This window comes from Streptopelia decaocto (genome assembly GCF_964273445.1).
Source record: "Streptopelia decaocto genome assembly, chromosome: 1".
NCBI lineage: Eukaryota > Metazoa > Chordata > Aves > Columbiformes > Columbidae > Streptopelia > Streptopelia decaocto.
The window spans coordinates 17938040-18082218 of record NC_138663.1 but is presented as its reverse complement, the minus strand read 5'-3'; positions in this window follow the sequence as shown (position 1 = coordinate 18082218).

Genomic DNA, 144179 nt, shown 5'->3' with positions numbered 1-144179 from the left:
AAAATTAGCTTCAGTGGTTTCTCACTGAATCTCTCTTTGTCCTTACAGAGAGATGAACTAATCATGTGCTGATTTTGGCAAACTGTACAAATTCAAATATACTGAGTAGAGGTCATCTAACTGAAAACATGTCTTCAAAGGATACATCTACATCCATGCTAATCCTCTAGGGTCCTTTTTTAGTCAATAGTGATAAAAGGAAGTACTTCTTAAGGCACTATTGATTTCTCCTAAGACTGATATTTAAAATAGGTCAGTTAAATTGTACCCTGAAATTGCTTATTTCTCTCCCTTGACTCAAAAGGGAATGACTAGCTCAGGTTTGTCCATCGAAGATGTCTGTATTACAGACATCTAGAGTTTGATTAAATGACTCTCATAACTTGTTATCACTAAACACCCTAAAAAAACAAAAGCTACTTTGTTAGCCCTTCTTATCACAGTCTTTTCCTTCAGGTGTTTTTTAGCTATGTTTGGGTATACTCTTCAAGCAGAACAAAAAAAATTTAAAAGTGTAAGGCAAGTATTTATTAGCTAGCTCAAACAAAAGATAGCTTTGAGGGAAGGAGTGACTAGTATAAGCAATATTATGCTCTCTGTCCCAAAAAACTACCCAAAGAATGTTTGCTGGCCAGGTGAATTTCAGTCTGGAAGAAAATAGTCATCTTCCACTGAACTCTGAAACAGATGCTCAAGTTGCTGAGTTGTCATTTTCTGTCTAATTCTCCGGGTTTTTTTTTTCTTTACAATTTTGTACCTTTCCACTCTGGCATTTTCCCTCTTCAGTCCTTGAAAAACTAATGAAGCCTGCTTCAACACTTGTATTTCTTTAAATTTATCTTTCTTACTTTGCACAATACCACTGTGTGAACCTCCTCATTAGTCTTTCTCACAACCTAACAATTTCTTCAGGGGTGTAAACTTCAGGGGTGAATACTCAGATGGGTCATGTCAAAGCTTAGATCCTGGAAACACAGACCATAGAAAGTACAGAGTGTGATGGGACACACGGGAGGCAGGGTGCAGAGTGGATAACATTCACCTCTTATTTGCCTATGTGACTCGCTCACTATCTGACATTTGAAGGCAACACAATATCCACACAGGCACAAAGATTCAAATGATGGTTAATAGCTGTCATTATAACTGTTGTAATTATACCTGTATAAATAAGTTATAAGACCCACAGAGTAATTCTGCAGAAGGGTAGGAGTTTGGGGTAGTATCTGTGGGACTCCTAAGAGCTAAAGCTACTACTCTGTTAAGGGTAGTGACAAGTAAAGTGCCTGTGTAAAGCATACTTGCATCTTACATTGGATTATTTGCCAACTTTTTAGTAAAAATATAAAAATTGCTATCTTAATTCATATTTTACTGGCACATGCAATGATTCAAATTATGTAATTGTGAAGTTGTAGTTGTTCATTAAGCAATTCAAACATGAACATGCCTAGTGCTGGTTACTCATAACTTGTTTTAAAATGGGAATGACATTAACAGAATGATTTAAGGGAATTTGGTTGCTTTCACAATTAGATCTTCAAAGTTTATTAATAAACCCTTTGGAATGATGAGCAGTTGCTTAAAATAACTGAAAAAATTATATTCAAGGACCATTTTAAAGTTAAAGCACAACTAAAGAAATATACAGAGATTATAAGATTTTTTAAGAAATCTTCATCAGAGAATAAAAAGAAATTAGACTAATCCAGACTGGTTTCCTAGTTTGGGTTTGTGGCTGATCTCACAGCTTTGTATGTCTGGAGGAGTTTAAAAATATGGTAATAAGGTAATATGAGGATCTTCTGGGTATTTTGTTATATCAAACGAATTTTTGGCATACATTCTCATTTTGCTTTCTTTATAATTAAGTACAGTGTTGAACTATGAATTTTAACAAGACAGTATTAATTCAGAATTACTGAGGCATTAAAATTCTGTGTTCACTGGTATCGTGTATGTATAGCTTAAGCCCAGATTTCATCTATAGTTAATATGGAGAGGGAAAAAGCAAAATATCAGAGAAAAGAAGGACAGGAATATTTTCGCCATCCGTTCAAAATATCAGAGAAGCTTGCTGAGCTGGTGTTCTTTGGCCTTTCTCTGTACCATATAGCATAGTGTGTGTGTATATATATATACATACAACATGTATCATGCATACCATCTGTTTTGTACACATTATATATATACTCAGAAACATTTCGTGTTTTGTAGAATATCACTGTGCTTGGAAAGGATACTTCTGTGGATCTTTCTTGGCCAGTGGCAGGTTTTATCTCACTTGATTTTGACTACCTAAGAATCAGCTAGATTATGCTAGTTGTATGTGTAGGTAACTAATACAAATAAGCCTATTTATAAAGAAATTCTCTCTCCCCCCCCACTCCCAACCAGATAGCTATCTTAGATTTTGGATAGGATTTATTCTACCAAACTTCAGACATTTACTGTTTTGATGTCAGCATGTGAGTTAGGTGCTCAGGTTTCCAGTACAGTCAGGTTTGTCCTATTTGGTAGTCAAGGGAGTTAATGATAAACTTTAGATAAACCTTCTCTCATAGCAGTGCTATCAGCATCAGTGCAAAATATCAGTATTTTACCTAAAAATATTTTGTTCAAACATCCAGATTTGACAGATTGTCTCCAATTCGGAATTATACTTAGATTTCTATTGAGTTTTATCCAGAGACTAAAAGGTGATAATAACTGTTCCCTACTGATCAGTCTACTTGGCTTTTTGGCTGCTTCTACTTAACACTATGTGGTGTTATATTTGTGTTTTTCCTGACCATGCAGATAAGTGATTTAAGAATTGGTTAGTTTCCCTTCTCTTAGCTAGATCAATCCCAGTCTCCAGAAGGCTTCACCTTTTGGAGATACAATTGCTAAAACACTGAGAACACTGATTTTTTCAAGAGGGTTCAAACTATACTCTTCAATGGCAATAAGTAGTTTTCCTGCATTCCCTCATGTGGTGGCTTGACCTTGGCTACCAACTAAGCACCCACCACCTGTTTGCTCTCTTCCCCCTCCTGCAGGGTGGGAAAACAAAAGTGAGAAAAATTCATAGGTCAAGGTAAAGACAACTTATTAAGTAAAGGGTGTCTAAAACACCCCAAACCCAAACAATGTAAAGGATCACCTCCCACCATCAAACCAATGCCCAGCCAGTCTCTGAGCAATGGCTGCTTCAGAAAGACTCCTTCTTCCCAGTTCTTATTGCTGAGCATGATGTCATATGGTATGGATTATCCCTTTGGTCAGTTTGGGCCAACTGTCCCGACTGTGTCCCCTCCCAACTTCTTGCTTATCGCCAGACTACTCACTGAGGGGGCAGAGTGAGAAACAGAGAAAACCTTTATGCTGTGGAAACACTGCTCAGCAGTAGCTGCAACATTGGTACGTTACCAACATTGTTTTAATCACAAATCTAAAGCACAGCAGCATACAGGTTGCTATGAAGAAAATTAACTCCAGCCTAGGCTGACACAGTACACCTTAAATGAAATTATGAATAAAAGCACTGGAAGTGATTGAGGTATGCAAACACATGTGTTTAGTGTCATGGCTGGCAGAACTTAGCCAAAAGCTATGGGAGACAAATAGCCTTTGCAGTGACAGATACTCTAGCTTAGAGGTGTCAAACTCATTTTCACCCGGGGCTACATCAACCTCGCAGTTGCCTTCAAAGGGTGGAATGTAATTTTAGGCCTGTGTAACTGTAATTTTAGGACTATATAAGCTGATGTGGCCCCTCGGTGAAAATGAGTTTGACACCCCTGCTCTAGGTCATCTGCAATGGCATAGGACACCTATGTTTAGTCAGAATTGAATTCTACCCATTACTGTTATGACACTAAAATGAGCTAATATGGAAGATTTTGTCATTAATTACAGGAAGTTTTTCCTTAAACACTAGGAATGCATTAAGCTGTATGAGACAATTTTCCATTAAACTATCAGTGTTCCACTAGCTAAAACTTACAATACTCTAATTTATGTGTATTCAGAATCTTAAATAAATTAATAAGTTGCAGCTACAGTGAATTATCATGTCATTTAGAACACATATGTATTTTAGGACATGTAACAAAAGCAAGGAAGTTCATTAGGTTTCATCTTTGTGCTTCCTGAGATTTAACAACATTAGACCCATTATAGTAGAAAAAATGAAGTGACAATTGATTAAATCTGACTAAACTGTTAAAAAACTGAAAGCCAAGATCAGTTCATTCTGTATAACATCCAGTTATGGTCAAACCATTAAAAGAAGGAAATCTCAATGTACCATAGGGGTCAGTAAAAGTACAACATTTATGAAGCATTTTCTTAAAAAAATATTTTAAGTACATACAAATAGAAAAGAAAAATAATTATATTATTTCAAATAGACTCTGTATTGCTAGTTTCAGAGATTACATCAAAAACAGTTGAGGGAAAGCTGGTGGGTAGCTTTGCAATAGAAAATCAGAAACCGTTTCATTTTTCAGAGCTGAAGTGATAGTCTTTCCTTAGTCTCATTTTTATCTAGCAGGACAATTTTGGTGCTCCTTTGATTTAGCAATGGAAAATGCAACTAGGTCACAGGATATAAAATTTCATTTGGCTCTGTCTTAAACAAGTAACTTACATTTGATGGAAGTACATTTTCCAGGGAGAAATCCACTTTTGTCCTGAACACAACAAGAGATGAAAATTGTGCTGTTTCTCTTTGTGCTGTATTCTAATGAGCAACTACTCTGAGAGGTCCTTGGATTTATCTGACTTCACTCTTTGCTGGTTCTTGTTATGCTCTTTTCTGCTAGATAAAAGAACACTTTCAGTACATGGCTACTTTTTTGTTATGAAAGTGCTTACACCCTTAATTAAGTCACCGTTTTTGTTGCTTTTTATAAGATAAATAGATTAAGGTCTTGACATCTGTCACTAGAAGGCCTTTTTATATAGCTAGGAAAGCAATTAAGTTCTATCTCTACTCTTCTAATAATTACATTTTTTTTTTTTTTTTAAGAATGTCAACAGCACAGCTATAAGGATGATTCCACTAGCAGTGTCACACATGCTAAATACAAACATTACCTTACTCACCCCATTAATTCCTCTGTGAATGGCACTAGCCCTTTTGGCAAAGACATCATGCTGCTAAATCATATTATTCTGTTTTCAGCTTCTTTCCCACAAAGTGATTTCTAGAATCATTGTTATGAAAGATGCAGATTTTCCATTCTGTGGGCGTGGCATTCATTCCTGTTCCAAACTTCTAACTCCCCTTGTGGACATACCAAAATGAGGTTTTTTGCATGGACCCAGCATGTTGTTGTGTCTAACTATCCTCTGTTAAAAAATCTATTATAATATATAATAGAATATATTTTAATATATTTCTAACATATTTCTTTGTCCCCTCCCAAGCTATGAGTACAACCAGTCACTCTCAAAATACCTACAAAATCAGGCCAATAATGAAACATTACCTTTTAATGTGGAAATTAGTCAGTATGATACTTGTAGTCTCCCCTATATATTTGCTTGATTATAGAAAAGACATCCTCCCTGCAGCTGCCTTCTTTTTCAGAAGTGAATGTGCTTTATAGCTTTATTACAAGAGAGAGAAAGCTTGAAAGCTGGAAATCATAGTTCTGTCCTGAGTATGATCCACTGTGACATAAAGATTTTATGCAGCATTATATTATGGCTCAGCAAGAATAAGAGAGTGAGATGCACTACACTTACACTGGTTGTCTTTGACTTAAAAAAATATTACTGAAATCCCAGGCAGTGGAACTTCTTCTACCATGTAATCTTTTTTTTAGCTTTATGGGTAACACAAAGAACAGTTTTTAATATTCTGAGGTTTTTATATATGTATATATATATATATACAGGAGATTAAATTGCTTGGATCTGCCCCAATCTCTACTGCCACACTGAAAGAGCAGCTACTTGTGGGCCATGATTGTCAAACTGTATTATCACATGGTGAACATGGACTGAGGAGTAAGCACATAATTTCATTTGGTGAGCATTTGGGGGCTTTCAGCATAAAAGAAGTAAGAACTTTGCTGGCTAGAGGAGAAACACGAAATCCTCTAAACACAAACAAGTGGCAGAGGAATATATTTTCATATTTACAGCATTGGTTTATTTCTTATTATTCATATTTTTATTCATTGGGTTCTTAATCATCTTTACAGTTATGTGTCTTCCAGGTCACACAGAAAGCCAGAGACAGGCACTTTGAGTGGTGTTTCATTTAAATTTAAAAGCTTTCTAATTACATCATTAGAAAGTAGAGGAGCGTTTAATCTTAACCTATCCATTTTAGTAGTCTGTATGTAAGGCCTCATCATGACAGCATCTGAATATCTCATTATCTTTATTGTAATCATTCTCACAACATTTTAAGTATGTAGAACTGAGGCAAAAAGAGCTAAAGGCCAAAGTCATAAAGTATTATGTGTTTTATTCTTATAGGTAGCTTACTTCTCTCTCTGTATAAATTAAATATGGATCTATTAACTCTCAAATTGTACATAAATTGTCTATAGCTTATTCATTAAAATTCTGTGGAAGTATGGTCCTTTCTTATATGAAAGAAGAAAGACATGTGGATCTCCTGAATTCATAGTTAGACCTAGGAGATACTGTCTTTATTGAGATTAGATTAATACAGGCTTCTGATATATGTTCTGAGGACTGTACCCATGCTATATAGTAGAATGCAATTTCTTCCTTTCTGCTCACTGTGCTAACACTTTTGAGGAGTAAAATATTTGTAATTTATATTAATGGAAGGCAAAATAGTACTACAGCTGATGTGCTAGGGTGATTTCAGAAATGATGTAGGCAAATACATCTTTTTCAAGATACTGAGAAAATACCTGGTTTCTAATAAAGGATGCTTTCTGTACCTTAAAAAATGGGGTAACTGAAAACCAGGGGACTTTTAAAGCTTTTGAAATAAATTATGGTCTATATTGTTTAAAGATGACAATTAGAAGCCTAACACATAGGGCTAACACATTCAGAGGGAAATTAAGTAACAACGAAAATCAACTACTACTTTCTTAAACGTTAAAAATGTAATTGATTCAATAGTCATAGATGTTTTCAAAGTCTTCCTGAGAATTCCACTTTTTTTTTTTTTTTTTAAATTTCCCATGTATTATTTAGAAGTCATTACAAGTTTTTTGGGAAAAGGTCTCTTAATGAACATTATATGCATGAAACATTTAAAAGCAAAATGTTTTCCTTATTTTTGTGTCACGTATGCTGGAATATATCTAGAAATTGTTCACAGAGAAATTTACGCTCCACCATTCCCTTGCTTTCATACACTGAAGAACTTTATGGAAAAGTAAATCTGAAGTCTCTAGTTCCATGAGTAGATTTATTAAAATTAGCAATAATTAGGAATAAATGATAGCTAAAGCAACATTTAGTATGAATATCTAACACTGAAACCACCTGGAAATGTTCTAAGTACAAGTCATGAGAACTGAGTTATACCATGCACAGAATCATAGAATAGTTTGGGCTGGAAGGAACCCTCAAAGCTCATCTAGTCCAACCCCCTGCAATGAGCAGGGACATCTTCAACTAGATCAGGTTGCTCAGAGCCCCGTCCAGCCTGGCCTGGGATGTTTTCAGGGATGGGGCATCTACCACCTCTCTGGGCAACCTGTGCTAGTATTTTACCACCCTCATCATAAAAAGTTTCTTAAATATATCCAGTCTGAATCTCCCCTCTTTTAGTTTAAGACTGTTATTCCTTGTCCTATCACAACAGGAGGCTGCCAAAAAGTATGTTCTCATCTTTTTACAAGCTCCCTTTAAGTACTGAAAGGCCACAATAAGGTCTCCCTGGACCATTCTCTAGGCTCCTGTACAGTAACTCCTGTAGAGTAACCCCAACTCTCTCAGCCTGTCCTCACAGGACAGATGTTCCATCTCTCTGATCATTTTTGTGGCCTCCTCTGGACCCTCTCCTGTATTAAGGGCTCCAGATCTGGACACAGTATTAACAAACGGGGTCTCATGAAGGCAGAGTAGAAAGGGAGAATCACCCGCTTCAACTTGCTGGTCCCTCTACAGTCGACTTTCTAGGCTGTGAGTGCACATTGATGGCTCATGTACAGGTTTTCATCCACCAGTACCCCACATCTTTCTACACAGAGCTGCTCCAAATCTCTTCATCCCCCCAGCCTGTATTGATACCAGGGATTGCCCTTAAACAGGTACAGGACCTTGTACTTAGCCTTGTTGGACCTCATAAAGTTCACATAGGCCTACGTCTCAAGCTTGTCCAGGTCTCTCTGGATGGCATCCCATTCATCAGCTGTGTCAATTGCACCACTCAGCTTGGTGTCATGTGCAAACTTACTGAGGGTGCACCTGATCTGTCTGTGTCATTAATGAAGATATTAGTACTGGTCCAAATACGGACCTCTGCGGCACACCACCTGTTACTGATGTCCATCCAGGCATTATGCCATTTACCTCTAATCTCTGGGTGTGACCATCCAGCCAGTTCCTCATCCACAGAACAGTCCACTCATCAAACCCATACCCCTCTAATTTACAGCGAATGATGTTGTGGAGGGCCATGTCAAAGGCCTTATAGAATTCCAGATAGACAACATCCATAGCTCTTCCCTTGTCCACTGTTGTAGTTACTCCATCATGGAAGGCCACTAGGTTTGTCAGGCAAGACTTGCCATTGTTGAAGCCATGCTGGCTTTCTTGAATCACCTCCCTGTCCTCCATGTGTCTTAGAATTGTTTATTGGAGGATTCTTCCACGACCTTCCCAGGCACAGAAGTGAGGCTGACAAGTCAGTAGCTCCTGGGGTCTTCCTTTCTACTCTTTTTAAAAATGGTGCAATGTTTCCCTTTTTCCAGTCACCTAGACATCACCTGAGTGTCATGATTTTTCATGGAGTATGTCTTGGCAACTACAGGAGCAAATTCTCTCAGGACTCTGGGATGCATCTTAACAGGCCCCATAAGCTTATTTATGTTCAGGTTCCTCAAGTGGTCATGAACATGATGTTCTCTTACACTGGGAGGGACTATATCCTCTGCATCTGTCCAACTGGGATATTTTCTGGTGTACTTATTATGTAAGAAAAGGATTCTCCAACTGTTTTGAAGTTATTGACACAAGATGCCTTCTCAGAGATATTTTACTGGGACCTCTGAACCGAAAAGTGAAAGAATAATGAGTGAAGGAATGACAATACAGTGACAAAATTAATAAAGTTTGTAATGAATTTTTGACGGTGAGTGCAATCCTGTACTGTTAATAAAAATTGTGTCAAATCAACACAAGCTCATAAGAACTATATTCATCACTGAAATTTCAAGTGGTAAAGCCTGGAGAAAGAATACACAGAAGAAACCATATGCATAGAAGTACAAGAGGTTTATGTATTTTTTCTACCCTATAAAAATGTGTCAAGAGGGTTAATTCTTAAACTTCTACTTTTGCTCGAAACCTTTTCTGGAGACTTGGCTACATGGTACTTCATGCAGTGATTAAGCAAGCACCTAGCTGGCAATTATTTCTTCATTCTGAAAGAGTTGCTTTGGACTAAAAAAGATTTAAACTGGTAATTACTAGGAATGATCTCATTATGTCCTCCATGTTAATTTGAAAAATAGATAGTGTAAATATTTAAGAAATGGACTGTATAATAAATAAAAGGTAGCTATTAAGAAATAGTTGCTTAAGTGTATGTAGATTCTTTTTTTCAACTGTACCACCTCTTTCAAAACTTGCAGAGCAATGCTGTCTTTGAGTAGGAACACAATCAGTGCTTTGGATAGAAAGAAATCTGTATGGCTTAGATTCCTTTCTCCAAATTATCAAGTGCTTAGGACTTGATTAACAGCCTATGGGGTCAGGTTAAGTACTTCTCAAGATAGAAATTCCATATGCTTATGAGTACATGGAACAATGGGAAATATGAGGATCTCTGTTCACTTGCAGTTCAGTCTGCCTAGACTTCTGAGAATGATCTTATGAAGGGAAATACTGCTGTTATTACAAATTGTGTCACCTGCCTTCTGCTTTCCAGTTACACAGTGGAGGCACTCATTCAAGAAAAGTATGTAACTAGCAGATTATGAGACATCTTGACTGAAAGCCACTTCATAGCCCAAAATGCAAGAACCACAGAGACAAAGGAGACATCAGGGAAGAATTTGTTTGTGTCCTAGTAGCAAGGGCACTTAACTGGACATATCTTGCATTTTGCAAATGTTTTCCCTGTAACAGATCTGTGTTTCATATCAGAAAAGTATTAATAAAGAAATAAAACTCTTCTAAGCATGTAGACTAGATGTAAACATTTTCCCACTTTCTCACCTTCCTTGCCTCCTGACTGCCTTCACTGAGGCTAAGCTAAAGATCCCTTGCTTGAACCTTTCTTCTAGAGGTGGCTGCCGATGTCGAACACAATGAAGTTAGGACTCTCTCCTGAGATGAAAGACCACATTCTGCAGAGTCTTCCACTGGCCACAGGTACATTGAAACTGCATTCACAAAAGAGGAGAGCTACAAAATTATACCTAGACGTGTGGGATTGATGTATCCAACTAGTTGCCTGCTTGATTATCCTTCTCAGTCCCCTGAGACCATGGATATGTTTTATGACAGTATATCACACCAATAATTTCATATATACCCAGTGAAATTTTCATTGTGAAAAGAACAGATCGAATCCTCAGTTGATATAAACAAGGCCTGAATGAATCTGAGTTCATTTTCTTTGACAAAACAACAACAACAAACCAAAACAACCAAACACAAACAAACAAACAAACAACCACCAAGCCAAACAAACAAAAAACCAACAATGGCAAACAATGATAGGACAAGGGGTAATGGAATCAAGCTGGAACACAAGAGTGTCCACTTAAATTTGAGAAGAAACTTCTTCTCAGTGAGGGTGACAGAACACTGGAACAGGCTGCCCAGGGAGGTTGTGGAGTCTCCTCCTCTGGAGACATTCCAAACCCGCCTGGACCTGTTCCTGTGCGACCTCACCTAGGCGTTCCTGCTCCAGCAGGGGGATTGGACTAGATGATCTTTTGAGGTCCCTTCCAATCCCAAACATACTGTGATACTGTGATACTGTGAAAAACAAGCAAACAAACAAAACCACACCACCAACCAATCAAAACCCACCAGACACCTATATGTCTATTTTCATATGTAGAGGACATCTCAGAAGGCATGATATTGCTACACAATGTGTTCTCTTTTCCAGTATTGTTCATGTATTGAGGTGATACTAGTAGCATATTGACAAGCGGACTTAGTGTGTGGGCTGTTACAAGAAGTTCAGAATTCCTACTCTAAAACATTCAGATTTTTTTGTAATTGTAGGAAATCCTTAAGGAAACCTACCAGGAGATTTTCAAGAGCAACTAAGAATTTTTAAGGCTGATTAAGTTGAAAGGTAAACCTTTCATTGTTTCTAATGAGAGCACAGATAAGCCAACACAGACTCTGTAAAATCCCAACCTGAATTAATAGCACAGGCTTCTTTCTAGACAATCTTAAACTGAAAGAGATAATAAATTCACTGTGAAGAAACAGAATTGGAGAGTATATTTTTCTTAACTTCTTTTCCCACTTGTGAAGCCAATGGTTTCCTCCTGTCACTTTGTAACTTCACAATCTTAATTCCTTGCCCTCTTTACCATCCTCAACTATCTCATAAATTTCAACAAGTGTAAGCATACTTGACAATTTTCTCTCCATCTGAGTCTGACAAAATATTATTTTCCTTGTTATAAAAGTGGGGGTGCAGTTTAGGAAATAATTTTATGAAGGTCTATTTAGTTTCACCTATAGCAGAGTGTTTTTTTTTTTATTTCTATGTAGAACCCAGATCACTATTTTGGTCCTTTATGGATCTATGCAATTGTCTAACAGAATACATTAAATATATTCTAAATTCTTGTTTTCTAAATTATACCAACTAAATGAAATACCTTGTCAAACCTCTTGGCTATGATGTTACATAAGCTCTTTCTGTTGCAGTTTTGCTTTGTTTTGGTTTTATTTGGCTCAGTCTTTCTGTGTCCCTGCATCTATACATTCCATCCATACCATTTCAAACATCAGGCTACTCATTTGGCCTCTTTTCACTCTAGTTTTAATTCCTATTAAATGTTTTGGTATTAAACAAATGTATTCATTTGGTGGACACTTGTAATTGATTTATTAATAGGAAATTATTGAATTACTCAGTTAATATTTTATGCAAAAATACATGCATTATATAACCACAAAACTAAGCAGTACTCAGGCCATTCTGACTCTGAAAAGCAAGATTATTACACTCATTTTGTCACTCAAATTTTGTTACCATTATTTTGCTGCTTTGAAAAGTATTACCTTCCAGTACTCAATTAGCCTTGTTGTTTGCTATTCACAATATACCTGCTAGCCAATTTTGGCATCTGTGCAGTGGATTGCTGACAGCAAGTCTTCTTGACACAGAGGTGTGGTATTTTTCTTGTGGGAGAATGAAGAGGAGAAAATATAAAATACTATGCCTGAATAAAGTGTGCTGAGAAGGCTGCTGTCACCAGCCTACTGAAATCATAGAAGTTTTACTGATGGAGGTGGTTCAGTCAAAGCTCAAAATCTGTGTTTGCTGGGCAAACATCCCTAAGTGGCAGGGAAGGACATGTGGAAACCATGCCTCTGCAAAATCACTCATCTCTATAAAATGGACTATACCATAGACAGGGAGAAGGTGGAACATTTTTAGTTGTCTTTTTTCCCTGCATCATAGAATGTTTCACACCACTTTATCCATATTTACATAGAACTATGGATCTATATACACTGCAGAAGCAATGTGTTCTGCCTATCAGCTTCAGTTCTACCCTGGATCTGTGTGAACTATTGCTAACTATTGCTAACTACCTGTCTGTTTCTCTTTCTACAGCTGTACAGTATGAAGTTGTTATACTGGAAGAGAATTGCTCTGGTCAAAACAGAACCATTTTGTTCCACCTTACATTGTCCTGACCCTTTTATTCTGTAACAGATTCTGGAGAGAGTGAGGATCTCCTTCTGATTGTATTACTTTTAAGCAAGGATTTTATTTACACTAGATATATTGTCTTACTAACAACTCTAATTGTCACCTTAAGTCTAAACATCACCTTGTGTTTGCTTGTGTGGCCAAAGATGAGGCAGAGAAACTTTGTTTCAGAACAAGTCAATCTCTTCATTTTTGGGAGTTTAAAATGAGGCTTCTTTGAAAATGACTGTAGAGAACTAAGACTCCTCTTACTCTATTCAATAACATTATATTTACTATGCAAAAAAATATTAAGAACATTGTCCAGAAATATAATAATCTGCAATGCATAGTTTAGCAACAGGGTTGGCTGGATAGTGATAGATCACTAGCATTGCTTAACCTCCAAAAATATAGCCTTCAGTCTTTCATTTACATGACTAAATTGATTTCAAAGATCCAAATATCTAGATCTGCTATAAAAAGAAAAAAAAGGAAGAATATTTGGAGACAATATGAGGGGCAATGAGAATAGAAATGTCTTTTTCTGAATATTGTTGTTACTACATTTTTATGGCTTCAGAGGGTATAGATTTTTTTCACATGATATAGTTAGATGTCTCAGAAGAGCAGACACTGGATTTTTGTACAACTTATCCCTGACCTCTTAAAGTTTGACTGAGTTAGTTGGAATACAATCAAGAAAAAGAAAACTGAAAGCAATCCGATGCCTTTTCCATTGCTCAAGATATGTTGTTTATCACTGGCTCCCTGGGTGAAAAAAAGCATAGATCAGAAATATGTACTGGTGGAACGTAAGATACTCATTGTTACTGCAGATTTTCTGTTAAGCCTCAGTCATTCACTGGTACCAGAATGCTGTGCTTGAGAAATATCCACAATGGCGAGTAACTCTGCACAAGCACACGTCCTGGTTTTAGCTGGGAGTTAATTTTCTTCCTAGTAGCTGGTATAGTGTTGTGTTTTGGATTTAGTATGAGAATAATGTTGATAACACAATAATGCTTTAGTTGTTGCTAAGCAGTCAAGGACTTTTCAGCTTCTCAAACTGGCTTACCAACAAGAAGGCTGGGAGTGCACAAAAGGCTGGGAGGAGACACAGCCAGGACAGCTGACCCCAAATGACCAAAGCAATATTTCACACCATATGATCTTATGTTCAGCATATAAAGCTGGGAGGAGAAGAAGGATGAGAGGAATGTTCGGAGTGATGGTGTTTGTCTTCCCAAGTAACTGTTACACATGATGGAGCCCTGATGTCCTGGAGATGGCTGAACGCCTGCCTGCCTATGGAAAGTGGTAAATGAATTCCTAGTTTTGCTTTGCTTGTGCACATGGCTTTTGCTTTACCTGTTAAAATGTTTTTATCTCAACCCTTGAGTTTTCTCACTTTTACCCTTCTGATTCTCTCTCTCATCCTACCAGGGGTAAGCAAGCAAGTGGCTGCGTGGTGCTCAGTTGCTGGCTGGGGTTAAACCGTCACAGCACATCAACAGACATGTGATTGGCAAAATTGCCATAGTGTAGCTTTTACCCATCAAAGCTTAAATGCTAGTTTGCCTGCAGTTTGACACTGCACCAGCTAGTACTTGTCTTTAGTGCAAACATGATACTTACAGGAAAGATACTAACGCAAAAGCCAGATGAGATGTTTTAGCTAATGAACTAACATATGAATAACCCACAACTTTTCTGCAGTGTTCATATATGTAGTCACAGCATTGTTCCTAGTGCTGAAAAATGAGAAATCTAAGTCAGAAATTAGAACTAACATGAATTATTAATTTAAAAAGAAGCAAACAATAGAAAACATAGCTTTTAACTGAGGAATGGGACGAATGTGTTTCTTTCAGTCTTCATACAGAAGCTTACTCTGGTGCTCAAATTTTTAACCATATTTTTACCATTATCTTCTAAATGTCCAGCTGTCCTTACTTCTCACCCTCAAAAGGAAAACAGGTAATATGCAGAAGTTTTAATATAAAGTCTATAGCATCCTAACAGTTCTTTTGTCTTGGTGCTCTGAAGCATCTCAGGAGGTTTTAGTTAAAGTATTGCTTTTCCAAAGGTCTTCTTCAATGTTGTTTTACTTGCTTGTTTTATCCATAATCTGTTTCTATTCTCCTTGAATCTGTCTTCTGCTTTCTTCTTTTCTGAGAACAGTTGAAGATGTATTTGTTCCATCTATGTTTCCTTTTTTATACCAGTGACATCATGTGAACAAGATCCAGCCTATAGAATATTGCTGTCTTTTGCTGTTAAAAACAATTTGCATACCTTGTGGATATGAATACATTCAATTATGTGACTTTTCACTTTTGACTTTTGATATATATGAGTTTACAAAACTTTTTTTTTTTTTTTTTTAATTATAGATCCTTAATTAGATAATCTGATTATAAGACTCTACTAGACTATATTTTGGCAAGTAAAACTCCTGTCAGGTATGATATGCCATAATTTACCAGCATTAAAGATGGACTTGAATTTGACTTTTCAGCTTTTCAAATATCAGCCTGATATCATCACTATCAATAGGAATAGTCTGGACTTAATGTATTTAAAGTCACAATATCTACAGTATTTCTAATTTCCTAGTACAAAAATTATGTCTGTAATCTGTCAAAAGTCAAGTCAGTGTGTCATATCTAACAAATATAATTTCTTTGTTTACAATTCTGTAATTCTGTCTTTCAAAGTTATGTTTTCTGTTACTTGAATTTACAAATAGTGAGAGTACAAGTGCGATATATACTTTTTTTTTTTTTTTCTGGAAGTTTTATTTAATTAAAAAAACCCACAACATTTCCTGTCAATCCTTGCATATAGGTCTACAGTTTCTACATGCATTGCCATAAGATCATCTGCTAGAAAATTTCTGCATTTTGTTTGACTTTCATTCTTTTCCTTCCCTTCTATATTCACTTGGGGAGGGAAAGTTGTAGTTTTAGTGCTGATATTTGTCACATACACTTGGGTCAACTTCACCTTCTTCACAGTTTCATGTCTAATATGGTAGAAAAAAGATATCAACTATAACAAAAAGTTCACTGACAAAATAGCTATGAAGGCTGTTTCTGAAGTGTACAAACTAACAAATACCCATGTTGCTTTTGCAATTTTTTTTCTTGTGCCTTCTATATTCACAGAATACTTCTGTCAGAGACTCCACAAGCTTTCTAATCCTATTTGCATGCCCATTCTTTCACCTCACACTATTGAAAACTCCAGGCAAGTTATCTGCTACCACTAAAATTTTCCAGATTTATATTCAAGTCTGTAAATCATACATCTACAACTGAAAGAGCAGTCTCCTCAGTCTCTCTGTTAACTCCTTTACTGTCATTGTCACTAGCAGCTGAGGATATCCTTTCATGGTAATCTATGACAATCTCATCACATAAAACAAAAAACATTTGGCAAGTATGCAAGAGTTAAAGACACATCTTTGAACATATTGATGGTAAGTTTAGATCAAGGTTTATCAAGTGTATAACAGAGGTTCTCAGTATATACAGAGTGACCTCAATAACTTATTTACAAACCTCAGTTGGAAATACCCATTATCTGATGCCTCAAGGCTGGATCCTGGTCTTATCTACTGTGAGATTTCTAGATATGCTGTTTCTTATCTCTTTCTGTGATAATATACTACATCCTCAGGTGGAAGATAATGAGAAATGTAAGAGTTTACAATTAAATTTACTGAGCCCTCATAATTGAGTCCTTAGCATTACAAAAAATAAAGTAATAGATACTAGAAGCCAGAAAGAAAACAAATATCTGAATCTATACCGGAGCTTAAAAACTTGCCTTGTATTCACCATCACTTTTAGGTTTGGAATAGGGGTCTTTGAAAAATTCTGTTGATTCATATGTGGTTTTCATTCTGATGGAAACCAGAATACATGTGGGGGAAGTAAACTGAGTATTAGCAATGGCACACCCCCAGACATGGGAGATGGAAAACACTCCTGGGTGTATTATCATAAATAGCTAATGTTTTATCCTAATATTTTAGCTAACACAGAATTTTAGCTGAGTTTGAATGTTTATTTTAGTCAGCTAACACCAACACATGCAAACAAGCAATTCTGAAGTAAAATTAAAATGTTCCAGAGAGCATGACACTTCCACATGACCACCTATAAGGTCCAGTTACCTGAGTCAGTAAGAAAACGATGTAAATGCTGTTCAATATGGAGCATACTGGATCTTATTCATACTGATCTAGGCTTGCAGAAAGCAAGGTGTTTGCAGCAGTACTACTTACAGATTTAATACTGTGGTATATTTGCCTTACTGCATAAATATGAAACACCAAATTATGCATTGCTTTTGTGTCGGGAATCTTAAATATCTGTGAGATCCAGTAAGAAAAAAAATGTCCTTCTGTTGTAACAGATTTGAGGAAAGTACAGACAGGTATTGACAGGAATTACCTTTTATAGCAATTAGATAATGCTCAAAGGAAAAAAGACAATGATTTCAAAATAGCAGTTTTCTTAAGTTTAACATTTGCTTTCCTATTGTTGCACATACCCTAAGAAAACGTAAGCCAAACTCAGCAAATGGTACCTGCTTCTCACAGATAATTTAGGTCATTACTTCACAACCCAGGTTCTCAAACAAACATCTCTTAAAGTGATACATTTGCTATTTACGTCTTAGGACAGGGAATTGCTGGTTGGCTATCCAGAACGAAATACAAATCTGAGGGGTTTAAACATCTGGTAAAAGACTATGAAGTGTTGCTAAAGGTGCCTTGGCACCTCAGGCACAATAAAGACTTGGCATTTCAAGTTTCAGTCTGCTACAGGAACATAAAGCTGGGCTACAGAAATAGCCCCAGAGAGGACCTGTTTATACTGATGTGATTCCTAGAGATTTTTGAATCTGAGTCCCCTAACAGACTTGATTTTGCTAGTTCTTTCAAGATGCTTCAGACAGCTTTTAGTTCAGCTGAAAAGGCAGTCTGGAAGGCTTGATGCATATGGGTTAATACACTGGAGAACACCTTAGTTGGGGCATACAGAGTTCCAACCCCCTCAGTAGGATACAGGTGCAAAAACTTCACTTCTACTCAAACCAAACTCTGCTTCTTGCCTGTACTAAATGACACTCCATTTCCATGTCATTGATTTCCTGGTTTAATTTATTTTCAAAAATAATTCAATTCAGTATATGTATCGTCTACTCTACTTTCTGTTTTGGAACCACAGTTTTTGATGTCTGCAGAACAAGGAGTTTTTAGTCATCTATGAAGGACCATTTAGAAATCTTTAGCACAGATTCCACAAGAATGTGAGAGCTCCTGACTCAAGTGTGAAGGTCAGGAAGAACAACCTGGGGAATTAAAGGCCAGCCAGACTCCCCTTGATCCTTGATACAAGGATGGCACAAACCATCCTAGAATACGTTTCCAAACATACAAAAGACAAGAAGATGATGAGTCATTAGCATGGATTTATGAAGGAAAAATCTTATGTAAACAATCTGATAATCTTGCATGAAATTACTGTCCCAGTGGATGAAGGGAGAGCAACAGATATTCTTCATGTCAACTAGCAAGGTTTTCATCAACATCTGCCATAACATCCTCATTGACAAATGGAAAAAACACAGACTAGACAAGAGGTGGAAAGACAGACACAAAACTCACAAACTGAGACTAAGTGTGAACATTCATGAAAATAAAATTAAAAACTCGAACCAAACCGAACTGAACTGGACAACGCAAACTAACCTCTTATTAAGAAACATTAATAGCCTGATTTATCTCCAGGGAAGATATGGACTCTTCAGAAAGGACATTAGAAATTATTGCAAGAGCTTGATAATGTAATTGTTTCCTTTTTTTTTTTTTTTCCCCTGAGCTGCCAAAGAGTGCTGCAAAAATGCCTTTTTTGTCCTCTTTCCTTAGGTATCTATTCTAGATGGTTTTGTGCAGGTAATAAAATCAAAACTCAGCACTCCACTTGCATCTGACGAAGACTGACATGAAGCATCTTGTGCTTTTAATTCAGATGGTCTCTGCAGTGGCAACTGAGTCTCATTAGTCACTTTTCCTTAAGAGTGACACAGCTACACACAATGAAGTATTTTCTTTCTTTTACATTTAAATAGATGTTGATGCTACCTCAGAGTGGAAAACTTCTCATACACCAGGAAAACATGATCAAACCACCAAATGCAATCCAAATATGAGGGCATCTCCTTGTTAATTTTCATGATAAAGAACTGTTGAGGCATGGTGAGCTTTGCTTATTATTTCAAGGTGAGAAATAAATTTTAACAGTGCAAAAAGGTTTAGAAGCTCTGGGGATCTGAGTTATTCCCACTCTGGCCTGGGGCAAATGCAATCTAAGAGAAATGTTCCAGATAATCAGTTGAGTGTGAGTATGAGAAAGCAGAAGAGACTGCAGTGGAAAGATAAATTAAATGCTCCTTTGAATCTACTAAAGAGACTTTGTGGCATTTTCTCTTTTAACCTTCCTGATCTCTTGTACTATGATCTGTGTGGAGCTGCTGAAAGAAACATTTCTTAAATTTGCTTTAATAAACATTGCTTTAGAGCTCATCACAACAATTTTGCAAATACAGAGCCGTCATAGCTATATTCAAATTTAAAGATAAGAAGTTATTGCATTAATCCAGTCCAAGAATTTGTAGAAAAATAAATCCAGTGAACTCATTCAAGACACTATGCTCCATATCATGTGTATTAAATACATAAATTAAATATGTGACACCAATGCATTATATAACTAAGACAAGTATGTAAGCAGAAGCAGCCATGGTTGTTGAAAAAACAAAAACAAAAAACCACCACACAACTAACTGAAAACTTTATACTTTTTTCACCTTGTTTGTATATAATTATTAAAAATGCAGTCAGATATTTTTCATCTTTCCTGTAGTAAAAGCAGCTCTCTGGATCTCTGGATTTTTTTCACAAAAGGGAAGAGAATATGATACTTATCTAAAATGTCAAAGTGATTTATATAGTATGTTTCATGAAAACTTTCAGGATTTATTCATTACAAGTGGCATTTCTAAATATTCAGGTTTCATATAATGCTTGCATTTCCTAAAAGATAAGTGAATCACTTGAGGAAAGCTGCTTGCACATTTTGAAGAAATCTTTCATAACACATACTATCTCAAAAGCAGAATATATTTAATAGGTTGGTGATCATGAATCAGAGATGCAGCTTAGCTTATAGTAAGTGTTAAATCTTCATGTTTACCTAGAAATAATTTTCAAAATATGCCTATAATTTAGAAAGTTTGAATTCTATTTTCAAGGTAGACAGAGAGATGCAGAGCTTTTCTGGTTGTTGTCATCCAAAAATGTATAGGCAGTCTGTATATACACATTAAGCCTTAGAAGAGTCTCATGAAATTGAAAACTACAGCTATATATATTTAACAGATGTTTAAGCCACCTGAATGAAGGACTGTAACGCTAGCATTTTTCTCTATACATACAGGGAGAATTCTGCCTTCAGTCAGTTAAATAAACTAAAATTTCAGAAGTACCCAGATGTTTAGAGGTATAATCTTCCAGTCATTTAATAAATTCTATCTTATTAACTATATACTAAGTATGTATGAAAATAGAGACTCTAATAGAAGAAGAAGATTTATTTTTGTAATTTTGAAATTGCAACACAATTAAGGCAGAAATGAATAACAAATAACACTGGCAGTTAGGTCATAGATAAAGAAAGGTTATTCTATTCGCTACATAGGTTAGAATAGATTAATATTTTCTTACTCATAAGACAGTACATTATTTTAATTAGTATTACTTTATTAGCATATTCACCACTGCATGATATATGTTTGAAGAAAAATTCAGTTTTAGTATTACAGATTGTTTCTTTTGCAGCTGTATCCATAATCTCTGAAGTGCACCTGCTCGCTTTGTTCCAGTGTTGTTGATTTACAGAGCCTTAAGCCCAGCAGATTTCTCATTGGAACCTAGTGGATCTCCATGCTATCTTGTTCCAATTCAGAAGAATCTAAATAATCTCCTGCTTGCAAACAATTTGTGTCTCTCTCCTCATCTGAGAATGAAGAACGAAGAAAGGCCTCAGATTTGGGGAGCTGTTTTCTCTTTCTTTCTTTTTCTATTTCTGTCCTTCTGGATGTATCAATTTGAAACCATTTTTATTGTGGAGGATTCCATACTACCAGAATACACTTCCACAGGAGAGGAGTCCTAAAATATCAAAACAGTCTTTCTTGGCATGTCCTTAAATCTTTCACATGAACTATCATGGATTTCATTCAGTTCAAGAATTTCATAAGGGAAATTCGGGTATCCTGTCAGATATCCTGACAACTTCCTGAAAAAATAGTTTCTACCATCAACTACATTTTACATGAGAAGAATACAGTGTTTCCCATTTTCCTATGCCATTCCTTCTTATTATTGAGCAATTACAAATCAAAATCCATAACAGGCAAAACTTAGTCCAATTGAACTAGATGTGAAAGTTCTCTTCATTTTCTACAAAGCCCTCATGATTCTTTCCCTGACATCAACATTTCTAGCCCAAACTAGACCTGCCTTTCCTAATGAACACAACTGCAACAACATGAGAAAAAAATCAAGACTTCAAATTTCTTTTAGAGTCCTTCTCAAAGATTTCTTATTCCATTCCAATTCTAAATCTATTTATGACTTATATTCCATTGACTGTGAAAGGAAGAATAGATCGTTGGCAAGCTTTTCATTGCAGTCACTGTGAAGACACTCTTAACCCAGCATTAAGCCGAATAACTTCATTCGTGGATGATGGGAACTCAGCATGGATTAGCCTACATCTCACTGCACCACACTTCAGTGACAGTATCACAGGCATCCTATAAGAAAAAAAATCTGAACTGAGACTTTTCTCTGTACAAGTATCATATTGCACATGTACTATTAGAAAAAATGACAGTCCAGAAAGTGAACATAAAAACACCTTCTTTACCCCTTATCCTTCTGAATTTTCTCACGTCTTGTCATGTGCAGCTGTCATTGACATCTTGCATTTCAAGAGGAATCTGACACCTATATAATAGTGGTGTATTAGGCATATGACCTAGTTCCTCATCAAAATATACTAAGCACTGACTTTAGCAAAGGTATATGAGGTAAGACGAAGTATTTCTGTGTAAGATCTATGAGAAACTGAAATTAGCAGCATATTTTGTAGTTCAGATCCAGTCCTTTGTCATCGCCATTATTTTTAGAAATAACCATCAATTACCATTTTTTTTTTTTCTCCTTAGCCTTAATTTCACATTGTAAAAATCTCAGTTACATCCTCTAAAAGACAAAGTAATTATGATTTTGGAGGTTTACAGGGTTCAAATTCACCATGTCATACTGCAGCTTCTGAGCATAACTTCCTCTAAACAACTGCTTAAGTAAATTGAACTTATGGTTGTAAGTCTGCAGTTAAGACCATTTGGAAAGAGCATATTCTTCCAGACAAAAAACATGATTAAACTTACACCTTCATAACTTTTTTTTTTTTCCTATCAGCAAAATATTTTGAACCACTCCTCAGAACTCAAGGTATGGTTGGAAACACTGTTTTCTTGTCAAAATATCACATATTCTGCTGACTTTCGGAGGCTAGTCCTGCATTTTCTTGGTTAATTCAGTTTCTTCACATTTCTTCCTTCAAGTGAACTCCTTTTCAGATTCTCTATGTGGAGTCTACAGAAGTCTTTCTGAGAAACAAACAAACAAACAAACAAAACACACAAAAAACCAACACCAACAACAAAAACCACACAACAAAACAAAACAAAACAAAAACCTAACCAAACAAAACAAAACCAAAACCACCCTCTTACTTAACCTTAGCAACTGTCTTGAGAGGGTAACCCTGTCCTCCCCATCTTAATTCTTGTTTGCTTCTCTCTTGAGCTCCACTAACATGGGGGATTAGCTAAATACACCACCTCAGTTAATCTGTGTAGACGGCGTAAGTATTTTCCACAGGTTTCAGAAGCTGAGTCAAATCAGAGTTCATGTTCATGAGTCTGGATACAGAGAACATTCACATGTGAAGAACCAGAGTTCTAAAGCTAAATTACATTTTCCCCATACTTGTCCTTGTATATCAAAGCTTACAAGAAAGAATAAGACATTCTGGGAAGTTCTTGACATGAAACACTTGCTTCTGAATCTTTTATGTATTCTTCATACACTGAAAGTAATATTTGGAATATCTAGATACTGAATGGTAAGACTTTGTGAGAAAAAAGAACGATCCTAATTCTTCCCCAAAGCCATTTCAGTTCTCTGTGTGCACAGCAGAGTGTAAAGAAAATCCTCTGGAAACCAGAGTATCTAATTGCTCTGCAAACAGGCAAAATGACCAAAAAAAAAGTATCATCTGTTTTGGAGAAAGAAATCTGGTGAGGGGAAGTATTTTTCTCTTGCAAATTCCAAGCTACAAGAACAAACTATGGATGTGGGAAACAAATAAGGCGTTAGAGAAACTTCATCTTCTCTGAATTCCAGGACATTGTGGAAGACAAACTCTTCTACTGAGAGTAATGTAAATTGCTCATCCATAAATTGATAATCCATAGATTTTATCCAAATTTCTACTAGTAGTTCAGAACTGCTTTATGATGTCAAAGTCATCTTAGTGCAGGGCAACTAGGTAACTCTCTGCTCTACTGTTATCTGAAAATTGTTCCTCTAAGCAAGTGGCACCACCTTCTGTTTATTTCTCTTCATCTGTTTTGTTTCCCTTGTTTTTTAACGAGAAATTTATTCCTGAAAATAAGATGGCTCAGAGTGATTTAAGGCTCATAATATTTTAACATATTTCATTAAAAGTTAGTATTTTAGTGTTGCTTCAGAAGGAAAGTAAAATGAGTCTTTGATTGAATCTACTCTTTGGTATCACTGCAATCAAGAATTTATGGAGCTGGAAGATGTCAGAGGTATGCAGTTGGTTCTGAATTGACGTGCAGGTTTGAGATAATTACTCCATGAAAGGTTTGTGCAAGAGCTATTGCTAGATGCAGCAGAAGAGATTAAAAATGGACAAGTAAGTCATTCAAAGAGAAGGTCAGAGAAGACTGTCACATATCTTGTCTAGATGAATTTATAAAACTCCTCCATTTTTGCTACTCTAATTACAAGTCATGTTGCTGTGACTTGACATCACAGGGAAGCATGTAAAGGAGTGTCAATTATATTTCCTTACTCTAAAAGAAAATGAAATAAAACTAAACAATGCATTAAGATGCCTCGATGCCCATACATAGTTTCACTTTTGACCAGTGTACTCCTGCAGCTGTATGTTTCTTGAGAAGCATAAAACATGATCTCTGTCATGTCATATGCTTCACATAAACCATAAATATTATAAGAAAACAAAAGTCTTATTTGCACAAAGTCGTTCCAAGGAGAAGAGTCCAATACACCATATGAGATAAAGTCTGCAGCCCCAATATGCACAAATCTGTATGCAGTAATACCTTCTCCTTTCTGTTGTAATTCCTTTCCCTGCGTTTCTGCTCCATGAGAGAAAAATTATTACCTTGTTAGGTAGTAGATAGGAATACAATAACAATAGTTATTTATGTATTTGGAGCTTTACAATGTGAAAGACCACTCAACAAGTTTATTATCATGTTTCAGATGAAGCTGCAATACTTAGGTCCTAATTTTTGAAACTGGTAATATTATTTAGTTAATAAACATATAATTTTGTTAATGTCTGCAACAGGTACAAAATGCTTACCTCTACATCAATGTATTTTCCCCAGTTCTACTGGCAATCCACGGTGAGTTTGCTAGACTAGCCTGCATGGCTCCATCAATGCTCTTATATCTAAAATGTAGATAGTAATGGAGCAAAGCAGTGCTCTTGAATAAAGTATCAATAGTCACTGGAGAAAAGAAGATGCCTTTGAAAATCTATAGAAAAAGGCTTTACCTACTTATGTTTGAACACTTAGGCAGAAAGGCTGTCCCTGTAGTGGTCTTCAAAGGCACCTGTCTCTCCTGATTATTCAGGGAATTAAAGATGGTTTTTTTCAGTAGTATCCTAAAGTTCAGCCATAAGTTACATGCTTAAGTTAAAACTCCTAAAGATAAAAGTCTGTACACTGACACTGTGCTCAATTAACCTATACACGTTACTACAAACTGAAATCATTAGACAAAAAAACAGGGGTGTGCATTTTCCTCTTAGTACTATTATTTTTGTCGTAACAAGCCTCCTCCTATTTCCTTTATAGCTTATTTGTATACTGAGGATATTTCTCCTTGGGGAGCTTTATCAGGATTAAGTGTAGCTCTTCAAGTAAATTTACTTGTGGCATAGAGTACAGAGCTTGTACCTGCTATTTCCATTTGTGTTACAGCTGAAGTAGAAGGATGCTTCATCTTAGCACAATCTGCCACGTAAGTTCCACTGTTCATTCCTCCAGCTACAGAGAAAAAGATACTTTTTGTAAGTAGTCCTCAGTTTGATACAGCTGCTGGACTTAGCATGACTTTTCCCAATTATCTCCTATAAAGAATTTTTGGCTAAAGACAATTTGTCAAGTGAAATCCAGGATTTTGTAGAGATAGCAAGTCCTTTCTTATCAGTCCTAAAGTTTTAACTGACAGAAAATTATATATATATATATATATATATCTAAAAACCAAACAACATTGCCAAGACACTCAGCAACAATACCCTACATAATTATGCTCATTTAATCTCTTTGGTTTTTAAGTCATGCACAACCTCTCAAAAAGTTTCAAAGGATTTCATACAGCTTAAAACTTCAAATAGTTAAGTCAATTCTATTAAATATCACAATGCTATGTCTTTCTTAGACCAATGTAGAACACATTTGTGATTTACTTCTATTTGGGAAGTAGGAATAATCAAGCTTAAAGCAAGGCCTTTTAGTACCCTGTAACACAACATTTTCTTAAGTAGTTTTCTCTTGCAGAGACAGACAAAGCTCCAGAGGGCAAGCATCTCCCCAGGAATTAAGAAAAAAATTACTGAATTGCCTGAAAAACACATCAAATCAAATGCTGAACTCCACACAACTTGTGAAGACATAGCTTCCTACCCTGGAGCAGGAATAAATATGACTTAAAGACAAATCTAACTCTTCTAATTTAATTTTAAAAACCTCAAGTAAAGTTTCAGAGCGGAGTGAAACAAGCAGACTTAGAGACATGGAATAAGGTCTCCTCCCCTGTGTCAGGTGTAGAAGGTCCTTGTTAGGCTGCTGCCACAGGAGGCAAGTGCAATTATCCTGCTAGCTGACTCTCCTGTGGCTGACCCAGTGGCTAGTAGTAGATGTTAAAGATTCAGGCACAAGAATTGATTGAAACCACCCTGCCCTCAGTGGCACATTTTTCCAGTTCAGCCAAAGATAAATGTATTCTCTGAAATATAAATTACTGTATCCTTTTATGGTAAAAACCTAAAAAGTAATTTTTATTTACTTTTTATACATGACATGCTTTTTCCCTTCATTGGCTGTTTCTCCTCTTATTTGTTATAGTTCTAAATTAGGCATACCTTGTTCTCAGTTTCCCTTTTCTCTGGGGACCTGAGTCTTATATCCAGTCACATTATCAGTCCATCTCTGAATCCCTTCTGTAGTGAGCTGCTACCTTTTGGCCCCAATTTAGTTTCCAAATGGGCTACATGTGTAGTCCATGTAATGTACACTGCTACAATCTCTGAGATTAGAAAAGCATGAATCCTACTTGTAATGCTCACAGCCAGAAGAAACCCTCATGCTTTAAAGGGAAGACTGAGTCCTTCTGATTGACCTCTTCTTAGTGCCATGAGTTTCCCACTCCTATGTTTGCTCTTTCTTCTTGGGAAGAAATAGGAGAGAAAAGCAGCTGTAGAGCTTAATTTAATGATAGGATAAGTCCTACCCTTAGATAACACAGCATCCAGGAGGCTTTTTCATCATTATACTCCACTCTGATCAAGTGAGTGACCCCTAAGAACAAATTCAAGAAAGAAGGAAAAAAAAAAAAAAAGAAAAGAAAGAAGCCAGCTCAGGCTGCCCGTTCTGGTGTCAATGGCAAGATTCATTTCAGAAATCAAGTTCTAAATAAATACTGGTAAAATGATCATTTGAAATACAGCATAACATTTCTCATTTCACTAATCTGCATGTTGTGTAATCCACACTAAAAACTGGCAATTGCTTTCCCCTTCTCAGCACACTAAATATGAGAGTGTTTTAGTGACAGCTCAAATTATTAAGGTATCATTTTTTTTAAAAATGCATTACAGTGTGTATAATGTTATCAAACATTAAAAACCCAGTAGAAATTTAATTGTCAAAATAAATGAGCAATCTTATTTTCATGAGTTATCCTTGGTATTTAAAATGTTTTTGTTTGTTTGCTAATTCAATGAACTTCAATATTTTACAATCTTCCAGACACTAGTTGTCATGACTTAAAGAAATTATAATTATTGCTATAATCAGTGTACTATTTAACAGACTACAAAATCTAGCATATGTTACTGCTTATGCTGTCATTTTAGTAAGATTCCAGGTATGTAGTAAAATTAGACATTTAAAATCTGATCTAGAAATCTGTGCTCTCTCAAGCAGTTCTTACTCTTTTGATGATCCTATTTACAATTGCCAAATTTGTCAACAGTCCCCAAAGATCACCTGAGGAACAAGCAGGAGATCAATCAAAAGGAAAATACTTTTACAGTATTCTGTATAATACTGAATATGAAAAGTGCATAACAATTCTGTTATTCAGTACTGAAAATGCATTGTTAATTAGAAAACTGCACAGAAAACTGCATCTCTTTCACAACCTCACAGTGATATAGCTTCTTCCAGATCACTCATTTGAAATGAGGAAGACCTTCAAGTCCTTAGATACATATATGCACTGACTTTGTGATTTGCCTGTATGCAGACACCTTCACCCTTGGAAACAGATATTTGCTGCACTTCTCTCAAAACAGAAGGCACTAACTTTCAGAACAGCTACAATATTGAGTTTTCTCTTTCAATTCATAAGGACAAACCTATATCAAGTCAGACTAAAGTCTGTACAGCAATTTATCCTATTTTCAGCTGCTGCTGCAGAAAGAGTACAGAATGGTTAAAGCACAAGGCACTCCAGGAATCACTTCCTTCAGGATTTTTTAACACAGAGGTGTTAGAGTCTTCATGAATATTATTTGATGGAATTGTTTTTGTTGTGTTTTTATCTTGTAGTTTTTCTACTGCTTTACATAGGAGATTGTTTTCAGTATTTATGTTTGCCATTGATGTTAGTTTTATTCATTTTCTGGTACCTTTGTTCCCTAGGAAGACCTGTTCTCCAGTTTCAGCAGCTTACTGTGCTTTCTTCTATAAATTTGGAGTTGAAAATACTTGCACTTATGATTAGAATCATAGAATCACAGAATCATTTTGGTTGGAGGAGACCCTCAAGATCATTGAGTCCAACCATTAGCCTAACTCTAGCACTAAACCGTGTGCCTAAGAACCTCTATATCTTTTAAAAAACTCCAGGGATGGTGAAAATACTGTGGCAGGTCATTTAATGGGGTATTTATTATTTAGTTGAAATACATTATTGGAATGTTATAGTCTTCAGTTTTGGCCCACAGTAGAAGAAAGACCTTGATAAACTGGAGTGTATTCAGCACAGAGCAACCACAATTGTCGGAGGCTGGAACCCGTGTCCTGGAGAGTATGAGGGAGCCAGTCCTGATCAGTCTGAAGAGGAGTTGCCTTTGGGCAAACGTAACAGTAGCCCTGGTAACTCTGAAGAGGTGGTAAAGAAGATGGAGCCACACTCTAAACAGTGGTGTGAGACGAGATGTGATGAGATGAGATGAGATGAGATGAGATGATGAGATGAGATGAGATGAGATGAGGAGATGAGATGAGATGAGATGAGATGAGATGAGATGAGATGAGATGAGATGAGATGAGATGAGATGAGATGATGAGATGAGACAAAGAGAAGGGAGGAGAGGGGAAGAGAGGGGAGATGGGGCATCGAGAGGAGAGGAGAGGAGAGGAGAGGAGAGGAGAGGAGAGGAGAGGAGAGGAGAGGAGAGGAGAGGAGAGGAGAGGAGAGGAGAGGAGAGGAGAGGAGAGGAGAGGAGAGGAGAGGAAAAAATAGAGTTAAACAAGAGAGCTTCCAGCTGAGTACAGGAGAAACATTCTCATTACAAAGAGAGCAAATCATTGGAAAAGTTTTCCACATCGGCCGTGCAGTCTGTCCTTGGAGGTTTTCAAGATTTGGCTGCATAAATCCCTGAGCAACTGTAGCTGACCCTGCTTTGGAGAGAAGGTTTGACTGGAGGACTCCAGAGATACCTTCCAACCTGAATTATTTGATAGTTTTATGAGTGATAAGAGATAAGAACAGGACCTTCCTACTTTGGAGAAAGGCAGAGTTTGTCTTGTTTTAAGTGTATGCACACAAATAAAGAGGTCCTAAGAGAAGAGCATAGGGGGAACCTCTTGCTGTTTTCAGCATGACTGGGTGCTTCTCTGAAGTGCCTGTACACTGATACACACAGCATGGGAAACACACAGGAGAAACTGGACCTCTGCATGCAGGTGCAGGGCAGATACTGCTGGGATGACAGAGATATGGTGGGATAGGTCTTGCACAACAGAAGTCCTACAATAGAGTGATATAGGCATGGAGCTGGATATGGATATAGGGGACGTGCTTTGTTGGATATGATACTTACAAAAAAAGGAAGAACTTGTGGGGACTGTAAAGGTCTGGGGGCAGCTTTGGCTGTGGTGACCGTGAGATGGTGGAGTTCAAGATCTTGAGAGAAGGGAACAAGGCAAACAGAACCACAATTCTGTACATCAGAAGAGCAGGATTTCACCTGTTCAGACATCTTCTTGCAGGAATCCATGGAGGCAGTCCTGGAGACAAGAGGGTTCACCTCCTCCCATCAAATATCACCTCCTTCAAGCTCAAGAATGGTCCATACCAATGACCAGGAAATGAAGCCAACATGACATGAGGCCTGGATAGATAAACAAGGATCTCCTGACAAAACTCAAGCTTGAAAAGGACAAGAAAGTGATTGGAAGTTGATCAATAGCATGGACTTTCCAAAGGCAAAATCCTATCTAGCCAGCCTGAAAGCCTTTTACGATGAAATGACTGGCTTAGTGAATAAGGGGATATTTATCTTGACTTTAGCAAGGTTTTCGTCACTGTCAGCTATAATATCCCTTTTGACAAACTGATGAAATACAGGCTACGTAAGTGGGTAGTGAGGTAAATTGAAAACTGGCTGCGCTGATGGGCTTAAAGGATTGTGATTAGCAGTTCAGCTGGAAGCCAGTCACTGTTGGTGAACCCCAGGGACCAGTACTGTTTAATGTCTATATTAATGATGAGGATAATGGGACACATTGCACTCTCAGCAAATTTACAAACAAAACTGGGAGGAGTGGCTGTGTCCTGGTTTTGGTTAAAGCAGGACTAATTCTCTTTTAGTGTATTTTCCTTCCAGTTAAGATCCTTCTGTAATAAGTAACTGCACTTTTCTGAAGTTAGCTGCATGTTTTTCAGATAGTGTCCAATCTAGAACTGGTAACACCTGCTGTTTACAGTTTTACTGAGCTAACAGTAGAAGTGGCATGCAAAAAAAGACCTGTGTTTATATTTATTACTATAGCAGGTCACTGAAAGACCTCTTACGTTCCACAGGGAAGGGGTCATAAAAGGGTCATACTTTCAGAGAGGGGTAGACAGAATAGGTGACCCAAAATGACCAATGACGTATTCCATGCCACATATGTCATACTCAGTTTCAAGCTAAGGGATCACGAGGGTCTTGGTCTCTTCACTCACAGCTGACATCTGAAGATCTTGCCTATTCTCCCTGCAATCCTGATTCCAGTCCGTGCATTCCTGAATCCAGTTCCCATCTACTGCTTAGTTCAGTCCAAGACTTCCTGGTGTCTGCCCTAAAGCCACGAGTGTGACACCAGCACCTGCTGCACAGACTTCCATCATCATCTGGGAGACTCCAAGTTCGTTTTGTATATTTTGCATTCTTTATCTTATTATTAGTCTTATTAGTAAAGCTGTCTTAATTTTCCAACTCCTAAGTCTGTCTTCCTTTTCCTCCTTTTCCCTGTCCCTGGTGGGGAGGGCAGGGGTTAGTCGAGAGCATCTGTCACTCTGTTTATAGTTACCCACTCTAAACAGTGACAGGCTGATAGACCAGATGGATATGCTGCCATCCAAGAGGTACCTCAATGGACTGGAGAAATGGATAAAAGGGAACCTTACAAAGTTCAGGAAAAAAGAAATTCTGAGTCCTGTACCTGGGAAGGAAAAATCCCATCCACCAATTCAAATTGGGGAGAAAATGGCTGGAAAACAGCTCTGTGGAAGGGAGCTGGGGGTTCCAATGGACAACAAGTTGAGCACAAGCCAGTAATGCATCCTTGTGGCAAAGAAGACCTCTGGAAATCACTGATTGGAGTGAAGACAACTAACAATGTTAGTTGCAAACAATGAATCCACCTAATACTTCTTCCTAGCTATTAAAAGTCTCTGTTAAACCGATTAATCAGACTAAGTTGATAATTATTCAATTAATCAGAATAAGTCCATAATGATAATTAAGGCACTTGTTTAAGAAGAAAAAGGCTGTCATTATCCAACAAACAGAGCAGTCTTAATCTCTAGAGCATGTTAATTTTGTGTCTTGTACAATTTGATACCACAATGCCCTTCTAAAGTTTGTCAAGTATTATCTGCTGTATGCATGTACTTAACTCTTTTTCTACAGTATTATACAGCAGCTGAAAATGTTGTCTAATTTCTATGGACAGCTGGCTAACCCACACAGCAAGCTTACATAAGTCTGTGCACTTTTCTGTGCTATTTTGGAATACTAATTCTATACTTGCTAGATATCTGTTCTTTTGTTCATGTGTGATGACAGAAGTCCTTAAAATATTAGAAACTGCTAATTATCAATAGGCATACACAACTTCCTAGTGCATTCTGTAACATGTTCATGTATTGTGCTACAAACCAGCACCTGTTAATGTCTCCCTACTCCCTTTTTTGTATGAGAGAATAAGTTATAAAGTAGACACGTACTATAGGCACTGAAGTTTTCCATAATTCCATGTGTTCTAAAGGGTTGTAATAATGGGTACATTTCCTAACATCTTTGTATCTCTGGGTGTGGTTACAGTGTAGTCCAATAAATCATGAAAAGTAAGTTGACTCTCAGATGTACATAAATCTCAGCTGGAGGAGAAACAATCCAGGCTCTTTGTGAGAATACAAAACATACAAGTTGGGAAAACTACCAGAGAAGATGTTTATTAAAGCATTAGCTTTTCACATACTATCTATTGAATTCTAACTGCACTAAGACTCTTAATTGTAACATTTGAGTATTTCATTTTTGCTGTAGTTATACCAAGTTCAATGTCAATCTTGTTCTTCAGTGAAAGTTTTCACAGGATCATGTAATCAACAACATAAAATAAATACTTTCAAGTGCATTTTGAACTTTTAAGGTTAATATTTTTCTTGGAGTAGTTGAATAGTCTTTTCCTTATGAAAAGTCACACACATATGTCAGGACGATAGAGAAATAAAATTCAAACCTCAGAATTTAAGGTTGTTAAAAAATGACAATGAATAAAGACTATTGATGTAAGAGTCAACAGATTTTGTTTGGGTACGCAGGAAAGAAAAAAAGGGTCAATAATTTTAGCTTCTAAATACAAACTAGGTGTTTGCATTCCTCAGATAAACTTCTATTAAAAGCTGAATCAAAACTCTCAAATTATGAACTTTGTAGAGACTGAAAAAGGTAATGACATAATCTGTATCAGGGTCTAGAATAGTTAGACCTGACTGCTTTCACTGCCATGGGAGAAAATAGCCTCCTGATTGGTTAATTGACTGACTGATTTTTTTTTTTTTTTTTTTTTAGGTTTTTGAGACTTGATTTCATATTCTGAACCCAGGAATGACTTTGCTTCATTACTATTATGAGAGCAAATCAAAATAAGCTTTTTAAATGTTAGATTTCTGAAAGAGCAGTGTATGAAGAGTTCATTGAAAGAATAATACATGTTACCAGACAACAATGCTTCTCTACACAAAACTTTCAATGAAAATATAATTCTGAGCTGGCTATATGGCAAAGAAGGAGTTAAATAAAGTAATTGTTAAGGTGTGTCAAAAAGCCCAGACAAGCAAGGAACTTCTACAGTTTTTTATCCTTTTTTTTTTTTTTTTTGAGTTGAAGGCTTACCTGGCCTGGCAGTATGCAGATAAACACTTCTGAATTCTCTGAAAACCTACAGGAAAAATGTTTATTGCCTTTTCTGTATGAGCAATGCATATGTAGAAGTGTCTCCTTTTGTGTGTGTAATATTACACAAAATTACGAAGCTAGTAGTGTGAAGTTTGCTTGTTGTTCTTGTACCTTGTTCCAATTACATTTTTTTATGTTAAATTAAGAGCTGACTCGTTGTTGATTTATGGTATAATATTTCACACGTTGTGAATTTAACAACACTCAAACTCCAGTGTTGTACCTTCTCATGTACAAGGTGTGAATTATAGCTTCATTACTCACACCTTGTCATTTCTCATTGCTTAAGTATTATACTGAGGTCAAACAAAAAGATGAATTGGTTTTAAGTTTTGTTTCTGTCAATTAAAACTCACTTTGAATGTTTCCTAGTAATAGCTTATCATCAAGAAAATAAATTATTTAAGAACAAACAATTCCTAATATAGCTTAAAAGTGCACAACTGTTGGAATAAGAAGTCTAAGACCAAAGACTGGATTCATCCTGACTAAATGTGGTCAGCTCACTGACATAGCAGCTGTACAGACAGGTTTTTGGACAAAGATTACCACCTCTAATTGACAGTTTGCATCTATCTGTCTCTGGTAATCTGAATAGTAGCACTAAAATAATGTCATAATATTTTCCTGACTAAGGTTTAAAAATCTGGAAACAAGTAACACATGAAAAAACAGTTTTGCATTTTGCTCTGGATGAATCATGGCGAAAATTGTCACATATTCAGGCATTCAGTTCCACATGGCTACGTGGCTCATCTTGTGTTTGGAAATGAGTCCTGCTCATTGGGTCAGTATGATTTTCTCTTGCATTTGGGAGCCCCCGTCCCTCACATGTACAACTATAATTTGCTTCAAGTCCAGGGTCTGTGCTCTGCTGCTCTCCTTCCTCCATCCCTTTAGGACTTTGAACTCCACTATTTTGTGGTTGCTACAACCAAGACTGCCACTCATTGTCATATCCCCAACAAGTTCTTTCTTGTTCATGAACAACACATGCCAGTACTGATAGCAGGATGATGGGACAGACTTCATGCACTGGTACTATTTTACATCATAAAGTTTATCTCTGGTGCTTGATCATCTTGTACCTCTTGTTTGAATTTTGTTCAACATTACCATACCTTCCTTGCTGTGAGGACATTAAAACAGAGAACAGTATTCCAGCAGCAATTTTACCAGTGCTGTGTAAAGAGGCAAAATTGCTTTTTGTGTTCTTGGTATTACCAGCTTCATATACATGAAGGCTGCATTAGGCCCGTTCACTGCATTATTGTGCTAAAAGCTCATGCTGAGGCATTTAGCTACCATGACCACTAAAAACTTCTACGAATCACTACTTTCCAAGACAAAATGTCGTTATGGATTAATAATAGTCGTGCATCCTTCCCTGTGGTTAATTTCACGTTTAGTGAAATACTGGAGCTTCTGTTTGGCTGACATTGAAGCTAGCACATTTTTAAAGTACATTAAATCCTTCTCTGATTTTATTAGACTGAAATATATAACTGTCTGATTTAGAGTCACCAAGCCACATTCTCAGCTGGTGTAAATCAATGTGACTTGCTGTTTACTTCTAATAATGATCTATTCCACACACTGCAGTTCCTTAAATGAAGCACAGAGAAGACATCTATATGATATGCATTATTGGCTACTTTAAACATAATAAATCAGGATTAATATTAAACATTATAGTACATAAAAAGTGAACTTACAATTATTTGGAAAAATGAGGAGTCATTTAGATGTGCCAATCACACAGAAATTAAAACACAATTATTTCAATCAAAACTTTGAATACTTTGAGAGGTGACATTGGCATAAGGCATTGTTCCTCTGAGGCTTTATCTACTTCAGTGAATCTCCCTTCTCCTCACTACTACCACTTACCCCACATAAATACATATACATGTGTTCACTAAGGCTCTATTTGTCCTAGAACAGACTCCTGTGATTCTCAAATTCTCAGTCAGAAAGTGGATCAAGTGCATTTTCCTCAGTAGATAAGAGAAATTCAGGTATGTACTGTTCATCACTTCATAACTGCCTTTAAAACTCGTTCTTTTAAAACAAAACAAAACGTTTAAGATGAGACTCAGTCTGGTGCACATGAAGATTCCTTTTAACCTCCATTCTCTTTTTTTTCTTCTTTTCTGGGGACAGAGATGCTGTTTGTGAAGCAGCTACTGACTGAATGTTCTTTTCCTCTGCAGAAGTGAATCAGAGGAGAACAAAAGGAAGTGAATCAGGAGGACGTCTGTAGTATAGATAGAGCACTGCTGTGTTTCTGAAGTAGTGAGTGAATAAGTTAAGAGATGGAGGAAATGTTGAGGAAGAAACACATCTTGGTGCAGTTAATTCTTTGTGTTTGTGGATGGAGTGTGCTGTTAGATCTTAGAGCCAACACCACATGGAGAATGCAGGCAAGATTATTCCTATCATAACCTGCTGTTCTATTCAAATATGTGTGTTTGGAGGCACTGAGAGAATCACAGAATCACAGAATCGACTGGGTTGGAAAAGACCTCAGAGATCATTGAGTCCAACCCTTGGTCCAACTCTAGTCCGTTTACTAGATCATGGCACTAAGTGCCATGTCCAATCTCAGTTTAAAAACCTCCAGGGACGGCGAGTCCACCACCTCCCTGGGCAGCCATTCCAATGCCTGACCACTCTCTCTGTAAAGAATTTCTTTCTAATATCCAGCCTAAATTTCCCCTGGCAGAGTTTAAGCCCATGCCCCTTTGTCTTATTGCTAACTGCCTGGGAGAAGAGACCAATCCCCACCTGGCTATAACTTCCCTTCAGGTAGTTATAGAGAGTGATGAGGTCACCTCTAAGCCTCCTCTTCTCTAGACTAAACAACCCCAGCTCCCTCAGCCTCTCCCCATAGGTCTTATGTTCAAGTCCCTTCACCAGTCGTGTTGCTCTTCTTTGGACCCGCTCCAGCACTTCAATGTCTTTCCTGAACTGAGGGGACCAGAACTGAACACAATACTCCAGGTGTGGCCTCACCAATGCAGAGTATAGGGGAAGGATCACTTCCCTTGCCCTGCTGACCACGCTATTTTTGATACAGGACAGGATACCATTGGCCTTCTTGGCCACCTGGGCACACTGATGGCTCATGTTGAGCTTCCTGTCAGTTAGTACCTCCAGGTCCCTTTCTGTCTGACTGCTCTCCAGCCACTCTGCGCCCAGCCTGTAGCGCTGCAGGGGGTTGTTGTGACCAAAGTGCAGCACCCGGCACTTGGCCTTATTGAACTTCATCCCATTGGAATCAGCCCATTTTCCCAGTCTATCCAGATCCCTCTGCAGAGCCCTCCTGCCCTCCAGCAGGTCGACACTCCCTCCCAACTTGGTGTCATCAGCAAATTTGCTGATGATGGTCTCAATCCCCTCATCTAAATCGTCAATAAAGATGTTAAATAGGACTGGACCCAACACTGACCCCTGGGGAACACCACTAGTGACTGGCCACCAGCTAGATGCAGCCCCATTCACCAGCACTCTCTGGGCCCGGCCCTCCAGCCAGTTCTTAACCCAGCGTAGAGTACACTTGTCCAAGCCATGGGCTACCAGCTTTTGCAGGAGTATATTATGGGAGACAGTGTCAAAGGCCTTGCTGAAGTCCAGATAGACCACATCCACGGCTTTCCCCTCATCCACCAGGTGAGTCACCTGATCATAAAAGGAGATCAGGTTGGTCAGACAGGACCTGCCTCTCCTAAACCCATGCTGGCTGGGTCTGATCCCTTGTCCATCCTGAAGGTGCTGTGTGATTCCATTCAGGATGATCTGCTCCATAACCCTGCCAGGCACTAATTACTGAGCTTTCAAAAATAGGGCTTCTACAAGCATGCACCAATGCTCTGCAAGAAGCAGAAGAAAATCATGCTTCCTGCATGCATCCTGCTCCATAGTCTGACATTTTTTTTGTTGCTCCTGTGCAGCAGCAAAGATTTTATCCTTTATAATAATTATAATATGCACGTGCTCACAGAAGCATGTCTGACTTTCTGCAGATCCTCCTAACACCTGACAAATTACATCACCTTCATTCCCCTCTCTCAGAAAATATGCCATCATTGGCCTAAATCCTGTTGTTTTTCTGAGTCTGATTAGTCCTTTATGGATAACTGTGGAGAAGCCACAGCATTAAAGTCAACATTCTGCTTGCAAAAAGGTTATGTGGGCTACTGCCCACTTGCCTTCCTGCATGTGAGTAGACTTTCACTGTATTAATTCTGTACAAGACGTCATTAAACATTTCCCTATGCAGGTGAATCCCTTTTCAATATTCAGACAAATTTATATAGTTATAGCATACTCAGAAATTACCACCATAAAACGCCAAATTTACCTCAGTCATATCTTTACAATTTTTTCCATGAGTTTTCCTCAAATTAGCCCAATTCATTTTTCTGTTCCCTTCCTGCGATGCCAAAAATTAGCCCAAATGTAGTTTTTCTGTGCTGCTGAAACTATTCAGTAGTTGTTTTACCATAAAGATCTAGATGCATTACAGCGAATGAAAAGTTGCTCCTGTATTTCAAGGAGGAAAGCTTTTGCTCACTGACCTGCAAATGCTACAGAAAAATCTATTTTAAATTGAATGTTGATCCAAATAAGAAAGGCCTGTACCACATCACATGAAAAAGAAACACTCATCATCCAATTATTAATTCTTTGCTAAAGTCGATCCATCTTGCTTTCTGCAATTGTACAGTGGACACAAAAAGCAGCTGACTCTCTTGTTAGCCATAGAATTAGGGCAAAATTATAGCAACAGTTATAGTGCTAATCCTGACCTTCCTGTTCCAGGGCAGGACTGTTTTCTCATTAAGTGTATAATGCTAGGGATAAGGGGACCCAATACATCACCAGGGCTCCTCTTATAGACACAAGTAATGATAAAGAATGAAGGAATACATACACTGCTTTCTGAATAAAAATGCTTGCTTCTGACTGTAAGACTCTTTGGGGTACATTGCAGCAATGTGTTCTGGGAGCCACTTTTCTGCTCTTCCAAGCAGGAACAAAACATACTGTTACACCTTCTGCTGGTTACAGCACATGCACAGGGCGAGTGATGGGCATGGAGCATAAAACACATCCTACATTAATATACTGGACTGCTTAAGGCCTCATTTTGTAAGTGTAGAATTGGTTTCCTATGTTTTTTTTTATGAAGGCAGACACGACACTGGGAAATGTTTCTTTCTCTCCATCACAGCATCAATGGAACAGGACACAATGCAGTGTTATACCATGGTTAATTCATTTGAAAATTGGCATTAAAAAGTGCTTATGGTGTTTTTATCACGTCAAAAATCTTAAAAAATAAGATTCAATTTATGGAAATTCATTTGTATTTCACAGTATAAGTTTCAGACCCTGCCTGTGCATTAGCCATAGGTGGGTGAAATGACAACCCCTGTAGGTGTAGAAACTAACAGATCTTCTTGTCCTGGCACCCTGAATAGACAGTCCTGATCAAACTAGTTTAAACAAAAGATTCAAATCAAGCATCAAAGGAAAATGGCGGAGTCCTTATATTTCATATTATAATAAATAGGAAGGGTAATTGAAAATGGAGTAGCACAAAGAAAAACAGAACCTAAAAGCTTTGAAAGAAGAAGAAAAGAAGTCCTGCATATCAAGTATGTTTACTGGAGCTTATCCAGCTCTGTTAAGCTTACCTCTGTTTTCTTTCATAAAGCTGTTCTGACTATCCAACCGAGGAACGATCTTCCCTTTTGCGCATGCGATCATGCACAAACACTTTCCAAATTCCTGCCAAAAGAGATGTTTGTTTACATGCTCTCAGAAAAAAAAAAAAAGTTTCCAGGTGTGTATAATGAATGTGTGTTTGTATTTTTTTAAGTCAGTAATGACTGCTCCAGAGAAAGCAGCTATAATAAATATGCTTCATTACAGCTATAATCTCAGGACTTTGGATGATGGAATGAAAGTAAAAGATGTGAGTTTGGGGGGAAAGATGTAATATGCATTTAATATTCTAATTTTATTTTCTGTCCACAGATATTTTCTGTCACCTTTATTGTCATGTGTAACCTCAGAGTTCTAGACAGAAAGATGAAGTTTCACAGATGTCTCAGAAAATTGTAGAGTGGGTCAACTTTAGGAATGTTGCTTTCAGACATGTTTAACCTCATTATAATTATCAAGATATATGGATATGTTCTAAATTGCAAAAGCAAGCAAGTTGACTGGGAAGCTGCAATGTGCAGAGCATTGGTGCATGCCTGTAGAAGTCCTGTTTTTGAAAGCTTAGTACTTAGTAATTCCAAACATTTTACTTAAGATTACAGAACCTGTCTATTTTAAAACTTTTCAATAACAAGAAAACTGACAACATCATACAAAGCACAGTTCTTGGTTATGTCTGTCTGTGCCCTTTTTGTCTTGATGTTTTTGCCTATGGGTAGCTATCTTAAAGGAAAGTTTAACAGATATGTTACAGAACATAAATTAAAAATTAATTTAGTGCTAAATCTTATTAAATACCAAGTGTAATGAATTACAGGCTAAATAGTCATGTTAAACATAGATATAAGTACTTGTGTACATTTATGGGGAAGAGTTACTAGTTTCATATGATTGTCATTTTTTCCTATGCAGTCAACCATAGCCATTAGCACGTATAAATATTGCCTAAATTTTTCAAAACTTATTCAAGGTTTTAGAGGCTTCCATTATGACGTCTGGGATGAGAGCTGTTTTTTATGAAAAAAAATTTTTGACACTTTAGGGACAATATGCCTTGATAAGGAGGCACTCAGAAGCTATTTTTTGAATTCTTGGAAACTGGGTAATATTTTTGTTTCTCTGGTTTACCTCATTCAGAAATGTTCTTGTTAAAAATAAATATATGTGATGATCAACAGAGATGTATTTAAATTTTTAAGTTTGTCAACAGAAGAACTAACTTACATGCCTGTGACTAGCATTGGCACTCGGGCCTTTTAAAGGTGGTGAGGAACTGGGTGTGTTTAGACAAACGGTCCAGTTATTTCATCCTATCATGACATCTTGTTCATAGAATCACCGTGTTTAACTGCGCCTGCTGATAACACAATGGAATGCCATGCTGGATGTCATATTTGAAAGATTTTGTGTAGGAATCCTTTAGCTAAAGAATTTGAAGTCCATTCTATACATGTGACAAGTGTGAAGAAAAAATCTATTTCTGAATGCCTCAAAAGCAAAAGGATGTGTTCTGTTTTTGATGATAGTTCTATAGCTCAAAGAGCTAGAACTGCACAAGTATGATCTGGGCCTCAGGAATTCCACAGAACTTTGGCTACTGGTTTCCGTGAAGGCTCACTTTGGCTTTTTATTTCTCTCCATGGTTATGTTAAGAAATTCCTGACACAGAATGCAGCAAATCTTTTTAACTTCAGTCCTTGCCAGCTCTTCAGTAGTTATGTCTCCTTGTTTCAGAAAATGAATATAAACAATGTTTTCATTTGTCTGTTTGACAAGTACGCCCGAATGCTCAATAACTTATCTTTGAAATTAACCTGTCAGGGTAATCATGACACAAATATAATGATGAAACATTACTCTGCTCTAAAGATGAATTTCTGTAACAGTCATAACTGGCCTCTGGGCTGTTACTGATTGATGAAGCAATACTTTAATAGAAATTTAACTAATTTATGTGCAGGTCTACACATAAAAATTTACATATTCTACTATGTGCAGATTCATTTGGCTAATCATCAACAAAATCACGGAAGTTGTAGACTTTGATTTGTGCTTGGTCCAGAAACATGTTAAAATGATGTATGCCTTAGCCTAGAATAGAATGAAAATATATGTGCATATGTGTGTCCTGCTTCTGCATCATACATTATTTCTTTGTACTGCTCCACATTAAGAACTTATTTAGTTCTGAAAATATTTGGCAGTTAATTGTTAAACTAGAATTATAGTTTTTATATACCAACAAATTTAACATAATGAAGAAGCTATAAAACACATCCTGCCAAATTCAAACACAGAACTGTATTTTCTCTGTGTTAACAACCTGGAGAGTTAATCCCTATATTCCTTGCCTGACTGAAAAGGTGGAGAAATTTTAATAGTTCAAGCACATAGTATCAACCATATGCCCTTACTTCATGGGTTTGAATTTCTCCCTTTTGTACTTGTAATAAAGTGCAGATTTTACAAAATATTGGACAAAAACAAGAGGGACATAAGGTCTTAAAATTAACCACTGAGGCTGAGCTTTTGAAAAATATTCCTTTCAAAAATATAAGTGAGAATTTACAGATTTGTAAATCATGTAGTATTAGTAGATAAAGTGAACTTATCTGTGATTTTTGGTTTTGTTTCAGGCTTGGGAGGTTTTGTCGTTGTTTTTACAGTTGCCTTGCAATGTAAGACTATCTGTCAGTCTAGGAAAATTTAATCCATAAATTTTTAATTTGCTAGAATTACAAGAAAGAGTCTTGTGTTATTCTGCTTTTGGTTGAGATAAGTCAAGTTTTGGGTTCACTAACTATATTGACCAGCTCTCCACTGATGTGAAAGGAGCCTGAAATGGCTTTCTCAGTTACAAGACACTATGCTGTAAGACATGCATATCATACCATGTTACTTTCATCGTATTCTCACACCTTTTTTTACCACTGTTTTAGTCTTTACACACTGGCTTGCAGCCAGATGGCCTAGACTCATGATTGACTCAAAATGCATTGTGTGAGAACACAGCTTTACTATGAGGATAATAAAGTATTTTAGTAGTGTCTTTACAATGTCTTGGAAGCATAGACCCTCTGTTCCTTTTGTTAATTATCTGTAAACTGATAATTATTTCCTTAAATTACCTGAATATGTATACAGATAAAGCCTATTTGTTTTTTAAAAAAGAAGTAAGATTGTCAACAAGTAGCTCCTTACGTACACATACGCACACATAATATATGTATGGAACTTAAAAGAAAAGGTCTTCATAAGGGTAGGATGGTTCATGTGGGTGAGATATTACATTTAAGTGCATTTGAAATAGTGTCAAAGATAAGGGGAATTTGTTTCCAACTCTGCTTTTCGAAAGTCACACAGCTTATTTAAGCGATAAGTTTTATTTAGGAGAAAGATATAATATTTTTTGTGGTATTGCAGAGAAAATGAAATGACCTTTTAGCAGGATTTATTGAACTGAGTTCAATAAGGGTCATGCAATCAGTGTCTGAAATATCTCTTCATCTACTTGAATTTATCCAGGAGTTCATCTGAGTTGTTCCTATATAATATATTATTTAGTGGGAACACTGTGTACAGAATTACTTATTTTCTATTTTACTCTAATGCTTTTGAAAGAAGTTATTATTTTTTGAGGTGAGGAGGAAGCATATATTAGTTTTCTTATAATTGCCATCAACAGTTCTTTAAACTCACAGATTACATTTTTTTCCCTTTGATCAAAAGAATTTGAAAAGCTCTGAAACTTTGAATTAAAGTGCTCTTCAGTTCAAACTGTGTATGTTTTGAGTAACTTCATCCACCAACATATTTTAAGGAAGACTCTGATGAGGTGGGTTTGTTTCTTTGATTTTGGCTTGGGGCATACAACCATGGCTCAATCATTTTTATTTTTATATCATAACCACTTCACAGAAATTAGGAACAAAATAATTAAGGGCAAAGGTTATCTTTCCTAATTCCAAGAAATAATGCACTGGGCAGGTAGCTTAATCAAATACTCTCGGTGCAAACTCTTCATATGCAGCCATGTACAATATCAGACAAACTATATATAATTTCAGTAGAGGAACTAGTAATATCCTTTCTATCAAGATTTTTTGAATATTTCCACTCTCTTCCCCAGATTTTTATCTTTTTAAACTCTCTGGCTTTCAGATATACACAGATATACACAAAATGCTACCTCATGTTTCTTCAGTGAGATTTTAAGAATACTATGTTTAAATCTGGCCTTTGTATTCTCTTTATTATACTTCTCATTTTGTGATGCTGATATCTTAGAAATATACTGAAGAAAATTTGGTCTGTCTTTAATCTTCAGAGTCAGCCATCCTGAAGAACTCTCCTTTGAGCATGTAAACACAGGGGCTCACTAAAGACTTCCAGTTTCCCTAGCTTGGGAAATAGAGATGTGACAGTGATGGTGTTTTTCTTTCTTACACGAATGTCCCTGTGACAGAGGTACTTGAAAACCCAGTAAACCATGTTAGCCATTTCGCTAATAGACAGATTCCCTAAGTTACTGCAGGACAAGACTGTTTCCACTTCATGTAGACTTTGCCTGTGCCATCTGAGAAGAGGTCTCTGTCAGCTGAGGAATCCCAGAGAGGAACAGGGCAAGGACGCTGTCTCTTCAAGGGGTGTTGCATCTCTGCTCTCAGTATGGAGCCCTGCCTGGGTCGAGTGTGGACAAAACGCTACATCATGACTCTGCCTCCCTTTTTACAGATCATCTGGGATGTGAACTCTTCTGCAGCATGTAAAGTCTCTGTAGAGTCTAGAGACTGCCCTTGAGTGCAATGTGAGGATGAGTAGAAGGAAGGCTTCTTGTGTTTACTATGTTCTCCCTACTTCCAGCAAGTTGTACAAAGGTTTAGCTTGTCCTTAACCTGGTAGCCATAGGGTACTTTTTTCTACTGCCGTTACATTGGCTCTTTAACTACTTTAGAGCCACAGTGAGCAGCTTAAACTGTGCAGCTTCTTGGTGAAACAAATAATGAGCAAACTGTTAAAATAAGACAATATATTGTCTCTGACATAAAAAAAAAAAAAAAAAAAAAAAAATACAATAGGACTTGCTCAATGTGTTTCCTGTGATGGGTGGATGTTGACTTTGCTGAAGAGTGGCTTCTTTCACACAATGAGGAGTATTTTGGCAGGTCTATGATCTGGATATTGCCTGCCCCAATCTGTCTGCCAGATCACAATATAAAATTTGAAACAGAAATTTAAGTCAATTACAATTTGTCAGCATTATAAAAGGACAGTGTTACACATCTTCATATTCTAGCCTGCCCAGGAAGCTGAAATTACATGAGGCTACACATATTTTGCCGTGTGCAAGGTTTTAAGGTATTCATCTTTATAAATACAGTCTACAATGGGAAATGGGACTTGTCCTGTATGAACTCTTGATCAGTACCGAGGTACAAAATATCAGAATATAAACCTTCATTTATTCAAAAATGCATTTTAAAATAATAAATATGTAAAAGTTACTGACTGCTGCATAAAACAAGTTAAAATATTTACAGCGTGCAGATTTTTCTGCTTTAGGGCATAAGTCAAACACTAAACTGCCTGAGGTCAGGAATATATTTTTTCCCTCTGGGCAGTTGCGTGTTACAGAATTTTTTGGACTTTTCTCAAAGGCACTGGCTGTTACTTATTTTTCAGAAAAGCAAAGTGGACCAATTGAACTATTGGTTTAAGCCAAAACAGCACTTCTGCAAATTCTGCAGCACTAGCAACTTTTGCCTTACATCAGAGGTATGACTTTCTCAAACAAGCAGCACAATAAGAGCAGAAATACACCCTGGTATTTGCCTGCATAGCAGATTGCAGTGACCTATATTTGTCTTCTGCAACCAATTCTCAGTAGCTTCTGTAATGATCAAATTGATGGTTGGAAGGTATGGATCACTGGAAGTAATAAAACATGATGTTTCCCTTGTATTTCAGCTTTGATATGGTTCAGAATTTGTGGCATGTAGCCACCAAAAATACCTCACAATAATTTTCTGAATTTAATGATTTGTGGTTATGTAATCGCTCAAATACGCCAGTAGTAATCTTTTTAAAACTGATTGATTTTGACCCAAGGCTTTTTCTATGGTCTCTTCTGTATAAAACAGCACTTTAATATGTTCTTCAGCTTAATCTTTATGGTATACATTCTATTTTCATTTCCAGTTGCCATTTCTTTTAACATGGCAAGCACTTAGTATATAGAATTGCTTCCTGGGTAGAAGTGACACTGCTGTGGTATATGTTACATTTAATGCGGTTCCTGACTTATCCAAGCTACATAGCCACAAGAATGAGAGCTTGCCTAACGAAGATTAAAGTAGTTGTGTAGCCAGAATAACGTATTTTGCCCTTTATTTCACTGTGCTAATGCACATCTCGCGTACTGCTCTTCCTCTTAAAATAATCCCAGAAAGCAACCCCACAAAAGTGTCTGGCACAGGGTCATTTTTTAAGGGAAATTTAGGAGGACTGTGCAGACTGCACCAATTCCTATCTCATGTATTTGGAAACACTCAGGCACTCAGTCAGACTCTCATGCTACATGGATTTTCGCAAACTGTAACCCAGATTTGGTCTGTAAGTAAATTCTGCCCTAACACATCTCAGATGTCTTAGGTTCCTTTGGGAGATCCTTCATTTTTACTAGTCATCCAGTCTCTTGACGAGCAGCTGCAACACAAAACTGCAGTTTAACTGTGATGAGAGACAGGAATACCCACCATACCTGACATCTGTAGCTAGCATCAGCCTCCCTGTGGAATAGATTTTAGTTTGAGTACTCAGTAGTCTTTTGCAGAAACAAATTAGTTTATCTAGTTGTAATATAAAAGAGGAAGGTCCAGAAGGAAAAAACATAGGCCAAATTCTCAACAGAATCAGAACCATGCTTTCATGATAAGCCCAAGTGCTTTCATGGTAAATCCAAATTTTTGCTGTGTCCCCATAGTCTTATTTATTCTTATTCTCAGCAGGGAGGTTAATCTCCAGCATGACTGGATACTGTGTATTGTGGCTCCTGAAAGAGCCCTCTGAGAGGAAGATACATGAAAATCTAGGAAATAACACATTGGGATATGGTGCCTGAGGCTAAGAAGCACTACTCACCAGTTTTACAGGGCTGATAAGAATTGATCCTTCTCTGATGTTGTGCATATACAAATATTGAGAAAGGGAACCCTGTTATCACAGAGTTGATTGCAACTTGAGACAAAGAGGCATTACCCCAAGAATGGACCCTCTTATTTAATTCTGAGAGCAGGAGAGTAATGGACCACTAAAGCAAAAGCTGAAATAAAGCATCCATACAAAATATTTGGCCTATGTCAAATACAATGATATAGCACAGTGATTAGCTTTGTAAAAAAGCCTAGAAGGTGAGAAAACATACAATATTCAAGAAAGGGGATTTTTTCAGTACTTGGTAGACATAGTCTTTGCATTTCTGAGCACTTGTGAGGAATAACACTCCTCAATTTAAGATGCATTAATTTTTGAAATCCCTGTTTGTCTTTTGTATAAATCTTATTTTATGTTAGCAGTACTAGCTGGCATGTTAAACTTTTATGTGTATTACATAATGCATATGGTCATGGACTGGATTTTTAGACTTTGTTACAAAAGAAGATCCTGTTAAATGCAATAAACCCCTGGAAGTAGGAGTGTGTATGTTTAACCTACAGTGTCTACTATAAACCTATATAATTTAAGATTTCATTTGTTGCCCTGTTTTGGGGGATGAGGCATGTTTAAAATCCAAACATCGTCTAGAAATCACATCATTCTGATGACGAAGTAAATAAAATATGCTCAGCAGACATTAAAGACCCCAAATTAGGCAATGGATCTGGCAGCAAATTAAACTCCGGACAACTTTGCTACGAATTATTTATTTAAAACTGAAATCTGAGCTCCTAATTCTGAAAATTACAAACCTACTAAATTAGATCTGGCATATTTTCCCAGTCTCTCTTGAACTCTTGCAAATATTCATGCAATCTGATGCTGTTACAAGTCAATAACACTCCAGGAAGTGTGTTTATTTTTATTAGATTTGTTTCATCCCATATGTTAGCTTGCAGTAATTTCCACCTGTTGGGAGCTATTCAAATAGTATACACTTTTGTTTCATTCTAGGTAAGATCCTTGCATGAAATTAGCCCTAGATATTTTAAGCCACTGAATCCAAGCTGAATGTTTGTTTAGTTAAGTGTAACTCTCCTTTAGAAACCAGAGATTTACACTTACTGTGAAAAGGGAGAAGAAAGTGTCTGTTGAATTTTCCAACATTTTCCAGCTGTTGAATTTTCCAACAGCTAAGAAAAGCTGTCACCCACAGACAATTCCATACCACTATGGCTCAGTGTCCTTTCTTTTGTGAACTGCAAGGCGTCATGGATGGAGTGACAGATAAGTATCAATATGTCTATTGATACAAAACAGCAATTTAACAAAATTTGATAGTAAATGTAACAGTGGTTTAACAAAATTGGATGGCACGGTACACTTGCTTATTTACTGCAAGTAGGACAGGCTCAGACAAGACTATCAGAGAGATTTTCTCATTGAGCCATGAGGTTCAGAAAGGACCCCCTTGCTTTCTAAACTCCTTCTTAGAGAGAAGTCTAGGTGCATCTGGATCCAGATTTAGTCTCAGACTTGGTCAATGGTTTATTTCTAAAGGATTATACATGTACAACCAGTCTTTTATATCAGTTAGCAAAGATTTCAAAGTTTAGCATGCTGTTAGCCACTTTCTGAGGATCTGTTTCGTCAAGGAATCTCTCAACCTCGAGGAGTAACCTTGAGAGGCATCCCTTCTCAAGGGGAGATTCTGGCATGCAGCCTGCAGCCATGCCGGAGTGTTCAAAGGGCTCTGGGCCATCCACTACTTATGGAGAAAGATTATTTACTTGTAGTCATACTTTCATACCAATAGCAGATATCAGTTTCTTCCAAATTTGGCTCGAGTTGGATATTGACCAACACTTTAGTTAGGTGGACACATTGCCATAAGTTACCCCTTGGCTATTGTGTTGTTATTTGTCTCCCCCGAATCCACTTTGAGCCAGGTTCCTCCATCACAGCCAGACACAACCATTATGACCAACACAGGTGATTATTGCTTGAGCAGGTTTACGGGAAAAGATCAGGTCAGGGCAAGGGGGAGCACACCACCACACAAGTCAGCAGGGACAGAGCTACTAAAACTGTCTCTAGGTTAAATACTTCAGTTTGACCAAGTAGAAGTACAGTGGTGCACAATGGGAGGTGAAGAAGGGCAGTATCCACAGTTTATACTGTGGATAGAGTAATGAGAGAAGTAAATGATCAGGAAATGCAAGTAGAGGTGCTGATGCATATGACGAAGACCAAAAATCAGTTTGACAGAGATGAGGAGAAAATTGGACAATGCATTATGAGTGGGCTGCTGAAATAATCCCATTGGCAATGGATTTTCTGGCAAGACAGGTACAGTAGCCTAAGGCTCCCTGCATGGCGGGGTACAAGCACTGAAATTAGAAGTAAATTAAACTGTAGAAGTAAACACTTTTGCACTCAAGCTGGGCTTGGGAGAAGTGTGTCTCTCTTGTTGAAAGTATATAATGGTGTCTCTTGTCCCTGCCGTCTTCCCCTCAGTTTTCATAACTCTATGGGAAAGTTTATTTTCCTTCTTCAGTTCAACTATTTGAACAGCATGCTTATTTCTCTAAATTGTGTATGTTTTAATGTAATTCTGAGGAAGACACATGGAATATAAGGCAACTTTCATATTTATCTATTTTGTGTTTCAGAGCGAAGTACCTATGCATTTTAGAGTGGAAAAACTATTGATATTTGGGTCTGTAGTCATGATACTTTTCTTCAAAAATTATGGATTTGTTCAAATTGGTTTGCCTCAGCTGAGGCAGCAGGCTGTGTAATTATGAAAACATGAGTGCAGATTAGAAAATGACATAAGGATTACTTTCATGGTTTTAAATTTACCTACACCTGGATGAGAATTCAGTAGTGATAACATAACAGCTCTTCACCACAAGAAATAACTTACTACAATGCAGTTCATCCATATTAATATTTCTTAGTAGAAACAATAATCTTTTATAACATCATATAATGACAAGTTATGTGTGACACTTACTACTTCTTGCAGAACCTACTCTAAGCCAAATAATTAACAATGCCATCAACAGCACCTTTCATAGTAGCATCATATTGTGGCAGTTTTAATACTGTGCTTCAAACCAGTAAAGTAGTCAGGAAAATGTAAATTATCATCTAAATTTTATTCCACCCGTCCTGTTTTTTCCCTCCTGTCAGAAACACAAGGCACCAAACTGAAGAACCAAAGCATGAAAATATTGATTCTGCCTATAAATGCAAAGGAAGAAATTAAATCTGTGTTAAATTATGCTTGTGTTAATATTGATGTGTTTAATATTGATGTATGGTTTGGCATACCTGTGTGCTAGAGGCAATCTTCTTCACACTGGTTGTAATCTGCAGCACCTTAATTACAAGAACTCTGAACTTAGACCTTAGGGAAAAAGCAACCAGCCCTCAATATTGCCTGAATCTTGTGAGAAAAAGATCAACTGGAATTCATAAGTTTTCCTGTGGTATCTTCAGTTGATCATATACACTGTTACTATACCTTCAGGCTGACTTCAGAAACTTCTAGTCTGAGTTGAGGGTGCTAAAATACTGAACAGGTTGCCCAAAGAGGTGACAGATGCCCCATCTCTGGAGACATTCAAGGCCAGGCTGTGTGGGGCTCTGAACAACCTGATCTAGGTGATGATGTCCCCACTCATTGCAGGGGAGTTGGACTAGATGACCTTTGAAGGTCCCTTCCAACCCAAACTTTTCTATGATTCTACAATTTTACTATGAGCACTGAATTGTATTATGGCTATTAGTGTAACACAACATTGTTTTGTTACAAGTCATTAAAGATATTTTCAAAGTATCTCAAATGTTGGCAAATGTTGCACACTTTAAAGTGTTTACTGGCTACATATGAAATTTCAGTTCCTTAAGGGGTAGATGTATGTTTTGAGAGACCTCTCATTTTGGCCAAGGAATCCACAAAATCTTTTACTGAACCTCAGAGCCTGAGTCCTAGTCAGATCCAGCAGTCAAATAGCTGCTTTTGTAACATGTTTCTGTAAGGGTATGTGGGAGGAGAGAATCTGCTCTTCTGAGGTTAAGGGCCTTTTTCAATGCAACAAGAGACAAAAAGAAGAGGAGGAATCCATAAACAAGAACATACAGGGGCACAAACCTCACCGACAAGTGGTAAGGAAGGCAGTGACAAAAACCAAATCTGGTTAGTCACAGTAATTGATGAGGGCATGTGAGAATGTGTATTCCAGATAGATTTTCTGAACAGGGATCTTGTCAATTGGGAAACTAAGAGAAAAGAAAGGAAATCTGAAACAAAATATTCAGAGACACAGAACTGCAAAAACAAACATGGAGATAATGACAAGAAACAAACCTCACCACTCACACTAATTGATGGGCTATCAAGAGACTACAGGTGTCAATTCCAGAAGATCAGCCTGAACTTTACAACTGGTAAGATTGTAAACCAGGGGGATCTCAGAATGGGAGGGGCTTGAGAATCAATAAAGCTGTACAAATCCAGAGGGGTACACCAGAGGAAGAAGGAGCAGTGAGGAACAAAGAAAGGGTGGACAGAAAAGGATATAAAAGGGGCCAGTTGTGTGTAAAACAGGGGTACTCAGCACACTTGTCTGGCTGAGTTCTGCACCTCATCACCACAGTCTTTTTGTATCTTGTTGTATTTTCTGATATCTTCTTATGTCTTCTTATATCTTCTTATTAAATCTTTTTTTTTTTTTTAAACTATCTCTCTACATAACCTCACTCTCTAGACCTTGTGTGGATGATGCAAGGACTAGGTGCCAACTAACAGTAAGACCTCTATGTGTGCAAGTAAAAACTTGTGCCAGATATGGTAGTCAGACCAGAGGTGCGGGTGCTCCTGACTGGTGGTGTCAGCTGTGGGAGCCAGTGTGGTCTCAATGTCAATGACTGGAGCAAGTGGGCATCTTTAGTCTCCATCCATGGGGTAGGAACAGTGTGTATTCCAGAAACAGCTACTGGAGAGACTGGTGTGAGCATAGTGAGTGAGGGGCTCAGTGTCAGCAGGTGAAGCAGGATTGCAGGACACAGCCCATGTGCCAGGTGTGGGCTGCTGGGGGGACTGAGGGCCTGACCCTTCCCCAGACTGGGTATGCGTGGGGCGTGCATGTCTATTAGCTGGCAAACCTCAGTCTGGACCAGCTGGTGACTAGGGGGCCATGGTTTGGGGCAGGTTTGGGGTGGATGGAGGGTCCATGCTGGGATATCTGGGGGTCTCACAACATGGGGTGCCTGTGGGATGAGCGTGTGAGTGCTGAGTTTATACAGCAAGCACCCAGCTGGACCAGACAACAAAGAGGGGACCCGTGGGTGGGTAAGGGGACCTGGGATGTGGGCGGGGGCACCAGACACACAGAGGAGCCTTGTCAGTACTTGGAATATCCACAAATGTGCATGTGCTTGTGAATCTGGAGAGTGTTGTGTGTCTGCTGTACTAGTGACCTCCTGTCTCTATCAGCTCAAGAGAAGGAGTGGGCTTGGCTGTCTGTGCTTGTGTTTTATGTGAATTTTACGTGAGACAGAGGACTGTAGGTGCTGTTGAAGGTAGCGCCTTTTCTGTGGCAGCGTGTGTGACCAGCCGCATCAGTGTCCTGCTTGAGCATGTGTGCCTGTGCTTTTGGGATACATGCTCAGCTTCACTACTGGTTGAAGATGAACTCCAGAGAGTGGCAGCCACTTACCTTAGCCTGGAGTGACCCCAGGTCCCTTGGATGGGTTCCAGTGGCCAGACAGGGGAGATCCTGGGCAGGAGCAGCTGGAAGAGGTGGCCATAATCTAACTTCACTCAACAGTTTGCTTCAACAGCTGTGATCAAGATATTTCTGGCATAGACTGCCTCCCTTCTACTCTGGAGGTTCGGTACATGTAAGGTAGTCACCCCAGTATCTAATTGGTAGATGCTCCAACCCTGTTTTTGTATTTAGGCCCAAAATGCTTACCTGGGTGCAACCTTGCACATTCCTTCTCTGAACAAACCACAAAATAGTTCTTTAACTAATGCCCTGACTACAGCAATTATCAGAAAATCATAGAACCATTTTGTTTGAAAAATACCTTTAAGATCATCAAGTCCAACCATTAACCTAACCCTGTCAATTCTGCCTCTAAACCATGTCCCTAAGAACCTCATCTACACATCTTCTAAACACTTCCAAGGATGGTGATTCTACTACTTCCCTGGGCAGCCTGTTCCATGAAGTTTTTCCTCATATCCAGTCTAAACCTCTCCTGGCAAAATTTGAGGCCATTTCATCTAATCCTATCACTTGCTACTTGGGAGAAGAGACCAACACCCACACGCACTACAACCTCCTTTCAGGCAGTTGCTAGATGCTCAGAATTCCCAGCCCTCCCCCTGCTGCCAGAGATCACGGACCTACATATCAGTTTCTTTGCCTTTTGTTTAGAGTATGGAAAATGCCAAGATTCTCTGTGTTTATACAGCACACAGAACAACTGAGTCCTGTTCCATTAAGTACTCTTCTAGTGATTCAGTGCAACACAATTGCCCATTAACAATAATAACAACAAAGACTGAATTCAAATGTCATTTTGAGTTTTCTTTTGGTTAAACAACTTAATATCTATTCAATTTTTATCACCACACACAGGATCCTGTAAAAAGAATATTCAAAGAGATTTTAAAAATTCAGATGCAAAATAAATGGTCCATCACACTGGTATACTGTTACTTTTCCTTATACTTTTTAAAATAACACATAAGGAACATTACATTTACTGCATTGTATTTTACTCTCTACTTTTCATACATTTTCCATGTTTTAAAAATCCTCTTGTGATAAGCACACTGAAATAATTTTAAATGTTTCTCATTTATCTTATGTAAGAATAAAACATCATATTTTCAATAGTCAATTTGGCTAACTTACCATAGATTATCTCAAGCAAAAGAACATAAAAAGCAATAAGTACCTATAGTTTTTCCTTTTTTTTTTTTTTAATCTGCAGAAAGCAGTGATCCACAGTCTGTTCTTTAAAAATGGAAAACACCTAATTCCCCAAGATGTTGTAAAATCTTTTACAGAACTCCAGTCACTTCTCTTTTAATCCATTGCAGTCAGAACACAAAATTCAGATATCATTTCCTCTTGTGTCTCTTCAAAATAATTGCATAACATTATTATTACTATTATTATTTTAGTTCTCAAAAGTCCCAATTCAGATCTAATATTATTGTAAGATTTCAAAATCATATGTGAAGATGTTTATGTCCTCAAATGTTTACAATCTAAAGCAACAACCAGGCATTTGATGCAATTGAACTGAAGCAGCAGAAAATCACCACTTTCACCATGTGAAGTTTTAGTATAAAAGCCTATTCTGGTATCCCCACTGTGCTTCGGTTTGCGAGGGTTGGTTGGTTCAAAACTGCTGAGGAAAACAAAGGAAATGATCAAGTCAGGAATACTACCATCTCTTTACAAAGAGAAGTCACACCATTTGAATCATATTTGGCATGCAAAACAGGTGATAATCAGCAGTGGAACCAGAGAATCACAGAATAGTTGGGGTCAGAAGGGACCTCTGTAGATCACCTAGCCCAACCCACCTGCTAAAGTAGGTTCACCTAGAGTAGATTGCACAGAAATGCATCCAGGTGGGTTTGAATGTCTCCAGAGGAGGAGACTCCACAACCTCTCTGGGCAGCCTATTCCAGTGCTCTGGCACCCTCAAAGTAAATAAATTTCTCCTCATATTCAGATGGAACCGCCTATGTGTTGTGTTAAGGGCATCATCTTATTGTTTATTTTGTGTAATGTACTTGCACCTTGTCTTATTGTTTCTGTAGCTATTTTCACATACTGGAAAGCAATGACTGTAAAATGTTCTTTATTCTCTGTTTGTCCTTTTTGTGCATATACATTTCACTTCACCTGTGCATTTGACTTCATTACAGAAGTTCACTCTCCATATGTGCACTGTATATATCTTAACGCTGCAGAAAACTGGAGCATTCCTTGCCATTGCTTGACTATTGAGACATATTTCTTCAAAATAGTATATTACAGTATGATTTATCACCTGCATTGATTGCCAGTTGATTTTTAAGGCGGTGATAAAAAGCTGAGGCCTTACTGACCAAGAGAAAATGTCACATTCTCTTTTGATATCTCAAGAATGACACTAAATTTCCTCTGCTCTGAGAAAACTCACACATGAAGACTCTTAAATATACACTGCCAAACAGGTCTCTGTGTATGAGGCAGAAGAACTGAATAAAAAGAGACCACAAAAGGCAAAGGTTGAGCTTCATTTCAGTAGCTTGAGAGTTCTTTCACTACTGTGTATATTTAACAGAATTATAATTATCATTCTGCACTTGGACAATCCTACAGAAATTTAAAAATAAATATGAATAACCACATTCTTTGAAAGAATATAATGAAAAGCTGAGGGGGATTTTTTGAAAGATTTAAATCACCAGTATATTTATGGCCTTGTACTATGCTTTGACCATACGCAGCAAGACTTCACCTTTATAATTTTCAAATGGATATTAACTGAAACAAATCAGAAATGAGGACGTTTCTACAAAGAAAGGCTATTATGTCCCTCACTGGCTCTCTAGCTAGGTCATACAAGTAACTTATACTTATTGGAGCCCTCTTCCCATCTCTTGGGTGTTTCATTTTAAGTAAGATAGAGAATTATGTACTTTGTAACTGCTAAAGGTCAAAGATAAATATGCAGAGCAGCAGAACATTGTGCAAATATCTCACTGTGCAATCATTGTAGATTTTAAAACAGATTTTCTGTGTCTCTGCTGCCTAGCTACATGAAAGTAGTTAAGACAACAAAGAAAAACAGTTGACACTGACAATACACTCATTTAGCTTGAGCTTCTGCACATAACTAAGTACTTCTTCAATAAAAGCAAACACAAGCATCTGAACATGTAGTAAGGAGATTGTAGAAGTACCGAATAAACTTGGATTCTTTTTACCTTTGTAAGACATTAATAAGTATTTCAAACACATATTGAGGCATTAGCACTGACACCTTTCTACTTAAAAATTGATCCATTAGTTTAACAGCACAATGCATACAATGATATGGTGAAGTTTGTGGATATAAAGTATAAGCCTGGCATGCCCTAGTTGAAAAAGTTCTGGTTAATATGCAGCTGATCCAGTTTCAAACTGGCATATGTATTTCTCAGGACTGGGAAGACACAGTTCTTCAAGTCTACCTTCCAGAACGAGGATTACTAAAACAATCATATTCCTCCCTTTTGTATGGAAAGTTTCCATAACAGTGTACAACACCAGGCATTTGTTATGGATGTTTACATCAGATCCTAGGAAACATATATTCATGGAACAGGTTGTCAGGAATTGGAACAGGCTGCCCAGGGAAATGATGGAGTCATCGTCCCTGGAGGCACCTAAAAGATGTGTAGATGTGGTGCTTAGGGACGTGGTTTACTGGTGGACTTTTCCAACCTTCTGAGAACATCTTGGAAATTCAGTAAAAACATAAAATATTCACTCTTTCAAGTACACAACAAAATAATTCAAATTTTTATTGCCTTCATGGAGCACACATTCTTTATAAACCCAAGACAGATTTTCCTATGGAGAAAGGGAGAAAACCTCAGGTATGAGCATGATTTCCTAAATAAAAAATGAGACATATTGAATACAAAATATGAAAGATGTGAAATCAAATCTTACACATGGTGATGCAAGTTATTAGTCCTTAATCACATTTCAGAATGTTTTGGGTTTTTTTAGGGGTGGAGGGATTTTTTTTTTTTCCCTTCAAAAATCTTGTTCTATGAGCCTATTAATTTGAAAAAAAAATTAAAAAAAAAAATCAAACCCATATTTAGAATCAAAACTCTTTGCTGAAATGTGAATTTTCCAAAATTTCATCTCTCAGAAATGAGTAGGTATACAAGCACATGACTGTAATCACTGAAGGCCAAGAACCAAGTTTCGTTACAGGTTCTTTCAAAAATGTATGGTCCCTCCCAGCCCTCATCACAAATCAGTCTGGTACCATTTTCTGTGTACTTTTAACTGGTCTACACTCATGGTAGCATGCAGTGGTGAACACCCCCTTGCACTAGAACCCATAGGCAGGGAAGTGGCGGCTCATATGCAATAGGACAGCATTGCTCCTGCATTATACAGGTACTTTTGTCTTTTGCAAAACTTTGTATTCTCTGCAAATGAGGGAGCAGTCAAAAGGAGCTGGAGGAGGAGATGACCCTTCTCTGCTCTATAGTAGCAACAAAATGGCAGGAGGAAGATGAAAAGAAACAACAAAATAATCAATCCTGTAATTCACAGAGCTTTTGCTGAAGTTGTTGAGAGCTCTTGTTAATCTCAGCTCCAAGTGAAAGTGCTTAACAGCAGGGACGGAATTGGGCCTTTACAGAACTCTAACAATGTTATAGGAAAGATTTGCTAGGAAAAATAATCATCTTCATAAACAGGAAAATAGCACACAGGATGGAAAAGGACATGATATTTTCAGAACAATAGTGCCTTTACAAGTGATGCCAATAAAAATGTTAAGTTGATAGGAGGGGAATAGAACATAATCAAGGCTCACAACAGTAGCTTTTTCATGTGTACAATACAAGAGGTGTGTCCCATTGGAAGATCATTAATTGTTCATAAACTCTAGTTGACTCTGTCTACAACTACCAAAATCCAGGGGCATTAATGAATTTAGATTAAAACCTGAAAATACTCTTTCTTTTGTGAAGGAGGTATAAACTGATAAAGGACATGATTCTCCAGTCACATCAGCTCTTCTCATGTTTGACTCTGATGAATTTAATAGGTCAGTTCCTTGTTTGCACTGCTGGCACTGGAAGAAACGCTGATGCTCAGTAAATCTGTAGGGCAGAGAATGCAGACATATTTTGTGCATACCCATGAGTTACCATACAATATCTTTTCCATGAGTTTTTTCATTATGTATCTCTAAGCTTTAGAGCACATCATTTGCTGGAGATTTGAGATATAGAGAAAATTTTCACAGTCTCGATTTTAAAAGGGAGATAGGCTGCAGGATAGACACCAGCTGTGGGTCTCAATAATGTCTTGAACATTGATTGTATGCAGTGAAAGTGGCAAGGCAAATATCAGGGCATTTGACATGAATTTTCTATGTCACTCATCTTTTTCACTCAAGGCAGCCTCACTTCTGTGAATAAAATAACATTTGGATAAAGAACTCTTTGAAGACTGCAATGAGCCTGGTTTTCTGGAATGGAAGAAAAAAATTGCTCTCACGAATAGATCTTTTTCTAAGAAGGGCTCAGGTTACTCCCTATTCTGTTGAGCTAGTGAATGTCACAAAATGACCCAACTTGATCCAGGCAGTCGAGTTTTACTGGCCCAGTAAATGGCATGCTTTAACCTTCCCTTGATTATGAGGAGACATAGCAAGATTGAGGGCCTTATTAGTCACTCAAGTGAATTTCAGATGATATGTGCTCTCAATATTCACAAAGAGATGTGTTAGCATGCTAACATGGTATTTCCTTTGATTTGCTTTATATCTGTTCAGCAAATAGGTATAGAGTAAAACTGTTGTGTGTATTTGAAAAACGAAACACAAACTTTTCATTTTCAGAACATTTCAGTCTGATTCTCTTACCAGTATTAGCCTGTGACAATTCTTAATCAAACCTCCCACAGGGTACAAATAAACCTATAATTTCAGCAGATGGTGTGTGTCTTCCTACAGAGAGTAATCTGGATGAAATCCACTTCTAATTGCTGAATATTTTGGATATCTTGCATTTCTAATTCTAACCAGCTTGAGAAAGCATAAGAACAAGATATTATAGAATTGTAGATACATAGTCTAAATCATGGAGATGCAACAATCAGAAACTGGTATCAAATGATAATGGTAGTCATTTTGGATTATTTATTATACAAATAATCCTAGCCACTTAATATTACTATTTTAATACAGATTTATATTGACTACTTTTACTACTTACTTCTTACTCACTCACTGTCTACTTACCACCACCTGTGTAGGTTCTTGTAAAGTCAATGGACAGAAAACGTGTAACCATAACTTAGACCCTATCTTAGACTACATGCTTAGTGCTTTAAAATCATCTCTTTAACATATGCCTCTGTTCAAGGGTGTTTACTCTCTAAGTGATGCAAATATATTTCATGTGTCATTCTCTTCAAGTTATGTTTTCTCTAATGTTACGTTTCTTTTTCTGAGAGCTGTAATTTGATCACAGCAAAGCAGAGGAGTATTCAGTTATCCAGTACTCAGTACTCAGTACTCCATTGCAAGACAGTGATTTTTTTCAAAATCTGCTAACAAAAATGCACTTCTGATACATTCTTTCTTTTTTATGTCTGTGGTAAATTAAAGAGTGTAGTGACAAGTGTAGCACACAACCAAAAGCTTAGCATGTTAAGCATATTAAATAGTAAGCTGTTTCTTAAAGACATGCAATGCTATTAAAACACTACTGGAATAATAAAAGGCAATACTTTTGTGGTAGGAAGAAGAGAACTTTTTAATTCTTTACTCTTCCATTCTTCATGTGGATTTAAGTCTTTTCATCTTTCCCTTTGCCAAAGGATTTTTTGTATCTATTACCAAATATATTACTCATAATCAAATTATTTTAGTTTTCTCATGAACTAAATGCACTAAAAATAAGTAAAGTTTTAAAGTCAGTATCTCATATTTAGATTCATTTCAGCATTTCACTGAGATGCATGATTAATTTCAAAATATATTCTGAATCCACATATTCCTTAGTCATTCCAAATGGCTGCTCTTTGTTCTCTTTGTAGTTAGTGAAGAAAATAGGAGGTTTTGTGGTTTATGATTCATCAAATCTATTTTAAACACCACCTCCACTAGAAGATGTATCATCTCCAAAATCCAACAAAGCCAACAAAGTTGGCTTATTCGTATATAGATGTTTGTGTTACGGATGCTTTCAGTGTTTGTTATGAAAAACTGAGAAGTGTCTCTGGCATATTAAACATAGATACAGCCTAAGGCCTTATTTTTCCAATAGTATAGAACTGTAAGGTTCTGAAAGGACTGACCTGTAATCTCAGAAAATATTTTCAGCTCTTGTACATGGTGTACATCTAAACCACTAGTCTTTTTGTTTTTCATTTCACAGTACTTTTCAGATTAAAGTTTTTCTCTTTGACTTGACAACAAAAGTTTGATTTATCTTCATTATCTTCTCTCTCACTTTTCAATATATCCTTCATCTTCCCAATACTCACCAGCTCAAACAAAATGGAGTTGCTGAGTACTCCAGGTGCTGTCCCAGCTCTTGATCTGATCACAACATGTTCATGGTACCTTTCCATTTCCATCCTCTTCAAGTCAGAGAGTTGAAATGTCTTATTATTTCCTCTTTATTTCTTTGCTTTGCCTTTTTTACTTTTTGTTTTCTCTCTGATTCCACTTTTGGTATCTTCTCACATGAGTGTAGTGATCCTCACACTTTCTTCTGCACATAGAGTGCATATGATGACTCAAGAGCATATCTAAAACCAGGATTTAAATAGGCTTTTATTTCATAAAGTTCAAGAAGAGCTAGTAAAATCATCCACTTCAGTACTGCAACTCACTGACGTAACAAAATATTTTTTCCGTAAGATCTGGAATGTTCAGTCTGTTTTTCTTCCTCAATTTTGCAAAATCTCCCCAGATTCCAAATATTCTCATAGTGGTTCCTTAATTCAAATTTGATTTTTAGAACTGCTGTTCATCTATTTTACTTACCCTATAAAATGATATAATTTAGTTAGTATCAGGAAAAGGGGGCTATGTATAAATGTAAAATGCTTATCCTGCTATGGATGCTATCTACGGGCATAAACAGGATGATGGATATTATAGCATATTCTAACAATAAAAACAAAACAAAAACATAAAACCAACAACAACAAACAAAAGCAAAGGGGGAAAATAAACAAACAAAACAAAAACAAAAAACCAAAACTTAGTCAAACAGCCAGAGAGGATAACCAAGAAAGTATTTGTTTACAGGTATCTCCTGTTACTTTGATCTCATATGTTGCATTATTTTGTCTCTTTTCTATCATCATGTCCCCTTTCTGTATCTCTATCTTATTTTTTGATTTTAATGCCCTTCAGACCATATCTGATTTGGAGCTTTAATGTTCTATGCTAACTTTATGCTTTGAAGGAGCCCAGGATATTTTAAGTATTATTACATTAGAGAGATATGATAACTGCTAATAGTGAGAAAGAAATAAATGAATGAATATGAGCTTCTCATCAGAAATGTTTTATAACACAAACAGTAAACAGAAAAAATTAATAGAGCTTGAAAATAACAGCTTCAACGAGCAGATGGCTTGAACCATTGAAACAGATTTGCTATATTATGAAAATGGAAGAATTACAGAAGTTACAATTACTAAATTAATAAAATTAGACTATTTGTTTAAAATATACTATCATTAACATATTAACATATTAACATAGTTATTAATTTATTTGTCAAGCCAGCAATAGCTGTAGCAAGAGAAATAGCAATAGTAAAAATACAAATTGCCTTATATCAAACTAGTCAATATACTAGACAAAGTCCAGAATCTCTACAATACAGGCCTTTATTATGAGAAGATTTCATATCATAAAATCTGAGTATAGAGAATTTCTTAAGCATTTATGGACAGATTAATATCCGGCATCATCTCACGTATGTCATGTGAGGAAGAGATGAAACAGCAGGGTACAGTCCATCATGAGTTATGGTATCACAATATTTAACCAATGTTAGTGCAGATATTTTGTTAAAACTTTCAGAATGTCCTGTAGAATTACGGTGACACCTGGAATACTTCATGATTTTGTACCCCATGATAGATACACCTTTACCAAATCTAATGAAGGTCAAATAAAATAAGTTTCTTGCATGTTCAGTTAAGGATTGACATTATCTAAATTTATTGCAAAAATTGAAGAAATTGAATATTTCAGATTAATTAGTCTGACTATAAGCTATTATTTCACAATTTGGAAAGTGTTAGATTATTTGTAATAATATTTAAATCATATTGTCAATTACTTACAATCGTAAAAAACGCACATATTTTCTCCATTCTTATTACAGCGACGTGTATGTCATTTGGAGTTTAATTTGTTGCTGTTTTATTCCTCTTTTACAGTACTACAACTCCAATGAAATGAAATTAAAATAACACATTTTTCGTCACCACAGTAAATAGCATGCTGAATCAGAACTTATTCTCAGAGTCTGACTAAGCAAAAAGGTGTTCTTAAAAAAAAGTTCCACTTTGGGAAAAGGACAAGCTAAAAGCAATGCACACTGCTGGATGCTGTCAGAAACGTAGTACATCTATTGCATGCTTGGGAAAATCAATCACTGTGGGTTCCTGTTGTAATTGCAGCCCAAAACACGTGCTAAGCCCAAGTGGTCAAGTGTGTTGCTCTGCTCACAAGAGATGCTTCAGAACATTGTCACATGTAGAAAAACAGTATAATATGAAACATTCTGCATCAACTGTCTTTTTTGGAAAATAAAAACAATTGGTTGCGTGAGGTAGATACAAGTTTAGAAACCTGTGGCACAACCCAAGAGGCTGAACTGTAAATGACTGCTGAATATTGCATGAGCTTAAAAATGTGGCACAAGAGTATTAGTGTAGCAGCAGCATGAATGAAACTTTAAGACTGGAAGAATTTAAACTACTTCTCATTTCATTATTCAAAGTTGGTAAGGAACATTTTGTATACTAATATGTAGAAACGTAGACTCATAGAATCAGAATCCTTTGACTGCAGATGGAAATGAGCCAACTGAGAGCTTATGGATAAAGATTAAGGACAATGTGTGACACTGTAGCGGGTGTCTGCTACAGGCCACCTGACCAGGAAGAACAAGTGGATGAGGCTCACTACAGACAAATAAGAGCAGTTCATAGGCCTTGCTCCTCATGGGGGACTTCAACTAATCCAGTATCTGCCGAAGGGACAGCATAGCAGGACATAAGCAATCCAGGAGGTTCTTGGAATGCATCAGTGACATTTTTTTCCTCTAAGTGATACAGACACAGAAAACTTGGAATCTGAGGGTATTAATTAACAGTAAAAATGTAATTTCTTTCAGAAATTGTAAGGAAAATAAAATGGAGAAAACAAATTGGTGCACAGATTGTGTTTATTCTGCATGATTATACTCCTCCATGTGAGAGTCATCACAGCAGTTGATGAAGGTGTAAAGAATGAATCCAAAAATGAATTTGTGCTGTAAAAGAATTAAAATAATTGTAACTAGTAAAATTAGTGGACTCACTGCACATCATCTTATTTTGGAATGCATCTCTTTAAACACATTATGCAAAACAAAGGCAATCATAGAGGTGACAGATCTCTTATCCTTCAGACTCTGCTCTACTTGGCATAAATCACAGTGTACTTTTAAATATTTAGAGACAAAGATCTCCCAGATGATGATCATTTGCTTTAACATGAAGGAGAAAAATGAAAATTATTCCTTTTATTTTAGTCTTTGGTATCATAACCACAATGTGCTAATTAAAGAATGTTCTGAGTAGAGTATCATAGAATCAATGTCCTGAGTTGGAATGGGCCCATAAGGATCATCAAGTCCAGCTCCTGCCTCTGCATTTGACAACCCCAAAATTCACACCATGCGTCTGAGGGCATTGTCCAATCACTTCTTGAATACTGGCAGGCTTGGCCCCTGTCTTCCACTGTTATCCCCTTGCATATTTTTGCTTATTGGTTTTGTGAAGAAGCTTTCCTAGCATTCTCAAGTTTGAATCAGTTTAGGAAATTAAATATTATTTCCAGGAAGTGGGTTTTTTTGCAGAAATGTGTCATCTTGATCACAAAATCAGTGTCAAAGGGAAACCTTTTGACTTTCTCATTCATACCACTAGTGTAGAAGCACTTTATTTTACTAATGTGAAAATACTTTTTTCACCTTTTTTTAATTTTTTTTTAATTTGAATGTCTTTTGGTTCTCCAGAATAAAATCTTTCATGTTTCTGAACAGGTCTTTTTACTTGCAAATTTCATTCCATAAAAAAAGACTTAAGTTTGAGCTATTCATTACAATTTGCAACAGAAAATGATACAAACCCAGAAGTCTGAGTTACTTACTTGCTCTATTTACCATCAATTCATGCCTAACAAATTTAAAAAAACCCCATATATTTCAAATTTTTCTCAACTAGCAGCAAGAAGAGATGCAGCCTTACCTCCATTCTTGCTTCATTATTCCCTGTACTCAAATTCCACCACTGCGTACCTCTATAGATGTACCACAAAGCCTTAGTATTCGGCTCTTACAACCTTTAGGATCTGTGTAGCTGTCTAAGGTTTTAGTAATGTACCTATGCCTGTGGGGTTTCTAAACAATTGTTGTGACTTTCCCAGTGAATTACATTTAAATATAATTTGCTGGAGAGGGACTAACACCATTCCCTTGGCCATTATAGGCACGGGGTTGATACCATTCCAGGAAACCCTGCCACTGACAGATTGCTGATAGTTCTGGGAATAAAGTTCAGCTCCAGTACACTGGGCTTCCCAATACCTTAATGAAATTCCTGGAAGTGCCTTTTTTAGATACAAGTACTTATTGGAATGATATAAAAACAGGAAAATGCAAGTAACATAGCTGAAAAGGACAAGTGCCTCAATGTTCAGGGACATAATACCCAGAATGCCACTGATCTATCTGCACATTAGTAGCTTTTCTTCCGAATGCAAAAATGTATCTGAAAGCAAAGTGATCACAGACTCATCCATCAGTCACAGAAATATTCAAGACAATAACTTACGTTTTCTAGATGGATTATATTAGCATTGTCTGAACATCTGCACAGCTCAAAGACTTATATGATGTATCCTCAGTACAGTTAACAAAATTCTGCTTTATCATTTTGTTGATTAGGAGCTAAAGCACAATAAGGTGCTAGGCACTATGATCCCCCATTAAAGCATTTATATATGATGGTATTCACTGTTCACGGCACGTGTCTCTTGCATACTGGAAACTGGTGAAATACACATCATCTTGAAAGCTGCAGAAGAGTGTGAGATTCATCACAGGGCTCTAGTATCTTGCCTGTTTCAATTTGTGGTGCCAACTCAATTAGGAGCACCTTAAGAAAGGGCACTAATTCATCTCTCACTTGGAAGATACAGAGGAATGCCTGTGTTTTGGCCCCACCAAGGCTTAGGGGTCATAGCTATTCAACATCTGCAAATATAGAGGATTCCAGGCAGTCTGGAAAATGCCGTCAGGAACTCAGGCAATTTTATTCACTGGCTGATAACTAAATTGGATTTAGATGCTGAACATGGAAATTCTCATCTGAGCCTTATCAAGCTTAGGTATCTGGTCAAAGGCAACCTGCTATGCATACTGTAAAAAAAGATTTGAACCAGTATCTCTTGGATCTGAAGGAAGTGTCTTCACGCTGCTAGATCAGACATCCTAATAGCGCTTACATGCTGAATAGTTCTACCGTGGCAAAATTCCTGCTGCCACCTGAAATCTATTTTCAGAGAAGGATTCCGAAAAAATCAGATATCTGCATAGTCAGAGTGACATGCTCACAGATGGAAAGGATGCTGTGTGCAATTTGCTGCTGCAATAAGGTATGGTGCAAAGAGGACTATTAAGGGAACTATCACACAGAAAACTGAGGAACAGAACAACATAAACCTCTTGCAACCTTGCCTCAAAAAGCCTTAAGTGGGTCCCACCCACAGGGCTAATTTCAGAAGAGATGTCAAGTATGGCAAAGAGAAGTCTGGTGGGAACTTTTTCCTCAGAAAATATACCTCTCCTTGGAAGAGGTGCCCAGGAAAAGCTTGATATTTTGTCTTCCTGCTCAGGGAGCAGGAAAACTGGTGAGGCAGAGCAGACTCACACACAAGCAAGAGCTGTCCCAGTTAGACGTGTGCTTATAGCTTGTCTTCTTTTAATTCAATTTGCAAAAAGATACTGTTCTTGTTTTTATATTCTGTCCATCTAAAAATATGGTGAATATTATCTGATACTTGCATAACATATGGATTTCAAAATCTCTGTACTTTGCTACTTTTATCATACACAAATTATTTAATGTCTATGTCTAAAGATCAGACTATATAGATGCATCCATAAAAATGAGTCATTCTGGGGGGCGGGGGCTGGGGGCCAGGAACATTAACTGAGACCATGCAAGTAGTCTTGCCAAACCAAGAGCCCCAAGTAATTCAGTTATAGAGACATGAGGAGAGAAAGTCAGATTCTGATCCCAAGACACATCTCTGGTCAATGGAAAGTACTGAATGAGATATTTCTTCTGCAAAGGCCATTTGTGAAATGTGACAGTGTGGGGTTTTTTTATGAGCTCTTTGAAAAGAATCAGGCACCTCCTCCTGCAAAGTGCCCCAAACCCTACCTACTTAATCATATTGTATTGGTTCATAATTAGAACCTTCCTTTTGCAGACATAACAATTGCATGAGGTTTTTATTTTGATCTCTATTGGTATTACAAACAAAGGTCAAGAATCTGTTGGGAAATTCTGGGGACAAATGAAACAGGTGAATAACTTCTCCAGCAGCACTTCACATTAGTCTCCACTGTTTCCTCAATTCCAGCTCTAGGGGGAGCTTTGTTGAGTTTTGCCTATATATATATTTATTGAACCTTGAATTCAGTATAGTCAAAGTCTAATGAAACTAGTTCACTTTTTCAGAAGTAAAGTCAATGCTTTTATGCCTAATCTGGTATTTTATGTAGCCAGAGAAACCCTTAATATATGTGTTCCATTCTTTAAAAAATCATGTTGGAGATGTAAAGGAACGTTCATGAATAGGGACTATAGTAATTTTAATTATATTTACCTTGCTAATCAGTGACTTTGGGAGTTGCATCCATTTATTGAAAGCTTGGCAGGTTTTATCTGAGAGCATTTTATAATTAAGATCATATATTAACTCCTTGCTTGAGGCAGTAAATATTCCTAGGTTATTTAAAATGGAAAGCCAAGTCTGTTACTCAGCTGAAAGTAGGTAGAGCATATGCTGGAGGAATAATTTTATACAGAAATAAGTCCCTTCCCCTCCTTTCTCTCCCCTCCCCCATCAAGTATTAAGTTTAAAAGAGAAAAAAATCTTTATTTAACATTTTGGGTTGGAGAAACAGAGGACTAGGAAAAAAACCCTTCCATGTATTGTTTTGATGATTTGATTAATTTTCTTTATTTTACAACAAGTTTCTAGAATCCCAGCAGCTTATACAATCTAAACAAAAGTTTATAATTTTGACATGAGAAAAAAAAAAACAAACTGCCTTTTTTTTTTTTTTTTTTTCTGATGTTCTGTCTTGCCACACACTCAGAAATGTGACAACACCTGACAGAGTCAGTGGTGCAAAAATGCCCAATTCATTCACTTTGTTGGAGGATAGAAATATCCATGCAGGGAATCCACTCATGTTTAACTCTGGACCAATATTCAATTATTTCCCACAGCCATGTTGCACATCTTCATAGAAATGAAGTGTTTATATTTTAGTTGCCCTAATATGATGTCAGAATGAAATGCCAAACCTCAAATATTTCTTCTTCCTTCTTGCTAGATCCCCTCATGCATTTTGCTATTGCATATGCTGAGCAGGAGGGCCACAGAAAAATGTAGGGATCCTAGTAGGAATGAGCCCCACTTTATTGAACCAGATTCACACAGTAAAAACCAGCTCTTTGCATGGACATTACATCAGTGCAATCTGTCCTCAGGAGTGAGGGGATGCTCAGATCCTCCCATGAACTGACTAATATGCAGCTGCTTTAAATTCCAGTCTCAATGATACAACTCAGGGTTTTAAGTCACTATAGTATTCTTCCTAGTACCAATACCAAGCAAATAAGATAGCTCACGTTCCTGATTCTTAGTCTAAAAAAAAAAAAAAAGGCATGTGTGGCAGAATGCAACCCCCCTCTCCCCCTCCCTCCTTCAGTATGGAAGGAGTAGGCACATCTCCCTCTCTCTTTCTCCGCTACTTGAGGCTAACAGCTTCTTTTGTTTGGCCCCAGAGCACCCTGGCCAGGGCCATTAGGAGAAGGGAGTGCCACGGAGCCAGTGAGCCGCTGAGCACCTGCGGCCAGTGTGAGGGATGTTTTGGAGGCTTCAGGGGCACCCACTGGCCAGTGTGGGAGTGCAGAGAAGCTTCTAGAATGCCTACAGTCAGATCTGATCAGCCATAAAAACGGGATTCTCGTTGAGACTCCGCCCATTGTCGCGGGTCTCTCGGAGTACGAGCTTGGCCACTGCCGCCGGGAGCCACGGGCCCCCCCCGCTCCCCGGGATGGAGACTCTGCTTGCCCTGCTGCCACGTGTGTAAGTAAAACTTCTCGCAGGATTGCGAGTATATTTATACTCGCACATGTATTTTCCATGCACATTTGCACGTGTACTTTAAATTACTTCCTCGCACAATCGCGAGTGTATTTTCCTTCCGTGCACACTTGCAAGCGTAACTTTCCATGCCCAATACGAGCACGTGTATAATGTATTTCCTCGCACAATCGCGAGTGTATTTTCCTCCCGTGCTTCCACATAAGCACGTGTAGGATTTCGTGCACACTTGCACGTGTAAGTAAATTAACCCTCGCAGGATTGTGAGTGTATTATAAATTTACCCTCGCGGAATCGCGACTGTACACTTCCTGTACTCACTACGAGTGCGTGTATCTCTTTAAGAAATAATCCTGCACCGTGTTTAGGCAAGTGTGTATTTCTCTGGGACTCAGAGACGGCTCCGGCATTGTTTTGAGTGAAGCTACGTGCATGCACACTGTGGACCGCCTGTTGTATTAGTTGCTGCCCCTTAATAATTTTCCTCAACTGATATCCGAACCTTTATTTAAGTCACTTTTGGAGTGCTAAAACCCTGTTTCTCACCGGTTTAATAAAAGTTGTTTTGGACTCTGTTGTCCCTTAAATTAACCTCAGGGTGCCTCCGTGACAGCATGCAAAGAAGAGGTTATTGCAATGTTTCTGTGTTTTTTTGTTTTTTTGTTTTTTTGGTTTTTTTTTTGGTGAGGTTTTGTGTGTGTTTTTGGTTAGTTGGTTGGTTTGGGTTGAGTTTTGTTTTTCTTTTGTTGTTTTGATCTGGCTGGTTTTGGTTCATTGGTGGTTTTATTTGTTTGTTGTTATTTTTTGCTTGGTTGGGGTTTTTTTGTTTGCTTGTTTAGGTTTTTGTAACTAAAAATCCTTCATATTGTAGAAGTGGAAGTTTGATTGATTACAACTGGTCTTGTGTTCCTCTCAAGATGTTTCTGTGTGGATTTGTGAGGTAAACAGGTAATACACACTCTCACAGTCCTGGCGCCTTAATCCCTCTGTTGTCAAAGTAGACATACATAAGACATCAACACTTTGAGTATAGTGATACACATATGTTGACATGTGCATACAATAAGAATGTTAAAATCTTAGCAACCTTATTTCAAACAACAGTGATGATGAAGTGTCATCTTAACATTCTTAGCAGCTGTCCTTGAATTATATTTTTGCTCTGCGTTCTCACCAGAGTCCTTTCCAGTTGATTGCTTTCCCCCCTGCCCCAAACACAGCACTCCATAATATGTACCGCTGAGAGAGAAAATGGTGATATAAACACTAATACATGTAGTCTTGGATAGAGTGGTACTCTGGGTATACAAATATGCCTTCCTAGCACAGATTTGAGGCTAATTAAATATCAGTTGTGTTGTAAAACACTCTCAGGATCATTCTGCCTTTAAGTGTTATCAAGTCTTTTTAAAGCTCTCAAAATGGCACTAAACAGAGGAACATACACTTTTAAGCACTGTTCTCTTTTTCTCATTTTCGACTGAGATGTCCTGGTTATTTAATTTTTAGAAAGAAAGGTTGCAATGGGTATTCCTTTCTTGAACACATTTTGCAGCTGTCCAGGTTTAATTGGCAAACTCTACTAAGATAAAAGTAGTAAGTTATGGACGAGCACCAAAAGAGAAGTAGTAGTTTTAGAGCCTTGATAAGGATGTTGAGAGGCAGCTGATTATTAGTAGTTCACAAAAATCTTGCACGTCTTCATACTTCAGTGTTGTGAAGGGAAGCATTTTACTAAGACTGTAATGAATTATTTGCAAAGCACATGGAATCAAGCTTATACCTTGCTGCTAATGCACACACATTCATTCTTTAGCACTGTTATTTTCACGGAAGATTAATAATTCAAAGACAAACATATTGCTTTAATATTGCTCTTCCCTTGACATTCACTTAATAAAACCACAAATCATTGAGTGTTAGTACAACACAACAAATATTTAAAAGTAATTTTCAAGCGTATTGTTCACTGGTGACTTTACCAATGGCAATAATGCCTGAGAAAATTTATGCATATGATATAGCCTATGAAGGGTGTAGAAATGCTTCAGAGTGAGAATAAAGTTTTAATATGCATCTATATGTTAAGGAACAAAAAAAGATGTATTGCATTGATAAGAAAGACCATAACTCTTCTCTGATGATTTTAAAAATAATTTAGTAAGAGGAATTTTAAAATTTTTAAGCACTTTATATACCAAAATTTATTTCTAACCATTGAGTCATTAACTCTTAAGTCAGCCTGAACAGATATATAAAACAGAAAATCAAGAAAAGGCCAGTCGTTTGTCTTAGCTTACCCAGCTGACTGAGAGTGGGCTGCAGGTCCCTTGACTACTACAAAGTACTGATACCCTTAAAGAAACTATCTTCATAAGTAATAAAGAGACAAGCAGGCTTACACAGTGTCATAATTTCTAATACATATTTCGATTACTCTGTCACAGGGTTTGGAAAGACTTAAAAATTACATGAAATCTTTATTATATGTTTCCTTTTTAATCTATCATATTACTTTAAACATTTCTCTAATACAGTCATATCCTATTAGAAACCAGCCACCCTCATTCATTCAATAGAAAAAAATGTTTTATCATATTGACAGTGTTTTTATTGAATTAGTGGAGATGATTAATGGAAGTGTAGTTCAATGGACGCAGCTACTTGAATGTTGCTTACACATCCTAGCCTTGCAAGCAAACATATTGTTCAAAATCCTATTTGTAAATGCTCGACAACAAAACAGCCCAAATATCAAAATTTCTTGTAGATTTCCATAATCAAAACATGGTACTTGTTTTTGTTTTTAGTATGTTGCAACCTACTTTATAATATACATACAAGAAAAGTGCAACAAAAGGTAAAGAAGTTCACCCTTTTAAATACTCCCTTTTGTCCCTGAGGATTTTAAAAGATTTTCAGTGTCTGCTCAAGGATAGAGGCAATATCTTGGATAAAAACAGCAGAGCAATGAAGCAGTTCTATTCTGCTACATAACCATTTGTTCCATTTTCAAGGGAGGTGTGAAGAAAAGCCTGTAGGCACATATTTGTTAAACAGTTATTTTTGGGGAGATAGAGAATTTTCCCTTGAATTTATCATTAGCTGGGTCACTCAAGCATAGCTATATTTTTTGTACAAAAGAACAGGCTCTTCAGCTGAAATCAGATATTTTTTATTCCTCAAACATTGTACAAATGTTTCAGCAAAAACAGTAATAATATTTCCCATGGTTATTAGAAGGAATATAACAATTTCATGAGTAGAAATTAATCACAACTCATCTGTACCCTTACAACAGATACTTAATTAATCTTGTTCCCATCTGACCCCAAAAGGCTACATAAAAGATCAGAGATTAGGATTTAGGATATATTAATATATTTAAAGCCAATAAGAAATGAGTAAATATGGAGTTAAAAATAAAACACAAAAGCAAAACAAAAAAAGGAAAACAAAAGAAAACTCCAAATGTAGGTAAAAAAGAACTACCATCTTTTTCATTTTTCTTTGTTACTCTCAGTTTCTGTCCTGTCATAAAAGGGACTGTTTCTGCCCTATTTGACCCCACATTCCAATGGTTTTTATAAGATAATATTGCTGAGTGTAGCATCAAACCTTAACATATTTTGGTATCAGGTAGCTGGAAAGCAGTTTCCCTCAGTTGTATTATTATGTTTTCCATGGCAAATTTTGTGAACATATGCACACATTTTACACCTTTCTTTTGGCAACCTTTTCCCTCCCACCTTCATAATCTTTTCCATGACATGTGAGCACTCAATATTTTCTTCCAAAACCAGCAGACACAAATTTGATTACAAGAACAACAAAAATGAGCACCATGTCTAGAAAACACCTGGCACTTGTCTTTTTGCTGTTCCCAGTTATAGTCCTGTGTCTGTTCACTGCTATCGGCTTTCCAGCTCTTTGACATGCCTAGGGAATTAGACTTGTCAGATTTGTCGGAATCAAGCCTGTATCACACTAGTCTCATCCTGTGGGCCCTGTAGGTATCTCTGAAGAGGATCCATTCTCCCTGCACTTTGTAAGATGAACAATTCAGATTTCTGGTGGGATGCCTGACTGGAAATCTAGATTGGCATTATTAAAAGCAGGTGGCTGGTAACTCTGTCTAGTGATGGGTAAGGCACAACTAGCTAGAATAGGACAATATTAAAGTACAAGGCACCTGGGACTTCTCTAGAAGTTGCTATGATCCTGAGGGCTACTTTTTTGCAAAGTATACAGTCATTTAGGCCTGTACAAAGAGTTTCAAAATGTGATCTTTCTGATCTGCTAGTTTTAGCAAACTCTCTGAACAGGGGTAGATGATATACACTTTATTTGGAAGTGGGCCTAAACCATCACTTCTTTCCCTCCTTGTCAAGCTCTGACTTTGGTGTTGCAGGGAAACTAGCTAGTAATATGATTAAAGAACCAAATTTTGTCTCTATGTGGTATATAACTTTATTCAAATTGCTCTCATCCAGGTGCTGATCAGCTGAAAGTCACTAGTGTCAGTGGAGAGCAAAGGTAGAGCCAGCTATTGCCAACAGATTACCAGAACATGGGACAGGGGCATTTCCCAATTCACTTGAGATTCTTCCCTGCTGTTTCATCTGAGTAGTTATTCATAGACTCAGGGTAATAATCTACATGAGTTTTGGAGTCTAATTATGAACTTAGGCAACAGAGTAGCAAAAGTTATTACATCTGAAGCTGGAATCAGTGAATCATGGTTGCAGAGAAACCAGAACACGTTTGCACAAGCACTGCAGAGTCCAGTCAGTGGAGTTACTGTAAACATGTATCTCCTTAAAAAAAGGAGCTTCATGCTGCATAACAATGAATATTTCTAAACCTGTACAGAGGGAAACCTAATGAACAAAAATATTTCCTGAGATAAACTAGATTCAAATATATGGAAAATAACCAAAAGGAAAAGTACGTGACTATACCTAAAAAGAAACTAGAAGTGTTATTTCCAGCACATTTTCTGATATTCTAATGTTCAAAGAATTTTTTAAACAAGCAAATATGTAATTACATGCATAACACTTCACACAGTGAGCTGAAAAGTTAAGTATCTTATATTTATGTTTTGGGTACCCTAGAAATAGATTTCCTTGACACTGACCTGTGATTTTTGTAGTTCATCCTAAATCAGATTAGTCTTTTCTGAAACACCAGATGGTATTAACTATGCCATTGTAAAACTTTGACAGAACCTTTACAACTCTTGTTAAAAAAGCATTTTATGATGTGTAATTTCATTGCTTTAAGCAAGTCTTTTGAAAATTCATTGAGCAGATAAGACTTTCAAATTTCAGGATTTTATTAAATACTTTTTTTTTTTTTTTTTGGCAGGCACTGCAGCTTTTCAAAAGATTTTTCCTACTCACTTTCGACCTTCGAACTGTTCTGCACATCTACTATTATGTAAACAAAGGGCTACTCAAAGGGGAAGACAATCAGTCTTATGCTACTCTTTCAAAAATCAGCACATCTCTTTGAATCTTCATAATGCGTCACAGATATGTATAAGAAATAATGAAGCACAGTATTCTACTACTGTGTGCCTCTTTTGGTAGATCTACCTTGAGACCTCATTAGTATGTGACTCTTTTGCAGTCAGTGAATGTATTCTTCAGAATATTATAACTCACTGAAAAACTAGGTAAGAGCTGAATATAGTTCTTTTTTTCTTGTTCTTGTCAGTGGCAACAGAGCTAAATTCAAATTGGCCCTTGCTGATCCCCAGTCAATAGGATTAAAAAAATCTTCTAAAAATAGCTTATTATGAGATGCTTACATATAAGGAAGCTAATATGATATGACTTACACTCACTCAGTGACAATTCTCATAGCACTTACTAGACAAAATTGCATGGACAAGAAGCATAAGATACTGTATTATTGGAAGAAATTACCACATGTGCTCAGACTGACACATGACTAGAATAAGTTCCCCCTTCCCAGTCACTCCCCCAAATCTGAAACCCAGGTGTCACGAAATATTACACGGAGGCACCCCGAGGTTAATTTAAGGGACAACAGAGTCCACAGCAACTTTTATTAAACCAGTAAGAAACAGGGTTTTAGCACTCCACAAGTGACTTAAATACAGGTTCGGATATCAGTTGAGGAAATAATTTGAAGGGGCAGCAACTAATACAACAGCGGTCCACAGTGTGCATGCACGTGGCTGCACCAAAACAATGCCGGAGCCAGCCTTGGGTCCTGGAGAAGCACACACTTGCCAAACACGGTGCAAAAGAGATGCACGTACTCGTAGTGAGTACGAGAAGTGTGCACTCGCGATTCCGCGAGGGTAAATTTATAATACACTCGCAATTGTGCGAGGAAATAATTTACTTACCTGTGCCAGTGTGCACGGAATCCTACACGTGCTTATGTGAAAGCACGGGAGGAAAATACACTCGCGGTTGTGCGAGGGGCTCTCAGCGGCCACTCGCGACTGTGCGAGGATTAATTTAAAGTACCCGTGCAAATGTGCATGGAAAATATATGTGCAAATGTGCACGGAAAGTATAAATATGCTCGCAATCCGCGAGAAGTTTTACTTACACACGTGGCGGCAGGGCAAGTGGAGTCTCCATCCCGGGGAGCGGGGGGGGCCCGTGGCTCCCGGCGGCAGGGGCCAAGCTCGTGCTCCGAGGGACCCGCACAATGGGCCGAGTCGCCGATGAGAATCCCGTTTTTTATACTGGCTGATCAGATTATGACGTGTAGGCACTCTAGAAGCTTCTCTGCACCCCCACACTGTTTGTGGGATGCCCCTGAAGCCTCCAAAACAACCCCCACACTGGCCGCAGGCACCCAGCGGCTCAGTGGCACCTCTGCACTCCCTTCTCCTAATGGCCCTGGGTGGTGTGCTCTGGGCCACACAAAAGAAGCTGTTAGCCTCAAGTAGCGGAGAAAAAGGGAGATGTGCCTACTCCTTCCAAAGAGAAAAGGGGGGGAAGGGGAAAGAGGGGGGTTGCATTCCACGACACCAGGAGCAACAAGCCATGAGCTTGTAGAATAGAATCATAAATTGACAAAGTGATTTAGATCAGAAGGAACTTCTGGAGGTCTCTAGTCCAGCCTTCCTGCCCTTCTGCCCTCAAACTCAGAGCAGGGACAACTTAGATCACATATCTAGGCTTTGCAGATATTTGAATATCTCAAAGAATCGATAATCTCTGTGCAATCTGTTTCTGTGTTTTACCACCTGATGGTGATCTTTTTTTCTTAATATTAAATCAGAATTTCCTTTCTTACAACGTCTGACCATGACTTTTCATCCTTTCTCTGTGTGACTGCAAGGTGCTCTATCTCATCCATAGCTGTAGAGGATACTATGTCCACCTTCCATCTTTTCTTCTCCAGGTTAACCTAAATCAGTTAACTTCAGCTCTTGTGTCATGTGTTCCTCTTCACAGACCATCTTAGTGGTATCTAGAGGACTCACTTCAGTATTTGCACTGGAGAGCCCAAAACTAGACTACAAATATGGCTAGCAGAGTATCTATTTCAGAATGTTTTTTCTGAATCTTTAGTGGGTTGACCTGCTGTAAGGCAGCATTGTGGAGAGAGTCCTGGAAAAGTCTTCCTCTTTCCAGAGGATTCTGTGAGCAGAAGTTTGTGAGTGTCAGTCTAAAAGATACTCTGAAAATCTGTTGAAAATTCATTGAGCAGAGAAGACTTTCAAATTTCAGGATTTTATTAAATACTTCCCCTCAAAGGGGAAGATAATCAGGTTCAAGGATGTGGAAGGACTTTAAGACAAGAATATACTCAGTCTGTCACCTTTGGAGATGATAGTTAAGCTAGAAGAGGAGATTGACTCACCAGCCAGGTGAGTAAGGTGTCACAGAACAAGGCCAGAGCTCTGTGTCTCTAATCCCTACTCCAGTGGCTGCTCGTGACTTACACAATTGCACAGTGATGATACAAAACAATGCCCTCTTGCTTGTGACGGCATGTCACTCTCCAGACTGATGAGCTTTAAAATCTTTTCATGCAAAAGTAAAATTTAAATTCAAGTTTTCCACATATTCAGTTTATGCCAGAAACTGGATTGTTAACTGAGAGAGTATTGTTACCAGTACCACATTTTTCCACACTATTTGCTTGAAAGTCATCTAAAGAAAACCAGTTATTCACAAAGTCAACCTGATACTGCTAAATCACCTCAATGTATCAGTGCCAGACTTGTCTGTGCTTTCCATTCAGCTCCTTCTCCAATTATTTTTCAACTTTGGTCTTGAAAGCTAACTATGAGAGGGAGGTGGGGAAAAAACCCTGACATCAATAAACTCTAATCTCAAACTCTTTTTCACAAGCAACAGTAGTCTCCTCACGCTTAACTGCTTTTACAGCCCTTATTAAGAGAACTGAGAATTCAATGTGTTTGATTTATAATTGGAAATCATAAACTATAACATTCACCTGCTGTTCATATGCACAAATGAAATGGTACAAGGCAGTTTCATCACTCAACATAATAACTGGCACGAACCAGCTCTGGTATGTGGCGTTCAGATCCCTAAGGTCCACTAACAAGTTGCTTTAACTACATGCAGCTGTAGAGGGAAAAAAAGGGAAAACAATACAGCATTTTTCATATCACAATTGTTTTGACTAATTCATGTGGGGAAAGCAGAGAAGTCTGCCTTGGGTTTTGTCCTGTCCTACAGATGCTACTGTAAAGTGAAGATGACTCCACTGACATTAAGCTCTCGCACAAGCCTGCAAATGGTATGAAAGAAGAAACAACTACAGACTAGCAACATTCTTTAACCAAAAAAGGGCCAAAATTAACGTAAGTGATCTCATAGTCTTCTACCTATCTGGAGTACAAATTGCACTACTGAAATTTCATACTTCAGCAAATAGAAAAGCTAGGCTTCTTAGCTTGTTTTCAACCTACAAAACTTTAAAAAATAATCCAGATTAAGTATCCAACTCATTTTTAGTTCTTGCCCAAGAAGGGAAAGGACCTAATTCAGTGGAATACTAGTTATGTATATGACTTGAAACATAGCAATGAAGTCCGTTCATACTGAAGTTATTCTTGCCTTTAATATTCCCTCTACAAGCAAACCAACAAACAAACAAACACTGAAACAAAACTCCAGAACTGTGGCTCCTGTCCCTTGAAATGTCAAAAATTCTCATTAAATTTCACTGACTATACTGAATTCCTGTGACTGATTTTTCCTTGGTAGTTTGTGTGGGTAAGAATGCCACAGAATAGTGCATGCAGAAAACAAGTGTATATTTAAAAAAAATAAATATTTGAACTTATCTAATATTTTATTTTCTTTTCTCCCAGTGCTAATGAAATATAGAGATTCAAATGACCTTTTTTTTCAAAAATTTCACCATTCGTGGATTGAAATAGGAAATAGTGGAGAATTTTTGTAAAAAGGAAATTCTTGTTTTTTTTTTAAAAAAAGACATATAATGATACAGGAAAAAAAAATGTCTGTATTACCACTCTTAGGATGTATGGAATATTCCTCTCTACCATTAACAAATCTTTTAAGTACACAGCTGTCTCTAGGCAGGTGGGAATTTTTATTGAACTATGTGTGACTACTTGTGCATTAAATATGTGAGTGATATGCTGGCTTGAAAACTGGTGGTAATAGATGTTCTTTTCTCACAATGATTTGGTTTGCAAACATCAGTTAACATACTGGCTCCTCTCAGTCCCACAATGAAAAGTGCTATTAACTTCTATAGGAGGAAATTTTTGCCCATGGACTTTGAGTCTATCATCTGGGCAGGAAAATAACTTTCTGCTCAAAGATTTCGGCCATGAAAGATGTAATACATAGACTTCCTGAAAATCCATTTCTAAATTTATAATTGTATGATATATATAAGATATAGTATATAGACTCCTGCACAACCATTTTTAAATTTAGCATATCTTCTAGAATATTATAACAAAAATGCAAGCAGAAAACATAGAGACATAGCAGTGATTCTTATAAAAGTAGGTAATCACACTTGGGGGAAAAAAAATGTCGATAATATTAAATGGTGACTTCCTCAGGAAACCTCTTCTAGACCGTTGTGCTCTTTAGTTTATTTATGGTGTAATGATAGGAAGAATACTCAAATAGCTGCACTCACAGATGAAGAGCAAAGTAATTTGGCATAGCACTGTGTTATGAAATGAATCTAAACTCTGTGCAAATGCATATGCATTCCTGTAGGTCTACAGAACAGTCTCTGCTAAAAAGTTCAGCATTCATGTAAAATTATTAAAGGCATCTTTACATAATTCTAGTTATTTCTTCTTCTAAATACAGGAAAGTGCTGTCATTTCTGATACACTTTATAGTAAAACTGAATAAATCTTGACCTTTTTTAACCAACCAGTATACATAAGACAAATGTGAAAGTAAACATAATGATGAAAAGCCTTTCTTTTGTTGGAAGGAAATGTTAATAGCTGCTTTTCTTATCTGTGTATCAAAACTCAGTCTTGTCTGGTGACTTGTTTTTGTAAAGCAAAAAATTGTTCCTGACCTTTCAAACCACTGTGGCAAATGTGTTCTACAACCAGACATGAGTCAGTGACACTACAATAGAAAAGGGGCAACTGTCATTTACAAAGCTGTTTTTCTTTTACACTTAAAACATTAGTGGTTAAATGAAACTAGTCTGTGACCTGAGGTCTGTATTTTTAAAGGCAGATGAATAATTAGACCTAGCTGTCTCAAAAATTGTTTTTATATACAGCAGCTTAAGAGAGAAAAATAACACTAAGAACAATGACAAGCATTCATTTTTAAAAGAAGACTAAAAGGGGTTCCTTTGTTTGTCCTTGTCTTTTAGTCTAAACCACTACATTAAATATGCTCTAAAATACCTACTTTAGAGCTCCTGAAAATAGTATGCTCTGTAAAAGGGTGACATTTGCAATATTTGCAGTGATTCAGAACCCATCTTGAAAATACTCATAATGCATAATGTCATTTCTACCCAGACCACTCTGACTAACCCCATCTACATTGGGACTGTCTCTTCGAATTCTGCTAGGCTGTAGACAGGGACTGGTTTGCTTACACCCTGTCATGATCAAATCCTGTAGGTATCTAAACATATTAAATGTCTTTTTGCCTGTTCTGAAGCTTCTTATGACACCTAATTTCATTTGCCATAATATGCACAGAGGGACCCTAATCTGTGATGACAGCAGCCCATCTCTCATCTGGAGCTTTGCTGTCTTTAGCCAATTTGCAGAGATGCCCCAGAGTTTACAGTGCTCATCACCAGGACTGGAAAGTTTAATTGCCTGTGGGTATCTACTGTTTCTCAACTCTGTATCAGTCAAATAAAATCCATGCCTAACTGTGGGTTGAGTTACCTGTGGAGTGACCCGATACCTTCCCTGCTGACTGGAGGAATTCAGGCATCCTGCTTAAGGGTCACTTTTCTTCTCCCAGGTTTTTAGACATCTCACCCAAAACCCAATGCCTTCTAATACCTTCATGTCTTAAGGTACCTAAATTAGTAATAAAAAATATACTTCCCTCTTCTACCCTTTATCTCAGTGGATGGACTGGGTTCTGAATTACTGAATTTCAGGAGGCTACTTTCAAAGCTTTGTGATAACAAGTGACATAAGAAAAATAATTATTTCCTATGACCTCCAGAGAAAGTCTCACTGTGTACTACAACAAAGCTGTTATCCATGTGATTCTTCATATGAAGCTGCATTCTTGGTTTCTTCTTCTTGGTACAGGAAAACCATTCTTTTTCAATCCCACCCCTAAAAAAAAGATGTTTACCACAGCACTTCCATCAAAGACTGCAGAAACCATGAATAAGCACTGTTAGTTTAAATCCACTGGGTTTGTCTGTTTTCATTGCAATTCTATGCTCCCAGAGTAGAATCTGACCAAGGACAAAACTTGTCTGTGTGTGTACCAGGCTGGGCATGTGACAAGATTTTGGTAAACAAAAGGTGTTGCAGTTTCCACGTCTGTATTCAGGTTACCAAGGTCCTTCAGTTTGGGCAGTCATTTCTGCTTCCATTCATCCCATGAAAAATGTATATTTTGTAAGAGGGATAATTTCCCAGTGTCTCCTGCCTAGGAAACATGATTATAGAGATGATCCTTGAATCTCCAGGGCTACATCTTTACTGCTTAGTGTCACCTGTTAAGAATTTTGGCTATTGTTTGCTGTCCCATCTTCCTCTGAAATACATTACATCAGAATTCCTGCTTCTCCAGAATATCAACCATCTATCCCCAACATCCTTCCTTTGCAACTCAAAAGAAAAACAATTGCTCTGCACATCTGAGAAGCTGGGGGTTACTCTAAATTGAGAGACCACATACTTGAAAATCATTATTTTTTTCCTTCTTGTTATATATTTGTTTAGTAGAAAGTGACTTAACTTACAGAGTGTGGAGATAAAGTAGCATTCTATGTAAAAAAGTGTCACAGCTTCATAATCGCAGTTGCCAAAGAATTTTCAGGGGCTGGAGGGGAATCACAGATTTTTTCTTAGAAGTGGTCTCACCTGCTGAATTGGTGCCTGTTCCCATTCTTATTAAAATCACTGGCAGTTCTACAGAACTGGGAGGGAAGGCAGGAATATGCATTATGGTGGCGCAGCACACAATATGTAAATAAATGAGGATTTTGAAAAACATTTTGATTTTTCTTAATGTTTTAAATTTTATTGTCTAACTTCAGCTTTTCAACATTGACTAAAGGTCAAATTCATCACTAACAACTAAAATAGATGATGCATACCAGAAACCTGACATGTTTCCAATTTCACCACAGTTTTCATTTTCTGTCCTTCTAAAATAAAGGATTAAATTACTTTAGTCCTGCTGCATTGTGCGTCAGCCCACAGGGTTCTTTCACTGTCCTTACAAAGGCTGAACATATGAAGCTAAAGTTATTCCTGGTGTTTTGCCACTTTCAGCAGAGTAGCAGAGTTGCTCCAAGAACACATTTGGCTCATCATCTCGTAACTGCAGTTTGGGAAAACAGTGTCCATTGTTCCTAATGTCAACATGACCACTGAAAAGTAAATTTAAGCCAAGGAATTGTGAATTGTGGTGATTTCTCTTGGTTATTATCCCTAATAAATATGAAGCTATTCTAAGGACATTTGCAAGCCTATTTATTTATCATTTGATGATTAGAAGCAAACAGCATAACTATTAAAAAGCCTCCCTCTTGCTAAATTACTTTATACATTTTCATTCTGTTTATTTTTTACTGTAATTGTTTCTGTCACTTCTCTTTATCCAGAAACAATGCCCCTTTATCGCAAGTTTTAAAGGTATAAAACAAGCCAACCCATCAAAATTAAAACTCAAACCATATCAAACTAAATTTCCTATTGGCAAAGGCATCTTTCTCTTCTTTCGCTTCACACCTAAGGCTTCTACTTTAAAGGTGTGGTACAGCTAGTCTTTAGACCTTGCTTGTTGGCCTCGATTTTCCTGTTTAGACTGAGTAAACTCAGTGGGATAAGTGGATTTCTAGAACAAAATGGATCCCATGATTTTCCACTTGAAATAGAAGAAGACATCCATGGGATTTATATAAATACTGTGTTTTCCCTGGCTCTAGTGAAGAAATTAAAGTTCACACTGTTTGCTAGAAACCTTAGTTACCTAGCTGTTGTGAAACTGTGAAAGAAACAGGCTTTGTGAGTGTGCTTTTCTAGCAATACACACTTCAACTTCTTGTTGCACCTCATAGAGGTGACTGCTTTTCTTGAAAGGTTTTATGTTTGTAGGTTTTATGTCTGCGGGTTTGCTATGAATCTAAAGCTTTTTTGGCAGTACAATCAGTTGCTTTCCTACTTGGCTGACCATTACTGCTGAATTAACTGGTCTGGATCTGCTACTGTCCTTAACGGAAATGCCATATTCTCATTATGTCTTTCCATTGTACTAAACATACTGCCATCATTTAGGTTATGTCTGGCTTTAATGACATTTAGTGACATTTCCCATTACTATCACAGTTAGTTATCTACTCATGGTCACAGTCTGCTTCTTCATATCTCTAGGGTGGTTTTAATAAAGCTGTATGGGGACAATGGCTCTATTAGCACTTCTGCATAGTCTTGTGACAACTATACTGAAGATCTGCAGAATTTTTCCACTGTCCTATGTATAGTTTTTTGATTCATTTATGCAACATCCACCAGTATAATTTTCTTTGGAGCCATTAGATAAGGTTAGTTGTGCCATGCAAACCAAATTCATCTGTCCTGTCTAAGTGTAGCCAGCATGAGATAACAAATTTTTACTATTTGGTAATTTCCTTTTAAAAAAAAGTCTCCTAAACTAGTAAATAACCCAATCAACCTACCAAAAAACAACCAACCAACCAAAAACAATAAAAACAAAAACACCCAGACTTAAAGAAACAGCAATGACTATTAAATCCAACACTGTCTGCCTTCTAGATCATGTCCCATAAAGATATATTTGTCATTAAGTTATATTTGTTTACACACACAAGCACACAATCTTCTCCAGCTTGTTTGATTTGTTCGGAATTTTAGAGGGAATGCTTTTTGAAAACATTTGAAAACCTAATAAGTAAGCTCTGAATACCGGTTTCATCTTTGTACTTTTTTTTTATTTTTGGTCAAACTCTCTTGAATTAAATGAAGTAACTTAAATAAGGAAGAATGTTCAACTAGAAAAATTTGGAATTTATTAAGTATCTTTTTCTCTAGACTGCACATGCAAAACAGCTGAGCTATATCTGACTAACTGTAGCTTAGGACTGTCAGTGTTTATCTCCCTGACATTCCTTCGCTGCCTGGCACAACAGCTCCTGGGGATAGGGCAGTAGATTTGGTCTCAAAACACCCTGCTACTACTCCTGGGCTTGCTAACAAGCTGCTGTGTGATACAGAGTAAGTTACTGCACCTCTCTTTGTCCCAGTGTCGTGAGGGTAGCTACATAAAGCATTTTGAGATCTAAAGATCTTTGAGTTAGATTCTATTATCATTTATTATTTATTCTCTGCTCTTCTGCAAGGGTTTTTAAAATACTTTCTGGGCCAACTAATGCACATTTTTCTGAGGCAAGCAATACACAGTGGTTTGAAGAGTCAGGCTGTGAGTACCATGAGAGCCAGCTTTTTTTCATCTTGTTTCCATAGAGTTCCTGCCCAGGTAAGTTTCTTACATGAAAATTATGAGCTGATCAGGTACTCAAGTGTATGAGTGTCCAATAGGGAAACACCATCTTCCCATTTATTTCTATCCATTTCTAGTGCCTCATCATTCAAGGCTGCATATGATGTGCTTGGCTAGCTGAAGCCTGTTTGAAGTTCATTCACACCAACTGCAACAATATGGTAATGCACTGACTGGTGCAGACTGGAAGCCACCTTCTACCAGTACCTGACAGTGTAAATGCTGAGGTGCTGAAGATTTTCTCCTCAGAAAAGTGCTGCAAACTTTGAGGGAAACAAACAAACAAACAAAACAATCTTCTACCATTTGTTTCCAGTGTTATTCCATACTGGATCTTAGATTTTCTTTGCAACCCCCAGCTGTTGTTTTTATTAGCTTTCCTCAAAAGCTGGCAATAACACTGTGAGGCTCTTTCAGAGCTTTTTCTTTGACTCCTAACACCCACACAGCTGTAGCAAATGTGATGGGTTCTACTTGTGTGACAGTTTAGTTAGCAACAGAAACAGCACAAAACTTGGAGGTGTACCAAAAATAATTTTCACCTCCATTCTGGTCTCTTTAGTGACTTAGGTGTTTTTAAAGTGCTACCTGGGGTCAAGTATATGCATCTTGCACAGCCTCATGCAAGAACTCACTCTTTTTGCTTGTGCTCAGTCACTCAGATCACCACTCTGGCATGATACAGAGCCCTCCAAGCAATGCAGATTAACTTGGGTTTGGCATGATGCTCACTGCAGCTACAGGTTTGCCCTGGTTTGGAAGGTGGGCTTGGAGTGCTGTCAGATGAGCTTATGTTTGCCTGCAAATGAGCTGCAAACACTCCCCTGACAGCCCCACAGTTCTCCTGTGAATGATTTCAGACAGCCTTGCTGGTAAGGATCTTGGCAAAGGGTGGGGAATCAGCCTGCCACAACCTGCAGCACTGAAAAAATCATATCAGGTTGATGCAGGCTGGCAAGCAAAGCAGCACCAAATCAGAAGTGCAGAAGAGAAGCTTAGCACAGAAAACACTGTGGCAGAACTCCTACTCCTATTAGAATTCACACTGCTGTACCTCATCTTTCTTCCTGCGGAAAACCAGTATGAGCAGTGAGAGGTCATTCAGCCTACAGGCACGCTGCAGTCTGGGGTTCTTTGCTGCAATTATTACCTCTAGTGTCAGCTATCACTTAATTCCACTCATGCTGTTTGACTGTGCTGAAATCCATCATTAAGATTCTTAAAGCTTCAAAAATTTTCTTTATACCAATCTCATAGAACGTTAAAAATCAGCAAAGAAAATAAAATATGGCACTGCTCTTTCATAATAGCTGCAGCACCAGTATTTCCTGAAAGTTTGTTCTCATATTGAAGAGAAAATATTTTAAAAAGGTAGGAAAGGAGAGAATGGATGGGAAAAGGCTTGCAAGAAAGCATAATGATTTTACAAGTAGTAAGTAGATCAGGTATACAAAGGATTGATGTTACCAGAAAAATTGATTGCTTGTTCTCTTATAGAGACAGAGTTATAGAAGTAACAGATAAGAGAAAATAGCAAATGTGATGTATTTCAGTAAGGATTTAATGTCACTGACAGAAGGCTAGAGTGTTGAATAGGCCTATAAGGCCTGGTATTGGAAGCTACTATTCATTCCAAAGTGGTATCACTTCTTCAGAAGTTTCATGGCCAAGAGTCTCCATTAAAAACAAAACAAACAAACAAACAAAACAAAGCAAAACAAAACAGAGGTAAAGAATGAGGCCTACAGTAGCAAATCCTGCTTTGACTCTGTGCACAGTGATTACTATACAAAGGAAGGCTTGTCCATGAACCTAAATATTATGATGAAATCTACCTAAGAGGAAATTAATTAAGAAAAAGAAAAGCTAAAAAAAAGCAGGAGAGTATTCACATGTTAGAGTAACTGTCTCTAATCCTCCAGCTGTTACATAAAATTGTACCTGTGGACATCAGATACCTGATCAAATGCTTCTGCTTTACTGCTATTTTTTCATACTAAGAGAGAGCAATGTAACTCATGATTTTCATTATGAATAATATCTTCTTGGTCCTAGTGTGAGGTTCTGACTTATCACCAACATTTTGTTTCCTACAATTTCTGCTGTTCATGTATGTAATTAATGAGCATAATGTTAGTGCATTTTGTTGCTATAGAAACCATTATTTCTTTAGCTTCTCCTGAGGATTCTGAGCAAACCTGCAGTAAGTTTGACCCTACTTTGTCACCTTTTTACAGTCTTGAATAAAATAAGTTATGACTCCTGGGAGGAATGTTTGAATTTCTGTCTATGAGCAAAGTTTTATAAATCTACGTAGTAATTTGTCCCCATAGACTGTTAGCAAATATAGTCTCAAGACATTATAAATTATATCACCCAGAGGAATGTTATTAAGCTTTCTTTCATTACATGAAAACAATCAGTGTTGGTAATTGAAATGTGGTTTACTCAAAACTTCCTGCTAATTTGAAAATAGTGTAAAATGTAGACAGACAGTTGATAGAATAAATAAAGGACAAGTAATATGGAAAAGGAAGGGCTGAACACAACTTATCTTCCCTGAAACACGGAATACAAGAATATCAATAATAATGAATGTATTTTATTCCTGTAGCACCTCCAATGCTGTGAATTCTATGACATCTGGTCCACACGAACATTTGAGCAATGAGAAGTTTTGCAAGCAGTTCTTGGTATTTTAAAAGTATATGTGGTATACAAATGCATATGTCAAATTTTGTACAGTACACAAACATAATACAACATAATGGGAAGACAGAAGCACTGACAACTGTGAGAGTGACACAAAAAGGCTGTTTAATGTATAAACCATCATTATATCTTATTACAAATGAATGTCTTAACCTCTAGGTTAGAGAATCTTGCTCATACCTAATAAATCTTTAGACACACTGATATGGCTTTAATTTGAGGAAACTATAGCATCTCCCAGACCACTCTAAGACTCACAGTGCCTAACCTAGTGCACAGTCACAAGATGTGTGTTAGAGTACCAAAATACTGAACTACTGAGAAACACGTGGAAGAGCTGCCAGCTTCTTTCACTGTGGCCACGTTCTGAAAGAAAGTGTAATACTGAATTTTTCTGAGGTACCTGATCTCACAGAAAAGACCTGTTTGATAGTATCTCTTGTGAAAAGTATGTGACAGAAGCACAATTTCTGGATCTGGGTGAGACTTACAAATGAGAGAGTTACAGAGCTTTTCAGTATGACAATAAGAGGAAATCCAAATGTAGGCTCCTACAGAGTTAGCAGCAGCTTAGAAAGGGGCTGCACAGAGATGCCTGCCTCAGCCTGTATCCTGCTGTGGGCACTCTGTACATCTCAGCCTGTGTTTTGGAGCAGAAACCATGTCTCTTCCCATGTTTTGAAAGCAGAAAGCTTTTATTTTTAGTAAAACATAAGTATTGGTGTAGATATTTGCAGAATCACAGCCTGGGTTTGTACAACAACACTATATTATGGGTATGCAAGTTTATTTAGGAGTGGTCAAGGTTCTTTAAGTAAAAGGACTGATGGATAATGTCCTGCTGGATGCTACTAATACATGTTAATAAAAAGAAACCAGAACAATAAAAAGGGAAATGCCATCCTTACAAAAGCTTTATACTTTTCTTATTCCTCTGTCTTTTCTCTAAAATGAGATATTGACAAAAGAGACTATTTGAGTATTGCTCTTAATGGGCTCTCAAATATGCCATTATTAGGAAATGTAATGAAGTTCCTCCCCTGTGTCCAATTTACTTTTACTTGTTTATTTTAGGGATAGAGAAAGGGCTGAAATTTTTGCCCCTTTGAACTTTATGGAATAATGGATCATTTCCTCTAATTGTTTTCTTTTTTTTTTTGTTTACAAAAGGAGGACGACTTAGTAGACATTGTGTAAAGGCCCAGGGATGTCATTATGTCTATTGCTATTCATGATTGGATATCTCCATGTAATTTAAAACTATTAATGAATAAAATATAAGAGTACTCTCTCCACACAAGTAAACAAAACATTTTTATGAGATGATAGGGTTGTTTTCATCTCTTCAGAGAACAGTTGATATTTTCTGATGAAAACATCCATTGTGTTTCTTTGGGGTATTTAGTAACAAGGATGAGGGAAAGGAAAGACAGTGGAAGAGTTCAAGGCATGATCGATTTTTATATGAGAACAGTCAACATTTTTAAAGGCTCAGTGATACTGCCAGAATACAGAATTCTAGGGCTTTTGTTTTTTTTAAAAGATTTTTTACTAATGGCATGACCTGCTACTACAAATATGCTCATTTTTCCCGATGCTTTTATAACTGTCTTGCATATATCTTTATGACATTGAAAAAGTGAAGTAAATTGGGTGCACCTATGCTCAATTGCATAATGACACTATAGCTTTTAGTGATTATCTCTGTCAATGACAGGAAAAAACATAAAATAAGGGTGGTGTTCATATGTTGTAATGGCCAACTAAGATGTGTATGTCAGATACATACATTACAACAGTTACTGATACCAGCAAAATGGCACAGCTTGGTTTAAGTCTCCATGTGCCTTTAAGAAGGTTGCATGGTACTTTCTACCTTTGCACTGGAGACATCATTCACTTTTTCAGATCTGTTTAATTTTTCTACTTTCTTATCTTAATACATCCATTACATATTAATGCAATAATTTGATTAATTGAACATAACACAAGTAGTAGTGCACAGAAACCTCATCACATACCCTCAAATCTTTACTGACCTGTAGCTGGGAATATGAGAAATATAGAATTGGACACAGGCAATGCTTGTATTCCTTCAATCATAGGTTAGATTCAGAGCTTATTTCCTCATATATCTAAAATAGCATAAAGCTATTATTTACTTAAATGCTGTACTTCACTACTAGTACAATTACACTGACAGGAAAAGATATGCTGAAATTTTCCCCATGCCCTCCCGCAGTGTTCTCTCTACAGAGGAAAAATGATACCAACTAAGATCTTCAGAGAAAAAACATCAGAAGCACATTAAAGTGTGTGTTGACTGGTCTGTGACACCAGAATTGTTCAAATCAACTGGATAATGTCTGGGAATGAGTTCCCACGTCAGTTACCCATTACTTGCTATTGAGTGGCATCAACAGAAGTATTTTTTGAGAAGCTTTGAGTGTGTCTTGCAAGAAAATGAGTAAATCCCTAAATCTTTTAAGGACTCAGAGGAAAATACTTTAAATCTATAAGGTGACAGTTTTAAGACACAACTGCCTTCCCAGAATTTCATGTATAATAACAACATACTGACCGGCATGAACTCCATTTTGCTCTCCCCGCTTACTGGGAGATGTGGATTTCACCAGGGATCTGCTTCAAGGTGTAGTGTTACCATATAAAAGCTGTTTTGGATAATCCACATGTTTTCAATGCACAGAAAGAAAAAGTTCTACAGGAAAAGCTCCCAAAACAGTGTTTAGGAGGAAAAATAGGTAACAAGATTCCAAACATAGGTAGGAACGTAATTATACAAAAGCTTTAAAATGAAGCCGGAAAGCTTCAAATTCCTGTAAAAAAAGGGTACATGAGGAATTATTTCAATTAGGGAATGATGTAATCTATGTAAATCTGAGTAGAAGACAACTTCTGGGATTATTACTCATTAAAATAAATCATGATTTCATGCAGTAAAGCAACTTATATGAATTCAAACCTGATACTTATGACATACAAGCCAGACATAGCCTTACTGAAATAATACCAAGGAATATTGTCTTTTACTAACAAGAATATGCAGTTGTGACACTTCTCTCTTCATAGTTATATAATGCTTTCTAAGAAAACATTCTTTTTTAATACTGTAACAATGGAACATGCCCCATTTTGCATATTCACATTATCTAGAGGAATAAATAATGCAGAACAAGCCAGTAATTGACTGCAGAAAAGAAAAAAAAAAAAAAAGGCAAAGAAAAATCATAAAGATTCCAGCATGATACCAAATGAAAGTGTTTGGGGTCAGGTCTCTCCCAGTATGAGAGCTTAAGTCATTGATCTGTTTTACTTCATGAGACACTTTGGTATTTTCTCCGGTTGAACTTAATGAAGGAGTCGAACTGTGTGATCAAGTACAAGCTAGGAAGATCAGCGTGTAAACAGAAACCAAACATATTTTTCTTTCTTTAGACTGTCAATTAGATGAATTTTTACCTTACATTGTGAAGTAATTAATAAAATTAAAATACAATATTTTTTTTCTTTTCTTTAGTTGGCTTATTATTTTTTTTCAAATTAATTAGGACAAGAAATAGGTCAAGGTATATTTTAACAGTATGTAATGCTGACAACTAACCAGGAATCTAGTTATACTGCTATTCATGGACATTAAGGGCCCTGAGACAAACCACATAGACTCTAGGGGAGAGAAATGTTATCGACACTGCACTCTAGGGGTGAAGTTGAATGTCTTATTTTTTCGTTTTCTCTCCTCCAACTTTTTTCTTCTGTATCATTCTTCCTCTCTTCCTTCTTTTCCTTATCTATTTCCCTGTGGAATTGTTTCTTAAAATAAAAACCCTATCTTAAACGTTTATCATTAACAAAAATACCCATGCATCCAAACCTCTTGCTTTTCTCCTCTTTTTAAGCTATATGCCAGTTTACCCAAGCTACGTCTTTTTCTATTATTCTAAATAGGCTAATATAGACTAACATATAAACAGACTAAAATATTGAATGCTGTCATTTGAAGACAAAAAAAGATGTCAAAATAAAAGATAAAAATATAGAAAAAGCACAGGTTAATTTGATGGTGAGAATTTCTTGGTGGTTTCTTGTGAAGATATTCAACGTAGAAAGAACCCTCAGCTTTCTGTCTTTTGTTGTTGTTGTTGTTTGTGTGTTTTATTTTGTTTTAGTTAGTTAGTTAGTTAGTTAGTTAGTTTGTTTGTTTTAAATACTTCCTGGATGTCCTCTTTTAGAGTATCTTAGAATGTATTAACTTTGGTGTCATGAAAGTAAAATAAAATCATTTAAACTATGACATGTTCTGAAAATTAAATCTGATATACGTGGTACATGACAACATTGAGCTAAAAATCTTTCAATTTAATATAGTTTTATTTTCTCACCTATATTTTATCATCTATCAATAAAGAAGGTAAATGATCTTCAGATCCATCTTCATATCTCCAGAAATGTTTCTGATGTGAAAGAGTCTGACTTTCTCAGGAATAACTTAGGTTTATATGCATACAGCATTAAGCTTAATTTCAATGGAAATTAAAACTTCCATTTGCTTCCACAAATTTTCCTTGATTTTCTGTTTTTGAACTCTAGTTATGACAAGTATTTCATTAGTTAGAGAGATAACCTATCCGTATTATGTTGCTATTATATGTTATTTCGATCAAATACATGTATTTCAGTACCATCCAATGTCACCACCAGTCATAGGTCTATCATTTGGAAAGGTTATAACAATGCAAATCGAATACATGTGATTGTGGTACAAAACTTAGAAGTAAATATTTTCTTTTTATGGCAATATTTGCATTATTATATATTTAAAATTTCAATTTGTCAAGAGACAGATAAAGTATAATTATCCCTATTAACCGATTTATGGCATTTATCTTAATCAGAAAAGATTCATGGTGTGCTACTGCTCCTCTCAATGGTGTTGGGTTTTTTTGGTTTTGTTTTTTAACTAGTTAGCATTGTGGAAGTTATTGTAAGAATTATGACTAAAAGAAGAAGTATATCTTAAAATAAAAAGATTATTGGAATAAAAAAAAAAAGTGCCACTTTGAAAGAAAAAACAGCCACTGGCATTTCAGTCCAGCTTATGTTAATGTAGGAAAACAATTTAATGGGCACAACAATTCATGGACTCACTTTCAGTGGTGGTATTAAGCATGTGCCACGGTTTAAGTTTTACAAAATTATTAGATTCATTTTTTCTGTCTATTTCAGGTCAATGAAAGTTATCCAAAACTTACCTGGAAACTACTGTTGAATCCCACAGTCAGCACTTCAGCCATCCTCCAAACAAAGAACAGAGCATTTTGTCTGTTTCAGTCATTTATGGAAAAGAGTATCTATTTGACTAGGAATAGTTTTTCTTTCAAAGCTAGTGTCATAGTAAGTTAAAGAATGATACCAGTACACCAAACTGCTCCCATTAAAAGTTACTTAGATTAGACTGATTTTTACAATTACTGAGATTTCTTTTTCTTTCCTTCTTTTCTGATATTGTATTCCAGAATCTGTGTTTACTGGTGTGACATTGAGTTCTTTAACAACGAGTTTCCACTAAGAAATATTTCCATACCTGTTTTTTTTGCTGCAGACATTTTCCTTACAATAGTGTTACTGGAGTTCAGGAAAACTGCCAAGAATTACCTTTAAGTTTCAAGGTCACCTTTCCTGTATGGAGTAACTGGAATGGCTCAAAGCCCATGGGACATTGCAAACAATTTTACTAGTATTCTTGGATGTTTACCAAAACAGCGCATTTATTTTCTATACCCAGAGCTTTTCCAATAACAAATTATTCTCAGCTACAGGTTTTTATCAACACCACCGAGAGAAATTAAAACGTAAAGCTGTTGGTTATTGAGTATGTCTATAGCCATAAAGATCACCTCTGGAAGTATGGTGACCTTAAGGCAAGCACTTAGTGAACAATATCAAAATTATTGTGACTAGTGGACTAGATTTCCGTCTCGTTCTTTGATTACTCAGCATACTGTCCCTGTAAGCTGTGCCCTTATCAGCAATCACCTTTGATTGCAGACTTCAAGACTTCAATAGATAAATACATAGCTGGGTGAGATAGAGAAACATAAAGGTGTAAAACTGTCTTTTTGAAGGCAGTTGTAAACATGCAGCTGCATGCAACATGCAGCATGAAATATAATATTGGTTTAAAGTCTCACTGGATCTTCTTCAAGGCATCCTTTTCATGCAAGATGTGGTCTGGGGCACAGCTCTGCACAAACAGCAACCTATCTACACACGTCTGAGCTCACTTGCTTTCAACTTCAACAATGAGCATGCAGCATGCAACACAAACTTGCAATCCTTTCCGTTTCTGATTTTTCCTCAAAATGACAATGATCTCATGAAAGCTGTCCTAAAGGAGATATTATTAGCTCATCCTTTAAAGCAGTTTCTAAGCTGGGGAGACAGACCTTCCTTTCTCCCTTTCTCAAACACAGTCAGAGTTATACAATATCAGTATCTGTTAATTTAAACATCTGAACAGAATTTAAACTGAAACTGAAATCTAATTCAGGCTTCCAAATTTCAGAACAAAAAGATGAGCTGTAGAAGGACCTGATGTTTCAGCACTAGCACCAAGGTGATTTTTTGAGTCCTGCAGACAGATGTTCTATCTGCCTAATTTAAGCACTTAATTTTAAGTGAGCTAGGTTTTCTTGTGAATGCTTGGAAGGCATCTAATGGTATATCTATTCACATTTAAGGAACTGAGATAACTTTCTTTGCAAGAGTGTTTTATTAGGCAGCTACAACTTGAGTTTAAGGTGGGTACCTATGTTAGATTGGTTCACATCTTGCCTTTTTTTCCAAGGTGAAGTGAATGGAAATCAGGAAACAATTCTGCAGCAAGACTTGTAATGCATCCGTTTAAGCAGCTGGTTATTTACAAAAAACAAATGTTTAAACAAAAGAATATCATAGAGAATCAATCAACTTCATCTTGTGGGAAAAGTCAAGAGATCCAACTGTTGACTTTTTTTACGACAGGAAGTTTCTGCCTTTTTTTTCTCCAAGTCTACAGAATAAAAAGTGCTTGTGAACAAGGACATATTGTTAACACAGATATTTAGGCAGAATGTTGAGAATGAAAAGCTTCTAGAGCTGTTCCTCTGCTATCCTGTCATTCTGCCACCTGAGAATGACAGTCTGATAGTATGCAGCAAGAGGCAAGGAAATTTCACTTTGAAAACATCAGCAGCCCTTGTACATCTGTTAATTAAAGCAATCTGCTAGTGTTCCTCTCAGGCATGCAATGAATCAATGCTAAGCTAACGTGACACATTTTCACTACTGCTGTAATAGAATTGAAAGTAACACATTTATTTATCAGGTGGCACCAATCTACACTTCCTTTTCTGATGAGGGGGTTTGATTGTCACACTATCACCATCTGGTCTAGGTATGACATACGGAAGATTTTCAATCTGTTCCAGTAAAGTTATAAAACAGCACGTGGACCACGTGTTTCTCCTGGATATTCAAGCATTATTTGTGCCTTGGATTTTGCTAACAGTATTTTTGGTCTATGTTGTTACAGAACTGGAGAGCAACAGTTGCTGGCAATAGATTTGCAATAAGAAGATTCCTTTACTTTGAAAATCGTCAGTCACATTGTAGGGTTTGGCACAAATTTCTACTTCGGCTTTAAAGTAGGGTTTATGTTTCTGACATTATTTTTTTATTCTCAACAAGACCTGGTATTAAAAAGTACCACTAATGGCAAGAATCTAACTCCAGTGATCTACGTTAGATGCCTTTACTCCTTATTGTTAATACTCAGAAATCTCTGAAACAAGATAAATCCAAGTTCAGCCTGATTTCCAAAAACTGCAAAGCGTTGAATTAAGGAGAACATTACTGGAGAATATTAGTATAGAATACAGCATTTAAACAAAAAGTAATGCGATATGAACATTACACAAAATAAATACATCTAGAAAACAAGAATTTAATAAACCAAACAGAATGACTGAAGATGGAACCTCTAAGATTTTGGGAAATATTACGTCAAGGCCCTGAGTGTACCAACCAGCTTTGTAATCTCTTCCATCACCCAGGGATTTGGCTGCCAAGGTCAACACTGGAATGGGATACCTGTGTAACCTTGGATCAGACTTTTGTGAAAATGAGTAAGGTTGTGTGAAAGAGCTGTAAGAAGTCTTGTGGAGTCCCATCCCATTGGCTTAGGAGCTGCATTTAACCACAAGCCCTTGCCCTTGCTTGAGCTATATTGTCATATGCCAAACACCATGCTGATTCTGACCTTGCTTTGCTGAGGTTGGACCTCAAACATCAGCTGGGGTTTTCTGGCAGTCACTAGGCTTTTATTTGACTGGTATGATCCCCAAACCTGCCCTGCTTCTCTTATGTGGGTGCTGTGGGACTGTGTCTGTGACTGGTGGAGTGACTGCCTGCCTGGTCACCCTGGGCTTCCAACTCTCCTTCCTTTGCAAGACAACTTTTTCATGCTGATATCTGGAATGCTAGGAGGTTGCCAGCCTGCTATGGGTGATGGTTGCACAGATTTCATATACTGAACTCTGTAGGGGCAAAGAAGTTTCAGCAGAAGGTGGGAAACACCTCATGCACAAGAAACCAGTGTCAGTAGAGTGCTGGGAGAGGGCAAAGCCCTTGCGTTAGTCTGCAAATGCTTATGCAGAAGAGCATTCATAGAGATAGACATGCAGCTGTATCTGGTTTAATTACCTGCTCTGCAGGAAAACAAGATCCAACTTCATTGTCATTTTTACCCTGTGAATAGTCTAATGTCAAAGGAAAAAATAATTATTGCTTCTGCAGTTTGTTACCTATAACCATTTTACATTGTTATTCTTTTGACCTCTCTTTTTGACCTAATTAGACTAAAATCTTTCAACTGTACAGTGTAGCTTAGAAAGTATTCAACTAACAATTTCTATAAGGCATTCTAATTTTAGCTGCAAAGTCTAGGAAAGCCTATGAGCCATTCAGTCCTTTTTTTTGTACAAACCTTTTGCCTGAAGTTGAAGATCTAAGAGGAAACTCCATTCTGTGTTTGTACAGCATCTGCCATCTCTTGACCAAGTCAGTTACTGGGACTCCTAGATGACACTTAGGCCAACACTATGTGATTAATGGAGAGAAACGGGCTCCATCAAACTAGTAACACTTTGTAAACACTGGAGGGGAGGGTAGTGGTTCTACTCTGCCTCTCTGCAAAAGTTTTTGACAAACAGTTTTTAGAGTCTATAGAAGAAAAAAACAAGTGTCTAGCCATGAATTTAACATTTCACTGCAATACCTCTTAGAGGAAAATAAATAAATAATAGCAAGCACAGATAGCCCGCTGCTCTAGTTCTACAGTTTAAAATTGATTGGTTTTCTTCAGTGTCTTCTCTGATATCTGTGCCTATTTCAAAACATGAATCTGAAGTAGCATGTTTTTAAACTAGTCAGCATATCTGGCGTTCTTCAAAACAATCACTCTTCACTTCGAAAAGCTCAGCTCGTGAGTGGGTCTTAGGCTGCTGCTTTTAAAGGAATGCCGACAGTGTCTTTTCTTTGAAATGAAGTGATATAAAAAGTCATGTAGGTAATTCTTCTCAAGATGTAGCCAGAAATCTTTAGAAAAATAACACCCTTAAAAAGTAAAACTAATCCTCTTAAGAGATTTTACACTTTATAAACTTCAGTCATTTGCTTTCTTACATCCAGAATAATTATCACAGATTGTTGTGAATGTGTGGTAAAGGATATCACTTCTTTTCACAAAAATATAATGTGGTTTTCAGTTAAGGTAGAGTTATAAAAATAAGAGAAATGCTGACAGTAGAAGGGACAAAAAGGATAAGTTAATTCCCAGCACACCTTTGCAAAACAATCTCATATAATGAAATCTTGGAAACTCATAGATAATGAATCACAACTAGTATTCTGTATTTCATACTGAGGGATAAACAATAAAATAATCCTTACAAGAATGAAATCTCACACTGAAATATTAAAACACTGGTGAAAATATTGTGAAAGTTTCAATTTAAAACAAGAGCCAGATAACCCAAAATTAGAGGTGAAACTTAACAGACAACGGTGTTGGTGGTAGGAACCTTACAGGACAACTAAACTTATCATAGTGAAGAGTGAAATTAATCTTTGGGCTACAGCACAGATTCCTGATGACTTATTCTGGGGATTCAAGTTAACAGGTGGTGTATAAAGTATTAATTTATAGTTTTAAATCCCTGATTTGAAATCATGTGATTTACTACCCTTGAGTCTAATGGGATGACTTTTACACTTTCCTCATTATAATAATCAAAATTTAAATCATGGCAGTAAAGAAATTGGAAGTCTCAGAGTGGTAGCAACTTCATGCTGAACACTTCATGTGGATTTGCAAATATTTTTATCTTCCCACTTGGCCTCAAGAAGGCTACTAAAACAAAAAATTTTTCTGAGGGAATACTTATAGAATCCTTTCTATGCGCTCCTGCCTAGAATTTCAATTTGTGTTAGGTAAGTGGCATAAATACAGTAAAAGCTTGCTAAAGGAAAAGATCAGAGTGGCATATTTTGAGTCCTCCATGTTCAATTTTTGGCTACCTATTTGTGAAAAATTATCTTATTAATTCTATGGGAAATACAAATGGTTTATGTTAAAACATAAGTCTTTAAAAAGAATATCTCTTCGTGCTGAGTCCATGTTTCAGATGAGAAACCTGATGTAAAGTTGGATGAGCTACCTACTGGCGCTTTCTGTAAGACAGAAGATATTCAGTCTATATTTTACATGTAACTTTATTCACTGACTAAATAAGTCAGTACATATATGATTGTTTATATGATAACTGTAAATTTATATAATTTAATCAGAATCTCAAATGCAGTTAAGCATCTAATTTCCATTGGTGAAATTAAAAAATAAAAAAATAAAAAAATAAAATAAAATATGTGAGTGGTCCTTGTCCAGCAAAGCTAGTGAAGAAAAAATATCTTGACTCTTCTTCATTTCTATTGGAGTTCAGAACATGAATCTGTCAATATTTCCTGACTCAAAAGTCCTGTCTTAAAGAAACTGGGCTTCCTCTTCAATAGCTGTTAGTTGAGAAGTAATACCCAAACACTAAAGGACAAACTAGAAAAAATGGTAGTTATCTAATAATTATACATCTGATTTTTGGCAGATATCCATGATTCAATATCTGAGTCTGATACAGTTCATTCTAAAATTGATTTCTGGTATAACTGAGATGAATAGCTTCAGGTTTTTTCTCCTTTTTATTATAAAGGACTGAATAAAAAGCAGAAATTTATATTCCAACTTTTAGATGTTTAAAGATAAGTAAGATGAGTCACACCCATATGTTGTTAAAGTGTAATAAAGATTGTAGAAATAAATGTTACCAGTTTAAAAATGAAATCTGTACAATAATAAAATCACTGGTCATTATAACTCCAGGAAACTAACGTCATATATTAAATTTAAAGGAAGCCCAAGTACTTTAAGCCACCAGAATTTATAAGTAAAATAGGACAGTATATCTAACATTGAATAACAGCCTTCTGTTTTGAAACATAGTGACCAGTCTCACAGGTGACATGCTTTTTTTGTGGAATGTTTTGTTGACATACTGACCTATGTTATTTCCAGTCTATTTCCAGTACTATTTCCAGTTCTGAAAAGAGGAGATGGATTGTTCTAACCCGATACTTATATTACTGCATAAGTGGTTGGCAATCACTTAATAGCTCCTGATCCCTTGAGGAGCTTAACACCTCCTTCCTTCTGGGTTTTCTGTAGTTATTTTTACATGACTATTTTTAAAAAAATGCCAACTATCTTTCTTTCTTTCTGTTTTCCTTTCCTCTCTTCCCTTCCCTTCCCTTCCCTTCCCTTCCCTTCCCTTCCCTTCCCTTCCCTTCCCTTCCCTTCCCTTCCCTTCCCTTCCCTTCCCTTCCCTTCCCTTCCCTTCCCTTCCCTTCCCTTCCCTTCCCTTCCCTTCCCTTCCCTTCCTTTGCTTTCTTCCTCTCCTTTCCTTTCCTGGATCAGCAAAGCTCTAAAGATACAAGTCCTTTCAAAAGCACGGACATTCCCATCCATTTCTTCACTGTGTATATAGATATAGTTCTGTCTGAAGACTGACTTCATACACATATTGTACCAGCGCTCTTGGAAACTCACTGCCTAAAACCAGATGATACCTTTTTGGCTCTAATTTAATCCCTTGGGGAATTTTTTGCTTCTCTTTTTGCTCATTATTCCTCCTGCTTGGTTGCAATATTGTTGTAGTAATTTTGTTAGGCTCATCTTATTTATTTTCTTTTTCTCTTGAAAGAAACATTCCTTTTCCTAAATCAAATACTGAAGATTAAAAAAGAAATTATTCCTTGGTATGTGTCCACCTTCTATGGATATCAATACCAGCAGCAGCATTTCATATTTTTATTTCCTAATGAGTTCAAACCATCCTGGTGTCTGACACAAGTACTTAACCACATGATAAAAGGCAAATGTTATGCTTCTGTATCTTGTTTCAATAGAATTTTTCTGCCTTTTTGAAAGAGGTTTAAAAAAAAAAGTAAGAAAAATATAACATTTTCAAGGCAGCAACTCTAGCAGCACTGACCTAAAACGTTCATGCCGACTCACAAAATGTCAGTTCCTTGAGAATGAAAAGTAAAAGCCAAGAAGTGGTATTGTTGTCTTGTGTGCTTAAAAAGTTCTGTGGATCTAACTTCTACAGAAAAAAGTTGTCAAAATGTGCAGCTCAGATTTTAATAAAAATGAATGCAGTAAAAATAAGAACAAATGAGATACGGAATGTAGCATGGTAGTATTCCAGTATTATTAAAGTATTGAGTAGAACATTTTCAGAACAAAGTGACTTATTGGTATAATACAACTTTCATTATCTTCTTTTGTATCAACTCTGAACTTTATACCAACTCTTAACTTTATATTCGCTAACATTTTCACACTAAATAATGTTTATTTTTTATAGTAACACATAACAAAGAGAAAGATCCCAGCGTACTAACCACCTACAGAGGAAAAGTGATTAAGTGATATATTTTACTTTCTAGTCTATATTTGAGAAAAATATTATTTAGGAAGGCAGCAAGATGCTTTTTATTTTTATCACAGTGAAGTGCCATGTAAAGCTGTACTGCTGTATGAGTACATCTTAATGATTAAGAGTATTATGCCTACATAAAACCATAAAAAGAAAATACATGAACCAAGCAGTTTATTATTAATATACTGAGAGAAGGGTGGTTTCATGCCTGTATCTTCAATTCCATAGTTGTCAGATAGGTAATTTCATCAGCAAAATGTTGAAGGTATGTGTTTTTTTCTCTTCCTTTTCACTTCAATTAAAAACATTATATTTGTTGTGTTGTTTTAATTTTCTTAGTCAGACCAATTGAACTCATTACTCACTTGCTCAATCAGGTTACTGAGTAAATGACATCATGCAGGACAAAAGTTAACAATTGCAATATTCTATCAGAGAGCTGATATTTGCATTTAAAGTCATTTGAAACACAAATCTGAGTTATTAACTCTAAGTCAGCAGAGTTAAACCCAGTCTGAATTCCCTCCTTAATTACCTGAGTAAATGCATTTGAGTCTTTTCAAGATACGAACATCCATTTACAAATCAAAGAGATTTTTTTCTTAGTCCTCAGATAATCTAGCTTTTTGAAGTCTGTAGCCTTAAAATATAGAGTAACAATTAATTGTAACAATATGTTATCAATACTACAGAAAATACTGGATACTAGAAAAATTCTTATGGCTACCCATCCAGTAGACATAGACTCAAACCCAGACCTAAAACCTATCTTATTTTTCAAGGGAAACCAGTAGGAAAAGGACCATGGAATACTTAGTGAAAAGCATTCAATTAATTAAAACAGGCCCATCTTGTTACTTTTTTGTGTAAAAGCCACTACAAACACTACTCAGTGTGCACCATTCAGTTAAGCCGTTACCATTGCTATAATACAGCTTGCAACATAAATAGCTTAGTTGGTAATTAAAAACTCTGAGTAGCTATGAAAACACAACTCTACCTTGCATTATTTGAAAAGTAATTATATATATAACTTACTGACAAAAAATGTTGCACCATCAGGGCTTCAGGATATGAATTTAAATGAGCATTTTTTGCTCAACAACAAGTTATATAAAATCAAAGATTGCCATCTTATTACAAGTCAATTATCTTACAAGTTAGAAAAGGACAATGTGTGTGTGTACATTATGATGATATTTGCTTTTTCTAATGCAGCCTCTCCTTCCCTCATATGTGGAGTATGTGAAAATATACAAGGTATGTGCATACAGGTGATGGCCTCTATCAATTAATTAGGACTAGGTAATGCTTGTTGTACACCATGTAAAAAAGCATTAATCACTGTTTTGATTATCCGATGACTGCGATATCTCAGGGTAACCTCTCACCCCATGCAGTGTATTACGTTTGTAGCAGGAGATGGTGCACTGATGAGTACTTACGGTTTACTCTAGTCATTGACATAAAAATGAACATGTTCAAGTGTGCAAGACTTAGTCTTTCATTATATTTAAGAGATTTTAATGAGATCTAACAAATAACATTTAACACTGTTCCTTGAATAGGAAATGAAGCTTGCTTTTATGTAGAAAGCACTTGTTTTCTTTTTTTACAAGTAAAAAGATGTTTTCAATTCATAGAAGTTAGTAACTGAAGTTTCCACATTTGACAATATGCAACAAATGTTCCAGTCATTTAAACAAAGGTGAGGAAAAAAATTCAGCCACTGATTTTTTTTATTCTTGAGGATTTTATCTACTTGTCTACAGAGATTATAAGGAATGTAATAAGGCATACATATCCCGTCCCACCACCAGATATTATTTCACGTTCGTGTAGTCACAGAAGTGTGACTACACAGTAGTGACCTAGTCATCTACACAACTACCTTATGATACGAAAGAAAATAAACCAGCACATTTTGTACTGACAGCAATAGGATTTTTCAGAAGATGTCTTGGTTTTCCTGTAAACAATCCTGAAGAAGAATAAACACTTCTGCCTGCATGATATCTGGAAAAGGAAGTGTCTAGGCAACTACAATACGCCTGGGATGCTATTTTAGAATTCTCTACTGATGTGTCATGTATGTTTGGATATGTTTCCTCATCCTTATTTTTTTTTCTCCTGTCCATCACTAGGTTCATGGTTTTATACTGTAAACTCTTTAGGGAAGGTGGAGTCCTTTATGAAGTGTGCAAAAAGAGTCTTCTTGAGGACTGTTAGGTGTAACTGGAATTGAACTGGCAACTGGAATAGAAAGAAATAGTAACTAAAGGTTCTTGGGCTGCATCTGCATAGGCATTACTAGCAGAGATAGATGTGATCATTTCATTCTACTTGAAGCTTGTCAGGCTGCATCTCAAGTACCGTATCCAGTTCTGGTCCTGACAATTTAAAGAAGATGCAGACTGACTGGAGAGGGTCCAAAGGAGGGCCATAATGATAACCAAAGGACTGACTAACCCTATGAGGAAAGATTGAAGAAGTTAGGTCTGCTCTACCTGGAGAAGAGAAAGTTCAAGAGGACCTTCATTACAATATGACAGTAATTAAAAGGCAGTTACAAAAAGGATGAAGGCTCCTGTCTCTCTTCACAAGGAGACATGAGGGCCAATGAGTACCAGTCACATTGGAAAGGGTTTCATCTTGACAGAAGAAAGATTTTTTTTATAGTGAGAGCAATCAATCACTGGAACCTGGTACAGTGGTTATCACTGGAGGCTTTCAAGATAGAACTGGACAGGGTGGTAGATAATCTCATCTAGGCTTCCTTGCCTATGAATGGTTGAACCAGATGATCTTTCGAGATCCCTTCCAACAGGGGTTGTTCTATGATTCTGTGATTCTAAAAATCAAGAACATGTCTACTTTTCTTGCTCTGCTTCCCCCATTTTTATTGGCCACAGTTGTGTTGTACGTGTTCAATTCTTATTCCCCCATGGCACAGCATGGAAGGGATAATAAGGCCTTTTTGAACAGCAGCAAATAGCATCACCTATATATTTAATCAAGCAGTAAAGGGTAACATATGAGTATTTGGTTTGCAAAATACAGCTTATGGTGTCCATGAGGGGTAAAAGAAAGGATTCATGGTGTGCTGTGATAAACAAGAATTTATTGCTGTTGTAATAGCAATCTTTATATTAAATTTTGTTTGATGGACTCTTTCAATTTCTACAAATGCCATTAAAAATGTTTTATTAAAAATACAAATTAGATTTCTTCCTCATGATCTCAGCATTTAATGTGGATTTTGCTTTTTGTTTGCAATATGCTCTCTTTGAAAGCTTCTCACATGCTTATGTCTCTAGACTCCAGGAAATTTCAGATTTATGATAGAGTACAAAAAGTGGGATAAAATAAATTATTTGGGCTAGAGAAAAACTTCCGGAATGCATCCTGACCTTTTGTTGACTGTTGTGTATAGGTATGTTCTTTCTTTAATAGAAAGGGCGCCTGACAATGTGGATTAATTAATAATCTTAATTAAGGTTAAATCCCAGATTCATGTCACAAACTTGAGTTGCTGTGATCAGGAGCTTACAGGCTTCACTGGCTAAAGAAACCAGTAGATACCTTCAGAGATCATTTTAGCCCACTACAATCTGATGGGCTGATGACATCATACCTGCCAGAAAGTGCTGTTGCTTTTCAGTTACTGAGGTACATTGTTTAGCAGTATTAATCACAGTAACATGATTTTATTATTTATATTATTTATACTTTAACATAGAGGTCCACTGTTACCTTTTTTGATATTACATCAACTTGTCTTCTACCAAAAACCTTTAATTCCAACCTGGAAAAAGGAAAGAACAGATCATTTCAGTTTTGCTCTTTTTTTTTTTAGTAAGAAATCCCAGTATACTATCCATCAACAGTAATGCTGACATCTAACAAGAACTAAGTGAAGTTAGAGACATGTAATATCTTTTAAAGATTTGCAGTTGTTTCATATTGAGTACTTCAGAACAGATTGCACTCCAGAATAGATCTATCTCAAAGATACCTATTAATCTAAATAATTAAGAATTGTTAGATACCTTTGTTCCTGAATCGGTCTCCTAGTCTGTTGATATCTGATCACTATGAACATCCTGATGTATGGAGAAATTTTTTAGTGGAAAAAAACCAAACCAAAACAACAACAAAAAAAACCACCACCACCACCAACAACAACAAACCAAACAAACCCACAACAATGGGAGGTGATTTTAAAATATGGCTACCTACCATATCTCTACTGATTGGCCGTAGAAGTAAATAAGTGGTTTGGTATACTTACTCAATATTATTAGTATTCAACAGATTTCTTTTTGTGAAGTTATTCTTTTTCATTTGAAGCATTTTAGAAACTTATTAAACATGTCAAATATGCTGCTTCTTAGGCAAGCTAGAAAGTCTAGATTTAAAGTACGTTTCACTGGGCTTGACTAGAAGAGCGTTCTAAGCTAGTTGGAATCATATATTTAACAGAAATGCTGTTTTTTTTCCAGTCAATAAGGAAGGAGCCCAGGCAACCAACTAATGTGCTATGCCAAACTTTCTCATGGCTAAAATGTGCCAGGAGGTCTCCCAGCAACAAGAATTGTTTAACTTCTCTTTACAGATTTCTTTGTGTTTATATTTGGTTTCGTTTGTGTTTTTTCCCCATCAACCTGAACCTGCCTCATTGCTTTTTGTCAGGTCTTGCATTCTTCAATACAAGCCATTTCTTTTGTAGTGCTACAAATGTGACTTGCTAAATTACCAAGTCTTGTAAAGATTTGTAGCAGATCAAAAAGAAAAGTAGTCTTAAGATCAGTGAAATGTGATCTGACAGATGACAGTATGTAAATAGGTACTTTCATAAACTACATTCTACTCTCATGTCAATACAGAACTTGCAGTCTGATTGCCAGTATATTTAGGCCAAAGATCATATATACATATACATATATATAGAGAGAGAGACATATATATATATATATATATATATATATATATATATGGGATTTTTTTAATCTTCATGCTGAATTATCTGTATTTTCCCATTGTTTTTTACTGCTCAAAGTAACAATCATGCTGATTAATTAGCTGGCAGAAGCCATGCTTACCCAACATATAATAGTTTCCAAGATATATCCTGTTCACTGTAAATGTTGGTCCTTTAATGGCAATCACAGTATGTGGGGCTGTCTGAAATTTTATTAGATCACCATTAACAACAATATATCATTGTTCAGCTCTTCTGAGTGTTTTAAAGAAGCAAAATAATCAAATTGTGTACTTCAAATTTGGTTTTAAAATGAACATCATTGGATTGTATGGACTGAATTATTGCAGTGTAAGTTTTGCCTGCATGAGTTTTAAAAAAATATAGTACTCACATTTTTACTGCTAATTGTCTAAGCTCTTTAAAAATAATTTACCAGAAGATATTTAACAAGCATCTGTTTCCTTTTGGGATTTACTTTCATACTGGAGATATTTCTAGCATCTTTTATCAGTTTTTATTGTGCAGGTTATAATATCCATGGATTGCTATGGGTAGGAACAGTTGGATCAGTCTATTAATATTAAAATATTTAAGAAGCCTTGTAAGGGTAAAATCAAGAGGAGGGAAAAAGAGAAGAAAAATGAAACATGCAGAACAGCTGCTAGTCTTTCCCTCTACAAAATATTTAACTAGGTCAAGAGAGAAGTGAAAATTATTTCCATATTTAGTAGATCTTCAAGAACTGGGAAGCTAGTAAGCTTGTTCTCTCATTGAAGGGTCACATCTAGAGTTATTGGCCCTTGATTGTCCTTCTGGAAACCAAAACAGGATATAGAAGTCTTTGATAACAGTGTATTGAAGTACACAGTCCAAGAACAAACACATCTCATTTTCAGTTTCAGGATATGCATGTATATATGTATTCTTTTAGGCGGGAGTGTACAAATCATCATAGAACTCATCTCCTAATCTCTGATATTCACAGCACTATTTCTACTAGGACTTAACATGCAAAATCTCAAGAAGTCATGTTTGGGCTTATGCATAGTAATGCATTATGTCTGAACAACACACAAATGATCAAAAGTTTATCCAGCCTTTAACCAAACAATATGACCTTTCTGTTCCAAATAGCTTAAAGTGTACTTTTTATAATTTTATTATTGATAATTTTATTATTGATTTATTCTATTATCTACATGGAATCCTTTAAACATGAACAAAGATCTCTGTATATGGGTAACTGTAGGTACCCATTCATGAATACAATTTCTGGCACACCAAATTTTCCTAGAGACTGGAGGTGAGATACTGAAAAAAAGAATACTCTGTTATAACCTGTGTTCATGGCAGTATAAATGTAGAAATATCAGGTCTCTTGCAGATTATGCTCTGTGCATTCTGTAATGTGTTACCTGGAAAACATGATAAGAAAGGGACATGGGATGATGTACAGGCTACAGCTGAAAAAAGAGATTTGGTTTTCCTTCTTATCTAGCCTGGTAAAGGGTTGTCTTATGACATCATTCAGACTTATCAGGCAGATGAGTTCAGTAGATAAGAAAAGAGATTTTATTGAAGTAATAAAAATGTAAGAAGTAGCATTCCTTGGGTTATAGAACGTTGTGCAATCCTCAATTCCCAGAAGCTTGGTTTCTGCTGCAGAAGGCATTAATATTCTGCAGGACAAAACTGGAGCTACATGATCCAAGGTGTCTTCATCAGACAATGTCCTTCAGCCTCACTCCCAGAGGCAAATAGTTTTTTGGCATGAGGGTCACCTATGAAGCCAAATAAAATAGTATTAATGTTCATATCTTGATATTCCTGGGTGTGATAGTCCTTGTACTATTGAAAATTCCAAAGAAACATTTTTTTTAAAGCCACAGGAGAAAATAAACTGGGCAATCATGACAAGAGTGATTAGTAACAATGGAAACGCTAGATATATTAGTGGAGATGGCTGCAGGGAAAGAAGAATGCTTTCTGTAAGTTATCTTTGAGAGTCATTGAGTTTCTAGTAAAAGAGAACTTCATTGTGACTGGTGTATGCTCAGGACAATAACAGAAAGTGAATTGGAGAGATGAACTTGTTACAGACTTACAGCCAACACTATGAATCTACAATATTTAGATTCTTATTAACACCAGATTGTCTCTAGATATAACAGCATGAAGGTACATAAACAGCCATTAAAATGGAAGACGCTGACAGTGGGAAAGGCAATGTATATGTGCCAAGTAGAAAATTAGAAAGAAGCAGAGAAAAGCCCTAGAGAAAGCTGGAAGAAAATGACTGTGAGTACTAGCATTAAATCAGTGAAGGAAAAAAAAATCATATAACAAATTGGCCAAGAACAGAAACAGAGTAAGAAAAAAGATTTGCAGCAATTGACAAAACTGAAGGAAATTCTTTACACTCCAAAAGACAGGAAAAACACAACGGAGCTTTACATCCAGCTATTAAACTCAAGAGTACAAATAAAGCAAGAAAAGGCTGTTATGGAGTCCAGGGTGGGATTCCTCAAGTGAATGAGAATGGTCCTTGTGTGGAATAACAGAACAGTCTGCCTTCTCCAGGGCCAGCATGTATGTGACATAGAAACCTCACAGAGCCACAGGAGGACCGGAAGGAAAGGAAAAAGGAAGGGAAGGGAAGGGAAGGGAAGGGAAGGGAAGGGAAGGGAAGGGAAGGGAAGGGAAGGGAAGGGAAGGGAAGGGAAGGGAAGGGAAGGGAAGGGAAGGGAAGGGAAGGGAAGGGAAGGGAAGGGAAGGGAAGGGAAGGGAAGGGAAGGGAAGGGAAGGGAAGGGAAGGGAAGGGAGGGGAAGGGAAGGGAGGGGAGGGGAAGGGAAGGGAAGGGAAGGGAAGGGAAGGGAAGGGAAGGGAAGGGAAGGGAAGGGAAGGGAAGGGAAGGGAAGGGAAGGGAAGGGAAGGGAAGGGAAGGGAAGGGAAGGGAAGGGAAGGGAAGGGAAGGGAAGGGAAGGGAAGGGAAGGGAAGGGAAGGGAAGGGAAGGGAAGGGAAGGGAAGGGAAGGGAAGGGAAGGGAAGGGAAGGGAAGGGAAGGGAAGGGAAGGGAAGGGAAGGGAAGGGAAGGGAAGGGAAGGGAAGGGAAGGGAAGGGAAGGGAAGGGAAGGGAAGGGAAGGGAAGGGAAGGGAAGGGAAGGGAAGGGAAGGGAAGGGAAGGGAAGGGAAGGGAAGGGAAGGGAAGGGAAGGGAAGGGAAGGGAAGGGAAGGGAAGGGAAGGGAAGGGAAGGGAAGGGAAGGGAAGGGAAGGGAAGGGAAGGGAAGGGAAGGGAAGGGAAGGGAAGGGAAGGGAAGGGAAGGGAAGGGAAGGGAAGGGAAGGGAAGGGAAGGGAAGGGGAGGGGAGGGAGGGGAGGGGAAGGGAAGGGAAGGGAAGGGAAGGGAAGGGAAGGGAAGGGAAGGGAAGGGAAGGGAAGGGAAGGGAAGGGAAGGGAAGGGAAGGGAAGGGAAGGGAAGGGAAGGGAAGGGAAGGGAAGGGAAGGGAAGGGAAGGGAAGGGAAGGGAAGGGAAGGGAAGGGAAGGGAAGGGAAGGGAAGGGAAGGGAAGGGAAGGGAAGGGAAGGGAAGGGAAGGGAAGGGAAGGGAAGGGAAGGGAAGGGAAGGGAAGGGAAGGGAAGGGAAGGGAAGGGAAGGGAAGGGAGGGGAAGGGAGGGGAAGGGAGGGGAAGGGAGGGGAAGGGAGGGGAAGGGAAGGGAAGGGAGGGGAAGGGAAGGGAAGGGAAGGGAAGGGAAGGGAAGGGAAGGGAAGGGAAGGGAAGGGAAGGGAAGGGAAGGGAAGGGAAGGGAAGGGAAGGGAAGGGAGGGAGGGAGGGAGGGAGGGAGGGAGGAAGGAAGGAAGGAAGGAAGGAAGGAAGGAAGGAAGGAAGGAAGGAAGGAAGGAAGGAAGGAAGTGTGGGTAAGGAATTTCTTTTTAAGATTCCGTAGGGTTTAACAAACTTCAAAGATCTCATTTCTTTACAAATATCCCATTTCCTAGAATTATCTCTGGGACTATTTCCAGGTGCAGAGTGTTTCACTGTGCATCAAGCTGCAGTCTGCAAAGTCCAACACAAAGGTGCACTTGGAATTATTAAAAATAAAAAGGAACATCACAAGACTTACACTCATTGATGAATGGTAATGCCTAATCAGCCATTCCAAAAGAAAAGACCAAGGGTAGAAAATACAAAACTATAATTTCCTTTTTTAAAAAGGCAGGGTAACTATTATATCTTCCATCCAGACAGATACAATCAAACGATGAGTATAATAAACAATTTTACTCTTTTACAACAAGTCATCCTGTTCAAAGTTAATCTGTCTGCAACAGCTGTAAGCCTACTAAAACTTTATGTGTTATGAAAATCTGTGAATAGTAGTAGTTGTTGTTGTATCACAGTTCAAGCATAAGAAATTTCAATGCATTCATAACATTGTGAACTATATAGTTAGATACATTTTTTCTAAATTTTATCCATGTTTTAAAATGAAGAGCTTATCTTGAAATCCATCTTATCCTGAAGCAGATAATACAATGACCTCTTATCCCAACCTGAATAAAGCAATATCATTGCATCAGAAAAATATTAGAACACTAATACAATATTTAATTGAATATATTCAGACTTGAGTAAGAGTTCATATTGATTTTTTGAAAATAAAGGTATTCCTTCATCTCATCCTCAGATTCATCTAAACTTATTACATTCTGTATATTGAAGGATTGTCTAGTCTGAAATGATGACTGTTAAAATTAACTATGTCAGTTTAATAGCCCGATTATACAAAACTTTCTTAAACCATGACGACACTCTTCAGAATCAGACCCTAATCTTGCAAGTAGAATGTGTGGTTTTGTGTAGCTCTGTGTTTGCTCTTAATGTGTCATTGCATGCCAATTTCACATTCTTGAATTCTGCATTAAATGAGATTTACAGTGCCTGCTGACATTTTTTTTGTAATAAAAAAAATAAACTGAACTAACTAAATAAATGATACATTTCCTGTGCTATGCTTGTCATGCTTAATTTATTGAAATTCTGAAATTTAAACTAATTTTCTGATTTTTCATATCCATCTGTCAGTTCATCCATCCATTTTTGCACCTTTCACTGTTATGATATTTGAGCAACTAGCATAAATTGCAGAGAAAATTGATGAAAACCTATTCTGAGGTGTGCCTAATTTTAGCTGATTTAACTTCCTGAATCCTTAAGCTTCCATTTTTCAGTGGGGCTATAAACTGCTCTCTGGGATTCTCACTTTCACAATAATTTTGTACAATTACATCATGCAAGCAGTTATGATACATATTTATAGGAGAAGATTGAGTTCTATTTGAAAATATATGTTTGTCTTCTTGGGCTTGTTTCTCTCAATTTTTTCATATTGTGAATAATTTGCTGTTTAAAATGGTAAGACCTTTTACAGGTTTAAAAAGACTAAATAAAGAACATTTAGCATATGCATGCAAAAAAGCCAATATAGCTGCTGAACAAATGCAGATAATTTTTCCTGTTGAAACTGAGTCTTACCACTCAGTCTTTTCTATCTATAACTTGAAATTATGAATTATTAAGTATTTTCTGGAAAAATATATCTATCAACTATATAGGTGACAAATCTGAATGGCTGAAGTATGAAGATAGGGGATAACCAACTGTCAAAGTTGCCTCTGTTCTCTTTTTCCTTTTGTTCATAACTTTATAACTCATTTCCGAGTGACTCATTAGGTTCTTGGCTTCCCTCCTTTCCAGATCTCTACCTGAATCCTACAAGGGAGCTGATAAGGGGAGGTCACTGCCTGAGTGGTTCAGGTGGAGCAACATCAGGGCTAGGTCCACGTTAAAAAGCTGAAGCCGTCCAAGAACATTTGTTTTGCCACAGTGCCACTTAACAATCACATCATTAGTGTTAATCAGAAGCTGTGCTTTGTCGTTATTTTTATTAGAAGTGCACATCTGGAAGGAAGAGGAGAACAACAGACTATAGCAAAATGAAAGTCAATCCCAAGCTCTTATTTAGGTCCAGTATTTGAGGAAAGCTGGCAAGAGTTTGTAATATAGAAAGATTTTTCCAGAAAAATTCCTTCTTGCTCCACGCTAGGCTCTGCCATCCATTAATTACAGATCCCTGTGTCAGGACTGCATTCACTGTCAGCAGAGGGAGACACGACTGATTCTACCTGCTTGCTCTGAGAGGAAGATAAGTAATTGTTTACTGCTTCACACACAGCTCCATAACTCACACATATACTGACAGAGGTCTTGTTCCTCATTACCATTCCCTTCGTCTTTATGTTCTTCCAGTAACAGTCTGGTCCTTAAGTAACAGCTAAAGAAGTAATTTAGCAATCAGTCATATTGCAAATGTAATTTTGGGAAATGATGCATTTCAAGACATTTTTGAATGATACTTTTTTACTTGTGGAACAGAATTAGACTCTGAGCTACTACTGGCAGTGAATCTTTTCCTATTACTCCTTCCTGCTACATAGACTTTTATTATTGTTTTCTATGGACCACATGGGACTAAATTCTAAAATTTATGGATGCCATATTTATAGTACACATCAGCAAACAAGCGTCAGGAAACATCAGTTTTATAGGACAATTAAATGAGATTGTTATAGCAAAATTTAGTGTTGAATCCATGAAAGCTCCATACACTTCAAAGGTTAGACCACCAGGTAACAAAGATAGAACATCACAATCATAGTCTCAATAAGCAGTATAACATGGCTATAAAATAAAAATGGACAGAAAATGACAGAAATATACAGGTATGCCTAATATAATTTCCAGTTTTATTAACTTTGTCTATGAATCTGTAAGGTGATTACTAAACTGTCAGAAGTAGATTTTAAGGTTTCTTTCCTTTCTCACTTTGCCTTCCATTTCCAGAGACCTAATTTGAAAACACACTCAACCTATATTGTCTTTGCAGAACAGAAGTGGTGGATTCTGTAGACCGTGGAAACAAGAGCCACTCTGACCAAACGTTCAGAAAATACAGCCTTACAGCTTCCTGGCAACATTTATTGTGCTACCAAACAGCCTATGTGTTGTTCTCTATTCACCATAAGACTATGGCTTTTTAACAGTATGTAAATAGGTGTAAAACAGTGACCAGGCCACAAGGGCAATTGGGAGCAAGGAAACACAATGTAACATTAAGTACTGGTTTATAAATTCATGTGCTAGATTTCTGAAAAGAGTCACCTGATGAGCCAGCAAACTCCAGTGCTGTATAATTTTAACTACTTCAATGATAATAATATGCAGTGCATTAAGTAGATAAATTGTAAATAATGATAACAGTGTCCTTCAGGGACATGCCTGCACTCCAGTTGCCTGTAGTTGCATTTAGGTTGTATTGTTGATTCACCCTGAGGACACTTTAAGGCCACATTCCTCAACCACAAATCTTGTGTATCTGTTTGTGCACCCAGTGGAGCATGGCAGTACCCCAGATGGCACAGCAAGTCTTTCTGTCTTGAGGGCACCATGCTCTTACAGGCACCTGTGAGAATACCTCACACACGGTGTGGACAGTGCATGCTCCTGACCACCACCATCTAGACTCAAACCTGCCCCCATGCCTGCCAAGCAGCACACGTGCTGCCAGGTCACTGCACCTTGCTGAACAGCCAGCATATCCAAGTGGTGCCTGTCAACCTAGAAACTCCATGAAAGCTGTAGATTGGACCATGACTTCAAAACACCTCCCTCAGCAGCCAAGGATCTCCTGATGAGGACACCTCATGGCCTATTGAGGACAGCCTTCACGCTCTTTTCCATGTAGAATAGTAGGCTGCAAGAAAGGAACCCAGGTACAAGATCTGCACACGAAGACTCCTCCAGGGTGCCAACGAACAGTCAACAACTGACCATATTGCAGCACCTTCTAACAGTACACCTTGAAAAGGATTTTAATGTAGTTGTTCTGCTAATGGTAACTTGAAAATAACCAAGAATTTCATACCACAGTTGATTTTAAATGCAGTTATAGTCACACAACATAATATCATCGAAACCAGACAAAGATGGAAATTGCTAGCTCTACTATTTCGGCCAATTACCTGTTATACACCTAATGCGGCTTTAACCACAGATGCTACATTCCAGCCCTTCTACTTCTGGATCTGCCAAAATTTTTAGATAAATTTGTATCAGTCCATATTTCCTGATTAACCAGTTGCTACCCTAAGTCTGTACTCAGATATCATAGCAACAAGCATGTTGGTGACAGAGGACCTGAACTGCCAGAGGTGGCCTAGCTCCTCTCTGGGATGCCCGCTAATGATGCCCAGTACTGAGGCACTTCAAGCCTAGGAGACAGTCTCCCAGAATTACAGCTTTGTTGTGTTCCTTTCAAAGTATTCATGAATCATAGAGAGATATATTCAAATATTTCTTGGGAAGGTATTCAACACACACCACCTTCGTGTTCCAGAAAACATCAAGATTTATATTGTGCCTCAGACTGAGTATTATTGAACCTGCTTTTTATGTTGAATAAATATTGATGTTTACATCGACAGAACTGAGTGTCTTCCTAGTACAGATAGAAGGCTGAAATTATTCACAACATCTTGCATTCTGCAAAATGTATGAAGGCTATGATGAAAAATAATTTAATACAATAAAGTAACAGGTCTCTAAACTCCAAAGTGTATTAGTGCTCTCAATATTACAAACATAAAATGATTAAGTCATTGCTAAGACTCTAACTTTTATCTGTGATGAAAAACTGTATTTCCTTTCTGTTGCATTGCTATTATGATTGTCACCCCTGTAAGCTATGAGATAACAAGGTAACTAATTAGAAAAGCACTAGTTTTTATAAAATTTCTTATATAGCTATTGTTTGAAAAAAAGTACAAGGTGTATCTCGTGTTAGTCAAGTGCTGTTGAAGTAGTTTAAATGCTGTTACAGGGGGGAAATTTAGAAACATGATTTAATTTTTAACTAATATGAAAAACAACTATTTGCCTTTTTCATCTTCTCTCAAGACTGCACAGCAGGGAAAATTTCTCTGCTATCAACTCAGGAACTACTACAGAAGCAAGTACACCCTCAGGCCACGTGGCATGGTTGGGGAGCCATGGACAAGCCTTTATTTTTAGATCTTGTTAACTATGTTCATTCACAGCACCTAACAACACCCTGTATCAGCTTATCAGCACTGAGATCTCTGCCATGGGCTGCTGGAACAAAGAAAAATAAGGCAGAATTCTAACTTAAACCAGCACAGCATAAGTGTGCTTTTCTAGGACTTCTAGATTTATCTCAGCAGGTTAGCTGCTGATGGATGATGCTTTTAGTCTGTTCAGAGATTCTGGGGTAGATGCTATTCGTGGTTAGAAAAGCTGCAAAAATTGACTTGTTTTGCCTTCATGCATTTGCTGTTATAAAATATCAAAAGCCAATCTGTCATACACCACAGTAACAATTAGTTGTGCGAAAAATATTATTTTTATCGAAAAATACAGAAAAGCAACTTACTTTATAATTAAAAGGACAGAATCTTTGTAATTTTATCTTATATTTCTCATGTTTATAGAGTAAAATTAAAAAAAAAAGAAAAAAAGAAACATTAAAAGATTACAGAACATATTTATATCATATACTAATAATTTGTGTGATCTTGAGTTTCAACTGTCAAGTTAAATACACCCAAGGGCAAAAACTCAACATTGCTGTTCAACTTCAGCCTCAGCTTCCTCAGCTTCCTCAATGCAAAAGCAAAGAGACATTTAATCATTACCTCCAAGGGACAAATAAGCTTCACATTTGTCATCATAATAAAAATCAGACAAATTTATACTAATATAATCATATATTTTCATGCTGGTCTCCAACTGACACTAGATATAAGCTTAGAAGAAAAAGATGGATAGGTAGAAGAGAACAGAAGTAGAGAAAAGCCAAATTACAGAAAATCTAATGAAAGAAATTACCTAAAAATGGCAGAAACAGAAAGGAGTAGAATAGACTCCTCAAGAATAACAGCAGAGCTAGTTGAAAATGGCATCACAGCTATTTAAATTCACAAACAAACCCTTCCAATTTTAAATTATATCCTATACCAAAAGCATTCATTGTTTTGATGTCTTAGCCATTTAAGGGTGTTTTTTGTTTTGTTTTGTTTTTTAAATGAATAGTACAAAGCACTTCTACACATTATTGGAAATTACTTTGCTAAATCCTGCAAGCTATGTCAAGATGTGTTTTGCTTTTCTTCTATTCATTAACAAAATTTAGGGTGTTTTTTTTTCTAAAAACAAAATTTATTACCGACATATTTTTATAAAAGGATTTTATTGAGACATATTTTATCGTACCCAGCATTTTATTTTAGTGAAATGCAGGCACGAAGCTTTGTAGAACTGATGTTGGGCAAGAGAGAGACAGCAAACAATATACAGCAGGGTGTTGCTCTCTTCTGGTTTGTGACACAGATTGTGATTCATGATGCAAATGTTGCTGATGAAAAAGGCTTGCTAGTTTGCTTAAATGAACTGTCTTAGTTTGCTGCTTTAATTACGTAAAACTACTATTTGCCCCAGGAGGTAAATACAAATCTCACCAGGAAATCTCTCCTCCTGCCTTCTCTCCTGAGTTGCTATCCTTGCAGGACCTTTCTAGAAATAAAGGCAAATTCTTTAATTGAATAAATTGATTACTTATATTTCATTAGTTGATGATCTTTGCAACTCACCTGCATAGGGTGAAGCGGTTTTTCATGCAACAATGTAAGGAAAAGCTCACATCTAAAAATAGCTTATTGGAACTCACTAATTCAAAAACAGACTGAAATTTAAGAAATAAAGTTGAAGCTTAGCTTAGCTTATCTGTAAAACTACAGTCTCTTGGGCAGATTCTCTCATGCAAGCTTTACCTTCAGGATGCTCCAGGTTCACTGATGGGCCAGGATGTAGCCACAACTTCTCCATGAACGTTGCCCCATGCAAAGGGCACTCCCAGTATCGGTGTATTCACTTCCCACTTAGTTCACCACTTAGGGGTAAGCATGTTCTGCCACAAGCATGAAAATGGTGTTCCACTCTCAGCCTCCTCCCAAATGCTGCAGCTTTCAAGCTGTTGTAAATAGAGCCAAAGCAAACAGAGGTCTGCTCTCAGAAGCATGGAGCCATCCTGACACTAGGGATGATCCTAGCCTGACACTGTCTATCCCATATTTGGATTTATTTTTTGCAGCCACAGCTTATAAGAAAAGTGAAAAGGAGAATCCATGATCTGGTAGGTCTAAGAAGGAAGCTTACATGAACTCTCAAACACTAGGCAAAGAAACATTGGCTCAAAAGTGTGAATCATCTCTTAACATTCATGTGTGTACTGGCAGAAGAAAATATTTGATGAAACATAAATCTAACATGATAGTGCAGAAGGGCTATGGCAGAGGGGACTGGTTTTTTTAATGTAACTTAGTCTCACTTATAAATCATTCCTTTTAAAGTGGTTGTCTGCTCTTCTTTGGGTTGAATTTAGGCAGGTTCCTTTCTAAGTGTTCACAGGTGTGAGGTTATCTCTCACAAGAAACTGACACCTGTAGTGCAATTTTAGTCTGTTTTTAGGGAAATGACTACCTGTTCTTCTCAAAATTACTGCTGAAAAAAACCCAAACAAACAAAAAAAGCCAAAAAGCCCCAGAACAAACAACAACAAAAACAAACACAAAATCCCCCAAAACAAACAAACAAAATGCCCCCACCAAAACAAACAAATGAAAATCTCCCAACCAGTATGAGCTGGTCAGAGCTGACACAGGGCAATTCCACAAAGTGCTACTTCCACATCTTCTATAGCAGAAGGACACACTCCTTAATGATTGAATAGAGTTAAATCAACAGATAGATCATGAAATAAGAAGATTAAAATACCCAACCCTGTCTTTTCTCAAGATTATATCTGTGAACTGTTACAGGAAAACATATGTATTTTCTGTTCCTCTCTACTCTTCATTTCAGCATTGTTGTTTTTCTTAGGTACATAAAAGCATTAGATAGAAACACTGCTTTCTTTTTACACTAGGTTTGAAGTCCAGAATATCATATATCTGTACTGAGTGACGTACTTGATCAATTATTTTTTGTCTTATCACTTAAACATGACTTTCAGATAAGGAGCACTTAAGGCAAGAGAGGTAAAAAACAGAGCTTGTTCAATGAGTTCAGATGTAACCTCCTCTCTCAGCTACATATATTACAATCTCACTCCAACAACCAAAAATATCACAACTACCAGCAGCAGGTGTTGATGTTTTTTGTGTCTGCATCTCTCTGAGTGTGTAGACTTCAGGACAGTTACTCTGCTATGGGGCTGAGGGGGACAGGGAAGGAATCTGTAAGGTCCGTGGTCAGCCTAAGGGGTGGCATACATAGAAGCTCCTCGAAAGCCGCTGAAGCTACTTCAGTCTTCTAAAATGGAAGCACAGAATTGCTCCACACTATGAAAATGCAATCATTGTCCAAGCAAAGTTTTAAATCAACAAAGAGAAATTCCTGTGTAGTTCAACACAACTGAGCACCTTTTCACACCCTCTTAGCATACCAGTCTCCCTACTGTCTGGGTACTTCCGTGTTTACCCCTCATTCATCTCCATAAGTTTCTAACTGCCTTTTATTGAGAAGGCTGTTTCTGGACATCTGATCTGATATCAGGCAGAAAGGGAATAGAACCTGGTAGGGCTTGCTATTAAAAAACAAGGTCCATGTGAGAGGAAAGAGCATCAAAGCTGGCCAAAGGAAACAAAACATTTAGATGCAGCACAGTGAATGAGAGCAGTGATACATTCACTTGTGCCAGTTTCTGAAAGTTCTGCATGTTAACTACAGCAATATGAGCTGGAGGATTGCATCTGGCACTGCTGTTGGGAGTACTCTCATCCAGCATATATTGTAATGGACATTTGTAATGTTTAATTACATTGACAAGGCATGCACAGAAGGGACAAATACACAAGCAGACACGGAGCACTGAAATGGAAAATCCAGCGCATGGACAGAGCAGGATAAGGTTGCTGCAAGCTTCAGAAACATACCACCTCAGCTAAGAGACAGAAATCACAGCTGGAAAGCTGAGATGAAGAAAGAAAACATATTTGTTATTCTGTTTCATGCTAGACAGTGTTTGTTTAGGATTAATTATTCAGACATATTTGGTCTGAATATTCAGAACATAGTATGCCCTCCATTTTGAACTTCCAGACTGGCACTCCCATGGTATGGAAATCAACCTATCATAACAAAAGTCATCTGAGGTGAGCTATTTCTTTCCCCCAATAATTCCAATAAGGTTTTGTTTGTTTGTTTTGCCATATTTTGTTTTCCTCAAATAAGTGCTGGAAAGGGCAGCCTGTCTAGAAAAATGTCTGTGGGACCAGGACATTATGGGAGAGTGATAGGGAAAGAGATGACTTAGATGAGTCTGCAGAAGGAATGAAAGATGCTCAGTGAACTGTGACTGCCCTGGAGTCATCTACTTGATCACTTGCCCACATATCAGTTCTTACAGCCGATGCACTTAAAAAGTTCATTCTCCTTCTAGAGACAGATTGTGCAAAAGGCTGTGTGCTAAGTTGTCCAAGGTAACAAATGCCAGCTCACATTCTGAATGCTGGTTCAGCCTGTTACATAAAATTGTCTAGCAGATCAGCAAAAAACTGAAATGAAAAAAAAAATATACATGCAAAATGGATTTCTCAGATTGAAATAACTGCGATAAGCTGACTTGAAGGCTCCTTGTCAGAATACCATACAGAACTGGAAGAAGCTGAAGTACCTCTGAAAGAGATGCTGTTTCCAAAAAGTGGTTGATTTATTGATGTTCAAGGGAGTGGAATGTTGCTCTTTTGGTATTGTTGGTTGGAGACTCTCCAGAGGGATGCTGATGTGGCAATTTTATTTCTACTTTTTCCAGACCACCACTTCCTATGATTTTAGGGTTGGGAATAGCTGGTTTTGAACTTTACTCTCCATATCCTATCAGGTGTCTTCAGTGGACTAGGCTGGAAAAATAAAATATTTGATGAGATTTAATTCCTATTATTACTCCTTCCTTCCTGAACTGTTTTCCTTCTTTACCTTACTTCTCCATTTTTCTATCATTCTAATCCTGTCTTCTAGCTAGCAAAATTCTGGTTCAGCTCTACCTTTTGCAACATTATCAAGAACTACATTTTCTTAAGCACTCTGATCCTGCCACACATTTCACAGTTCTCAGAGTAGCTGATGAGACCATCCGCAAAGCTCTCAATGATATGATTACGAAACAAATGCCAGTGGCTGGTCACAGTTTTCAATAGAAATTACTAATCCAGGCAGGACAGCCAAACCATCTAGCTTTCTGACATGGTGTCAGAAAGCCATCTGATTGCTTAGGGCTCTCAGATTCACAGGCTCATTGCATTGGCAGGATGCCTATATCTCTTACTTGGACAGTTTCCTGGTACTTCACTCATTCTTCACAGGCTGCCCAGCTGGTAAAAGGCCATATTGCCCATTTCCTCAGGCTGGTTGGCTCTGGATTTTCCAGCTGCCTTGACTTCCTGGGCACTTACCTTTCTGGGCCACTGAGCTTCACAGAGACCACCTGTTTGGAGAGTTAGCATTCCAGCTGTCCTGCTCAAAGGCCAGACCAGAAATCAAAAGGTACAAGGGGAAACAGGACAATCATTTAGTTGGTGGACCCAGCTAATAGGGAGAGAGGTGACTCCCCCATGAAAAAGAAAGCAAGGTCTATGGAAACATTTCCAATTCTTTTCATTCCTTGCCCACTATTACATTTGGTTTTGTACACATGAATTTTCTGTTGAGACTGATATTCCGTTTACCAACCTGGTAACAGTGCATTTGTACTCAAATCACACACAGAGATAGCCTTATATATAAAGGAGAATGAATCTGATGCAAAATTGTCATTCTCTCTTGGAAACAAAAAATATGTTAGAAAGGAATTCCGTTGAACTCACACAGCAGTGCAAAGCATTGTGGCAGTGCTTTCCTTTTACATGCTGAAGTTTGCACTGTTCACCCTATTTTACTTAAAATAATAGCTAACAAAAAAAATCTTAGTAATATATTAGTTATTTACAAAATGAAAGTGAATTTCCTCTTTCTCCATATACTCTAATTGCAATTTTGGAAATTTTACCTCACAAGTGCACCTCTTTTGACACCTATTCTAGCAGAATAAATAAGGAAGTAAATTATTATACTCTGTATGACCCTATATTGGCCAGCCCTGGGACACCTGAAAGTCACGTTTCACAAATCTTAGCTGTTAAACAGCAAACAGAATCACTCCAAGCTATGGACTCTGCTTCAGTTTGATGCCAGGTTTGTTTCTTTTGGCACATTTTTTAGTTCTGGTCCTCCTTTTTCCCTCTCCAAGGCCTGCTACCTCACCTCGATGTTGCATGAGCACGGTCTCATGGGATTCCCATCACAATCCAACTACCTTTGCCCAGAAAATTCCATGTTTGTTGTTTTAGGCTCCCATTCCAGTCCCAGCCTGGCCTTCCCTTCTCTCTTACAATCTGTCCCACCATTCCACTTGCAATCCTCTTTTTATTCAGTCTCTTTGGTCAACGATTTCAGGTTCATCCCTATATCCTCTCTTACATTCGATATTTCTTTGTTTTTCTTCTGCTGAAATTAGCCTCACCTGGTTTCAGTCCATAAGTTTTCTCACACTTCTTCCCCTATTCCTTGGCTCAGTGTATTTCTCTAGGTATTCTGCTTCTCCATATGCTTTAACTCTTCATCAAATTTATGTGCCACGTCCCTTTATCTTCCTGTCCCTTTTCATTAGTCTCTTCTAGCCAGTCTTGGTCTTCCCATGGTCCAGCACTAACCTCAGTAGCCAGCTACTGTGTGTCTCTGGGCACCTGATTACAACCCAGACCCTCTCACCAGTTGCATTTCTGTTCATTTTGCCTTTTCTAGCTTCCAGTTCTTCAGAGAGACGAGGTAAAAGATGCTTTGAAATATAAGAAAATCCTACAACAACTGTCTTTAACCAGTCATTCCATGTATTTCTTTGGTCTTTTGACTCAAGAAGTAGCACTTAAAGCCTTAGTGTGCTGCATTTTGCTACCATTTCCTGAAAACAATGACAAGCATTTGCAATTGATTCTGACTGTGCATCGGAGGAGCCATTTGCAGATCTGCAGGTCTTAGATTGTGCAAGGCTATGGTAAATTTTCTACTACAAACACTCAAAACTTAAGTGATCTGAACTAAGCTTGGTCTGCACTGTAGATCTCAAGGAAACCTTCAAAACAGAGCTATTAAGAGTCATTATAGATATTGTCTGAAACTATTGTCTGTCTGACATTGTCTGCCACTTGTATTTTCTAAAAATCTGTCCTGCGTGTCTGTGTATAATTATTTGAATTGAATGCAGCATAGAGGAACCACAGAGATAAAGACAGAATATAAACTAGGTTTAATGTTTGCATAGCTAAATATTTTCCTCAACTGAAAAAAAATGAAGTAAACTATGGCAAAATCATCCTTACAGCAAACAGAAAACCATATTCTGCATCCAATATTTCTTGCAGAAGCAGTTAAAGGTTGATGCTGAAGAAATGGCATACTTTCCCCATCCAATTTCTATGCAATTAAGGTTCCTGTCACACTTCCTAGGAGAAAGCACCAATATTTTCACATGGTTAGCCACACTGTTCTTCACAGTGAGAATGACAGAAGGTTGTATTAGATATATGAAGGTGGATTTACACTTATTTGGATTGTATGTAGTTTTCTTATATGCTAATTGTGGTAGTATCTGTATTCAAATAATCTACTTAGGAGTGCTGAATTTATTAAAACACAATAACAAGAAAAGGCAACCTCCAAACCCCCACGGCACTTGTGCAAAATTACAACAGTTGAATTCATTTCAAATGACTGACTGTTGTTCATTCAAATACTTGTCACATACAGTGGAGCTGTCTACCTGATTTCAAAACATTTCTTCCAGAGTTCACAAATCGGATGTTTATGACAGTGCAATTTGCAAAGGAATGTATGTGTGTGTGTGTATATATATGAATTTCATAAAATCTTCTCCTCGTGTCTCTTGACTGATAACATTTTTGAAAAATTACATACAAGCACTTAAAAATATGGTAGTTCTTATTTTAACCAAACATTTCCCTTTCACAGTGTCACAAACACAAACTAATCTCCCAAAGGATAAAAGATATTTCCTAACTGTGAGATGTTTGAAGATATTGCTGCAGTGCTGTGCATAGGTCTATATACTTTGTTTTTTCATAAAGGTCAAATACTCCTCTTTACACATACTTGTTTAAAGCTGTACACATTTTATTTCATATATATATATAAGGAAGCCTAATGAAAACACCAATCTGGAGTTACAACATAGGCATTGAAAGTGGTAGAAGTATTTTTACCTCTTGTTTTCAAGATGACTTACTGTTAAAGGTGAAGCATTTTATTGACTTATGTTGATTTAAACAAAAGGTTTCTGGATCCAAGGCACACTCTTGTGTTGTTTCCAGTGAGTAATAGAGATGGAAAGAGATATATTAAAAAATTGGCCTGTTTGATAGAGTTCCATTTCCTGAAAATGGTCAGAAAAGGTTTGGGGTTTGTTATGATATGGAACACAAACAGATTTAATTTAAAGAAATCCTGAGAACCATGAAACAAAAAACAGCTTGCACACCCACTTTCTTTTATTTGGAAACTGCAACATTTTTTTTGCCTTCACATCCTTTCATTTTCTCTTGTTATTTGTTAATCACACAAGAAGATACTAAATGAGCTGCTCACTACAGCTCAGAGGATTAATGTATACTACACACAACATATTTAAGCAGTTAATTTCAAAATTTAAATAAAAACGCACAAAGTAATTGTAAAAATGTATTGTCATCAAGTTTGTAAGCCTTTATCATTTCAAATTGTAATTAATTCTAATCAAGAACTTCCAGCTTGATCAAATAATTTCGAATGGATTCAGGAATTATCATTTAGAATTGGACCTTAGAGCTGAAAATGACATAATTATGAAATAGGTAATCTAAGTGACTCTGCACATGAAGTGGTCATTTGAGAAAATTTCAAATTACAAAAATAACTTCAGTGCAAAGGTTGAACAAAACCTAAAACTTGTAGACCAAACTTAACTGAACATATAAATTAATTCTCAATTCATCAGCTATATCATAAGCTTTCTCAAAACTACCACTGATGCACTTGAGTTTAGTTTTTTAAAGTATTATATGTACGAAACAGACCATGAAACCCCACATGTGGAAAAGAAGACTTTAGATTTGTATTCATCATTTGATCCATTCTTTCCAAATGTGCTGTCAATCCATTAACTTTGAGAAAAAAGATTTATTAATAAATGCTTTCTGGTAGTTTCCAAATCTAAATATTTTTGTTGAAGTTTTGTGCTGGGTTTTTAGGTCACAGATTGTTTAGACCTCAGGACAAAATGGTATTGTAAATGCTGCCAATTTTAACTAAGATTATGGATTGAAATGTTTACTTTGCCTTATCTGCATACACCCTGTCTTGTATTTCCATAGGCACATAGTAAAAATAACCTGAACGTTGCAAATATTGAGGTTAGCTAATGGAAAGTCTTATCTGAAACAACGGACAATATTTTAATATGATGAGGTTGTGTGTTATGATAATGAAATGAAGCCAAAAGACAAACAGAGATATTATTCCACTTACCTTCCTCTATCTCTGTGCCAGATTAGGGAGTGATAGTAAAAGATGATCACTTCATGATTGTTAAGGACAGCCAAAAGCAGCAATATAACATTATTACTGCTAAAGTTCTTCCTACAAATTATTACATAATATCATCTGCAAGTTACTAAACTTCAAACTCAAAAAGTTGTGAAACAGGGCGAGAAGAAAAAGGCAGTGCAGAAGTGAAGATCCTGGCAAGAGATGAGTTTCTGACAGTCTCTTTCAGTAAGGGTTATCTTTCAAAAGACAATTCCTATCTTTCAGACATCATATCTCTTTCTGAATAGAACCATAACAACTTTGCCTCATGAAATTTCACTGTTTGTTTACTTTTTCTCACCAGACCTTTTTCACACCCAAACCTTTATCCTTCCTTAGAGCTTTAGTGGCAGAGGATTTCCGAAGTGTTTTCAAAAGCAATCATTGTTTTCAGCACAATATTTTAGATTCTCTCACATGATACATCACAAATGTACAAAAGAGAGGGAAAAATGAGGGAGCTTGTAAGAGACTAAAAAGACATGGTACAGATGCCAGTTTTGACGTTTGAGAGCCAGATAACTTGGGGGGTCTGAAGAGAGTTCAGACATCTTGGAGTCCAATGTCCTCAACCCTTAACTGCTGTCATAGTACAGTCAATAACCTGAAATAGAGACGTCAGTGATAAACACCAGTGATCCACTCTTCAAGAATAATGTCAGTAATACACTAAGAAGGAATATAGGTACTATTACTCTGGATCAGAGATGTTGTCTGTCCAGTGCCATATCATACTGTTACTGGCATTATGCAAAATACTCCATGTGAGGTAGACATAAAGTTATATGCTCTCAGTATCATCATGTCACTCTCACAAAACTTGTGACTCTCACAGTATTGTGAATGTCTTCTGCTCCTCAATGTGGGGCTTTACTTTCTGATACTTTTTTTTTTTCCAAATGAAAAGAAAAAAAATAATGACTTTCAAACTGTCATTCACTTTAAGTGGTTACATATATAAATAAGCACAAATGCTAAAGGAAAAGGAAGCATATCATCTACTCATATTTTAAAGCTGTTACTATGCAACAGGAAAAAAAAGTTATTACTACCACCCCTTTGCCAGACATTGGAAGTTGTAGATTTATAGCTTCAGGGAAACTATGCTGATTGTACTTTTCCACTTCTCCCCTACCCTACACATAGCAGTTTTGAGATAAAGAGAATTCTTTGTGTCCTGCACATGGGAATAGCCATCTTTCAGCGGAATCACTCACCTCTCACTGATATCACCCAAGCGCAGGAAGCGTGAAGGAGGCAAGGCTATTGCCAGTCTTTTTCAGCAAAGGACACTTTCTGCTTGGGTGAACACTTTGTAGGTCTCTCTTTACTCTTTTTTATTCTAATATAGTAATTCAGAGGTAATTAAAAAACACAGAACATCATCTTATTTAAATAGGAAATCTACTGGTGAAATATGAACAAAAAAATGACTTAAACCCAAGACCAATAACAAAATAGGAATAAATTATTTATAGCTTCTGTCGGAGCCACACTGCCTCCAATCCAAATCTGTCCCAGGGCAACTTTGCTTCAAAACTGTAATGAGTAAGAGCCCTGAGGTGGGCAGGAGCACAGTGGGGCAGGAACAGGGCAGAGCTGTGTCATGGGTTCAGTGCACTACAGCAGGATCCAACCCCAGTGATGCTGCATTCAGTTTCAGTTGCAGTGCTGTTACAATATCAGCGTATTGCTGATATCATTACTTGAAATCTGATAATAGTGGGGGTTTACTTCTTAGCAAGGCTTCTGATTTCACAGCTCTCTGTTTCATTCATCACTTTTTTCAATGACTTATCCTATGGCTTGGATCAGATTTTTTTTTTTTTCTATAAACCTATTCTATTTACAGTCATTGATTGTGAAATTCTCAGTGATATCAGTAGTCAAAGGGAAGCCGACAGAGAGAAGTCAGTTGGACAAAAAAAAGTCAATTAAACTTTTGTTGCTGGGAGGACAGGCAGCATCATTGATTTGAATAATTTTAATAAAAAAGTGTGGGAATGTTTTACATAGAAGTCCATATACCTCATGGAAATTTAGGGATTTTAGCTACTCTTTGTCCCCTCCAACTGTATTGCTTATGCACATCCTCAGCATTGTATGACATGCACAAATTAACATAGCAGATTTAATCTTACTTGTATACACAATTATTTTAGATCTAGTTCAACAATATATGAGAATAGATTCCAGATCAGATGAAAATTTGTATATTGTATCAGTGGTCTTCAATACACACACATCAACTTTCTGCTAAGACTGAGTGGAGCAACAGGAGCCTTTCACTCCCCAGGGGCATTCTCAGTTGATGACTTGCTGCTGAATTACACCACTTTAATAATAGATTGTAATACAAAGCAGACGCCCACAGATTTGTCCATGTAACATAATATTTTTTTGTCTTTTGTTTTTCTGTTTCTTTCTATTTTAAGTCTTAGATATATTTCAGCAGTAGTTGCAATAAAGCCATAGGTTCAGGTCATTTTATTTTGTCTTCCATGCAAACATCTCCATTTTCTTGGAATCACTGACATGACGTTCTTGGTATGAACAAGGATTTTTAAAGCCACATTTAAGGTATAAATGTACAGTGCCTAGTGCATACCCTTATTCCATTAAACATAAATACCACATGTTTTTTCACTGTAAAACAGTACATTAAAGAAGTCACTATATTTTCTCCTATTTTCATTGTAAAGCTAAATTAACGGCTAATGTTTCAAATCAACACAGACTGATTAAAATAATCCTTAACTGGATGACATAATAATAACAGTAGGAAAACTATACAATAGCTCCTAGATTTGGAACTGAAAGTATCCCCCATATCATTGGCCATGCACTTGCACTAGTCAGGAAATTTTAATCTGAATTGTTAATTCCTTTACAGAAGGAATTTTGACAGTAAAGGTTTCTCAGGTCCAGAAAAGAATGAATCAAACCAGAGTGATAACAAGACCTGTGTACTCACTTTCTGAATTGTCAATATTGCAGTGATTACAACATTCACCTTGGACATGTTCAAATCCTTTCTCCATCAGCTCAGACTAGGTTCTGGGTGAGCCTCTTCATCACTGTTATTCAGGTGCAGTTCCCTGCTTTTAAAAATTCTGGTTTCTTCCTAACATGGAATATGAATGTTCTGAGAAAAGGAGGAAGGAAAACCTATTTTTTTCTATATTTGATGCTGTGTGAGATAGTCAGAAATGCAGAAGACAAGGTGCCTCGTGGCACTTCCATTTGGAAGACTGTAATGGGATCGAGTCTGCTTCCAATACCCAGTGTTATAAAATGAAGTAATTCCCATGTCAACCGGTCCTGCATGGCCAAATTTCACTTTGAGTTACATCAGTGCAGAAGAACTGAATGCAGATAGGCTGCATTAATATCTTTAAGTAAAGGTCTGACATATGCAATAAAAATTTGTATGCAAAAAATCCACTACACTGTGCAAAAAACTGATTTAATGAGCTTTTTATGATGCCATTGCCATGGTATAATACAGTAAATTCTCTGTCACATCAATATTGTTTTACCAGTTTAAGCTATCATTATATAAATCTTCCAAAAGTTGCAACAAATAAGTAATCACTAAGATGTTGGTTTGGTTTGGTTTGGTTTTCCCCAATATAGCGCAAGGCAGGTGATCACCATGTCTCCTTTCACAGGGTCAGAGTTGTTCAGGTAATACTCTCAAAAATGTTTTTGAAGTGCAATAAATATTGCCTTGTAAATATCTACAAACATCCTTCAGTTTTGCTTCATTTTGCCAATTACTGTCATAACAGAAATATTGCTAAACCATGATTTTCTAAGCACTTTATTTGAGTGATTATTACAGAGTACAGTTCTTCAAAGCCATCCATATACATCTTAGTAAGTACATAAACAGAGGCTTACTAAATAGCCTATTTTGTCACACATTGTTTCACACATCTGAATGAGAAAGATTTTTGCCTTTTTTTTTCCTTTGCTAAGTCTGTTATCCTAAATATCAAACTGGACATATGTAACCTTTGTAGATACACTGCCTTGCTCTTTCGTGATCTCATTTCTGACTTTTGCAAGATATTGATTTTATGTCATAATGCAATGATGAGCCACTTGTCTACATGGCTAGTTGTACCAGAAAATGGTCTAGTGTTTACGCAATGGCTTCTTCATCCTGGACTGAAAATTTAGTTACAGCAGCACAACTAAACCAACCCTATTCCTTCATCTCTCCCTCTCCCCTTACTGTAGACACAGAAAGAGAGTAGGATTGTGCATTCTCATTTGAAGTTGTAACTACAACAACAAAGTCAGGAGCATTCTGTACCTCTGCTCTTTCGTGCTTTCTCTAGTTGCTTATAGCTTGGCATCTCTGCACATTCTGAAGATCATGTGCAGGCCTTACAGGACTGAACATTTAATATCTGACAGAATAGATATAATAAGGCAGCCGATCCATAGTGGAGGGAAATTAAATGCTGCTGAGGTATTTTATTGAAATTTCAGTTCTTCTGAATTTATAGTTGTAGGCAGGGGTGGAATTTCAAAAATGCAATTTCAGATTACTTTTATGGAGTTCTTTGCTTGACTACTGAAAGCTGTAATCATCACAATAAAATCCTGGGATGAAGCGCCAGTATAACTTATCTTATGCTAGTGTAATAAGATATGTTCCACAAAAAAGCTCTACTAGAATTAGGCAGATTAATCCAGTCCTACTTAATCACATTTCACAACAAGCTTTGCATATATCCAGCCATTTTTTAATGTGCATTTAATAAATATAAGATTTTATAATGGAGTGCAATATTTTATTCATTGGATTTTGATTCTACAGGATTATATGAGAAGACATTGGCTGATTCCTTAAGCAGGAAGAAACTACTTAATAAAATAAAGCTGATGGTCGTTAGCTAAGTACATCACAAACAATGTTTCCCCCCTAGAGCTGTCTTCACTTCAGGATGCTGTGAAATAACTCATGGAAGTCTCAGACAGCCAGAAGTTCAAAACCTCACAGAAGGTGCCAAGCAAATTGTTGGAGTGGGTTTCTTGACTGTAAGATGCAGGTGGCAGGACCTTGTTTTCTTCTGTCTCTCTCACAGGGGACACAATTTCAGCACTTAATAATCCCGTTGTAACACTTCCTTTGAAGGAGGCAGATTTGTGGAAGTTGATTTTTAAAGTTGTTTAGACAAAAGCTGAACCCCTTCAGACACAAAGGGTTCTTGCATTTCAGTAGAAAAGGGCAAAGAAGACATGCCTAATTAGATGGGAAAATCAAGATTAACAAGTATGACAAAATCCCTCTCAATCCTTAAGGCTTCTATTTGCTTCCTACTATCTTTCTTTAAGAAAGACACTTCTTGTCATCACCAGTCAGCAAAAGATATTATTACTTGAAATCTTCATGCTTTACGTGAATTAATGAGGTAGGAGAGATGTGTGCACAGCAAGAATGCACTCATTTTATCTTTCTATAGTGTTTGAAAGGTCTGATCTTTTACAGAATAGTTACATCAGTGAGCATTCTTTGGGCTTAGGTCAAAGACTGTGAATTTGGATGTGTAAAAATACACATTGTTTGAATGTACATGGCTTGCCAAGAACAGTTGCCCTTACTGCTTTCTTTTTTTTTTTCAAAATTCACAGTTGGAAAATTTGACTGGTATATGTTTTTCACTTTTTTTCAAGGATTTTGGTAAAGAGACTGAATGATAGTGGCCCAAGACAAACAACTTGTGTTAATCCACGAGGAAGAAAATTGTCATTTCATTCAGAATTTTTCCATTAGCCATAGCTTTTGGCACACTTAACTTAGCCTGCCTTGGCATCATTTAGTACATATCATGTTGATTTTGTATAGTATTATGTTTAAACCTGAATCACAGAGCTAGGAAGCCACCTGTCTCTCAGGAGATCCTTATACAAAGGCAATTTACTCAGTCAGCATAGGTTTTAAGTTCAATTCTTAGATAAACTATACCTGAAAAAAGTTAATTGATATTAATGTTATCATTGTATCACTCTTTTGTATTTAGATAAGGGAATACTGCACAACTCAACAGGATACTGTGTCCAGGAATGAGGTCAGAAACACTGACCTATTGATATTTGAATCTTGCAGTTTTTCCATATAAATATTGACACAATACTTTTTCTAATCTTCTCTAGCTATTCTTTCATACTAAGACTGGTTAAAAAGTAAAATCAGTGACACAGGTGACTCCTTAGCAAACTTCTGAAAAACCTTCAGAATTTCGTTTTCTTTGCATTTTTAAATGTATTTTGATTTAGAAGATAATTAACTTTCTCCACAGTTATTGCTGAATTGAAACATATTTTGACTTTGCAGCAGGACGTGTATAATATTGGCAGCAGGAGGAACTGGGATCAGTTTTTTTGTATGCAGTTCCTTACTTAGGGTCAAATTTTTGCAAATAAATGTAACTATGGCTCAGCTCATCAATACTTTATCCTTCTTCCTAAAGTATCTTTTTCTCCAGCAATATTCAGGAAGTCTTTGCCAAACCAAGTAACATTTGCTATCCTAGAAACACCAAGTATATTTTTGCCTAAGGAAAATGTAAAAAAAAAAAAAAAAAAAAAAAAATCAAAGAAGGAGAAAACCTCTCTTAATATGAATAATGGTGTTCCAAAGGAGTTCCAAATAACAGCAACATCAGCTAGAGGTGATTTTTGTGCCTTACAAAGACAACAGGATTCAATTATTTGTATTTTTAAAACTAATTTTTTGCCCAGATTTCTTTTACCCAGAGCAAAATCTACATCTTGCATTTCTGAACTAGACTGAGAAGTTCTCTAGCTGGACATGAGTGTGTTTATAAACCATGGTCAGTCTCTCTTTCTTATGTTTTGCTCAGGCTATGAACAGATATATTTTTTCATGGCAACTCTTCATCTTGAGAGTTTTATCCTACAGTAATATATAGTAATGTTTCCTGTCTTTCAGGGGAGAAATATGAGAGCGAGCTCATGTGCTTATCACCTTAATTTCACTAAATACATTAAGTTCCTAAACTCTCTAATATTCACTACAGATTGGAAGAAGTGGAAGGTTTCCCAGATCACCTCATGCTTGTAGTTATTTTTCTGTTTTTTTTTCCAATCTTTACAAATATATTTGCAAAACTTAAATATTTACCTTGAACTTATACATTCCAGTACAGATTTCAATAATGATATATAAAGAGGTAATGTCCCCATATCAGTTTTATATTTTATCCAATATTCTACTGTACATTTTTATTTCTCTGAGATCCAGTTCTCATATGCTCTCTTCCTGCCAGTCATTTTATTTAGAGCATAATTAAAAAAAAAAAAAAAGGCATTTGAAGGATAGGAACATCTTAAGTGACTACAGCTAATGACAAAATGCACATGTCCAGATTTTAACCTGAAAATCAAACCAAACAAAATATTAATCTTATAGTTTCAAACTGCTGAAAAGTCCCAGTGTAAACACTAACAATTTCTCATCTGTTTTTTCTTCAGACACTGAAAAAGTGGTGTCATAGAGGAAACCTGACTTTAATCACATTATCCAGCTAGATTTCACTAACACAAGCTAAACACAAGATCTTTTTAGACACGATGTTAGTGATACCATTTCTCCAGAGAAGAAAAACAATTTTATCATCCACTGTGAAGAGAATACTCTAATGCATATACTCACACTCATTCCTGCAGGTCCCATCTCCTTATTGTTTATAGTGTCTCCTGCTTCCACCCAACCACATTGCTCCACCATATAAAACTAAGGCATGCAGAAAAAGTATTTCTTACACAATGTAATACATTGGATCTACTATCTACTTTACACTTTAAATATGTTCTTGGCCAGAACTGTAGACTATCTCCCCAATAAAATACAATACCAGTGATCAAAGTTTCCTAACAATAGCGCAGAAAAATCTGGAACTGAATTTTTTTAATTTTTTTTTTAAGGGCAGCACATGTTATGTAAGGCCTCAGAATTTCTGACATCTGCTACTAATACGGCATATGTTGTGCTAGGGCTACTTGAGGAGATGTTACATTAGCATCATAATGATTACTGATTAATAGCCATACATTATGCCTGCTTACTTGCCCTTGCTTACCCCCGCAGGACTTCTGTCAGACTTCTACCATGATTCTGCTGTTACACAAGATACTGCACTAATTGGGCCATGCTTACTTGTACCAGCTCCTGAAATGCCAGGCTGTATGAGATCATTATTATACGGTAGGTGTTATATGCATGGTCTATGCAAAACTTGCAAAAGTGTTTATTAATAAGACACTATGGATGATACCACATGTCAGGTTTAACAGAACCTTACTATCCACCAAAGTAGCGTTCTGAATGACATTTTGACAAAATACCAACAGACTGTATTTTCTCACAACACTGAGCTGCAGGAAGAAAAGTATTTAAGAAAAGAATTCAGAGATATTATGGGTAGTTTAAGAATAAAAATAGGAACACCAGGTGTCTTCAGTTTGTCATGAAGCTCTGTCAGAGAGATTGTAGAAACAGCAACATTGTGCCCCTCTCCTCAGGCAGAGCCATCCATCTTCCCCACATACAAGACACAGACCTTGTTCTCAGGAAGGAAGCCATGACAATTCCAGTGGTATGTGATAGACAACACCATTCAGCCAGCAAATGGAACATCTTTCCCTTTAAGCCACCACACTCTCCTATTTCATGTTTTAATCTTTGTTGCTTTCTCAGTTATCCAGCTTCCCACCGTTTCCTTAAGATTTCTCCTCTGAAGGAGTCAGGAGTCATCAGAAAGGGAAACAGAAATAAGATCTTCATATGACAAAGGCATCCTGTGCCCAAGACTCTAAGTTTAGAAGAACATCTAGCAGTCCTTGTTAAGCTATCCACTCAAGTATTGTTTTTACTGTTACTAATAGTTCCCATATTAGACTACTTCCCTTTCACTAGTTTCTATAAGTGACACACCACAGGTCCAGCCATTCTGGTACACTTGAGGATATGTCAGTAGATATAAAAATAAACAAATTAGGATGCTGATTAAAGAAAAAAAAAACAAACAAAAAACAAACAAACAAACAAAATTAGGCTGAAGAACTAATGAAAAAAAAAGACATCTGTCATGAGAGAAAAACATAAAAGGTTCAATAAGAAAAAGGAAAAAGGAGAAGTATAGATAAAGAGATGTGTGTGGAAAGAAAGAGAAATGTGTGGGGAAAGAAAGAGAAAAGGACAGTGAAAAAGAACTGAAGAACCAGAGGGAAGAATGAGGAAAAAGAAGAGATAGAGAAAGAAAATAGTAGAAGGGGAAGAGTGAAGTGAAAGGATGTGAAGAAACAGCTCCATGTTGGATGCTCCAATGAAAAGAACTGAGCTGAAGTGTCGGAATAAACGAATTCAAATAAGACATCAAAGACAAGAATTTGTGAAAGCACACTGAGAAAACAAGTAGGCTGACAGTGAAGAACAAAGTTACTAAAATGAGAGCTGCATCATGCTATGGCATGAGTGGACATGAGAAGGTTTGAAATATTAATTGCATGGAGAAAATAAAATTTAATTCTGTGGTCACATATATCTATACCTGTTACTAAAATATTGCCCTTTATCTAACACAAATATGTAGTACGAGCAGGAACATGTACATCAAACTTCAGTGGAGCATGAATAAAATGAAAGTGATTGAAGCCATTGTAATCTTACTACCACTTCATTTACTTCAGTTTTTGGGTGAGAGAGTAGAATTACTGTGTATGTTATTTTAGTGGCTATACTTATCCTGTTATGTCACTACATTCTCCTTGTTTAAAGCAACTTTATGATGAGTGACATATTTCTAGTGTTTCCCACATTAAGGGTTTTATTAAGTGGCACACTAAAGTAGCAAGAAAAATCCATATCAAATGAACTTCCATTTTTAATGGTTTACTGCATCTGTTCTGTTTTCTGATTGCTATTTGGTTTAACAGGAGACGGATTCTTAGAATCTTTTGTGAAATGAATGTCTTACTAGTGATATTGCTCCTTAAACCAAACTCACCTAGAATAAATTCCATCATGCTCTGCTTTTCTTATCTATACACCTGGAGCCTGAATACCCCTTTGTGTATCTGATTCCTGTTCCTGCATTACAGGTATTTTTCATTTTCTGATTATTCCCTTGCTCTTCCCAAGCACTCACTTTTGTACTATCCCATTTCCATGATCTGTGCTGTTCAACTGATCCAATATTAGTGCAGGTTCTGTTCCTTCTGTTCCTTTGCAGGTGCTTTTCCTCCACAGCTGCTACAGACTTGCACACATACTCCAGAATATTCCACATACTGCAAAGCCAGATATACTACCTATCCATACCGTTGCAACCAAATTAACATTGCAGTTACTTAAGTGTGACACTGTTTTTTTTACAATCTTTCCTCAGGATGCTTAGCGTGTTACTCCCTTGAAGTAGTTCACACATTACAGTGGAAGTGCCCTGAACTGTTCTGAGTAGCGGATGGCAGAGCAGAAGCCACTGAAGAACACAGTCTCATGAGTTCCTCATTCACCAACTGGCAATTCTGGTGCACAGTAGTTATGGCAATGAAGAAGGACCATACTGCCATCCAAACAGAAGCCAGAATCTGTACATGTAGTAGCACATGTTTATAGAATCACTGGAAAAGTTCATCTGCCTCTCAAACTAGAACAGGCAAGCCTAAATCTAAATTAAATGCATTACATTTATCACTAAAAAGTTGACAGGGTGGATTTCCATAGTTGCGTGAGTAATCAGTATGGTGCCAACCAGAGAAGTACCTAAGAGCACTGTAGTAAAAGTTTGTACTTTAATGAGCACTGAAGTTTATTCAAATGTGATCAAGTTGCCTGAAATAGTAGCTAGCATTGAGATAATGTGGACTTGAAGCACCTTGAGAACTTTTATGGTGTACACGTGCACATGTTTTTCTGAAAGAATGCACAAAAACACCCATATCAATTACAGAGGTTACCAATACTTCTTAGCTATGAAGTAATTAAGTAAGATGTTTCCTCAGAACAAGTATAACCAATGGTCTTGTCCATCCTACTTGTGGGAGTAGAACTCCCAAGGGAACTATCCCTTGAACTATTCCATTTTTTTTCTTTTTCTCAGAAGGACATAGTTAGTTCTGAAGAACTTGGGTCTTATTTAACACTTATGCAAAGTAGATAAGCAGGAGAATGGGTCTGCGAATGAAACCAGAACTAGATAATTTATCAGAATAGGGGTGCATTGAAAGAGGTGTTTGTGCCTTCCTCATATTCGCCATGCCTCTTTTTGATTAAACTATGCCCTGAAAATCCACAATCAAGCAGAAGAAGGTTTAATGAAACAGTTGGCAGTTGCAGGATGGTGGTAGCCTGAGCACTTGGCAAGCAGCAAGGTAGGGCTGCCTACAATGCTATTTGTATGCCAGTGAGGTCAACACCATCTGTACTACTGTGACCTGCTGTGACCCAGCACAATATCTGGGTCAGAATTTTCACCAAAAGTGAAAAAACCCTCAATCACTTCTAGTTTAGACACATCGTACAGACAACCAGGAAATGTATCAGGCATTTCTGGGGCAGACACATGCAAGCTCTGGACTGAATGTCCACTGCCAATGTAACAGAAGCAGTACAAGACTGAATTTATTACAGTGTTACTACCATAATTTTTACATTCTGATAAAAACAAAATAAAACCTGTCATGTCACTTCTCTGTATTTATTGTGCCTAAAAGGCAGTATGAAATATCACCTTTCGTAGCCAAAACACAAACTGCTACAGTCTTTTAAGATCTCAGGGCCTATTTGCAAAAGTATTTAAAGGTGAATTAATATACCACCAAATCCTCTTCAAATCCTATCTAAATTTCCCTGCAGTTTAAGCTAATGGGGGAAATTATTCTTTGATATGTTTCATTTCGATGGTATCATACATCAAAACCTCATTAATCTGCATTACACTTACTTGTGCATTGTATAAGCAGCCCAAAACTCCCTTCAGCTTCTTTCAATCTCACCTTTAAAGACTGAATATAGCAAGTAGCTGCCATAATAAAAAAGACTTCACTTCAATAAGCTGTATTCCAGTATGCGTATGCGCGCTATCATGCACACTGTTGGAACACCCCAGCAAAGACATGTGGGTGATGATGAGGAAGAATTACATGTTATGCTCATCTGTATTTTTCACAGTATGGTCCCTTTTTTCTGTAGCTGTCCTCTTGATTGTAAACTTCTCGGGGCAGAAATAATTTTTAGTATCATAACATACATCAGATGTTTTGCTAGCATTTAACTAAATAATAACAAAATCACACATAATTTTAGCCAAACTACAACTGTTAAAATGAATTAATGAAACATTTGTGGATTAACTACCCACTGCATTTCATTATTTATTCACTTTGATGCTAATTTTCAAAATTCTTTAATTCACCATAGCTCGCTCTATCATTAATGCAAATTAACAAGGTTCTACTGTAATGCAGATATTATTATCTTCCCTTGCATAGAAGCACATCATTCTCTAATTAAAACATGCTGTATTTTTAAAAATCAGATTAGCAGGTATAATGGAAACAAAAAACATGAACAAAGTACTCAGCTGCTTAGATAAAAGCTAAGAGTGTTGAGAATGACAGAGGTCATTCATTTTATGTTCAATAAAAATTAGTCAAATGAAAGAGAGACATTTTAGTGACAAGGTACAATTAAATGTCTTTTAGAACCACTGCATTCATATGTATCCACTGAGGATCATTTACAAATCATCAATCCACATATAGGCAAATTGTACAGTTGTATGTTACATGTATTAAGTGAAGTTGTAGAAGAGAAAAACATAAAATTAAATACCACTTTTAATTTTTAATATAATGTAAGGGAATATAGCAGAAGATTTGGCAAGGAGATTAGTTAAATGTAAATACACTCAAGTGACTTGCACTTGTCTGTAGAAAAAGCACATACATCACACTAATTGTTTTAGTGACCTTGTGTTCTTGATGAGTAGAACCTCTGTGTTAGATAACATAGGCCTGTGAGAAACTCTGGGCACCTAATCACTATGTCTGAGATTCTTGCTTTGTTGTGAGAGAGAGCGGGAGGCTGCACCTGCCTGAAGCCTTGAAATACAGGTGAGCTGAGCAGGCCCAGGGATCTTCCAGCTGGGCTGAACTGACCAGCGCCTGCGTCCCCACTTGTGTCACCTCTGCCTGGGAGCTTAGGTGCAGCTTTGGAAATCCCCCAGCAGAGAGGTAACTAAAATAAAACTTGCTCTTTGCAATGCATTCATGGCCTCTGGCTCTTCTTGCGACGTGCCTGCGTATGTGCAAATATATAGAATAATTTATCCTCCTTATGAGTCTAGCTGCTCTTGTCTTATACAAGATTTTTTTACTCATTGATGACAAAGATTACTGTGTAGTTACTCAATAATAGCATTTTAAATTGTGTTCTAAGACAAAATTTTACATTCATAATAGAAATGCAAGAAACATTAAAATGGGCAATCAAAATATTAATGTGATTCTCTTTTTTTCATCCTTTTGTTTTGATGTCCAATATTTTTAATTTTCAATGTATTTCTGGATTTCAGACATATGTATAGCTTAACAGATGATTTGGCTTTTATATACAAATGAAGGTTGACATGTCACAACATTTGGAAGATACACAATTTTGTGATTAAAAAGTAATATCAAGTTCAGTCATTGACTTTTGATGTATTTTCTAGTATTTGGGAGTAAAAACAAGAGTTGTAAAGTCTCTCCATTTTCACGGTTGGAATTGTTATACTGCCACTACCATGAAGACTAACTGAGGAGAACAACTGCAACACTTAAGTCCCCTAAGAAGTTTCCCTCACCAGATGCCTTCTCCTTTCATGTTACAGAATCACTTTCAAGTTCATGTTCAAGCCCAAATCTCCCAGTTGTCCAGAACAACTGCTTGTTGGCTCATACTGAAGAACAAAGCGACTGGATCCTCAGACAGACATGCTGTCCAGGGACAGCAGCAGAGTTTGGCTCATCTTCAAGTCCCAACTCTATAGACTCTCTGGATGCAATAAGCAGTTGACTGATGCAACAGGATTTGCCCATACTCCCTCAGACTTGGCCAGCCTGTATTAGCCATATCTTGCTATTTCTACTTTTCAAGATAGTATATGATGCGCCAGCAGCATCTGGATTTCATTATTATTTTTGCACTGTTTCTGAAAAAATGAGCACATTCACCTTGTTGAAGGTTTTTGGTATAGAGGCATGGTCAGCTCCCTAAAGAGAAAGAATGGAAGGGTTCTGTAGTCAGACAAGAAAGACTGTATAGGCAACAAAAAATACTTCCCAGAGAGAGAGAGAGATGGTAAGTGCTTAATAAAGAGGAGGAGAAGGAGAGGAATAAAGGGGAAAAGAACTGTATCAGGAAAGATAAATGCTACTTTTAGGATTAAAAAAAAAAATAATAATTCTCCAGGATAAACTTGATCTCAGAAAATGAGAGAGCTCCCACACTGCGGGACATACTTAGCACAAAACAGAGGGGAGGCAGGAGACGGAAGAAAAGTGGGGGAACTACTGGATGAATGAAAAGAGAGAGAGGAAAGAAAGGAGTGATCGACTGTGGGAGTAGGAAGGGGAGGATATGGATGAGGAAACTGCAGTGGCTAATGGTGTTTGTAGCTATGGAAGTCCAACCCACAGAGTTGCGACTTATGTGTATGATGCATCTTGCTACAAGTTTACATATATATTCACATAAATTCTCTTTCATCTTCCTGCATGCAGAAAGGACAGACCAAGTGGGTCTACAGTAATACACCATGTGCACTATATATGCACCATGTGCAGAGTTGCTCACCAGGTGTAGGATGTAGTGATAAATCTGTGTGTCCTCACAGCCACAGATCCTTTCAGGAGTATCTTCATACAACTGTAATTTGTGGCCCTGAATAGCCAGGGAAAACATAACAAGTGAATCTTCTTTGGCTGTGTAATTGAGGATACTGGATACATGTGATGGTGCCACATACCTGGATGTTGTTGATCCAGGTATGAGCTGTATCTGTCTGCCTGCTAGAAAGACCCATCAAAATGTGATTCAAAGCTAGGTAGCAGGCTGATGAGATTGCATTTGTCTCAAAGAGCTGGGGTCAGCTTTGTCAATACATTGTCAATACAATCCGAGGCACCAGGGTGATTACAAGCCTGAAAATGGCTGCTTATCCTAGCAGCAACCTTTAACTAAGAATATTATCTTTTGCATGGGAACTGAGGAAGTTGAGTGATAATGGAGTAGAAATAGAGCTGTTTCATGTAATAAAACAATTTTGGCATGCAATGATCTGGGTTGAGGTAAAGTCTGCAGATATAAGTTGTGAATTGATGTAGTAGAAGAAGAAATAATTTTTCCTGGAAGATGAAAAAAGGTTTTTATCTTACCATATGACTGGTGTGTTATCCAGTGATATACTGAATGGGGTGGACTACACTAGCAATCATGAGAATTAAAGATGAGTCTGATTCATGGGAAAAAAAAAGCGAAGAGGTGGGAGGTCAAGGAATTAAGTTATTTGTGGAAAGGGTTGCAGTCTTTCATCATAGAGTTTCTGCAAATGACAGTAAAGTTTTGTGGGATAGATAACACCAGTTATGAAGGAGTCAAAAGAGGAAAATCTTTTGGCAGTTAAAAAACACTATATGTCTGTTAGTGAATTCATAAACCTTAGGAGCACTCATAACATAAATCCAAATGTTATGACTTCAGGGTTTCTCTACCATCTGCAGACCTGAGAACTGAATGTTTTCTGTTCTGAAGTGTTTTCTGAAACACCTTGGAAGAGACAATCCTCTGCACTAGGAAAGAAGATATTAAAATAAAAATTCAGTGTTTTTAATCAGATTTCTTTTTAAATAGAAAACAAACAAATAATTGTAGACAATCTCTTACTGTATGAATGGCTTCCAGAAATGATTGACTTCTCTTACTTAGAAAATTTACTTATGTTTATATATTTTCTTTCCATTTGCAATTGTATTTACAAAGTATTTCATTGTCTTCCTCTTTCTGCCTCTTTTTTTTTTTTTTCTTTCATGAGATAAGTGCAAAATTTAAATTTCATTTAAAAAAGAATCAGTGTTAGAGTGTCAAAGACCCCTAACTTGCAGCTCACAAATGAAGGCAAAGACATGCAAGGGTCCTACTTTTCTCCAGATTTGTGGTTGTTACTTGTGCATACCCTGTAGGGCTTCTCAGTTGATGTCAATCAGCAGCCTGATATTGCTATAAACACAGCTGCACTAATTTACACCCACAGAGTATCAGGTTCACAATGTGTTAAATGGAGTAGATTGGGAATGGATGTGGTATTAGATTTACATTCCAAATGACTGCAGTATCATTTTTTTTCTTTCTTACCTGACAATTGGAAATCTGGAGACATTGTATGTGAAAAAGAATAATGTTACACTTATTCTGAGCAGTTGACAGACATGGCTGGAAGTTTGATATGATTAATACCTCAATAACAGGGCTTCAGTAAGTTATTCCCAATAGATTCATCAATCTCTAGAGAGTGTCAAGACACTGCTAATAGTCAAGTGACTTTTATTAGATACCAAATTCCACTTTTAGCTCTGTTTTACTAAGCAGATTTTATGATGCATTAAAACCAAAAGAATTAAGGAGGTCTCCTACACACAAGTGAGTGCAGAGGAACTGGTTGCAAGGGCTTGTGAATCCCATTTCTGACCAGAAATAGTCTGAGGTACCTACGAATTCATATTCATATTAATTTCTTCACCAACACCTTGAGACTTTTCCTTGAGATAAGTATTCAGACATGTATTGTTTCCATCTTTCTTTTCTAAGGCACCTGCAGAGGTGCTGCCACACACCTGATAGGAAAAGCAAAAGATTAAGTTCTAATTCACAGAAGCTCAGCTGCAAAGTAGGGACAAAAAAAACACCAAAAAGTCCTCCTTCTTGTATTTGTTTTCATGCCTGCAACAGGAACATTCAGGTCCCTTTCCTTGCCTTCACTACACTTATGGACAAGGGGTGTCATCATACATCAAATTCAAAACTTGTAGAAGGGGCGTGTCTATAGATTCCTGCTTTCTGCATCAGCCAGCAAATACAGAGCAGCCCAACTTACATGACAGTACCATTCCAGGAATTGTCCTTATCCAGAGAATACAGTTCCAGGAATAATTAATTATTGGAAATGTTATTTATTACTTGTTTTATAGCAGCTTTGTGTATAGGCGTGTCAGCTGAGCCGATAAGCAATTGCAATTTTAATGTAGATCCAAAGCTGAGCTTGCTCTGGCACTGTGCCCAAGACCACTAGCAGTAGCTCAGCCGTGAGGGACTATTTTGTTGTTCACACTGGAGACCCAGAGGAAATAGCACAGGTGATGACCATTCCATTATTTTATGTGGCTTTGCTTTGTAGCCTCGTATGCTTTTACTAGGTGGGTTATTCAGGCTCGTAAATGCATAAAATTGAGAGGTTCTGGCTGCAATAAGAATCTTATTGAATTAGGCACCGTGCATGCATGTTATTAGAAACAGTCCTTGTCTAAAAAAAGCCCTGGTCTAATTAGAGACAATGGGGAGAAGAAGGAAGTTTTTCAAAGGAATTGTGAGAAACTAAAAGAAAAGGCAAAAACCAAAACAAAACAAACAGCTGGGGGATAATAAAGGTGCTGAAGAGAAGACAGGTAGTCTCACGGCTACAGGGAGTGGCAGAGTGCAGCAGCACTTTGAACGCTGCACTCCATGGAGCTGCAGATGGTGAAGCCCTGCAGGGGTGCGGAGAGTGAGGGATGTGGTCACAAGGACAGGCTGAGGTGCCTTTCGGTGTAAGGCCTTTTGTAGATTGGAGAGGGATGAGCAGGATGATCCAGTGGTAAAGTTGGAACATAACAAAATTTAGGCTAAAGGAGAGATAGAGCTATGTATGAGCAAAAATTAAATGATAGGTGTTAAGGAAGAAGTTTTATAACAAATTGGGGAATATTAAAACCTATTAATCTCTAATTGTACTCTGGAATAAAGGGAAGAAAAATATGTCAGCCACTATGAAAGAGGAAATTAGGACTGTGAGTTTACTTTGGATATTTTTATCCAAAGTAAACTTCTAATGCTGAAAAACAGAAATGTGCTCTATCACTTTATAACCAACCCTGAAATGTGTTGATTTTCCTTTTAAATTATTTTCTTTCACAAGTTAATTATTATAAATGATACTTTGGCTAAAAAGTGGATTAATCCACTTAATAATTGTGAACTTGCCTATTTCTCTTCCTACTTTGAGAGGATTTATTTTGCTTTCCATGTCTATTTCAGCAATAATTTAGTTTTAAGGCTATCTCCAAAGCATGCTACTGGCTGCTGCTCATTATCCGCTAGAGAATTGAATATGTGGATATCAGCTCTGAAGTGAGTTATGTTGAAGTTGTCTTAAACTGACAAGTGATCAGATGTGATAAAGTAGTAATTTTACACTTTAAAAGTATAAAAATGTAGCTTACTCACGTTTTGATTGCAGTTTGAAATATCTTTTTTTTCTCTGAGTTTCACTTAAGCTTTGGATTTGAGATGATAAATCAATGCTAGCATACATTGCCCCACTAGTGCTTTTAATGGGGACTCTCTTTGAAAGTCAAACATTCTAGTAAATTGCTCAAACACAGTCTTGAAAGGTTAAATACAGCTTTGAAATCCTCCTCATGTTAGGCAAGGTTGTCATAAGCTTTCAGCATACTTGTAAAAACACCGAATCCTTGGAACTAGGAATGTGTTATAATAACCAATTTCATTGCTATAGTCATGGTCATCATTATGATGATCCAAATATCCACCATTGTATTCACAGAGATTTTCTGTTCCTGAAAGCATTATTTTTAAAGTCTTTTGGGCCTTTTCCTTTTCAAAGTTTCAGAAATGTTCTTAGTTGCGGAACAGATGAACAAACAGCAGACTTTGTCAGCAGATCCTTTCTGTCCACTCACTGTGAGTAGCAACATCTCACTATCAAATGCCTTCTTTTTTAATGCTGTTAAATCAAATGAGTATGAGCTAAATATTAATGCATATGGACTATCTGAGAAAACCTTTGTTTTAATCTTACTCCTGTTAATATCTGCAAGGACAGATCTTATTTAAACATTCAATGTAAATGTAACAGGACATTCATATTTATAGGCACTGCCCCATTATTTCCTCAACACACTGCTCAGCCTATACACATTACCTGTCTCTTCTGAAAATGCCAGTTACCCCAAACTCTTTGATGTCCATTGGCAGGAACTGCTAGTAAAGCAGATTGCCCAGATCATGAAGGCAGTCCGCACAGTCACCAGCAATAACACAGAACACTGCTTCACTGCTGCTTGAAATGTTTGCCAGCCTAATATTCTGTTCTTGAATATCTCACACACTTCCATGCCTCCTTCCTCCTCTCCCGACATCTGCTGCTGAATCCTCTTCAGAAGTGTAGCACTCCAAAAGGAGACTTGCTGTTGTGGATCAGGCAGAAGTCTGAGAAGCATAAGTTCCTCACATCTAATTTTGACATTAATTTATATTTTCCTTATGTTGATCTCTAAGTATCTCAATTTACCACACTTATTGTAAATATAATAGATGTGGCCTTGAAAATATGTCGTAATAATTCAGTAAAAGGGAGCTGTCCGTAAAGCAAAGCAGAAAGACCTCAAATCCTCTCCTGAAGTGAGACTACCACTCACCAGGTCACAGGGGCACTATTTGAAATCCTCACACTACTCTAAAATTTGTAAGTACCACCTACAGAACATTGCTGTTAGGCTAAAATCACACTGTAATAAATGGCAGAACAAATACTGTTTGTTAATTTACCAGGATTAGGGGACCATTTAGTTTTCACTCATGAGAGTGCTAATAATCATATTGACTCAAAATTGTAGTTAAACAGAAGATATATTTAGAAATAATGTATGTAATTTCTACACTGGGTATTTCAAATCCACAGAGAAGAACTACTAAATTAGGCAGTGAGCACCAACAACGGGATATTGTACAATTAAACAGCTCAGAGATTACCTCAAATGGACTTGATATACTGAGTTGCTCACTTGCAAGATTGAACAAAGGGTACAAGAGGGGAAGTACAGCTATCACAAGGTGATCACTTACACAGGTGAAACAGAGAACACCACAGCAACAGCAATGGTCAAAATCCCATAGGAGCATGAAAAATGCTATATGTGATACCTCTAGTCTCTGGAATAGCTTTATTATTACTGTTTCATAGAAGAACTATCCAGTAGAAAAAAAATGTGTTATGCAGTTGTGCATGGTAGCAATCTAGCTCATTGATCCTGTTCAGCAGTCTGGTTTATATGTATTAAAAATCACTGAGCTGCTTTGTAACTGAGAAATAACATTCTTCATACAGCATGATCTAATAATTTATCACATAATTAAAACAGACTGTCATACCTTGCATTGTTCTAAAGGAACTCTGGAAAAAAAGAAAAAAAAATGAAATCATCAACTGCAGCAAGAATAAGAACATGCTTTTGTGAGTCAGTGTCTTTCAAATATGAATATTTTACAAAAGAGCAGACCTCAGGAAAGATAGTAAAATGTTTAAGTTTTGGCTTTTGTCCTCCATATTCTGCTAAGTTATTTTCCTTATTTGCTGTCATTTTTATTTGAGGAGAAGTAGAGAAAAATAATGCATTATCTAATGCACCAGTGATCCATGATGCACTGACAGATTCAGCATCAGGTTCTTCATGTTTCACTCTAAAAACAAACAAATTCAATGATGTCTCCTTGCCTTCAGATCCAGTGTAGATGTTTTGTACCCACCTGTAACTAAAACCATTAAAAATATATGTATTAATATTTCTTTTATAAAGATATATATACTTCCCTCAAACAAAAAAGTTGGATCTTTGCAACAACATCCCCAGTTAATTTCTCTGTCTCTTGCTTTTCTCTCTGTCTGCATGAAGATGTTTCACTCTAATTGGGATAGGTTTGTGACTGAAGGAGAATTTTTACAAACAGCCAGAACAGGCCAAAATTCTTTTTCTGTGAAGCTATCACATAATCACAGAATGGTTTGGGTTGGAAGGCACCTCTGGAGACCATGCAGTCCAACCCACCCGCTAAAGCAGGTTCACCAGAGCAGATTGCACAGGAATGTGTCCAGGCGGGTTTGAATGTCTCCAGAGAAGGAGACGGCACAACCTCTCTGGGCAGCCTGTTCCAGGGCTCTGGCACTCTCAAAGTAGAGAAATTTCTCCTCATATTCAGTTGGAACCTCCTGTGCTTCATTCTGTATCTGCTGCCCCTCATCATATCATTAGGCACCACTGAAAGGAGTCTGGTCCCATCCTCTTGACACCCACCACTGAGATATTTATAAGCATGGATGAGATGCCCTCTCAGCCTTCTCTTTTCCAGGATGAACAGACCCAGCTTTCTCAGCCTCTCCTAATAAGAAAGATCTAGAACTAATCTGGATTT